Source organism: Accipiter gentilis, chromosome Z (assembly GCF_929443795.1).
Source record: "Accipiter gentilis chromosome Z, bAccGen1.1, whole genome shotgun sequence".
Lineage (NCBI taxonomy): Eukaryota > Metazoa > Chordata > Aves > Accipitriformes > Accipitridae > Astur > Astur gentilis.
Genome location: NC_064919.1, coordinates 35726961 through 35871139, shown reverse-complemented (window position 1 = coordinate 35871139; position 144179 = coordinate 35726961).

Sequence of the window (144179 nt, the reverse complement as noted above, 5' to 3'; positions counted from 1 at the left end):
TGACTGGGCACAGACCTATCATGTGAGTAAAAAGCTATCATCACATGCCATCTGGAAGTCCCTTATCATGTGATGAACAAGCATAAATAGGACAACTGGTCACACAGAGGGATGTACATTGATCATGCCATATGGAAGTGTTTAGTTGACCTTCAGAGTAAGGCAGTAACGAATCCACTAAAACCAGTTCAAATAGAAAGGAAAACACTGATAAGAGAATTTTTATGAAGGAATTCAGCATGAAAAAAAAATCATGGGATTTAATCCAGTGTCCTCTGATCCTCTTCAGCAGTAAAATAATACGAAATTTTTTTTCCATCTTCATCTGAAAATGAATTTATGCACAAGTTTTGGTCTTGTTCAGGTATAGAATCAATTTTGGTTTTAATTATTTTGCATGGACACATACCATGCAATCCTCATGTTCAAGCAGAACTGCCAGTGGACTGCAATAACTGGAGGTTTAGACTCCATATTACTAAGATTATATCAAGAGATGGTTGGGCGTCTGCTGGAATTTTTGTGAGGTTACCAGTTTGCTGACTTGTCTTAAGAGCTGTCAGGTTAAACTGATTAATCACCTCCTTATAGCTGCAAGAAGCATTATAAGCCACTGTTGGGAAAAGAACAGAGCTCATAGGAGAAAAGAATAGCTTTGGAAAACCTAAGAAGTCATTTCAATGGAAAAATTCACAGAACACTTGAAAAATAAATTATATGTTGAATTATATGCTGTATACAATTGCTCTGAAAGCACTTTTTCAACTACATCACTAAGAATGTTTCCTGTTTTCCAGAGCCAAGAGGTGTATTGCTAATGTTTCACTCCAGTTCACCATCACTGGAAGTAGCATATGGAATGGAAATAAAAGCAACGAGGTTACTGTACTTCTGTGCTCTTCCGTTGGCTATTGTGACCATGGGATAGGATTCATCAGGTGTATAATTTATGGCTGAGATGATAGTCTGAGATCTGTCTGCATGATTCTTATTTATTTCCACAAAACAGCTGAAGTTTTAAAGTATTTGTGGCTTAGGAACAAATTGCACTTTTAAAGAGATGCAAGAAATACAGTTCCTGATACTCTAGTTTGATAGACTCAATAGCACAATTCGAAGTTCATTTGTTTGTATTACCAAATCTTCACTGATTCATTGTAAAGTAGGGTTGGTTTCTCTTTGAAAAAGCACAATAAAAGTTTAAGTCATTCACACAAGAAAGAACATTCTGTACTTCTCATCAGATTTGTTTTCTTCTCTACCATTTGTTTTGCAGGGAAAGCCTGAATTCTCTCCATAGGCAACTCCAAATTCAGTGGCTGCAGGGGAAGTCCTGGGCAAAGAGCAGCGGCTGCATGGAGCCCACCTCATGTGCAGAAAAGGCTGCCCTGCATTTGACTGCTAGAACAAAGAACACTTCAAAGCACTGAAAGGTTCGAGCATGCCCTTAGTCAGGTCAGTGAAAACGTTTCCATGGGTCTGAATTGCCAAGGTAAAGCCACAATTCTGAAAACCCCAACTGGCTTGCTGCTCTGCATGTAGGCAGCTCACCAAGGCCTGATGAATAATGAAGTGAAAATCTAACCAGCTAATGATTTCAAGAAAGGAGAAACATTTAAAAAAGGAGAACAGACTCACTTCCTCTTTCCACAGTTTTGCCTTGCCAGCCAAGAGCAAATATTTCTTCTACAACAGTGAAACACTTTCAGAGTGCTCAATTAAAGGCAAGATTATTGGTTCTATATATGTCCATGGAACTGTATCATTTACATCAGTAGGACATGTGGCCCATTACCAGTAAAGTTTCAGGGAATTGGTCCAACTTTTCATCAGCTGTCTGAAGCAGGAAGGATATTGCACCAGAACTCTTTTTTAAGGCCCATTTACACTGTCAAGGCAGAATGACTGAGCCATACTGTATGGCAGAACTAGAGATCGTATGACAAATACCAGACATGTATGACATCTATTACTGGGCCACTATTATCAAAACTCGTTCTCAGGAGCAAGTATGAAAAATACTATAAGGGCAGCTAGGAAAATATCAGGTCAGATAAACGGAGCTATGCCAAAAACAAGTGAACAAATTAAGTTCTTGCAGCAATACTGCAGTATCTGCTGCTCCTTTTCACACTTTCTTAGCACACTTCATATGCCAGGTTAGCAGCTTTGGTGTGCCTTTGATCTCTGTAGCAACAGGAGAATTGCCCGTTAAATTGTCACTTTCTCAAACTCCCTGCCAAAGATGCATCTTCTCTCACATGCAAAATCAGCAGCGCTTAGTCAGATTAAGTGTAGGATTAGTAAAAGGATATGGATGTTTGTATTCATTGATTTTCTTTTTTCTCATTAAAAAAAACCACAACAATTTCTGTAACTGTGGTTATTAGACTTAAGCATGTCTTCATCTCATGAAAGAGAGCAATCTAAATGCTTGAGGAGACCTCACTGTGGGTATCCACATTTTTACGAGTATTTGAGGCCTACTTTTCCTAATGCTACAAACAGACTAATAATTCTAGTGTGTTCTTTAAAATGAGCTGGTGGAGGAAGTGGTGCTCAGTTCCCATTTGACTACCCATAACAACTAATCTTTAAAAGATATAAAGCATGGGTCACATTCTGCTCTCACCCTGTGATGTTGCTTCCACATGATGTCATGGAAAAGGAAGAGTACTGCTACAAAAGTCATATTGGAATTTGACTTGAGAACTGTAAAAGGCTCTATTTTTCTTCTTGGGATTGAACTGTCTGGTCAGAGCTCTATTACAAGTTACTCTCTGCAATCATGAATGCAATGATTTTGTTGAGCAATTTCTTTCCTCATTCCCATGCTGGCAAGGATTGCTACCTCTAAGTGAGAATGGAAGCTTACAGAGCAGAAAAGCAGATACTACCGTGCTGAGCTGTCCCTTACTATGATAGAAACCTCACTGAAATCAAATGGATTATCTTCAGTATAAGCTACAGTTCACCTTTGTATGGCTACCAGGTATCAAGCCTATATTTTGTTTAGATGGTAGCCACAACCAGCAACAACCTGGAAAGCTAGGATTCTCCATGACTACCACACTCCACAGAGCTCTATGCACTGAATGCTCAATAAACATAGAATACCTAAAAAGGAGAGCAAACTAACATTTCTAAAAAGACTCCACATTTTCAAGGAGCTGTACAAGGCAAAAACATTATCTCTAGCAGAAACTATGTTACAGGCTTGCTCTCACTAGCAGTTCCAACGGGAAGCAAAGATGCCATTGAAAGAAACAAATCAGGTCCAGGTGAAACTGAAAAAAAAATGCAGAGTAATGGAGCAATGTATTCCTGAGCTGGCATGTGATGCCTATAGCCAAGAAGAGCCTGTGTAGCACAGTAGACGCCTCCTCTACCACCACCTCCTTCACTGAATTGGGGAATCCTCTTCTCTCATCTCAGTTTATATCCACGCTAAATGTGGCAGAGCTGGGGAATGGTTTTCAATTCCCAATTACAGTAAATCTAGTCCAGCACTGTATTTACAAAGTGGGGAGGGAAAGACTTGGCTAAGGAGCCAACACTGTTCCATATTGAAATGATCTAGCTCTAACTAAAGCAGTCTCAATGACTCACAGAAGAAATTGTCCTGAAATGAGAGTACAATCTTCTAGACCACTTTTGAGAAGAAAAGTACAAAATTTGGATTCTAGTAGGAAGCAAGAACTACTTCCATCTAACTGTCCAACACAGTAAGAATCGAACCAGGTATAATCAATATGATACATGTAGCAAGAAAGATTTTTTAACACATTTCTTTTTGAAATATTCACTTAGGTACAGAAGACAGGTAAACATTAAACTAGCCTCCCTACAACAGCAGCTTGTTACCCCAGACACATCTGTTCAGATACTATATGTTGAAGAAGTGATGGGACACTGATTGTTAACATGGGGCTGGATTATGGCTTTGTTTTAACCAGAAGTTCCAAAGTGCAACCAACACATTTATGTCCAGTTACTGTTACTTTCTCCCTATCATTGTATTTCTAACTCTGGTCTAATATTACTAAGGGTGGAAAAAGACAGTACACTTACTTTAGACTGCTGGAATGCTGCACTTGTTCTTTTCTCACCAAATTGGAGATGAAAGTGTTGCGTATCATGCCTACTTGCAAAGACATACACACACCTGAGGGATCACTCAGTGTAGCACACCTGGAGAATGACAGTTTTGAGTGAAGGTACAATAACAGTGCAAAACCTCAGGAGAGAGAAGGAAATAGCAACATTTTTCATGATGGTCTCCAGAATGCTGGGGAAAAGAGCAGCACTCTGTCTCCCACCCCATTAAAAGCTCACCCACTGGTACTCTTCTTTCTTCCTTGCTTCATGTACCTCTGAAGCAGCTAAAAGCAGATTTAGTAGCACGCTGTCACACTGCTCAGCATTGGCGAGAGCAGACGCACTTCTTTCAGCTTGACAAAGGAGACCCATGAATTCCCTCTAAGAGATTCAAAGACTTTTCCAGGTAGTTACCTGTTCAAAGTCTGTGGGGAGATAGCAGGGGAGGAGCGTTGCCTTCCCCCATTATCTCATCTCAGGCAGTGAACAGTGAAGGCGAAATCTCCCCCCCTAATCCAGCTCTGGGAAGGGAATCCATTGCAAGCTCTCACAACTTTAGAGACCTCCTGATGCCCAGCAGTTACCAGGAGTAAATGAGATATGCCAAAGTTTCTCCTTTTCTGAATATGGAAGACACTGCCTGATGGTAATGCCATGATACATCAACATCTGTAAGTGCTGGCATTTTGAGTGGTGGCTGTTTTCAGTGGCGACACTTTCTCAGTCCCAGCAGGATTTTGCATGTATTTCAAAAGTTCAATGAGTATCTTGTGACATTTTTACTGACTCTAGTGAGTCTAGTAAGTTTTGTTTCCCATACACCACCACCAAGAGAAAACAATTTTACAAGCCCGACAGGATTTTGAAACTCTTTCTAAACTCAGCCATGTGCTAGGTAATTAAAACTAAAGAATGAATACAGGCTTTCCTGTGGGGATGTTGAGCTGGGTGAGCTGGAAGGGCTGCAGTCTCCATAGTGGGCAGCCTGAATGCACTTAGCAGGAGCTTTTCGGGGGGGGGGCAATTATGTCTGTCTGCGAAATTGTCAAGGACAGATTAAAACCCAACCTCCAAATTCTATAACTGCAGTCAAAGAGTAGCCAAAGTTTCAGACTGGAATCTGACTGCCAGGTCTAAGTCCATGCTTACCAAGGCACAGAGATGTTCAGACTCAGCACCTATGCCCAGGCTGTTAATCACAATTGCTGAATGACTTCTGCTCTGGATGCTGACCAAGGGAGTGGATGAAATCGCATCTCAGTGACCAGCCACATGACATCTCACCTGGTCTTCTCCTAGAGATATGTACACAGAGAGAGTGCTCTCCATTCACAGGGAATGGCTGGATCAGCCTGGGACATGACTGTTGAAATTCCTCCATCACACACTCTATATGGACAAATTTCTGATATCCTTGCCCATATCTGTCAGCAACTCATTTCACAGGTTTAGTCCAGACATAAATGGAGTATTCACTGAAGTTAGTCAAGCTGTTGGTGGAATAAAGCTCTGCATATGCATAACACAGACGTGCCTACATCAAAACACTGTTTATCCCTGATGCTAGATTTTTGGGAAAAGTTAGTCAAGAAAAATGAGAAACAATGTACAAATCCTGTAACAACTTATTTGATATCTCTTGATCAATATCTTGTCTTTCACAGAACTCCTAAGTACAATTTTCTGCTTTTAGGCGTATGAGATGCTTGTGACTATGCCCACTCAATCTCAAATGAGTTTTTCAGATGTTGTATACTACTGCTTCATTTTTTTTATGTCATCATCCAAAACCCACAGTCTATGTGAGGTGATACAGGTAAAAAGCAAACACATGCATATAGTTTAAAAGAAGTACATGAGTAATCAGTTACTGTCTTTTTAGTGGCTCTTGAACATTACCTAAAACAATCTGAAGTTTACTTCACTAAGACTGAATAAAACAGTAACTTAGACACAGGCTCTTTAAAAGCATGTATCAAAAATGCTCACTAAAGTGGCTTAAAGAGTCTTTGACTTCGAGTGGGGTATATTTCCCTATTTTCATTCATGCAGAAGGAGGGATTTCTCAGAACATAAAATGGTTTTGGTTCCTAAACCTCCTTGTTTGAGGCATCCATATTTTAAAAATTGGATTTAAAAATGTGTGACATTTTGCTGTAAGATATGTCACTAGAGGGTAAGGAAAATGATAGGCTTATTAGTATCTATTTTGGATTCAGAAAAAAATAATAAATTGTGGACAGATACAAACTATTGGTCTTGTCTTAATTTTCTGTGGTCATCATAAAGACTATAACACATTTAATTAGAATTGCTATTCAGTGGGAAAGACATAGATTTCTCCATTTTTCAGTAAGATGTAGAATGGGATCATCAAATAATGTAATACAGCTGTACTGTGCATATGTTATTAGCAGTTCTTTTTCTGTCTCTGAAGAGTTAAAGAACTTGATTTCTAAATCTGTATTATACTGTGCTATTATTAACTTCAGTACACCTTGTTGTTCAATACAACAATTTTTAGTTTAATACTCAACATTTGTCTAAAACTTCCAGAAAAAAAAGGTGTGTCAAATATCACCATATGTTAAATGTTGACTTTTTTCCTAACAGCAATCATGATGTTACTGATCTGGAGTAATGTTGGTTTGGTCATGATACAGTCTTGTACATTCCAGTGTGTAAATAGGTTCATTTTTGTACCGCAATTGTTTTAATCTGTTGTTACTACTGTAATCCAATATTTCTAGTAAGATTCATCTGTACCTTTCATAAACAGAGCTACAGCAAATTGGACTTCACAAAGAAGAAGATAAGCTTGGTTAAGGGAAAATTCATTTTTCAATAAAATAAGCTTGGACTACCATATTTTGAAAACATATAAGTAAGTATGAATTTGGGATCTTGGATTTAATGATGTTCAATGTTCTGTTCTTAGAGAAGATCACCTTGCTTGGGAACAGTTGTTGGTAGTAAACTACAGCTTACAGTTGTCCAGCTAACAGTCAAGATGTTAGGCAGGGGCGACCTAGTGAAGCCCCTAGCCTGGAATCTGCCTGCTGCCTGATTGCTTCCTGCTCTCCCTTTGACTGCAGAATGACCTGACCATGCTGCCTTCCTAGCTGTGCTAAAAGAATGATTCATGTCAAACACACCATATCTGAATCTTTTTGTACATTCATGCCCACAAAATGCTTCCAACGACTTCATTTGAATGTCAACTCTAACTGAGTAAAAGGCTGTTTGTATAATTAGGGTACTGGACTGGGACTTGGTTCATGTCATGGCTTTTCCAATGGATTGCTGTCTAAGCTGAGATAAGTCACTTTCACCTCCCAGTGACTCAGTTCCTTACCTGTAAATTGCATTTGACGTTATTCTCTTATTATATGACCTGCAACACATTCGAAGCTCAGACAGTTCTATAATAAAAGCAACAGCAATTCCAAGACAGACCCCAAGAACAATGCAAGCAGAATGATCATGTCATACATGCAGGAACTGGCTGATACAAGCTGTAGAAAATCAGCTAAAATCTCTTACACCCTCTGCCCTCCTCCTGTAAGTGTTACAGGCAAATTAAGAGGTTCAGAATTTCAAGAGAACAAGTGAAGAACGCAAAGTACTCAGTGGTGTCAACCAAAAAATTTCAATCTCATAAACTTTAGGACTGCTCTTAACTGGTCTTTCTTTCTGGCTATGTTCTGACTATGGCTTGGTACAGTTTAGCTTTTGAAAAGTTGGTGAGAAATAGATGGGCAAAATAAATTCATTCCAATATATTTCTATTTATATTTCTATTTACATTTATGTACACACATATATATGTGCTTTCCTCTCATGCTGATGAAGTTACATGGGCTGAGGAAATTTTCCAGTCTTCCTTTTTGGCTTAAAAGTTTATAGAAGCTCCACAGAGGAAACACTGAACTGAATTTCTTTGCACATTTCATATGCTGATTTCTGTGAACATTTCAAGAGCGGTGTTAAAAGAAGTGTTTAAGATTGCAAGGTCAAACCCACAAGAGTTAACAGAATCTAAGAACAGCTCTTACAAACAACATCTCAGTGTAGTAGCCATTGAGTACCCATTATGATGCCTACTTTAGCTTAATGATCAAATCTTACTTTCTTCCACATGTCCCATCCTTCTGCCTTTTGACCAGGGAGCCGCCAGCTCTTCTACCTGCAAAACTGGCTCAGTTTCAGAAGCTTATGGTAGTGATTGCCACGAAAGCACAGCAATGCTAGTTGGACCTTGATCACCCTCTCCTTGGCAATGGCTTCCACACACCCTTGTTAATGGCAGCCAACTCTCAGTGCAGCCAAAATCTCCAGAGAAGGTTGTTCATAAGCCAAGAAGTTTCTGCTGAGCACACAGAAACTAAGAAGGACTGCAGCCTGGCCTTTGGAGGAAGTTTTCATACAGGTAGCAACAGGACCCTACTACAGGAAAGCACTCATGGCAAATGAGAAGAACCTCTCCAAAACAAGGATGCACAGGAATACCACAAAAGCATTTGTAAAACGTTTATTATGGATGTATTTCTTCTGCTAACATTCTCAGAAATTCTTGCACCATTAGAAAAAAGTTTAAATGGAAAAAACTTCCTCTGAAACAAAACCAAGAAGGAAATACATGAAACATTGAAAATTTCAAACCAAATAAGTCATGCTTGGCAAGGCTAAAACCAACTGCCAATGGGGTCCTAGGTAAGAATAATGTTAGGCAATCTTAACTAGACATTGCTACCTGAACGACCTCTAATTTAAAGCAAAGTTCTGATAAACAGCTACCATACTGCACAAAAGTGAGTTTTACATGTTTTGAAACAGCGCGAGAAGACTTGCAGAACTCTTTCACGTTGACATTTCATTTTCACTTTGGATAAAAAGATGTCACTTGGTGATGTGACAGCAGTGCCGTGTATTATATCTGTAGCATCACTGGCTTTGTCAAATCAACATGGATAATTCAAGGCTACTGCCTTCCCCTTTTAAAATACTGTTATGCCTAGGTTTAATTTTATTTCTTGCTTACCAAAATAATTCTGTATGGGAAAAGAAATGTTAGAGCCATTGCACATCTCAAATTTCAGGGGAACCTTAGAGGAAATATCCATCCACAAAGCAAGAAAAATGTTTTTAGCTCAGCTTTAATTTCTTGATTGCAAAGGAAATATTGCTGAGACACTGGAAAGATATTTTTTTTTACCATCATTACCATTCTGCATGGACATTAACTATCACAGGTACTGTTACTTCTAACAGGCTTGATTTCTCCACTACATATTCAGATAATCAAGAGTTTTCCCTGCATTTTTATCTAAATACTACTATGGCTTAGTGTAATACTTTGTAACTTCAAACCATAACAAAATATTAATGAATGTTTATCAGTCTGGAGGGGGATGTTGAAAAACAGTGAGATTAAGTGACTCTCTAATGGTCATACAGGAGGACTGTGGCAGCTAAAATTCAGTACAGACCCCTTAAGTTCCTGCTGAAAGTCTGTATGACAGTATTATCTTTTCTAATTGCAAGACCCAAAAGTAACATACGGTTTTCCTCTAAATGCATATTCTTTATTTGTATTCTAGTACAGCTCGCAGGAGTTCCTGTAGTCTAGACTAAGAATTCATTGTGGTAAGTTCTGCCCAAACTCAGCATAAAAATATAGGAAAGCCTTAGAAAGCCAACAGATTAAGACAGTGACAGTGGGGGAGGACAAAGAAAGGATGGAAACATTTGATGTGGGAGGGGAAGGGAAGAGCAGAGCCATATCAGTCAGTGTGAGGGGAAATAATCCCCACACACCAACCATTCAGCCCTCATAGCAAGGACCATAGGTACTCTGATAAAAAAATGGTTTGAGCAAGGATTTGTGGTGGAGATGAAGCAGATGCTAATGTAGACCTCATTTCAAATGTATGCAGCAGCACAGGGAAAGCACAAAGGTTCCCCTTTGGAGATTTAAAACACCAAAGCTAGAAGTTGGTAGATAGGGCTCATCAGAGGTGGGAGATGTTATCTTAATGAAGCTTCTTCCAGTGAATGAGAGGTGATAGGTAGAACAGGTCTGCAGGGTCTTGTAAATGAGTGTAAGTAGGTTACATCCCAAGCGCTAAAGAAGGAAAAATAAGTGGAGAGATACTAACTGAAGGGATGTGCAGTCAAAATTACAGGTTGGAAAGATTTATAAGAGTGAGACAAGGTGGCCTTAGTCTCTGCCAAAGGCCAGAATATTTGTGTTACGGCACAAGGTATGAGGAGCCTGACCAGCCATATATGACATAAGTGGAGAAGACATAGTCAGGTAATATATGATGTGAAAAGAATGATCAAAATGAAATCATAACCTGGGTTTAAGTTTGCAAGGAAAGCTGAAGACACTGCCCAGTGTGACAGCTGACTTTCTGTTGTGATCCAGTAAACAGGTCGTTGCAAAAGCTCAGTGGATGGCACATTTAAGAACTCTGTTTTAGATACATAGACCTTGGTCCAAGGGCTAGATACCCACCATGATATTTCAGAAACAGGTTTAGATTCTAGATCAGAGGGAAGAAGACATGTCTGGGTAGCAATGTTAATCTCTTTGTCATCAGCATAGAGATAGTAAAGAAGTTTCGTCTGCAGAAAAGAGCAAGGCAACAAGGCAAATGAAAGCACCATCTCTTTATTCCATATGTATCTGTGTATATGTGCACATATAAGAACATTAGGTGGCCATATGAGCCAGACCACCAGTATCCTGTTTCTGACAATGGCCAGAGATATATGTAATTGGACATAAATTGGGTTCCCAGTCTAGAGTGAAAAAGAACATTGAATTACAAGTCCAAAAGGGAGACCTTCCAAGGTACTTTCTGTTGATTTAATTCTACACAGTGAATCTTCTGCTGATTTCAGCAAGAACAGGGTTACAGCAGATTCTACATTCTAAGAATCTTACTCAATGTGAAAGAGAATTGTGGGGAGGTAAAATGGTAACAAGATGTCAATGGCTTGTTCTTTTTAGGCGCACTGATGTAAATCAGAAGCATGAACAAGGCCAGCAGAGTTACATAAATGACTAAGAGAAGAACTCTATACAGAAGTAATTAATCCATACCCTGCACTGTGGAACCTGCTTACCTCCCTCTGAAAATTTATGAAGAAATTGTTTTTGTGTCACATTTAAAAACCCTTTTCCCCCATGGATTTCCGTTGCTTCTCTGAGGACTGCAGTATTTTATTAAAGAAAATCAGATCAAAATTAGCATGACCCCTCATCCCCCTCCAGTTATCCTTTATTTCCCTTTCCCACACAACAAAATCTCTGATACTCCATTAAAAGAATACCCAGAAGTTGTTTGGACATTTTGATTTAAAGTACATCAGAGCTCTCTGTATATTACACATACCAGACTTTAGGGGGGGAGCTGCATTAAACAACAAAGGGCTGTGGCTGCCTCCAACAAGAGACTGCTTGTTTCCAGTCTGGTGAGTTGAACACTGAAGGGACAGCTGATGGCCACAGTTGCCAAGGTGCACGGTCCTGTGTCCTCTTAGTTGCTCAAACTGCTATTGATTTCTAGGGCTGGCTATATACTTTTATCATGGGGAACAACTTCATCCCTTAATGCCTGGCTATGCAATAGGAACGTATAAGGAGGAAGGTGCCAGATACATCCAAAATCTGTCCAATACATTTCATCAGTCTTCACTGAGGTTTATACATCCTGCCAGATCTCCCATATGGAATAGCACCTTACTCTGATGGAAATTGCATGGAAACCATGAGAACATGTGAGGAATCAGGTGTTACTCACGAAGACTAAGGGCTTGAGGAGTTGACTCACTGAAAGCAACTTTTACGTTATGCCATCTTACAAGGATGAGGCAGGCCTGTATGGAAGTCAAAAATTTCCACAAGGTATGATGATAGCAGATTGGGGTTGCTAAACAATTGGACTGTGTTAGCTCAGAGTATTCATAAGCTCTCCAATAAATTAAAGACCATGTTATTGGCTGTTTGTTGTAGATAAAACACAAATCTAACATAAGCATCTAGGAGATTCCAGCACTCACTGTAACAACATTAGAAAGAGCATTTATGATTGTTGTCACACAAACACACACACAAAAAGAAAGTAAAAGAAGCAGCTCAGCCTGACTAACATTTAGAGATATAAAGCTTTTATATCCCTTGGTCTTCTTTCCTTTGTGATTTCCACGGGATTTTCATTTCCAGAGATGTTATGCACTTGCTTTCAAAGGAATTCAATATTTTCATTCAGGAAAGTAATTTCACAGCAAAGTAACAGAGAGCAATGTCCTGGGTATTCATTTTCTGAGCCAATCTTTCAAAGTCAGTTTGTGTTGCAAGAAGCAGAGAAGATATGAAGAGGTATAAATCCTATATATTTGGTTTCCACAACCCTCCTCCTCTGCTCTTCTCCAAGCGCAGGCTGCAGTGATGCCTGTGCAGAGAGCACATGAAAAGAAGTACATGGAGTCAGAAGAGGAGAGCTCTGAACTCCTGCATGATGCAGCTGAATGCAACCTACTGACTGAGCCTGAGCCCAGCACCGAGTGATGCCTTCATCTTTCTTGCATTGCAGTGAATGTGATATCACCATACCTATTACAATAATTCAGTCTATTTTCTCCTCACTGTTCTAAGAACTAGAGGAGAAAGCTGGGAGTCTAAGGTGAAAGGAGATGAGGTGACTTACTTTCTTGGATACTTCTGTGCAGATAAAAAGCTAATCCTGGTAAAACCAACTCTGAAATCCTTCCAACCCATGTAAAGTCAAGGTCACACATTATTAGACAAGCAAGGTTACAGACACACAATTTTCTGAACCAGAAAAGATGGCTGGGGGAGGGAAGGGGGAGTATAGGAAGCACGGGAAGCATGTCCCTCCTCTACTCACGGTCTTTGACGTGTTTCAGGAAAAGAAAAAATTAGAAACCTTCCCAGTTTTTGACGAGAGGTCCAGGGTACACTGAGAACAAGGTGGACAAACAAGGCCCTGCCTACCCCTTTGTTTTGCAGAGCAGACATGCTCCACAACCTTGAGGATGACAACGACATTCGTTCCTCACGCAAAGATAAAGCTGGCCAGTGACTGCGCTTCCCCCTCCCCTCGCCCAACCACAAGCAGAACAGGCAGGATGTCGAACAAAGAAACAGCAGAAACAGCAACGAGCATTACGTTCAGATTAGAGGATATTCAGGGTCTGTAAAAGTTCCATTAGAATAAGCACAGACCCACTTTCAATGAGGAAAGGGTCTTTTTCTCTCTCCTCTTTGGTTTATATTGTTAATCTTTCTTCCTGGATGACTCGTCACAAATGCTTTTTGTTTTCTTCTGTGGTTTTACGTGCCAGGACTATAAGGAGGAAGGGACTGAGGCCCTTTCTTGGCAAGCTTTCAAATCACTTCCATAGGAGACATACACCCTGTTGCCATCTCTCTAAGGGTATAAATTAAAGGACTGATGAGCAGTCCAGAGCAATTCAAATGCTGGTAAAGCTCAGGTCCTTCTCCAGTCCCTCATTACAGTGAACACTCTGGCATCTGCTGCACAGGCTCAGCTGGAGGAATAAAGCTACACATGGGAAGATGTGGATGAGCAGAAAGCCTGCACTTACATTGCATCATCCCATGATGAAACAGGAATTGCTAATTATAATACATTTTGTAAGGGGAAAATAATTGCTGACAATTCCCATAGCAACAGGGCTACCTTTGGCATATATATATATGTGCATATGCACACACACATATATATTGGACATACTTTAAGTAAAGCCATCATTTCACAGAGGCAGCTATTTTATGTTGTTTGCAAACCTTTTGCCAGAGTCAACATTACTGTGATGACATTTTTCTTTCAATTTATCTGTCTTTCTCCTTTATACATATTTAGGCAAATAAAAATGATTCTTTACAGACGTAGCCCACATGTCAGCTTCATATTTTCTGCAGGTAACCTATTTTCATTCAGCTTAAAGTGCATCCTATAATTTTTATTCAGGACTCCAGGCACTTATACCAAGCGAAAAAGTTTTCAACATGCCTTACGTATCTGTCTTTCCTTAGGATCCATGTGGAAGGTCCCAAACACTATCTTAGGAAAACACAACCAAGCCACAAAATAGGTGGTAAAAACTAGCTTAATACAGAAAATGCAATTTTAAGTTTTGTATTTATTTCTTGATATTTCTACAGCTCTTTCACCTCCTTTCCTCTCTTTTTCTTCACAGATTATACAACTGGCATATGTCTTGCAACTAGACATCTCCTAATAACATAAAGTTCAGCTTCTCATTCAGTCTTGGATTGAATTTATATAGGATGAGATTTGGATTCACAAATCTAGATGAGAACATCTTTGCTCCAGATGGATGCACAGGAAGTATCTGCCACTTGAGTGTCAGATTGTGTCCAAGCCTGCGCCACTCTGTGGACGGGAATAAAGATGAAGGAAGTTTTTCTTCTCCTCAGAGGTCTAAGCCACCCTAATGGTCAATCTGTTAACTTCCATGAGTTCGTGATGAAGCCCCTCATGGTGATGATACTTTGCACTGCAGCCAATGAGAATGAGGATCTATTGGTAACTGTTCTCATATTTTGCTGTGACTACTCTCTTACCTTTGTATTGAGACCAAGAGCAGTTTCCTACCACACTCACCCTAGACAGAAGACAAATAGGGGCTTTAAGAGTTACCTGAACTGTTTTTACAGTTATCTTGATTAAAGCAAATTAGTTTGCCAGGTTGCCTCCAAATTAATCTCCACCCAGTGTGTCCATCACAGTGAAACCGTAGCCGTGTTGATAACTGGAGAATTACTTTTTCAGTAAAATAAAATAAATCAACCTGGAACAAGGAAACCATTTTATCCAGATGAATGCACAGGTTCCGGATATACTTTTCAATCTTTGTATCAACTGTACCCACACGAAAACCTGTGTGCATTGATGATGAAGCAGAAACTGAAGAAGTCGTAAAGAGCTTCAGAAATCAGTAGTGGTTTGGAGTAACTAAATGAAAACACTGCCAAGTAGCCCTCCTTTTCTGAAAGGCAGTGGAAAAGAGGCCTGAATGCTTTCTGAAAATCTGACTCCTAAAGCACATCTCAAATTGACCACCTAAAAATTGAAGACCCATTAAAGCAAAGGGGCTTTCTTGCTTTTCTTTATTTTTAATCTTAACCACAAGATTTGAGCTGTCATCAGTGTACTCTCAAAACCAGATGTTAGATTCATCTCATCATCATCAAAATCCACTTCCATGTACTTAAATGCTGTACCTATGCTTCCCTGGAAACATTCTTTCTTTGTGTTTCTGAACCATTCTCTTCCCAACATTTTGATTTCTAGGTGGCTGTTGTTGTTTATCAGAGCTTTATGTGTGTTACAAAGCAGAAACAATTACATGAGGGAGGCCAGGAGCATGTTAACTACAAAAAACAGTTGTCATAAACACTCTGCATCTTAATGCACAGCTTCAGTCTTTACGTAAGATTAATTAAAGAGCAGATGTTCTGTCATACTTTGCATTAGGTATGGTTATCTTTGAGATTCTAGCTCTTCCGTTTGCTGTGTTTTAATTTGCATTATTATGCATTTTGAGCCTGAGGCATGAGTAGTCAAGTGGTAAACATTAGATATACAGAACTATATTTCCAAAATGCACCTTCACTATTAGGCTGGCTAATATAATTCTATTCTATTTTAAGCCAGATTCACTCTCCCTCCCTTTTTCATTTCCTTTTGACATGTTACATGGCAAGAAGACAGACCAATGGGAAAAGACAGACAAACAGACATATTCTGTGTGAGTGCATGCATTTGTACACAGAAGCAACAATAACACAAGGGACTTTGTATAAAGCAAGCCACATGTAGAACATTAATTGTACATATCAGCCAGTGCTGCTGAAATTCTTTATCTTACATATGGAAGAAGCTTCAACTGAATTCCCTGCATTTTTCTAGAGGTTTGCATACCAGCTACATGAAGGCACTTCTGCTTTTGTTGTTTTGAATCTGAAGCTCCAAACTGAATTCTCATTTTCTAAATGCAACTGCTGGAAATTGATGTCTGAAAACTTTTCAAGCAGTGATCAAAGTCTGATGTGAATTAATTTGTCATCATAACAGAGCACTGCTTACAAGTCATTTCAGGCTGGATTTCAGCAAAGGCAATAGATATCTAGGTTGACAATTTCATTTAAAAGGATAGAAAGCCTTACACTTTTCTTTCATTGGTATCTTGATTTAATGAACATACAAACACATCATCACCATATGTTCTAAATATCAGCTTCAGTGCTTGTTCTTAAAAAACATCTTGGAAAAATGCCAATGAGAGAAGCTTGGAAGAAGCTTGAAAAGGTTTTGAGACATATTGCTGCAACTTGGGAAAGCAAATCCACTGGTGACTAATTACTCAAGAATTTAATTTGAATAGCAATGTCAATAAATTGCCAATACATACTTAACAGATATATAATGACAGAATTCATACTAAGGATAATAAAGCCGGTTGTGTTAGTGACTGGATTTCCAAATGCTTATGAAACGTTAATCTCTGTAGCAGGTCATAAATATGTGATGAAAATGTCGTACAGTTCCTCATTATGAAACCCTTAGATTAAGGTATTATCACAGACAAGGCTGCAAGCCACAGAGTTGTTGGAGACCTGTTCTTACCTCCGAACAGCATGGTCTGATGAACTACCCCTCTTTCCAACTTCTACCTGTTTTCTGGTCACACAGACAAGTACCTACACACTAGCACACAAGCATATACATGCACACAGCCCTCCCCGTTTTCGCCACCCTTAGCATCCCCATGGCTTTGATTTTGCTTTTTTCCTGCCTGTGAATGCCCCTTATAGTATTTCTCATTGATTAGTGTGGCACTTATTTGTGTGAAATGACTCATCAGCCAAGGCCTCCACTGCTGGCTTTTGCTAACAGAGTGCTTTTAAGCTCTAGCAGTTTTCTTTTTTTAGCCAGTTTTTCTTCCACAGCAGGAAACTGAGTGTGTCTGAAATAAGAAAAGTGCTGACAATGATGTCAGAACTTCAACCAAGGCCCCTAGGACAAGGTAGTCAAATCGTCAAGTGAGATGTGGTTTCATTTCCAAAGTACTGTTCCTATTCTTCAGCTGAGACAATAATTATTGAGCAACCCTTCATGTTCACCCACATTCTGTGCTCTCATGTTTCTTATTTGTTTTTCTCTCAATCTGATGAGAGCCTGACTTTTCAGCTAATGATGTGATGGAGGTGGTGGTAGAGGATTAGCAATGGATTTCAGTGAAGTGCTTTGTTCTGAACACTAAAATATATTTCGGTGTGCTTGGCAGCCCAAAGGATTGACAGCATGATACAAAGCCTTATACCTCTATGTGGTCAATTCACAGCCTTTCCAGGTTAATAACTAATGAAAGTCACAACTCCTGCATTGCTGCGTGTCAGATGATATGAAATGGCTTGGGGTTTTTGCACATTAGCTTCTTGTGGACTGCTTTAGCAAAACAAATCAAGATAGCTGATGTAATCACTGACTGCAGTGCCAGGGCAACCTGGGTCTAAACTGCTGAGGCATCTCCAGTTGTTCTTGCCTATGGATACTGGTTCTCACCACAATTTTATGAAGGTAATTAGAAGCTTTGGGCAAGAAAGCTGAAAGGTCATTCCAGTTTTCAAAGCTAATTCCAACACTGAGCTCCTAGCCTAAGCTCACCAAAAACATGCTTTCTTTTACTTTTCATCTACAAAAGCATCACAGCTTCATTGATACACCTCACAGCATTTAGCAAATGCACAGGGCTCTGCCAGTGACACTTGTGCATAAGAATTGGAGAATAAGATATTTCATTGTTGACCTAAACACAGTGTTCCCCAAAGGAGCTTGTGATGCAGTCTGACATCACAGCCACAGGAGAGCTTGCTCTGCCTCTGGAAAACATTTCAAGGAATTCCTTTTCTTCTCACCTTTCTTAATAAGAAAAACTCACCAAGCTGACCCTTCCTTGCCATCCCCTGGAGGTTAACTCACCTGTCTAAGGAGAGCAAACGAGCATCTCTCTGGAGCCAGAGGAGCCTTTGAGTGTGTCCTAGAGGAGGACAGTCTCTCTGGAGGAGAATAGTCTTTGCTCTTCTAGGTTCCACTTTGAAAAAATAGACCAAAAAGAAGCCAGTGATCAACAGATGTAAAACCAGGCACAGGCATAAAAAGAGCCACCAGCTGCTTCTGGAACAGCTCTGAAAGTGAAACTGGGCAAGGTAGAAAAGAAGGGAAAGAGCATTGATGGATTGATTATTTATATTTACCTTCCAGGGTCACACTTTCAGTTTATCATGATTAGGGTATTTCTTGTGCAAAGCATACCCCAAGCACCCTTTTTTTCTGTTTTAATAAGCACAGCATGTTATTCCCAGAAGGCCAGAGCTCAAGCTCTAGAACTTGAGTTTTAAGCAAGCTCAGCCTTTCAAATGTAAAAGCAAAGAACATTACACTGCTTTTTGCAGTCGAAGTGCGAATTAAACTCTCTGTCTAGACAGCGCATGTACTTTGTTCAGACTTGTGCTGGGATCCTTTAAGATCTCAAAAGCCAGCAAGCCAGATTAGTACTTGCATGGAAGAACTACATGAAAGGCTGAGTAACTCAACTACGAGTACAAACAAATCAGCTGAAAATAAACTTAGTTCAGTCTTCCTTTCCTGGCTTAACAATGTGTTTTGCAGGTTCACTCTCAACACCATTCTTTGGGCTTCTAAGAGAATTAAAAGAGCTATCTTAAAAAAAAAAAAAAAAAAAGAGAGAGAGAGAGAGAGAGAGAGATCATACTGAAATCTAATCCAAAAGCAAAAATCAGCCCTGCACTCAGACAGGTTTATCTCAAGGAACTTTTATAGCATGCCATAATCTCGCTATTATTTAGAGTTTGCAAAGTGACAGTGCAGGCAAGGAATTGACAACTGTTCATCCTTTCTATGGGTATGTTTTATGGGGTAACAATAAGATAGAGAGTGGTTGCATAGGTAAATGACGGCAGTGTTTCCCACTATCTAAGAGTCACAGAAAAGATACTGGAAGAGGAGAACTGCTTATATTCTCTAGAATTCAGTCACAGCAAAGCTGTGTCAATTCAGTGTTGGAGGAAAAACATACCTCCCTGTTACAGATTTGCCAAGGGAAAGGACCATTCTGCCTTCCCTGATCCAGCTGTGGGGGCTGAAATGACTTGTCTGCCACAGTTACACATGGCCGTAGATCTCCTTCTAGCCAGCAGGGGTAAAAAAAAGCCAACTCCCTTTCGAACAGCACACTACTATGGTCTAATTGTACTATGCATGGGGTCCCAGTACACATTAGGCAGAGATGCTGATTGTTTACTAGTTCAAGTGCTCACTCACTATGCAAAGTAGTTAATTTCAAAAGTGGATGTCATCACTTTGGTATCCATTGCCTGTTGACTTTGTATCACAGACAGTTTTTCTCCTCACAATCAGCTTTCAAAGTAATAGCTGCATCAGCTAGCAGATGAATATAGATATGCTTTTTTTTTTTAAGTGACAACCATTCTTTGTTCATCCTCCACCCCCCATGCAACACATTTTCGAAAGATGGACTGAAAAAAGACAGGGTATAAGACAGTCTCTGCAAAAGGGCTTGTAATGAAAATGAGTAAAATAGACAGGGGTTAGGAAAAGAGTCATGCCACCACTATAATATCTGGGTGGGGAGAAGATGCTTTCAGACAGGAAGGGTGTAAGCCCATGGCTGTACATCATGCACAGAGATAGCTTTGAACAAACCATCTCAGAAATCCAGAGAAATGTGGCCATGTTAATTTGTGCTCAGTCAAAGCAAATATGCTAATAGTTCCTCATATTCAGCAGATCAGGCAAGTGGTATCCATCCTAAAATGATTACACTCTTTTGGAAGAAAAGGTAGCGTACCTATCACCACCCACCACTGCCTTTGGCAGGAAGACATAACTGAGTGATAGAGCCAAATATTGGGAATTAAGAACTTTGCAGATCTGAAAATTATGCCAGATCACTCAAGCATCACTGTAACTCTTTCACTACAACATAATTCCTCTTCTCAAATTATTTAAGCAGAGAGAAAACAATAAAATGTGTTCAGAAGTTTCATGTAGGCTCGATGTACAGAAAGGCAGAAGGAAAAGATTGTAAGGACAAACATAACTGTCTTCTTGAAATGTTAGCTGCTTTATTACATTTTCAAGACCTCTTGATTGAAACAGTAACCTATTATTATTCTCTGCAGCCATTAATATAAGCTTGAGCTGACTCATCTCCAATATTTTTCTAGTATCTATTATGTATGTGTAAGAAGCACTTTTAATGTGTAGGTAAAGAAAGGGAAGCTGCATTGTGTTTCTGTTGGGGAGGTTTTATGTTTAGTGATTGCATTAACCTGCAAGAAACACCAGCAAACCCTCTAGCACACTTGTTCCACTCCACAGCTCATCTCTTCAGCTCTCACAGCTTATTGCAGGTCTCCCCCTGGAAGATCAAAGGACTGCTTATAACAGGTACAGCACTCAAGCCATGGGAAAATCTCCAGGATGAGGCTATAGCCTGAGACCCTGGCCTGAGAAAGGTATTGTAGAAATAATTCCTGACTTCAACATCAGGCAGACTGACACTGGAAGGCACTAGCATAGACAGCAGTTCAGTCAGCCCACACTGAAGTTGGCAGGCACTTATTGTTAATGAGGAGTCTCACACAGCAGGTTGGCTTTCAGAAATCCCTAGCATTTTGGAGACACCAGAGAAGCCCGCCTGCCTATAGCGCAGATACCTTGCAAAGATGATTCAGCCTGCCTATACCATGTTCCTGAGATCAATTTCTTCTCCAGGAAGAACTTAGACCAGACACGCTCTTGTATCACTGACATCCATTCCCAAACACTGTTCTGAGAGCAAGCGGGGTCTGGAAAGGGTCTGATTACAAGAAGCTTTAGTGAAGGAGCAAGGTCATAGCTCAGAAGCAGCATGATCAAATGCAGCATGTATGGATTCATGGTGCACCAAAGCTATCATGCACTGAATGTAGCAGGCAGATCAAAATTAGCATGCACATGCAGGAGACCTCAATGCATGGGAAGAGGTGGGTTTGTGGCACACACCAGCTGTAGACACACAGACCAAGCAATGCAGGCTACCTAGCTGGATACACTTAGTGCTGTTGTTACACATCAGGCAAGGCCTAAGAAAAGGAGGGTTTCAAGTCAGTTACAGACAACAGATGTAAATTATACTGAATTATATTGAAGCTCCTTTCTCCTTGGGCCTGACTAAAAGCACCAAGGAGAGAAAGTTGTAGAAAGCATGGAAGAAAAATGAGTGCAAGACCCAAGTGGGAGGAACCTTTGAAGCAATGACATCGTGGAGAAGGTTATGGGTGGATTCAGTAAGGTAGGAGTGCTGACTCAGAGTTAGGCTCTGGGCTTATAAAGGACAGACTCAGAGACAAAAAGGAGAGTGGCGGGAAACAGCAATAACAGGTTTGGTACCCCAACAGAGGGGTAGCAAGGAGGCAGCCATCCAGAATGTTGTGCAAGCCCATTACTATTCATCACTATTCAATGATAGGAATCACAGAAGAGTTTGACCAGGTGCATGTTCTGGAAGGCTTCTCCTAGCCATACACTCAGAAAGATTTTAACCACATTAGTATTGTATTGCTGGCAGGAGACATGTTTTGCCTCAGTGGACTTTCACAGATTCCTAAATACTATGATCAGAAATCTGTAATTCATTGAGTTTTCTCCATTTTCTTCAGAGGCCCAAAGGCAACTGGGAGCATTAATAGAAATGCTCCATTATTGCAGTTTCCACTGGAAGAGGCTGTAACATTTTACTGAAGAAGGTAGCTATTGTTTTGCAAAAGGGAAATCAAGGCAGAAAGAGATGATGTGATATGCCTCAGGTAACAGAGCAGCAAATAGGTAGAGTCAGAAAGAGAATTCAAATCTCCCCATAAATAGCCCCATGTTCTGTCTACTTATTTTTGCACAGTGTTTCTGAGATCAAACACATGAATACAAGAAGAGTGCCTGAGCAATGTTATTTTGTAACCTACATTTAAGTAAGAGTAAGTGACAAATTTTATTAAATTCCAGATGTATTAAAAACACAAGACAGGAGATTTCTCCCAATCTTGCCACTTTCTCTCAGCCCGAAGTGTTTAGAGTAGCCCACACAATGTTCCTCACAATGATGTTCATCACACACGTGACCTCTGGGTAAGCACTGGACCACCCAGACATCACAGCATGGCCACAGCGTTAGCTGAAGCCGGACCTGCAACTTCACCAGGGAGAAGGTCACACTCCTGGCTTAACTGAGGGAACCATCTTGTCTCCCTTGTCAGCATACTGCCACCTGGGGCACTCTTGGGGAAATGTGGAAGTTCAGAGGACTGTTATTCCTTACATCAATTTGATTCTCCCAGTCTTGATGGTACTTTATTTGCTAGCTTTTTTTCTTACCTTGCTAATCACATATTTCCTTGGTCTATGGGCAAAGCAACAGTAGAGTACTCCAGAAGATAACAAAGCTAATCAAATCAACTGTTAGGTGATCCTGAAATAATATCCTTTACCAACAGAAGACAAACAAGTGAATGCACTATAAACATGATGCAATATTTGGGATACAGATTAGGAATTACATGTTTCAATAGAAATGCAAATCTGACTTCCCGAATGTCTTTAAAGATAAATTTTGCTGTATTATTCCATGCAGTGGAAAACCTTAGGAGAACAGCTTGCATTGCAAAGGTTGGTGAGAACTGAGTGAATCTGGAATGTAAGGGAATGTGGGACCTCTGAGACTGACTCTGCACTCGTGTGTCTCCCTTGCAATCACCTGAATGTGAAACATTGCTGCTGATGATTCACCCAGTTACCACCCACCACACAGGCATGTGGAGATAGATACATACTTGCTTTTCCTGCTTCAGTGACTTTGTGCTCAAACCTCAACAGCATTACAAATCCAGATTTGGCCATTAAATAATGAGGGGTATGAACTGATAATGAAATTTTCTAGGCTTATCTAAGTCATGTTGTGGGCACACACACACACACAATTCCTGACATAGCTCAGATGAGTTTAATTTCCCCAGGACATTTCTTTCTATGTAAGAGAGGGAAAAAAACCCCAACAAACCTCACTGCTGGTCACTAGTCAGATGCACCGTACCTAAGTTCATATACAAAGGAGGGTTTACATATTTCATCCCTCTGCAACTGTGACCCTGGATTTGCAAAGTCCATGTATTTAAATCATCATAAAGTCTTTAGATTTATGGAGGTCTTAGAGTGCTTAGCTGTTGACCACCACTAGCTACAAAAACACCTTTTCACTTTTAAGCATAAAGCCTTTCAATTTTACAGATTATTATTTACTGGTTAAGTATCTTGGCTTAGTGAGGGTACTCTTTTGCCACATCTGCTGTGATATAATGGAGAAATATGGATTAGACAAAAAAAGGACCTTTTAAATTTAAAACGTACATCCTGATCTCCATTGATCCTAGCATGCATCTTCATAGCAGATTAACATGTCATTCAACTACTGAACCAAAGAAATAAAGCAAGGTTTCACACACAAAAAATGCCTATGTGATAGGAGGCACCACCAGATTATATACAAGGGAGTTTAAGCAATCAAGAATAAGCAGTGTTTTCTTAACAAGAAAACATGCACCATGCAGTAGAAGCAGGTCCTTCAGCATCTTCATCTAAGCTGTAAAGAAATATTCCCCATAACATCCAGCCATGATGAATGGGAGAGTCAGTCAGTTTTTAACTACTGTAGCAATACTGCAGTTATCTTGATTTACATCAGCTGAGGATCTGAACACAGTGATCTCCAATGATCTGCCAAAAGCTCAAACTTCTTTTGTTCTTCCTTCAAAACATTTTTTTGTGGAAAAGAACAGCAGTTTCCAGGCATTTTGCCATGGTAATGGCAAGAGTCCACCAGGGAAAAATTCAGGATGTTGTCCTAGGAGTACAATCACACTTTTTGCCTTTTTTTTTTTTTCTTTTCATTTCTCCTTTTCTTTTTTTTTTTTTTTTTTTCTTTAACTGTTATTTTTTGCATGCAGGAATGGCCACAGTAAGCCCAGGATCCGTTTTGGGAACGCTCACAATCATGTCAATCTTTGCATATGATTACTCACAGAATAGGAATGTATTATATAACTCCTGTCTTTGTCTGAAATCAATCAGTCCTCTGACTACTTAGTGAAGACTCTCAGATGTCCTTTCTTTTCTCCATTTGCAGTTTTTCTTACCCTTGGACTTCTCTAGTGCAGCTCTTAGCTTTCCAGAGGGAGAGGAATAGACATATAGTCTTTTGGAAGCTGTCAGTGTCTATTCCTGCAAGAGATGGAGAGGCTGCTCTTGAGCAAAGAAAGCCGATAGTCTTTGGTTGCAAGCTTATTACCTTTTCCTGCAGTAATATTCAGCAGGAAACAAATACAGGTAAAATCAGAATACAATCTGCTCCTGAATGAGAGCTCTTATATCAGCATTAATTTGTGAGCTGCAGTGTCCTCAGGAAGACAAATTCTGTCCCCAAAAGACAACTAGCCATGCCACAGCTTTACTCACAAGCATAGGTTTCAATACATACATACAGTCAGAGGCTTGTTCCTTGTACTGTTCTTAATGTTACTGTAAATTAGCATATGATAATGCTATTTCTCTGATTAGACACTTGGTGTGTTTTGCCCTGTAGCTGCGATTAGGGAAAGAAAAGTGGGATAAGCTTAAAACCTGTTTTTTCCCCCAACTAGGTTAACGCAAACACAGCCCAAGTAGTGCTTAAAAACAAGCCATTTCAAAGCAGGCATAATATTCCATGCCTGTTATTAAAATACTCGAGCTCATGCTGAACAGATTAATAGGGCTGAACCGGCAAGAAAGAAATCTCATAATGCACTTCTTTGCAGGGATTCCGCATCCATGTCGCATTCTTCATCAAGGCAGGTATAGAAATTACTTTGCTATAATGCCTTTGTTAAAGCCCAGATCCAGTTCTGAATGGTGTGTGTTTAACACATACTCACTTGTTTCACGCATCCAGACATACATATATGTATAAAAGGAGGACAACTGTTGCAACAATATGTGGTCACTTACCACATCTTTATACGAATATCATCTTCTCTCCAAACTGTCGTCCTATTTGTTACTATAAATGCACTGCAGATTACTGGTGACTGGCAGTTATTATCTTCCTGGGGCTGCTGGGTGGCAAAAGCATCATTTCAGCTGACATGTGACAGAGGAGACTATTTAACCTGCAGAGGCCAGGAACCCAGCATTCCTAAAAGATATCCTATGTACCACATATTACCACCACAACTGGAGCCCATGCTTGCAGCTTTTGCAAGCCATTTCTTTGTTCATTCTGTATCCAGGTCTTGCTACTGCTGTCATGCTAGCAACTTGCATGATCACCCAAGACAGCTCAAATAAATATAACTTAATATCTCCTCAGGAGATTATTACAGAACTATTATGCTTGAAATTAGGCACAATGATACATTTTGCATCAGAAGCACACAATCAGAAACAAAGACTTGTCAGCAAAGCCAATTTCAGATGAAGCATACTCATACTGAGCTGGAAAAGGCCTTCTTATCAGCAATTATTTTGTGTGGGTAGTGAGATATTCCAGCCAGCCAGCCATACATCATGAACATCAATTACTACACATGCACATGCAAACAGATGCACACATGCACACACACAAATACTGAGCTGATTTGCTAACTGTCTGATAAAATCTGGATAGTTCATAACCACGTGATTTTAGTGGCTGCCAAAAAGAAACGTCTTGCCACGATGAGATATTTTAGCAGAAAAAAACAGAACATGAATGTAAAAGACTATTCAGGTCATAAACAAGAAGTTTCAAAAGTCTTTGCTTTGGATGTAATCTGCACAGTCTCCTGAAATTAAATCTACTACCTTAAGACTGCCATTGGAGAAGTTGCACATCAAGCTTGAGTGAAACACAGAACACAGGGAAACAGATCTCTACAGGACTTGCTCTTAATATTCTGAGAACCTTCCCTTCCTGGTACCTTGCAACAAGCATAAAGGTGAGTCTGTCAGGCTCTTGCTATGTAGCCTATATATATCTTGGAGTCCTACCAGATTTCCATGTTGGCTGTAGCCATAGTCTGAAGGTTCATTCAAAGACTGGAGTATATTTTATCGGCAGCTTGGATGGGGGCCTCTCCCCTGACTCCGGGAGACGATGCCTGATTTGGATTTTATCATCATACAAGTCATTTTTACATCAGAGACAACAGCATAGTGGGAGGCATCTTTGTTCAGTTCTGGGGGAAGGCTGGGGGAGGAAGAGGAGTGTACACTGATTAAGCTATGGAACTGTGCATGCTGTGTCAGTGATGATAGCATGTGGAATGGCATATCTGCATGGAGACCTTACAGCCAAGGGGAGATAACCGCTCCAACCCACTGCTGAGAGCATCAGCTCCAATTTGCTAGGTACACCCTTAATTAACACTAGTGTTTCATGCTGTAAATCAAGCATTGCAACATAAAACAGCCAGCACAGATACCTCCAAAACCTATGTGGACTAATTTGTAATCTGCAGAAGAGATTATACTGTGTGGCTGACACAGGTTTTCTTGCTAGCTGTATGCACCTAGATGTGCAGCGTTTCCAGCCCTGTTTGCCTGGCTACATCTGTTTCTATACCCACTGATTCAGACCAAGTATCTCTTGCCTTCTTAATGCAGAACGCTGCACCTTGTTCTCAAGGTCATTTTTCGGCTTGGTTTCCATGCAGACAAACAACTGACTCCATTTTAGTTCTCTCCTTTAATGCTAGGTTGGCCTGACATTTTTGTTTTTCTGAAAAGCAGTTTTTTAAAAAATAAATAAATCAGGTTATAGGAAACAAAGTCTCTTACACTTGTCAGATTGACACATCATGCTCCACATTGTGACATGTCCCACCCAGTTCCATCAGTCCACTTTACATCACCATTGTCATGTAATGGGATGTGACTGATAAGAATAGATAAGAGGTTGGGAAATTTCCAAATTCAAGAGGGTTTTTTTTTTCCCTTGACAAAAACAACAACAGCAAACAACCCCCCCAACCAAAAAAAAAAAAAAAAAAAGATAAAAACTCAGAAAATACTAACTCAATCTATCAATTTACATAAACTTCATTAAAAAAAAAAAAGAGGAAAAGAAAAAGGAAAAAAAGAAGTCTTCATATTTTGGATGGTGATCCAGCTTCTCTTCATCCTTGTGAAAAATTACATAACCCAGTATGAACTCAGCTATGCCTCACACAGCCTCCTTGTCTCACTTGGTACATGTATCAGAAGCAGAGCACTTCGGCATAGCACTAGGTATTCCACAAGCTCATCCCATTTGCTAGTTTAATCCTCATCAATACTACTATCCTCCACGCTCCACCTCATCCTCTGAAAAGAAATGCAAATGGAAGAGATTTATAGCCTGGGATGTTTTCAAGTTTTCAAACAAGGTGGGGCTTCCACTGCCCACCAGCCTCAATGAGGAGTCTTTGGTTGCAAATTCCTTTGACTGAGCAACTGTTTGTGCATGTCAGTAAGACTGCCCAAGAGTGCCAGCATCCTCCACCCCCTTCTTTGCTCGTTTAGAAGCACATTTCAAAGCCTGCTTGGATTGCTTGGCCCCTTGCCGTGCAAACAAGCGATGCAGGACCCATGTGTAATCACAGTGGATTCTTCTGCATATATTAACTTCAGCCTAGACTTAAAAACAGTGGCGATGTCCAAGGCAGCGATCACCTCAAGCTCATTCACTCCTGCCTGGACAGCAGTCCAGCCTCTGCTCAAGTCCAGCCCGTGCTCAAGACCCCTTTCAGGAGGAAGGGAGTCTTCCCTTCCAGCTGGGTTTCTAGGGACCAGCAACACCTGGTCTTGCAGTCAGCAGCTCCCAGCCTGATTGCAAATAAATACCACCATCACCACCCCCACCCCACCCCCCCAGCACGAAGCACCAGGATCATCTTTTAAGGAGTGCTCTCTCATTAACCTAAAAAGAGGTTTTCAGTGGGTTTCCTCCATTCCTGGGTATTTTGGGTCTTACCTTTCTTACTAGAAGAGCCTAGGTACTGGGAAGGGCTGACTGTCACTGACTGTCCAGACTGTAATGACACAGACCCTCAGGCAGAAAGTGGCCAGGGCAAAGCTCAGGCTTGTGGTGGCTGGTTCACTGGCAGTGGGCTACACAGTCTTTTTCTGTGTGAAAACTAGCACAACTGGTGGGGCTGGAATGCCTGAAATGACTTGGTAATGCAACACAAACCCAGCCAAGCTGTTTCAGGGCAGCAATATGAATATGTCCAACATAGCCATCATGATGAACTGTCATTCCACAAAGTAAAATTTATGGTTTCTGTCCTCTTGTAATGGTCAGCTGTCCACATCACAAAAATAACCTGTGCTAATTGGCTCCTACCTCAGCAGAGAGCCCCATAATTAGAAAGACATGGAGAATGAACTCCAAGCTCGAGGTGATACCTCTAGGTCAGAGATGAGCAAAAATTGGCAAGGCAAGAGAAGCAGCCACTTCCTCTACCTGTGTTGTTGATGAATAAAGTACTTTATATTCCAAAACTGTCAATCTGGCTTTTTTTCCCCGCAGCAGCACGAGTTTCCCTAACAAATAGAAATTAAATTTGTTCAAATTTCAACCTGTAGGGAAAGGAGCTTGGCTCTATTTTAATGGCCTCTTTATAAAGGAGCAGGAGGAATAATGGATAGTCTCCGTGTTACTGTGCTAACAAGCTTCCATTGTTGATAATGGACACCCTAATACACTGTGGAGAACAAAGTGCACCAGGTCTGCACACACTGGGCAGGGAGAGGGCTGGCAAACTGAAACCTTCCACTTACTTTGCATCCTCTCCTAACTTTTTCTACCTGTATTTCCAAGAAACTTTTTCAATTGCAGGAGGTGAAAATTACAACTTATGTAGAGAGAGATACGGAGCAGCATCAGACACAAATAAAAGGCATTGTAACGAACAAAAGAGTTGCTGAATTCTTAGAGCAAATACAAGTTTCATGGATCAGGAACAAAAATTAGTCTCTAGGAGTAGGAAGCATCTTAACACCTGCTTGCCTCAAACAAAATTGAAACTTGAAGAGATTATGAAAAGGAAGTTCTTGAGAAATGGTATGCAGAAACTAGAAACGGGAGAGGGAAGATGGCAGCAGACAATAAACAGCAATGCATTTCAGATGCAAGCAGTTATCTTACTGTGCCATTTCCACTGCAAGGTATGCATCCATAACTTTTGACAGAGTGAAATACAGAGCAGCAGTATCACCTCTGAATCCTTTCTTTACTGTCCTCGTTTCAGCTGGGATAGAGTTAACTGTCTTCCTAGGAGCTGGTACAGTGCTATGCTTTGAGTTCAGTATGCGAAGAACATTGATAACACTGATGTTTTCAGTTGTTGCTCAGTAGTGTTTAGACTAAAGTCAAGGATTTTTCAGCTTCTCAAGCCCAGCCAGGACACCTGACCCAAACTGACCAACGGGGTACTCCATACCATGGGACGTCACATCTAGTTTAGGAACGGGGAAGTGGGGGCAGGGAATCGCTTCTCAGGGACTAGCTGGGTGTCAGTCGGCGGGTGGTGAGCAATTGCCCTGCACATCATTTGTACATTCCAATCCTTTTATTACTGCTGTTTTCAGTTTATTAGTGTTATCATTATCATTAATAGTTTCTTCTCTGTTCTATTAAACCGTTCTTATCTCAGCCCAGGAGTTTTACTTCTTTTTTCCCTATTTTATCCCCCATCCCACTGGATGGGGGGGAGTGAGTGAGCGGCTGCGTGGTGCTTAGTTCCTGGCTGGGGTTAAACCACGACATTTACTTTTGCTGCAAAACCCACTGAGCAAGCTGTGACTTTACAGGAGTCATAATCATAACCTAACAGAGGAAGAAAATAGGGAAGTTCTGATCAGTGGAGAAAAAACAAACTACATAGAAAGCTTCAAGAAATGTGCCAGTGCAGAGTATCCTCATTAATGCATCAGATTTAGCATCCAACAAATATGGCCACCATTGGCCAGTAGCAGTGGGCATTCTCAGATCCTCAGTCATCTGAAGCCTCTGACTGGAGGGCTGATGGCCACACTGTTAAGGTTATTTTGGTTACTAAAGATGCAGGTTGGGCTACTACAGATATGTGTTGAGCCCTTGAGTGAAAAGGTTTAGGTATGTAAACTGATTAAGCATTTGTAACTGAAATACAGGAGTGGGACCAAAATGCATCCCAATTCTGGATAAAATAGCAATGCCTTCCAACGCAGACCTAAAGTGTGTATTTATACTGTCCACAAAACAACATCTACTTCAATTTCTCCCCTTTCCCCAGGCTGCCAGGAGCAGTGTTTGTCTTGCAGAGATCTCTTCTGTAGTCATTAGCAGAACCTTGCATCAGAAAACTGATCAGCAATAACACTGTGTCTATACACATATTATCTGAAGTGAATTGACACTGTTAGATTCTTCAACAAATAAAAAAAATCAATATTGAAACAGGCAGTCTAAGTATAACCAGTTTGTATACGAAGAATTTCTATGCTATTTACAGACTGACAAATCAGATCTTAAATTCTCTCTTACAGCTGCAGTGTATTAAAAGCTACTTAAGAAAAGTTTGTTTCCCTAGAAGTAATTAAAAAAGTAAATTTCTTTTCACTCATATCAACATTTCCTTTTAAAGTTTTCTTTCAAAACTCCTTGAAAACTTAAAATTTAACTTTCCAGTGGCTGAAGGAAAAAATCTTTCTCAGCTTCTGAAAAATTAAATAGCAAAATGTTGACATTAAAAAAAAAAAAAAAAATCAGTCTGACTGAAATGACACTCTCTGTCAAAGAAAAAATTTTCAGTGAAAACATTTTGATCAACACTAATTACATTCTGCCTAATCTGTACATGCTTTATTGGGGTGACTCTTGGAGAACTAATTTGGCCAAACAAACAAGAACAACTGCTACTTATTCAGGAAAGAATTAGAATAAGCTTCAGAGAAACACACTTAGCTATCGCCAAACAGCAGAGTAGTGCTTTGAGGTGTGAAATTATGTCCATTGCAGCAGAGTAGGAAGAGTTTTGCCCCTGGGTTGGATGCAAAGGACATGGACCTCAATCCTTTTATCTTTGGAAGAAAAATACTGGTCTGTTTGCAAGCCAGTAAGTGCTATGGCACGAGGGGAGGAGGGGTGGAGAAGAGAAGGAGGAAAGAAAATGCTGAAAAGCTGAACAGGTGAAAATTCACTTTCCTCACCAGCCACCCTCCACAGTCCAAGAAAAAACTAACTGAAATACCATATGCGTACTGTTGTCCCACCCTGCAGAAGAAGTTTTCAGGTCCTCATGTTTTCTCTCTTTCACGTAACTTTGCTGCTGCATCCTTCATTCACCTGCTCCTCTCAGGAAGCTTCACAGGGCAGAGGCAACCTGCTCTAACCAGCTTGGAGACCAAAGGAGCTGCCTTTGATTGATTTAGTATGTTTTCTTCCTAAATTATTATTCTGTTCATCATGCCACAAGGATGCCCCAGTTAGAAGAATGTGCCTGAAAAGATCAATGACCAGCTAGGACATTACAGTTAGTGCTCCACAATACAGCCATTCAAAGCTTCTCAGTGACAGCAGAGAGCAAGCTTGGATTTTCTGATCTAAACCCTCAAACTTTCCTATGCTCAAGTAAAAGGAGAGCCTTCACTGCCTACGAGCTTTGAAAAGACAGGAACACGGGAAGGAACAGAGCTGTCTAAAAATTTCCTCCACTCATAGCTTCAAATGATCTTCTGTGCTGGTGAGGCAGGGGACAGTCCCTGCAGGAGAGAGGAAAGAAGGCCTGCACTGAAGGCAATGATGTGATACCAGAAGAAAACAGCAGAGGATCTGGCCCAGAAATATATTTTAAAACCCTGTTTGTTCATTCTGGGGATAACTCCTGGGCATCACAGCACAGACACAAGTTATTTGAGGTTTTGTTCATCTGCAAAGAAAGGGCAGAATTATTCCTTGCCTCCCCCTGCCTGCCATGTCCATTCAGACTTGATCCAGTGGATTAACATTTTAGACCCACTTACTATGCTAAATTTGACAGAAACCATTTCACTTCCTCCTAAGCATCCCTTCTTTGAGGCATTTTATTGCTAAGAAAGCCAATTACACTATAATTTCTTAATAATCACCACATTTCCACAGGTAACACCAATTCTACTGCATATGTTAGTAGGATGGTATTTTCACTGCACATAACAGTAAACATGGGCAGCAGCTATTTAAGAAGTTAGCTCTTTTGGAGACAATATTAAGAAATCAGACTGGCTCTACCACACAACCAAACATATTTCTCCAAAGCCGCAGAATGATTAGCGATTTTTTACATTAGGAGAGACTGTAAGCTGGAGAATAAAATATTCTTCTATTTACTATGAGATTTTTATTCAAAACAAACAAGCAAGCCATCAAGCTGGCTGAGTTTGTCAAGTTACTGGAGACCAGTTAGCTGAGTGAGAGTCACTGGAAACAGTTTAGTAAATATTTAAGAAGATCAAATGGAGGAACATTTGGTACAGCACAGCTTGCTGAAAGATTGCAAAGATACCAGCATGTTTCAGGAGAGGCAGGTCATGCCTCAGAAAATTGCTGGAATTCTTTGAATGTGCTGTATTGCCACCAGGACAGACAAGGGAAATAGAGTGGACTTCATTTTTCAAAGTATTTGACAAAGTTCCTTGCTTGAGGTTAATGACCTAAGGAGCCAAGGCATGGAACAGAAGAAAAGTTGCTGGAGTGAAAATTGACTTCAGGGCAAAAACCACAAGGAAACTGTAAATATAATTTGTGAGGCGGGAAGAAAGTTGCTAGTGTGTTAGCAGGTGAAAAAATGTAGGGGCCTTGCTGGGTAATTTTTGTAATAAAAGGCTTCAGATTTTTTTATTTTTTTTTTTAATTTCTTCCTTCCCTTAGCCTAAGTGATTATTTAAAAGGGACTGGATTCATAGCCCAAAGTCTGCAGAACTGTTCTTTTAATCTACCAGACAGGTGATACCTACTTAACTGCAAAAAGAGGTTCCTCCCACACTCTGACCTGGAGTGGGTAGAAGGAGGGTTGAGCAGGTTATCTGATTCCCCAAGCCCACTCTGCCCTTGATCTCCCTGCTCTATATGTGGCCTGATGTGCTGGTACCAAATCCTGGTTGAGTGCGCACCCTAGAAGGACCAACACGGCTGCCCTGCTCAGTCATGTCCTCGAAGAAATGGAGGTGATACTCACAGTGCAGTACATGTGATCTAAACTTCAAGATCTTTCACACTGTGTCACAAGATGGAAAAGAAGGCCATTTAGGCAGACTGGCTCCCTGATGATAGGGGTTTTTGCTTAAAATTTTTTAAAAAAAATTTTTTTTTGAAACTTTATGGTTAAAAATAGAGAGTTGTTCCCAAGTGCTTTATTCCTCAAATCAAAAAATAGTAAACAATTATGTTTTCACCACTCTCAGCATAAGCAAACAAGCAGTTCACAGATGTTCTTCTTCAGAAGAAATGTTGAAGATACAAAATCATATGAAGCAAAAGGGAAAAAAAGTTCAGAGAAAAATTTCAGTACGTCCATAGGGGCATGCATTGAATACTAGAGTGCCCATTTCTAAATAGCTTATAAGTGATGAATTAGCCATTTTAATGACTTTAAATAGAAGAAGACTGGAAAGTCAGTTGTCACAGAAAGTTACTGGGCCCAACTGCGTGCTTATAAATGTAATTTCCAACACCCCTTGCTGATAGAATAATGATACCATTTATAATAGCTTGTTATTTGGGTCTGTAACATTATGTATTAATGATTTATTAACCATCTGTAATGATATATAAATGGACCATGAATACAGTGGGTGGTTATTATGCAGTAATTTAATAAAGTTGCATTGCTATACTCGGTTCTCCTTTGTGTCACTTCTCAACATCCTATGCTTTGAGACCTGCATCCTGACTCAGTGGCAAAACCAGGGACATAGAGAATGCAGAATGAGGTCTTTGGTGCAGAAAGACATCTGTTCCTTCTGACTGACCGTGTAGATAATAAACAGAAGGATTTAAAGCACCTGCAGTACATGCGCTGGTAAATTGTAAATGCACCTTAGCCCAGGTACACAGCATATAAACAGAATAATGTCCTGAAGCAAAGAATAAAAAGCATCAATATTTGCTGAAAAGGCAGCGCTATGCTTTATAGTGCGGGAGAGAGATTTGGGAGCACTTGAAGAAAAATCCCTCGAGCCCTCAGCCCTGTATACAGCACTGTATAGCTGCAGTGAACAAAGCAAATGTGATTCTGTGTTATAGTGCAGTAGCACGATATAAATCAAGGAAGGTGGTAGTACTGTAAATGTTATATTTATAATGGAAATGCTGATACAACCCCTAACTTACAGAGGTGCTGGCAGGAGCTGCCATAATATGGCAAGATATCATTTAAGCAGTGTTTGCAGAACTGATCATTGTATCTCAGAAGGAACATCCTGTACTTGCTCTTGAAGATACAAACTGCTGTCTGTGAATCAGCCAGAATGACTGAATACATACTGCACAAGCCTAACCTGAAGAGAAAAAAAAAATCTCTATTCTGATACTGTGTTTGTTCTTTAGATTTCAAAAGCTGGAGGAAGCAATCAAATCCATAGTACATTCTTCTTCTTCAGTAAATTATATTAAAAAACTCAATTGGTTCAGGATTTATTGATCCGAATTGACAGTGAAGTTCACAAATTCATATAAAAGAGCCACCTCATTACAAGCTCATTTAAAGAATCCATGGTTCAGAATTCACAAACAAATGTTTCCATGGAACATAAAAAAAAAAAAAAAAAAAAAAAGAGAGAGAATAACTTTTCAGAATAGACAGTACAAATAATTTTGCTTTGGTATCATGTGTTATTTGTCAGATGCAGCCAGAAATTCTTGTTTTAATTTTTGTAGGAAATGTTGTAAGCTTTGTAGCTTGAAAAAAACAATACGCTTACAGAAACTATTGAGAAGAGATGGATGGTCAGAACAGAGTCTACTGATACTGCTAGAGTTAAGTTGTAAATGAGATATCATAAAATTTGAAAATATTAATAGTGACTAAAAACAAACTTCACAATTAAAAAGCATAACATTTTTGGTTTAAAATTCAGCGTTTTCTGTATCCTTGTGAAAGAGGTAAGGGTTTTCACCTCAAAGCTCTGTGCTAAGTGAGGAAATCAAGTAACTAACATTAAAAATCAGAGCTCTTGAACAGAATGTAGAAGACTAAGAGTAAAAATTCAGCACCCAGACATATTTTCAAGTGCATTAAGGCACCTAATTTTTCAGGATTCAAACAGTTGGAGGGCTTCAAAAATACCCTAAAGTGCCTTCCATCTATAAAAAATAAGTCTAGCCCTAAGATCACATAGCACGTTGAAAGAAGAGCAGGCAATATAGCTCAGCAGCTCTGAGTACCCTCTGCTAATTACAGTGGGACCCTCTTGTCAACAAACAGATAATATGTAGAGAAGATCTGAAAGTTGCTGTGGAGAGAGCCTTGAAACAAAATGGCTTTGTATGTGAGGAACATGTTCTAGGGATTGCGTGTTGCACATGAAACTGACAGGAAGAGAAAAGGACTGCACCAGGCCATGTCAATGGCATGCAGCTTTCTAGGGTCCGTGCTGCTAATTCAACCCAGAGGAGGGTTTAGAGAAACCAATCACCACTTGGATTAGCCACTTAAGCGGCTGCTGGCTTTCTGCAGACCATCATAAAAGTTAGGGTATGAGGGTGCAACAGATGCTCCCACTGCCCCGGGCTTGGTCATGACACTCATGCTTCTTGGCTGTGCATCCCACCAAATGCCCACACAGGAGTATCTCAGGTTCCCAGGCAGCTTCACCTAATGCAGGATAACCAGAGGATTTACAGCAATTAAGGGCAGCAGTCAAGACAGTCTAACCAGCAGTGTGGACAAACACAGCAGAGTAAACAGAAGACCAGGACTTCTCACAAAAACAAGGAGGTTTTGACAAGCTATTCCTATGAAATAATTGAAAAAAAGCAATTGGACAATCAGGTGCAAAAGAGTGTCTGAAAAACTTAGAAGATTGCTCCCATTCCTGTGCTTTTTCCTTTCCCTCTTCACCAAGGTTGGGCATAAAATCCATCTGTGCCTCTTTACCTGAAACTAACTGCCCTACCTGTTTCAAAAGAAGGTGAAGTTTGTGTCCCGCTTCAGCAGGTGAGGTGGCTAGTTTGGGTAGTGAAGGGTTTTTTCAGACCTTCCAAAAAATTGAATTAGCACAACATGGGCTTCAGAAAGCTCTATGCCATGAATATGGTTTGGTGCAGTCTTTTTCTCTTCCCAATGGCCCTTAAATCTTACATGAAATGCATGGACTCTTGAAAGAGAGGATTGAAACCACAGAAATTTCTATTAAGTAAAAAAGAAGGAAATGCAAAGAACACCTTTGCTATAGATGAAATACAAAATAAAGAGACAACCTCCTACCACTGACATTCCTCCCTAGTTTTGCCTTTGATTGGCAACACCTGAGTTTTAGGAACAGACTTCGGAGTTTTTCCACCCACCTTCCCTTTCTTGACAGCCAGATGTGATCAGGTTTCTTCCCAAAAGCTGTGGCAAGCCCAGATCACAGCATGGGAAGAAAAGGCACACACAAGAATTTGTACCAGAAACACTGGGATATCTCCAAGTCAGATGGAAGATTTAACATGTCCTCTAATGAAGTGTTTAAGCCTGCACAGCTTAATAGCCACCAGGCTTACACTCATGCCTTAAGTTATACACCTGCTTGTGCATGTTACCACAGCAAGGCCCGAGGCATTATTGTAAGACAATTCAACATCCTGAAGATATAGAAGAACACAGGTATCACAGCTCATTTTCCATTAAAATTTATTCATGTCTGTTCTTTTGCACTGAGGGCATTTATGACACCAGTGACTCACAAGAAAACAAGGGCTATGGAGGTGATCATGCTCATAAAACAGTAAAATCTCTACTAACAAAAAGGAATGGTGGTAAATATTGTGCATAAGCAGCATCTGAATTATATTGGGGGAATTAAGAAGAAAGAACATCAGAGATACACATCTCGGAGTCACTTGAGCTGTAACACAACCTCACAGTAACTGGAAATGTAGGCTTCCCTCCAGTATTTTCTGAGCTAGTCTTGATCTTCACAAAGAATGCTAGCTGTTGGTACAGTGGATTGCAGCTCAGCTTTTTGCATAAAAATTCATGAGACAGTATCTATTTCAACTGTCTTATACAGCAATAAAGAGGAGGGGAAAAAAAAGTTTAGCCCTACAACTGAGACAGGGTTCATTTTGAGTGATGATTGCAAACCAGCAGTGGAAATTACAGATGCTACTTGGTTCACTATTATTTTGCAGCATCTCTAGTAATCTTCAGTGATCATTTATAACAGCATGTCTGATGACTTTCAAAACATAACTGGAAAAGATACTTCTGTGGAGAGTATGGCTACTCAAAGGAGAAATCAATCTTTGCTGCTCAGGGAGTCAACTTCATACCACTGCCATCAGACAGTCAGAAATTTCGACATGCAGAAATAGGGTTGGGGGTGCTCCAAACCACTTCACCCCATTGTATCCAGTGCAGTGTAGCACATCAAGATGGATCATTCAGCTCCTTTTCTGCTACTGAAAGGTAAATGTAAAAGTGAACCAAGTTTAAAAGCAAACCAAACCAACTGGTTGCTAGTGGGTGAAGCAAACAGGCTGCTGAGCAAAGACGCTCAGCTAGACCTCTACCATGGCCCTCCAACGAAACACAGAAGGTTGTCCTTGCACCTGCACAACACCTTACTGGTTGCCACAGGTGAAGAGGGTCTCTGCACAGAGCCAAACATAGGGTCGGGTCCTGGACCCCAACTAGCTAGAGCAGTAGTATGGACACACTACCTGAGGGATACCAACAGTCTGAGCCCTTCAGGAAAAGGACTGTTTTTCATGTGTTCAGAGCACAGATGCAATAGGTGACAGGGGCTGCCAGGCCGTCATGTAATAACATCAGAATAGTCACATGGGAAAACCTGATATTTGGATACAAACTGTTGGGATGGATTCATTACCCTTCTTTTCTAAAGGCACATAAAAGTAGGGCATCATCCTTGATAGCAAGAAAACAAGAGCAATTGCAGTGAATGTTTCATCACTGACAGGGAATATCCTAATGTATTATGGTGGAAGAACCTGGCAAAACACATTACAGGCAAGTCTAGGTTGTCTAGGGTAATAAGAAGCTGGGGTGACTCAAATAAAACAGAAATAGTGTTAGTACAAAACATAATCAAATAAAATGCCCTGCATTTAGGATATCTTTAAAAAAGATTAATGACTTCATGGTGATAATCACAAAGACAAATATGGAATTTTATTAGAAAGGTTAAGTTCATTCAGAACCTGGCAAATCAGACATGTCAATAAGTAATGGCAACAACGACATTAAATCACTGGCTGCTTTGTGGCCTACACAAATGGATAGGGTGATCTTTCCTCCATTCATATTGGGTATATATCAGTGTCATATGAGCCACCATATCACACATCTGCTGGCTCAGCTGAGAGGCCTCAGACTGAACAGGAATGCAGAACTATCTCCTTACAGTTTAAGGAAAGATTTGAAGTAAATACTCTTCCAAAAAAAGTGAAACAGGCAACGGTAGAGGAAGCAGGAGGGTGTTTTAATAAAATTTATGTGGTTGCTAAGGTAGTTGAGCTTTCATATTAGTTCTGGGATTCTTTAGCTTTCTTTTACTGCATGGAGAATGAAGCCATCTTAACATTCAAATTTACAGTCACACACCACTCGGAAACCCTTACAGCAAAGAGGACAGGGAAGGACTTCCTCTCTCCCTGATCCCACAGCTGTCACAGAGTTTTCTCCTGCTATGACCTACCTTCAGCCTCCACCCCAACTCAGCACCCACATCACACCTTGCTGAGGTTTGCCCATGTGCTCTGCATCACAAGGTTGCTCTAAGTCACAGGCTCTGGCCAGGTCTACGTCTTTTTTTACTGCTTAATGCATCATGCACTATAATGATCCTAACCATTCATGTTCAAGACAAACACATGGTGTGCACACACATACATATCTATTTCAAAGAATGTATTAAGTGCAGGCCCAGCTAAATTGCAAGATGCAATTTAATACCAGCAATTAACTGTGCACATATTTTTGTACCAGTGAACTGCAGCACAAGTGCTAGCAGTTCGATGTCCTTTCATATGGTGGAGTTTAAAAATAACTTTAGGGCACTCTTGTGATGGCAAATGCTTGCACAAGGTATTATTAGAGCAGTTATTCACACAAGCTGCAGAGAAAATCTGCACCACAATAGACAGTAGAGGCATCTGGGAAGTAAAAGGGCAGAAGAAATAGAAAACTTAACCAAGATATATGCAAACATTTGCTTGGATTTAGAAAATTTCTGTAGGCAGAAGAATATTCTGTTTGGTTGTCTGTTTAATTTGTTTAGAAATTAAAAGGCAAAAATGTCATAGGGAAAAACAGACCACGGTGTTAGACCACAGCACAAGATTCATTTGCTCTCTCAATTTCATCCTAGATAAATAACCTTGTACTGGTTAAATGCTTTTCAGTTTCACTGAGTCCTTCCAGGTGTAAAGCATTAAACCACAATTTCTTATCAAGAAAAGCAATGTGGAGGGGAATGCACGGGTGCATATGCAGGAATCCATATTAATTAATCCTAAGTGATATTCTTTGCCATTTTATCTAGGATAAACTAGATGAACTGGACTGCAAATCTGCCATATATTAATGACTAGCATCTGGATGTGAAGTACTTTTCCTTTTATCATGTTGCAACCTCAGCCTGAGGTAGCTGGAGTAGCCCTGGTCCTACAAGACTGAATCCAGGACAAAAAAGGGTATCACCTAAACTGAATTAATGTTTGGAAGCCCTATGCCCAGATCTTTTGAAACTGTTCCTATGGCTCCTCCCAGACAGAGTGCTATGTATTGTGAGCACAAGGATTAGTTGCAGCTGCAAGACATGAGGTTCCGTGGCAGGAAGGCAGTCCTAACCCTGAGGGACCATGCCCGTGTTGAGCAGCGAATACATATCAAAATGCAGGGGCCTGCAGGAAGGGAAAGGCAAAACCATCTCAGTAGAGCCATGTCCACTCATATAGCTTCTCCAAAGTGGTTATTCCACTGACCCCAGCACATCTGCACACCCTGTGGACACATTGCCCAAAAAGCACTGGTGGAGGAGGTAGTGCCTTAACTAACTCCATGAGCATTAAGAGGCTATCAGCACAAGTGACCGCTGCTATCTTATGCTAATCTGATGAAAGAGTGTGTACTGTTTTACACTTGAAACATGTGGAAGCATTTGAACATGTATCTGCATATTCTATACTCGACAGCTGCAGAAAAGGTCAAATAAAAACTATTTATAGTTGCAGGTACTGCGCAGTAACTACTTATGATGAATGATGGTTAAGAATGCAGATGGATAAAGCAACCATCTCCTCGTTTTACATGCTTGTGCTTAGTAAGTTTTACTCATTGATTTCTTCTGTTTCAGAAAATTTTGCTCTAGATGCTGAAACTCATTTTCCCACCAGGGTGCAGAATTTCAAAACTCCCCAGGACCCAAAATGGAGTCCTTACTCTGTGATTAAATCTCTACATCAATGCAAAACTTATGGCACCCAACACTTCCAAAGCAGAGGTGGGCATTTTTTCCTGGGTGTGCTATGATGCCCAAGAGAAGAAATTGTGAGACCAGCCATTTTCAAAATACAGCTGTGCTGCAATAGGCAGTCTGCTTCAACAGAAGGCTCCTGAAAGTAGCACATCCTTTCATTAGGACAGCAGTTCTCATACTAAATAGTTCTCCAAAAACATTTCCATGGAAATTAATAAAACCTGGAAATAAAGCAAACTTATTATATGTTTTGCCAAAGCTGTCTTTTTTATCATGAATCTCACGACACTTGACATTTCCTTGAAGCCCTAGCTCAAGAAGAATTAAAACAGTTTTCATTTTTCATTAAAAAATCTTCCTAGTTTTGTGGTCATGACGAAAGAATAATGAAAATACAAACAGAACGTACTCTTACAGTCTCAAGAAATGAGAAACCAAATAAAAAGAATGCTATTACATTATTTAAAAAAAAAGAAGAAAAAGTAGGTAACTTAATTTTTAAAGTTATGTTGTGATTTTTGAGATCCGATTTATGACTTTGAAGTCCTCTCCTGGCAATGTTCCATTAGTTGTTGGAAGAACAACCATCTAGTCCTAACAACATTTATACCCCAGCTCTTATTCCTTCTCAAATGTTTGGTCACTGCTTTGACTCCACCAAAATGTTATCTGTCGTTGTCTGTCTATCACGTGTTCCCACAAGTAACTTCTTGCACTAGCTCATCTCCATCCTTATGCATTAAAGTTACTCGGCATGGAAGTCCACAAAGCCAATACATCATTCCTTCTCATATGTCTCCTTAAAACTTAGCCAGGAGGGCACAAACAGTGTCCAAGCTGCTGATACTCTGCCAGGTTTCCTTCAGGATACACTGAAACCCTGTATTCTGCTGTCTTCTGGCTCATCCTCTCCTATGTTACACTTGGGGTATGGATAAAAAAGTCACAGTCAAGTTATTACAGCTTAAGTAGTTATCACTTGTTAACTGAGACACCAATGGTGCGCACACTCTTCCCATATGGAAGCTTCAATAAAACATTAGCTTAAGCTGACTTAGCTGACAGTTGAAAATGTACCATGAATTCTTGCAGTTGTCACCCATAACCTTCAGCAGCAAACTTTAGGGCAGTGCTGACCTCTGCATTGCATGTGTAAAACTTGTTTCCACTCCTGACTACTATGTCCTCATGTATCTGTAATACCACAGTAACAACCAGTGTGTGCCCAGATCTCTCTGCACATGAGCACCCTTACTGAAACCTGGAGCACCACTTGCTTGAAGAATATGCAGAAATACTGAAGTATACAAGGCCACGGCCTTAAAACTAATGGGCTTTCTAACAGCGGTAGAACAGAAGTAGAATAAATTCAGAATGTCACAGGCCCTGTTGTGCATTGAAAGTTTCACTCCAGCCCTCTGTGTTTTCCTGATGGGGCTTACTGTTGTTCAGGCTGTAATTATTCACATGGTTTGTAGTATACTGTAGATACTCACTGCACCTTGTGTTAATATATTAGGAAGGAGACACAAAAAAAAAAGCCATCTCAATATTCATAGATGAACGCTGCAAGTGAATTGCTGACAGAATGTTTCCTGGGGTGGAAAAAATGGAGAAGTTTCTGTTTTATGGGTTGCCAGAGGGAATAGTTTCTAACGCACAACTCGTGCATTGAAGGAAAATGAACATAGTCCCAGAAACAACACCCTTAGCTCAAGCTTTTCTGTTACTGAGTTACTGCTTTTGTTTTATATACAATGCAAAAAAATGCTGATTATTATGATTTGGCATTCTCTAAGACAGACAGAAGCAGTAAATAGAGTAAGTAGGGAGACAGAGGAGGGACTTGTCACCACATCTAGAGCACAGCATTTCTGTGGGGTTCAGATAAGGGTAGGAATGATGTTCCTTTACCATGCACAGACAGACATTTCTTGTAACTGATAAGAGGCCCAATATCTGACCTTTCTCTTCTACCCTTTTTGTGGCCTTTCTTAAAATCTGTAGATGGTTTTTATCTTTTTTATAGTGATTTTACAACATCTGGAGACCATTTAAAACACTTAAATGAATATACTCCTGAGCTAAAATGCTCATGAAGAAATGATTAAAACTCTGCAACCATGGTACACACCAGCCTTATCTTGCCAGACATCACCCATTAGGCACACCTTTGGGGCAGGGTCACATCTGAATCAATAGCCCCACCGGATGTTATGGGGTTGCTTGAGGCAAAGTCTTTCAGATAAGGCAGAAAACAAAGGTCCACCGCTAGGTCTTATCATTAACAATCTCACTGAAATTTTCATGGGGTGTACTTGTGTTCGCTGTTGTCCCGATTAGCCCAGCTCCAACTGTGGCAACAATTCCCTGTGCCTGAATTCATTGTTAAGTTCCATTAAACATAACACCTTTCTCATGATAGTAGTCTGCTTGGTGGAAGGGAGGGCACTCCAGCAATTGCCAGGGTAGGCCAGGAGGAATTTTCACTGCACTTTATTGGTAAGCAGAAGTCGTGCTGCTTCCAGCCCCTTAGTACCAGAAGTACTACTTGAACATAAGGTGCTACAACACGCTAGAGAACTTGGCTCGTTAGAGCGATGGGTTGCATAGCCCCAGTCAAACATTTCTCCATCGGCCTGACTTTCTCATGGGGTTTATGGGCAGTGACACGCATGCTGTACCTGCTTTTCTTCCAGTAGCTCCCTGGCACAGGTCCAGTCAAACACAGGCCCCTTTCCTGGAGATGCAGACAGCAGCGGGGGGGGGGGTGGGGGGTGGGGGGGGTGGGTGGTGTCAGGATGAGCACTTTCAGTCTAGCAGGGGGACACCAGCTGAAGGCTGGTGCATGAAAGATGCAAGGACCTGCCGAGAGTCAGTTCCCCCTCCACGTCAACAGCACAAGATCTACGTGAAGCAGCAGGCACAGACCGGCACGATTTCCTGCCCCTGGTGTCCCAATTCCTCGAGGACTTGGGGTCCGAGTCCCACAGGATGGCTATGAGATTTTCCCTGCAACCTGCGGCTCCCCCGGACCGTGCTGCGCACGTACATGCCTGTGTGCCTGCCTGTGGGCTGCAAATTTCCCCTCCCCTCGCCGACTTTTGAACTCTTTTGAACTTGGCCCTTCCCGCAGCCAAGTTCAACCCAGCTCCCGCACCAGCGGAGCATCACCTCCCGCTGCCGCTTCCTCTCCCCCCGCCCCGGTCCCCTGGCTCCCTCTCCCTCCTTCTGTATCTTTCCTCCGAGGCCCCGCTCGGGCTGTAAGCCCTAACACCAACACCTGGTTTCTTTGTTCTGCTGCTGGGAAAATTCCTCCGTTCCTGGCCTCCTGCGGAGCACTTGGAGAAAAGTGGCTTTTCCCTAGGCTTCAGCCACCCCATTGTTCTGCCTGGACCTTGCCTATTCACCGCCTAATAGTCCTTAACGACTGCCTCTTTCAACGGCAGAGCCGAAGGCGCCGCTCCCCTACTTCTTAGCGCAGGAATCATGAGCCGTACGCAGACAGATAGCGATTAGACAGTTCATAAAGCTACAGTGAATTTCATAAGCGGCACGCAGGCGGATTCTCCCCAAGTGTCAGACTGATTATCTTTATTTCAAGCTTTTATTGTTTCATCTCGTTATTCAGTGGAGACTGACGTTTGAGTAACCATGCACAATTGGACATGACCAAATCATATGAATCCTTCTCTACAGTTACACATGATAGCGTGAGAGAGGACAGACTGAATCAGAAAGGGAAACCCTGAGCTGAGGTTCATGAGTTGACCAAGGACGTGGGTTATCTGGCTTCAGGTTCCCAGCTATGTGCGACCTCCGTCATTCGATATCTCCAGGCTTGACCTCACTAGGGAAAGTACCTGGCAAATGAGAAGGAAAATTTAAGAGAAAGGGGGGACCTCAGACCCAGTGGTGAGATAAGGACATAGGCCAACAGAACACTGAAAGGTAGGAATTACAGACTTGAGAAATGATCAAAAAGAAAAGTGCATAGTTTACTTACAATTGTTTTGCCTGACAGTTTGAAATTCATACAGCTGCTGTTTCTCCTTTATGAGGGATAAGATTTACCTGTGGCATCATCTGTGCAGGATTCTACTGGAATTTTCACCCAGCTCATCCAGAAATCACAAGGAATCGCTCTGCCCATTGCTATGACTGAACTGCGGTCTTATTGCCAGCTCAGAGCAGCAAATGTGTTCCCGTGGATTAGACTTCCACAGCAAAAACAACTCTGATGAGAAATTCTGTCATTTCCATGTGCTCAGGGAGACTGGGGACAACTGCAGATGCAGCCCCAGACACGCAGTGGCAGAGGCGATCTCTACTATATCAAATTAGCACAAGGAGCTGCAGCCTCATACCAAACCATGAAAAGATATAGGATACAAGCTGCTGCTTTCCAAGGGATGTACTGATGTGAAGCCTAGGCAAGGATTAGACTACCTGTCAGAGGTTTGGGTAAAGGGATTGATAATATCATTGCAGATTTCCCTATGCAGGGAAGATAGCCAAACATGGGGTCAATCCGCAGCTCTTGACCCCCATTAGCCTGGCAGACAACCTCATGACAGGTCCTCTGCCAAGGCTTTCCCACATGTAAAGGGTGTGCAGAAGTTGGAGCTCCTGAGCAACCTGAATTCCCCGCTTTGGGAGGAAGCAAGCCACTGAGGCTGGTGCTGTAGGCTTGCAGTCAGACCCCACTGCATACCCAGCCCAGACCCACCCTGCAACAGAGCTGCTGCCACCTCTTTGCTGTCACCTACCTGCAGAAGTCCCAGCTCTTGCAGGTGTCCAGTGGCTCCTGGCTGTGAGTCTGTCTGTAGGCCAGATTCTGGCCACTGCTGGAGTGGTCCTAGGCGAGAGAGAGAGAGAGAGAGAGAGAGAGAATCACTTTTCTGGCCCATTTTTTCCTGTGGCTTTGGGCAAACCTTCTGGCATCTCTGTGCCTCTATTCCTCCCTCTGTAAAATGGAGGTAGTATCAGTACTTCCCCATCTGATGGGGAGAAGGGACGTTCAGAAACCTGTGGGGTTCTGTATGATGAAAGCCTGCATCACCATGGCGTGTAAGTACCCAACACAAATACCCTTTTTTACAACAATTTTGTGTCAAGAAGAGTATTCTAGTCCATGAATTTTATGGGGTTGTAGAAATAAAAATGGCATCATTTACTAACTAGAATAGAAAATTTAGCATACATTTCAGATCTTGTACATACAGAGAAATAATTTTCTCTTGGAAAGGTTAATTTCTTTAGCATATCCATGCTAATATGGCATTAGCATTTGTATTAAGGACACCTGAATGCCCCAGCTGAGGCCAGGTCCCTATGGTGCTAGGAGCTGAACACACCCAGGGGTTAGAAATCACATTAGTTCCTTCTTTAGATGTTTTCAAACCAAATAAACAGAAGAAACATATATTCTCATTTTACAGTTGGGCAACTGAGGCACAAAGAAATTAAATAATCACCACTAATATAAGTGCATACCAGTGTTTCTCAGTCCTGTACTTAAATGGTAAGTCTATTCTTTCTCCCACATATTTTCTTTGAAAGGCTTTACATTTTGCTAATTAAATACAAGCAACAATGACTTTAGTCGTGATCAGAAAGAATGCATGTGTTTTCCTTGCAATAAAGGGACTCTCTGTTACTCATCAGCTGTAGGGCCCATCTATGTATTTTTCCCAGGCAATTGTCTTCCCAGCGTGTGGTTTCTCAGTTGTGTTTGTGTCCGTATAACATACATACACTGGCTATGAACTGAAGCCATTGCTCTAGTAATTTGACTGGTCATAATAATATTTTTTTTCTCTCCCCCCCCCCCCCCCCAAAAAAAAAAACCACCTATAATGACCATTTATTTGTAGAACCTGGCAAATTAACTTCTGTTTTAAAAAGGAGTCTACACCACTGAACAGTGAGTTCCCCTCACTAAGCATCTTTGTGTGCTCCTGGGCCAGACCTTGGCAGATGGGAGATACAGAAGTACCTTCTCTGTAAAAATTTTTCAATAAGTGGGAACATGTTGTAGACTGGTCCTAACAGCAGAGTGATTTTCTCGATAACGATATCTAAGTGCATATTTGTGTGGAAACTAGGAACTCTGTCCAAGCCAACAGTGAGGGAAATACAGCTGGATACAGTGCAGAGAGTCTCATTTCTAAGGGTATTCTACAGAGTCCAAGAAAAGCAAAGCAAAAGTAGAAGAAGGTCTTCCCAGTGCCCACCTCAGATCGCTGGGGATGTGAGAGGGTGGCAAAAGCAGAGAAGCTACAGATAGGAACTAAAACTATCCAAAAGAGATCCCCATTAACTTCCATGGTCATTTGATAAGGTCTCCAGGCAGCAGATGATCAGCAAAGATAACATTGTGAAAACGTACAGAATTTCCTTTCTGTGTTACATATTTAGCAATGTACCATAAAGACTGCAGAGGACAGCATTATTTCTTGATTAGACAATATCATGTATCTATTCAAACTTTTCTGTGGATGATAGAAGCATAATACATTATAAATCAATTTATTTTTTCTGCCATTTCCAATATTTTTCTCCAGTCTCTTTCACCTCATTGGTTTCAACATCCATGATACATGAACTTCACTTCAGCTTTCATTCAGAGATATTCACTAGAGCCAAAAAGGAGCAAGAGGAAAAGTTTGTCTAGGGGACCAGAAAAAAAAGTTCAGACCTGCATCTGAAACTTACTTTGCTGTAAAATGAAATCCTTCTGTTTTTTTCAGAGAAGTGTTTCCCTACTCTTCAGCTTGTCAAGAAAATACTTAACATTGGTTTGCTACAGATCAACGTGGGCTTTTGCTAACAGAGGTGTAAGGGTGTGATACATAACCTGCTGCTGTTCAAATTCCAGGACACAGTCCAAAGACACATGTGGAAATTTGTGTCTTTCAGACAAACCTTCCTTCTCCTAAAGCTGCCTTTTCCCCTGGGGGGGTGGGGGGGGGGGGGGGGCGGGGGGGGCAGGGGAACCCTGAGCTGGTGACCAGAAAATGTAGGAAAAAAACCCAAAGCAATTCTTGACTGACCCAGCAGAGGAACAAATCTTCTGGCACTTTTCCAGCAGCCCTGACATTGAGGTTATTACGGAAATCCAATCATATGCTTTACAATTAGAACTTGGGTTATCAAAATTACTGGCTTGTTTTTCACTACGACTGGAGTGAAAGGTGACAAAAAAATGGAGAACTAATAGAGAACCGGTAAGTACAATTGGCAAGCATATGGGGCAAGGCACAACAATTAAGAAATGACCATTGGGATTAGGTTCCTCAGCCCTATATTAGACCTCTGACAATGGAATTGAAGCATGACTGACAGAGGATCATGACTGCACTGTTCAGAGCTTGGATCCTGTAAAGCCCCTTGCCACAGCCCTGACACAGCAGTAATTAAATAAATCAGACAGAAAAATAGCATGTCTTTCACATTTGGGGCCACAGACACCGCTCATCATTCCATGGCACACATGCAATGAAGGGAAAAGATATATTAAGGAAACTCAAATCTAGCCAACATTATAAAGCTCTAATTTTAGTGACAGTTCTTCAGGCAGATACTAGAAAGTGTTAAAACATCCCAGTAATTCCCTAATCTTGTGTGTCTACCTCCTAATTCCATCATCTGCTGCCATCCAGAGAATCTAAGGTTACATGACTTGATCATGTCTTCTCTGTCTATTGCAACTATGGAGCGAACCAGCAAGGTGCTGAGCATTCACGTGGTGTCAGCATGGGGTGGGACCGCCGTGTGCTTTCAGGGGTTGCTCCCTTAGACTGGGCCCTTAGAGGAATTCAAGAGTCCAATGCCAGTGGCATGCAATCACTCCATCAGGCAATATAAAACAATGGGCAAATGAGTGCAAGGCTTGTGAACAATCTGAAGAGGAAAAGGAGGGTGCAGTCTCCCAAGTCTGTATTTAGTTTTGTTTATCTTCAGTGATTAATCCTGCTCTAATTTACACCCCCTTAAGTATATCCAGGTCACAAAGCATTTGTGTGAGGAACAACATAGTATTCAAGATCCAAGTTTGGTTTTCATTCCTTTAAGCAACAGCTGGCATAAACCCTTATTCCAGATTGTCTCCTAACATTCTGTGGAGGGATCATGTATTCTGGGCACCAAACCAGCATCAACACTCCTGGGTGGGGGTGGCTGGTGAGAGGAGAAAGACAAGTGGAGGTATGAATATCTCGCCAAAACAAAACAGCAGAACTTTATGGTTTCTCCCCAGTCTTCTCATTCATTGGTCTTCCACAAGGGTGGAAATTCCACCAAGGTGGATTCTTTGAAATCTCACATTCTTGTAGATCTCTGTCCTGATTTGTTCTGAATGATGCAGAAAAGAATGCTTGCCCTGGTCCTGCAGAAATGAGTATTTATATCACACAGTAGACACATTGAGGGAATATGCCACTTAGGAAGTAAAGAAGTTACTGGCAGCAGTAAGTTGAGCTATTCACACAACCTACTGAGAAGAAATAATACCTTTCTTTGTGCAGAAGTACAAAAAGTATATGGTAACACAGCTGAGACACATTCTTAAGTAAATAGCTATTAAAAATAAAGCTGTTAAAAGAATGCAATGGTTGGGCATTGAGGTTAATGCATTTGCCAGGGTTTCTACAGCAACGCAGTGAATTAACTTTCAATCATGATGAAATAGTCTCCTATTTTAACTATGAAGAATTTAATTTGTATGTCTTCCACTCTCCAGCTTCTCCACTCTCCTTGACTCTTTTCAGGGGAGAAAAAGAGAATGAAGGAGGCACAACCATTCATTCAGCTTGACAATTTAGCTGCTAAAGTGCACATGTACGGACTGACCACTTCACTGCATTTGCAACACAGGTGTTATCTTCTGAAAGTGAATCAGTTGCTGCACAATGAACTTGAGAGATGCTGAGCACTTCAAGAGTCCTGTTGGCTTTAAAGGGAACTCCAGTATGTTCAACACCCTTCCTCCACTCCAGGATCAGGATCTCTAAAGACCAGGTCAAAAAAATACTTAGACATGCACGTCACATTTAAAACTCTGGGCCTTTTTGCACCTTTTTAGGATGTGGGAATTAAAATTATTTCTTGGCTATTCAAGTACCTGTTGCAAATATGCAGACCACATAAACGCATTTCAAATAAAGTGATTACCACATCACATTTCTGAGATCTGCTGCGCTGATACCCCAACTCTAACTGAATAGGCTTTTCTCAGGTCTTTGCAATATTTACCCCAAGTCTGGCACACAGGCTAACAAGAATTATGGGTTTCTCACAAACCAATAAGCATAACGGTACATCTTCTAGAATAGCAGCTTAGTCTGTCTCTCTTCCTTACTGCCACACACTGACACAACCAGTCCCTGACAAACCTGCCTCCTCCCACACACTGTCCCACCAGAATAAGTACAATTTGCTCTACATGCTTTCGACCAGGCAACACAACAGATATCCTCGTCTATTTGCCCTCATGCATTATGTAGAAGAGACATAAATGGTAGTATTAATGCTAGCTCAAAGTCACACCCACATGCACACACACGCTTTCAGATAAATTCCTCTCTCTATTACAATAAATAGCTCATAAAAAATTACATACCCTGAATGGATTCAGCAGCAAAATAGCAGCTGTTGCATAGTTTGAGGGTTTTTTTCTTTTTAAGTTATTAATATGCTGATCAGATTCTTGTAATCAGAAACAAGGGACATTAATCTCATAAAACATGTAAACTGTATTTTATCGGGTGGGGGGGGAGAAAATGTTGGCAAAGCTGTAGCTTCTTTCCTTTTTTTTCTTTATTTCAGGAGGTGAGAGCACATCTGCAGTTGGAGTTGCAAATGACTTCAGGTCATCACCATAGGCCCAGAGCAGTAGAAAGAGATGAAAGAAAGGACAGAGAGCATTTCACCTTTTGGCCCATGGTTTAACTCTTGTCCTGATCTGCAGACTGACAGCAGTTCCTAGTCACAGTTTGTGTGAACGGAGTTGGTGGATGCCTCTATGCCCATCTCAGAAGACTCATGTTTACAAAAGGTATCCCTTGTAAACAGAGACAAACAAGAGGCCCAGGGATTTAGACCAGAACCTGTTAAAGAGAGTGGGACCCTCTTGTGTGTGAGAGTGTGACTACAAATAAGTATTGTATAATACTATTAGACAAGAAGAGGTGATGGCCTTCTCACTTACCTCCATGGACAATTTCTTCAGAAGACGTGTGCAAAAGTTTGGCAAGGAAAGAGACAATAGCAGCAGTCATTAATTGGCATGCAAGAGATTCAGGTTTAAGCACTCATGGTTCAGAGACTGTGATATCAGATCTGAGGTATTTTAAATAGACCTGATGATAGGAAAGAGGTAGTTATTTGGTGCTTTCTGAAAATTGTAACTTCAGTATAACAAACTGAACAAGATAGAAAACTTGAGGTACCTATGTATTTAGTCAATTGCCAATCTAGTAGAAAAGAAAAAACCAAACCAAACCAAAACAAGGGAAAGCTACATTTTTAAATGAAAATCAACAAATGGTTATATTTTATTGAACTAAGGACATTGAGTTCTTTAGATATTTTAACAGTTTAATCAATATTCTTCTCCAGGTTCATTAAAAACAGGAGTGAATGTTTCAAAAATACATGTAGGGAGATAGCAATGCAAAAGATACGTGAGTTTGATCAGTGAGGGTGTTTTCTAGTGGTGAAATACAATTAAAACTAATTGGGTCTTCCTGGGCTTGTCATACATATGTTCTGAGGGAACAGTACTCTGGTCATCTCCATTATAGTCAATCAAGAGATGCATTTACAATGATGATTATATCAGATCTCATTTAGATTGACCCAATAGGATTTGTCATCTAATCTTCCATGAATAGATACAGTCACATGAAGTTAAATCTAGTGAGGCCAATCCAGCTATATGCACGAAAACAAAACAACATTTGCAGAGTCTTGGAGGCAACCAGGTAATTATGACATAACTGGCAAGCACTGAGTTGATGAAGCTAACAGCTAAAACTTTTGCTTTTATTTTTCCAAAATATAGGTTGGTTTTTTAGCTGCAGCTTTTTGTTTCCAGGACTAACCTGACATAAATTACTTGCAAACTATGCATTAGATATCGAATGCATAGCTGATTCTCTAAAGACTGGATATAAATTTTAGCTTTGTAGGAAAATTCTGTTTTAACATCCTTGCATAAGATAAGAACTTTGAGAAAGATGCCCCAGGAGCCATGAATTCTCTTTGAGACAAGGAGACTTTTTTTCTTGCTTTTTTGGTAGAGCATCATAGCACTGGCCTAAGCCCAAACCCAAGCTCAACATCCAAACAAATTTTGGAAGTCCAGGATTTGTCATAAGCCAGATGAACACATGGGGTAAAATAATCATCCTGTACAAACCCTGTGTCCTGCCTCTTTCCCCAGGAATCTGGTAGCTGTCTGAGGCAAGATAAGGGATTATGTTTGCCTTTGGTATGATCTGCCATCCTTATGTTCTGTTCTGTGGATACAAATTGTGACTTGGTACAGCTGAGAGAGGAGCTTAACAGAAAGTAGAACCAGTGTCCTTGAGGACAGTCAAAGATGTAGAGGTAGCCCTGGGCTTACTACAGGCAACAAGACCCAACAGCTTCTGTGGTCAAATAACAGTCCAGGTAACAGACTTAAACCTTCATCTGCTGTAGCAGAAGTGTAGCATTTCACCACTGAGTGCCCTGCACTGCCCTGGTATTTTTCTTTGAATCAGAGCTATAGCCATAGGAAGAGAGTAGCTAAAGCATTAAGCTGAAGTGAAAAATTTGAACTGGAAAGATTTTTTTGTGTGTGTGCATTTTCATAGAAGCTGTTTTACATGTGATAACCTTGCCAGACAGGTCATTCATCCACAGTGGTCACTGAAATGAAAATCAGATGACACCTACCAGTTCTGTTTGCACATTTGCTATTACTGCTTTTATTTACACGATGCTGGTGAATCTTGTAGAATATAATGCCAACATTGACCTTAGAAAGAAAATGTTCTCAGTTCTTGAATCTCTAAACCTTTGGGAAAAACCTGGTAGATCAGCAAATAAAGGCACTCAGAGGACAGTAAGAGTGATTTAGCCTCAAACCTTGGGCTGCCACTTGCTACTCATACTGATGAGCTCCAGAGTTCCTGTATGAGATACAGTAACAGCTAATCATTCCAGTTCAGGTATTTGCAGATATGCAAGATCTAAGACTTCAAGATACACACAGGTGCTGAAGCCTTGCTCAAAAAAGATTGAGAGCAACTTATCAGTTCTTTCTGATAAGGCAGATCTTGTCAGTCCATTGACCCACCAGCCAGTCTGACAGATGTCGCTGATGACCTATGGAAAACAAAGCAGTAGAGCATCATAAGATGACTGCAGGAATGATGATCTCAGGAGCGATCTTTTTTGCACAGCCATTTCATGAATTGATGTCCAAACAGCAACTTTGAAAATGTTTTCAGACAGCTAGAAAAAAAGGGGCTGATGAGGATGTCAGGTCCAAAGGACGTGGGAAGCATCTTGGAAATACATTACTTGTGACCCAGACCAGAGAACTAGATACTAAACTCTATATTCTGGGTGCTAGCAACAATGGAATGATCACCATGAAAAAGAATAAAGGCAACTAGACCTGGAGAAATATCACTGCATGTATACCCTGCTGAAGCCATCTCCAGGCAACTTGTCTGCTTTATTGATGAAACAGGTTTAGTCCACAGCAGGAAAGTTGTTTACAAGGTATTTGTAGACCTTGTGAAATCTGAGGATCATTAGCATGAAATGAAGGTGCAGAAATTCACATAACTGAAGCAGTGTCAGTTTCCTTAAAGTTAAAAGGTGCTCAGATGGGCAACAGAGGAGACACAAGCATTAATTTCCAGGACAGAGCTCCAGGTGACACAGTCCAATAAAAGACAACAATTTCACATAGCCCTAGGAAGAAATCACATTTCTTCTTCCTTGAAGAACAGAACAAATAACGGATTGCAAAGCTAAATTGTATTACGGTGTTCTCTGTACACCATGTGCGAGCTGGTAACCTCCAAGCTCACTGAGGACCTTAAGGAAGAAATCAAACATTTAAAATCATCTCTTCCATTCTGTACTTGAAATAAAGGATACTAATCAGTCATAATCTCTGCTGAACACCCAGCAGGCTTTAGCAAGCCGACATATTGCTGATTGTGTCAGAAAGATGGAACTCTTGAACCAGAGTTATAAGATTCACTGACTTTAATAATATGGCATAGCACACTCCCTTGGGCTTGATGCATGCAGTGTACCAACTAGCCTGCATGTCTTTTTGAAGTAGCACCCTATTAGTACTGTGGCAGGAGAGCAAAGGACTTTAAAATTGCGGAATTATTTTTTTTAATTTGGACAAACACAGAAGCTTTTTCTCAGATCCTTCAGAAGCTGCAGAAGTTAACATGCCATCTGGATGTCCCTGATGTGTAACAACAGATACCAGTGGCTGCTGTTATCAGCCTTCTGCACCAAAAAGGCAAAATCCAGACTCAGAACTCCAAGATTTTTTTTCTTCTGTGTAAAGACATTCCAGTCTTAAGCAAGTGCAGTCACACAGAGGTATTTTGAGATGTAAACCTAACCTGCTGGGTCAGAAGTTGTGAGTGGTCAACCAAGACCAAAGTCAATTTGGAAATTCAGAGGAATGACTATATCAGCAGTGCCCAAAGTTGTCTCCAGGCTTATGAAATGGTGCTATGCCTGTGCCTATCACAGCACTGTGGATTTATGTGTCTGCTACAGATTCACAGTTGCATCAAGCTGTAGCAGCTGTAGATCTATACAATCAGAAATGCTGAGAAAGAGGTGGAGAGGAGCATGAGCCTGTTCCATGAAGATTTTGAGAAGAAGGAAGATTATCTCAGTGTTTTTAAAATAGAGCTAGTGTGGGCATTATCTGATGGACATCACTACCAGAGGCATTAATATGGTCTCCCTTAACAGGCATTTCTAACCCACAGAACATCTCATCCTAAGATAAACATCTCAAGTAGGTCACTGGATTGTGCCCTAGAAAGATTTATTCCTCTCCATTGCCTACAAAAAGCAACTTAGATGATTAGCTGAGATTTAGATATCTAGAATTAAGTGAGCTAAGATGCTTTCATCATAAGAAGATATGGTTATTTGCTTAGTTATTTAAACAAGGAATAAAAATGTTATGCTTGTGCTAAAAGAATCACTTTCTGACTAGTAAACAATTACAGTGTTATAACGCAGAGAGTTTCCTTAGACAGAAGGTTGACATGAAGAACACAGTTCCCTCAACACAGCTTTCATTCATTGAAGGATATGTCTGAATGAAGTCTGCAGGCATAAGTAACTCTAAAAGCATTGTTAGAGCTTACTGCATAAGTCATACCAAAGCTGAAATTTTAGTCTCATTGACTTTGCATGATTAAAGTACCTAGAGTCAGAAAAATTATCCTGTACTGTAACTATTGTAATTTCAGACCTCTGGCTGTTGTAATGTGGTGCATCTCCATTGACTCCAGCATACCTCTGATAAATTACCCCACAATGAATGTGCCAATTTCCAAAAAACTGGGAGAGTCAGTTTATTATCCACCTTGCTTTGCATCAGGAGTGAGTGCAGCTGCAATGATCTAACAGAGTGGTCTTCCATAGAAACTCCTGTGCAGTCCTGACAGCAACAGACACTTTCAGCTGGCCAAATACTCCAGTAGCTCCATTTGCAAATATTCACTCATTTCTGCAATTATTATGTGATTTAAAAAAATCTTTTATTGGAATGGGTATTTTGTTTGCAGTATTGTCTAACGAACAGTAGAGGATGCACAAAGTATACAGGGATTGAAGAGTACAAGGTGTCTTGTATTGTACAGGGCCCAACTTTGTGCAAATCTGGTGTTTCCAACACCTTACACACAGGAAGCACAGAGAAATTATGATTGCTGCTCCAGTTCAGACACCCTCTGGTGGGATGGACAGAAGCCAGACACACAGCAGTCCCCTGCCATGACCATTTGAATACTTCATATCATTTCCTCAGTTTTACTACGCTCCTTACCATCCATACAAATACCTGAACATGGGCAAGTTTTCCTTTAACACAAAAATATATATCTCATGCAAAAATTAACACACCCTGTTGTCTCTTAATTTCTATCAGTATCTGAAGTAGGTACTAAGATGAATCATATTAGTCAGTCATTATTTGTCATCTTCCTGGTTGCTGACTAAAATATTTAAGTCAGGGCTTTGACCAGGAGAAAAAACATAAGTGGCTGAAACCTCGGTATTACTATGTTCAACCTCATGCTATTGAGTTTGCAAAGAATCTGTCCAAAGTGACAATGTAGTGAAGCTGAAAACAAGAGATAGAAAGAATGTCCAGCATTACTAAAAATTATGGGTTAAATAATTAGGCAGGAAAAAAACCCCTTACCTAATAAGAACTATGGCCGCTCCCAGGTAAGCATCTGTTTTAAAGGGCAATTAATTTGTTTCCTTTGTTTGCTAGCAATGAAGAGGCTAGCAAGGGTGTCCAAGAAGAAGGTAGTATCAAGAATTAGCAATGGGAAAGCTGCAGCTTGTTGCTTATTCAAAATTTGATCATGAACAACTTACAACTTGAAGATCAGAAAACAATTTTTTTTTTTACTTCAAATGTTATTTCTACCTTAGCATATGGATGTGAAATCTGGAATTCCATCAGAGGTATAGGCAGATGTCTAAACGCCTTCAAAAGCAAATGACTAAAAAAATACTAGATATTAAACAGAATGAATTTATAGAGAGTGCTGACATCCCTCAGGCAACAAGTCTTTAACTCTAAAATTATCAAATAAGAAAATAGAAATATCTGGAGTATGAGTTAACAATTAAATCAGAGCATCTGCCATTGCAAGTGTGTTATGAAATTCTGTGAAAAAGCATATAGAAAGGGTTTTAACTGGTAAAACTGTCAGAACTTCACAGCACAGAGGCTTTGGAAATTCCATCCCATCACTGAAAACAATGACTGAACGATCTTTATGACACAACTGGTGTTTCTTACGGCACACAAGATTCAGATTCAAATTGTAGAACAAAATAACAGAACCTCCTGAATTAATAGACCAAACATGTAACCACGTACAGCAGATATACTGAGAGAAAATTCTCTTAGAAATTTGTTCTTACAAGCTTGCTGGCAAACTTGAGGGTAAAATATGTTCTCAGAAACATTGATCAGCTCACAAGTCAGTTATGAATAGAAAAGCAGCAAGTCCTTTTTTTGCAATGAATAATTTTTCTATTTCTAATGTAGGTCAATGCCTACTTTTTCACTAACTATACTCTTTGTCTTTTAATTGAATAATGGACATTGGATTTCAATGTCTTTTCTCTTTTCCTTCAAACAAAACAACCAATGAGACCAAAATGGTAATATATAGGAGAGAAAAAAAAAAAAAAGCTTATTGTTCTGATATGGAATGGTAATTAACCTAAAATATAAATTATATTTCTTCTAAATGCATCACAGAAGTTTATATTTTGCTTTTTGAACAGATGCTTCTGCATCATTGGTTGTTCTGAAAAAAGGTAAAATAATCTAACCTTTTCCCTCCCTTCCTAATAAGGAGTGTAAACACTTCTTTTTTTTAATTAAATGTTGAAAATATATGAGATCACTGAGATTTATATAGGCAGATTTGGCAGCCTTTTCTTATTTTCTTGGACTGTGAGGGATATTTTTATGTATGCCTCTGTCAAAATAAGTACGTAAACCATTTTTTATTTTCGTAAGTCTTTTTTATTAGACATGGATCAGACACTGATAATGTCAGTGGACCTATTCTCTGGCCACTCAAAGTTGTGTAAATTAGGAATAGCTTTGCTGAAGTCAGCAGACTCACAGTGATGTAAAAACAGCAAGAGGAGAATAGGGTCCAGGGTGTTTGAAACAACTGAGGCACGTGAGTAAAATCACTCCTGTCAGTCAACAATTGCAGATTGGCCCTGTGAGTTAGGTTGGAATTGCATTTTCCTTCTGCAGCCTTGTATTGGTTTTTCATTGGTAATGAGTTACACCCACTTAATTTGTTCCTTTATAAATGCATTTTGTCACTGCCAGTTGTCAATGGGCCTGCACCACAAAATTCAGATCCAGACCCAAATTCAACTCATGTTCCATTCTGCCCTGAATGAGACTTCTGGCTTGGTCTATTGTATAATTGAGAGTAAACCACAGCATCTGGATTTGGACACAGGTCCAGCCTCAACTCCCCTGGAGTCTGGGATTCTTCTAACCCAGGGTTTTCATTCCAGACTCCTTGTAGTTTGTGCTATTTAATATCTGCTAATCTTTATTTTTTATTTCTTTGTGTCTCATTTCAGACTTCAGAAACATACTTGGAAAAAAAGAAACAGGGGGGAGTCAAACAACTCTTTGCATATTTATTCCAACATCAGCAAACATTTGTAGGAAGATGACAGATAAAAAAAAGTGGGTGGGAAACGGCTGCTGAGTAACATTTAAATACACAGGGCCAAACAGTAAAACTGTTACAAAGAGCAAGTTTCCATCCTTAGGAGGGCAAATTGCATCCTGAAACTATCCAGGACAATGTGGGATGGTGCCAGGGCTGCTTGCAGTCTCTCCGATGTGCCCAAGCACCGGGGAGACGTGGAGACACCAGGCACCTGCAGCAGGGGCTTGGAAGGAGAAGCAGTTCCGCTGCTTGAAGGCTGCAGCCACCGTCACGCCTGCCTGACAAAGACAGGATGGGAGCTGGTCACAAAGGATTTCCCACTGTCTGCCCACAAGCAGGTCTTTGTGCTCTTTGTGAGGTGCACTGCTTTTGGCCTCCCCGTGCCTGTCCTCTCCGCGGATGTCTCCCACTGGAAGCAGCTCTCCTCCAGCAACGCTTGCGCACCCCAGGAAACACAATCCAGGGAGCTGGTGGCAAACTAGAGGTGAATCAGGGGAGAACCGTGAGAACAACGAAAGAATCAGGAAATGCGCCTGATAGCTTAAATAAATCAAGTCTTTCTCTCTGAAAAACACATTAAGGGGATGAATTAATTAGAGATTACAGCCACCTATGAGGAATAAAAATTTTATAATCGAGGCGGTTTTGGTCTGGGGACAAAGACGCATCAAGGTGTTTAACATCTACTGAAGTTGAAAGTAAAACAATTTAGAGTAGAAAAAAGGCAGGACAATTAACTGCTAGACAAACACACCAAATCTGGATTTAAAGATTTGCACTGAATTTTCCCCACAAATATTGGATTTTTTTCCCTAGAAGATAGGCTGCAGCTTAAGCGGGAATTAATTTTAGGAGGTTCAACTGCATGCATTGCAAAAGGAATCAGAATAAAAGATCAAAACAGGCCCTCCTAGCTTTGTAAATAAGTAGTCCAATAATAAGCAGCTAAGTTCACATTCCAGGCTCCTGAGGACACATTGCAGGCAGCAACGTGACATGACTTTCCAAAGGCTGCATGACAAATCTATGCCCAGACCTGAAAAGAGACCCCAGGATGCCCGACAGGAATGCACTTTGTCCCTGCTGTGTTTCCATCCCTCCCTTTTCTTCTTTAATGCTCTCATCCCCTTCCTGTCCTGTTTCTTCATGCTTTCCTCTGTGTTTGCCACGAGGTCCTTTCCCTACCCAGTCTTTTCTCTAGCCCTCCTCCTCTCTCCCTTTTTCTATGGAGCCTCTTGAACACTGCACTGATGTCTTCTGCAGAAGAATTAGGTTGGTGCATGTCCTAGCATGAATACAGTGCTGTTGACCACATTTTCCAGGAAACACCCATGGAAAGGGTCACCTGGAAAGGGTCACCAAAAATCAGATGAAGGAGGCACAAGAAAAAGGAAGCCTACTCCTGGCCTGAAGGTCAGAAACTGGGACCGAATGGCTATGCCAAAGAGGCTGAGGGCTGCAGTCCTTCCCCACCAGCAGCCGTCCCCGAGAGCAACACGCGACAGCAGCAGCACCAGTAACAGCAGCGTAGAGCTGCTGCTCCAGATGAGTGACACGGGGAACTATGCCTGCCATGAAGAAGGATTTAAAACCTTCTTGGCCATCTACCTATCTGCCATGGAGCACTCTGCAGGACCACATGAGAAGTCATCCCACCACTGACACCAACTCAATCATGTTGTTGTAATCCTACAACAGGGAGCTGCTTGTCTGACCATATGGAAATGAGGATGAACTCAGGAGCAGCTTCAGCATTGGCCCTCATCATTTTGCCAGTTTCTTTTTACCATAATATTCTACAGTATGTTTCTAAAATCTCAGCCTTGTCTATTGCTTTAAACCGTCATTTTTCCTCTATTTCCAAACCCTTAGATCAGTTCTGTTCAAAAGAAGAACGTATTAATAACAACCTCTATATTCCCTCTGGGATGGTCTCAAGCCTTACTGTGTTTTTAATCTTTGCAGAGCCCAAAAAACCAACCACATCAGGTGATGTGAATACCAGGTTTTTTTCATTTCTTTATGGACATGACTAGTTAGGAGTTCTGCAAAGATTAAAAACCCTATTCAATAAAACTATAGATTTGAAAAAGGCGCATCGTGATATGATTAACAGGGGATTCAAAAGAGAAGATAAAAAGAATATTCCTGACATCCATAAAGCCATAAAAATCTACAGAATAAGTGGAGCAGCATTGACCTGCTCTCTAACAACAGCGAGAGATAAAACAACCTCATCAAAACTTGGAAGGCATCAGAAACAGAAAGATTAGGCTGAGATTTCTGGATTTCCAGATTGCAAAGAGAAAGAGTCTGTTTAGCTGGTCTGAAACCACAGAACAAGTAAAACTGTTAAAATGGAAACCAGAACAATTTGGTTTGTATATGGGCTGCAAACTAATATTCATGGTCAGGGGGTGGAGAGGAATGAGTTTCTCATGTGGACTGGGGGAGCAAGAAGGACTTGGAGCGTATGACATTCAGAACTGTGGTCTGTAAGCAGAATGCCATGACTGCTGTATCATTTATGATCTCTAACTTCAGTTTTCTCAGTTTGCGTTAAGGATACATTCAAAACTCACTTCTTTGAGCTTTGTTTTCATCTTGCTCTTCAAGTATGTTTTTCCCTTCCAGCACACGGTAATCTTTCTGGTTTGTTATATAACAGAATATCCTACCCTGGGAAAATATTTTTTGTTCTTGTTTGCAACTTTTCACTCTTTTCTGAAAAGTTAACCTCCTTTGGGGGGAAAACCCAGTAAAACAGAAAATGACAGGCAGAAGAGATGCTTATTATTGCAGCTTTTGAGTAAGTGAAAAGACAGTGCCATGGTCTTGGTCTGTCACCCCAGAAAGTATCTCGACCATTTGCTGTGACTTTTTGTAGGCTGACACGTTATGAGGCAATAAAGCTCATCAGTCAGTGATAAGTCTGTTCCATGGCAACTTCCTGTGCTTCAAATTATTCTTCTTCTACACTGGGGCACGAGGAGAATGTTTTCTGAAAGCCTGTAAATGCCTGCTCTCAGGCATTTCTGTTACCTGGTGACTAGAGTCCTCACTCAGGACTTTCGGGTTTTTTTTCCCATTCCAGACTACTCAAAGTGAAGTGTTTGTTTTCCCTTACTACAGTCAAGACATAATCCTTTTCTCCCCATAATTTCACCCCAGTTTTTGACGGGAGTGAAAGCTGTCAATAACAGCTAGGAGTTACTTCCATCAGACTTCAAAACTTCAAAACAGAAAGCAAAAACCCAATACTTGCTTTACTGCAGCTACACAGTTTACCCTCATTGAAACAACAAAAAAAAGAGATTTATACAAGGATAATCCCATCAAGTTTGTCCAAGTAACTGGCAACCTAAAGCTGTGCAAAAGAAGGAAGATTCAGACCCATTGAACTGTCAGTTGTTAAATAAATCCACCATGAGGATAATACAGACTGAGCACCAAGCTGCAGTTCTGAGTCCAGCATGTGTCTTCTAAACCAGACTGGGGTCTTTGAGATACAAGATATTAAATTTGAGGGTTTGGGGTTTTTTTTGCTGATTCTCCAATAGGAGCAAGAGACTGACAGTCTTAGACACCTTGCATGTGCAGCACCTTCTGCACAGCTAGTGTCCCCACACATCCTAAGCATCAGTGTCCTGGTTTCAGCTGGGATAGAGTTAACTGTCTTCCTAGTAGCTGGTACGGTGCTATGTTTTGAGTTCAGTATGAGAAGAATGTTGATGACACTGATGTTTTCAGTTTTTACTAAATAGTGTTTAGTCTAAAGTCAAGGATTTTTCAGCTTCTCATGCCCAGCCAGCAAGAAGGCTGGAGGGGCACAAGAAGTTGGCACAGGACACAGACAGGGCAGCTGACCCATACTGGCCAATGGGGTATTGCATACCATGGGACGTCACGTTTAGTGTATAAAGTGGGGGGAGGGGGAGGGGGTCGCCTCTCGGGGACTAGCTGGGTATCGATCCACAGGTGGTGAGCAATTGCACTGTGCACCATTTGTACATTCCAATTCTTTTATTATTACTATTATCACTTTGTTAGTGTTATCATTATCATTATTACTTTCTTCTTTTCTGTTCTATTAAACTGTTCATATATCAACCCATGAGTTTTACTTCTTTTCCTGAATTTCTCCCCCATCCCACTTGGTTGCAGGGGAATGAGTAAGCGGCTGCATGGTGCTTAGTTGCTGGCTGGGGTTAAACCACGGCAATGACTTACCACCATTGCTTGTTAACATACTCACTTCACGCATTCAGCACCTTTAAGGAGAAAAACGTCGATCACCACTAGCCTCACTGCAGCATGTGACTTCATCACAAACTTTGTGACATATTTAGCAAGGGAATATCACATAAACAGCAGGGTAAATTTGTCTGTAACAGGTGATGAGTGCTTAGTTTTGGATCAGACCTATTTTAATTGAAGGAGGAGACAGTTATCATATTCCTGACATAGTGCTTTTCCCTGTACTGCCATATCCTATTAACAAGACATGAAGACATGAAAGCTTAGAGCTTCCTCTGTGTGGTCACATAGTACCACACTTGATTGTCCTAGCCAGAATTTTGCTTTCCCGACCCTCTTGTTGTTGAATTACACAATGTTTTCTTGAGCAGCATCTGTGCAGCAGAAATTTTCGGCCTCCAGAAAGGCTTGGGAAGACAGACTGTTTCCTTACACGTGGTTGCTTTTGTCAGCACATAAATCAGCCCCTGAGAGGCCTCAGTGAAGCGGTGTTGATCCAGGGGGGAGTGCCTTGGTTGGATAGGAGGGACCAACTGTTCTAAGTCTGGCTGAGAAAAACAGGGAGCTAGGAAAAGCCCAGGAGCCCAGAATTTTATAGTTTTAAAATTTTCAAGGTGCTTTTTGTGATAATGTAACTTCCTCAACAGACAATTCCACAGGAAATTATAGAACATTTTCAGGGTGTATTATCTAACTGCAAAAGATGGGCATCATGCATTGCAGAACATTGCAGACACAGCAGAATAATCCCACAGGAGACTGTACAAGCAAAAAACTTGCAGTATCAGGCAGTTCCTCATAGGCAGAAACTGATCTCATGGGATTTGAAGGGATTTTTGCTGCTACTTCTGTTGCAGCAAAAACATATTTCCCAGTTCTCCAAGGGGTCACAAAATATTTCTAATTCTCTGGAACATCCAAGGGTTCCCTTCCATATCTTAGTCATGGACCAAACCAATGAAAGAATAGCTCTAACAAATGCCCTTGGAAGAAAGATAATTTGTAACAGGAAAGAGATGCCTGGTGAAGCATTGGAGGTCAATCTGCATGCATGACACCCATGTGAAATTGCAGCTATCCCCTTTCTGAAGAATAGTTGCTTCACTAAAAGCTTGTATAGTTTAGCAGGAGTTCCTGCTTTCCACTAAGGTTCATGGACCAAACTCTTGGCATATAGCAGGGAAACTTCCTCTCCCAGATGTAGCAGAAACAGCCTCTAGTCCTCACATCTTTGAACTGTTTAAAGAAGCTTTAAAAAACCTCCTTGACTGCTATTTCTCTACACTAATCAAAGCATCTGAGTGTCTATCAAAGAAGTCAAAGCTGCTTGCAGGGTCTTTGGCACACACAGAACTGATTTCACTATTTTCCTTTTCAGCCTCTAGTTTCTCAGCAACTGCTTTGGCAGTACCTTCAAGTGGATCGGCCTCAACTGTTGTCAGCTTACAACATCCCAGTTTGCATGCCCTACTTAATTGCTTGGAATTCAGAGGTATTGAGCACCTGGGACTCCAGTGGAATTTAATGAGAGCTGTGGCTGCTTCCTCACCTCTGAAAAGTGAGGCCCAGAGGACTTCTTTTGAAGACGTCAATTGCTACCCTCTACCCTGACTTTCCATATTATCTCCAAACAAGCATCTATCACTCTCTATGCTGGTAGGTTTAGCTTTTGAATGTTAAGTGTTCTGGTCGAAGGCATCAATTTTAGTCCAACTTCACATGTTTTAAAAGGGACAGGGATTATATTACTTTGTAATTCCCTCTTAACTTTGTTCTACTCTATATCAAATATGAATTATTGACAAAATCACCCCAATCTGTCATATTTGATGAGACACACATACCATGGGATATATTAAATGGAGAATATAAGCTTAGAAGCATATGCCAGTGAATCTGAAAGACAATTAATTTCAAATTCTGTGCATGAAACAAACAACAATGAAGAACTTTATGAAGCTTTGTGACCTAACAGTAGTACTAAAAATGAAAGGTTTCAGTAAAGTCTAACAGGGTAAACTAGAGTGTCTTGTAAGAAAAAGCTTAAAAACAGACACATGCACAAACACAAACACACAGTTCAACTATCAAATATGATTTAAGGACCAGATTCCAAGGCTTTTAGTCATGTTGAATAGTACCTTCCCATCCATGAATGACTCCATTGAACCAATGGGATCATTTGTGGAACAAGGTACTATTCAGCTCAGGAGTAAATCAAATGGAATAAGAATCCAGCCCAAAGTTAAAAGTAAACAGGAAATTCCAGCAGCATATCTCACAGCAGTCAACATGAAAAAAGAGTCAGCATTCTCCAGTGGTTCACATACTAAGGTACTGCAGCCATCCTCACACACCAGAAAATAACTGCAATATCCCATATGACTGTTAGCAAATCATCTCCACTACATATTTGCATATAGGTGTTGATTAGAAAACTCAACAGAGAACAGGAACTACTGTGCTAGGTATGTAATATTAGACAGTGCCTGCTCCAAGGAGGTTATGATCTGGTAGCATAGCTAGACAAACGTGTACAGAATGAGTGGCTATGTGACATGGTCATATACAGCTTAGTAGTGGAGCTATAAACAAAATCTTCAGAGCTAATACAGTGTCTACCTCTTACCTGTCACCACCACATACCTTATGTGACAGCCACCACTACAGTGCTTCACAGGCACTGTACACATATTGCCAGATGATAAGTGGGGAATCACCTGGCTCATTAGGCATCCCTCAGGCCTTGGCATTGCAAGTTTTTCTTTAAAGAACCTTTACATGTTGAAGTGTCTCACAGTCGTTGCCTGATGGACGAGGAGTGGATTTGACTCTGCTAGGTGGCTGCCTAGCTACTAGGCATTGCAGTGTCAGATATATGTTCAAGGACATATATGTCCTTCACAACACATATGAAATATTGTTATGTCAAACCATACTCAGAAAGAAACCAATGACATAAATTACTGTAAAAGATATAGAGAGGGTTTACAGGGAAGAAAGAGAGAACTCATGAAGGCATAAAAGTGTGAATCAGACTAAAATACAGGGGACTAACCTATAGTGTCAAGTGCCCTTTCCCTCTCCAGTCACTTATTCACTGCAACAATAAAATATTAGCTCAGTAGCTAACCCCTCCCCCCATGTCTTCTTGGAGTAGCTTTGATGGGATAGGAGATCTTCCTGGTAAAATTACAGAAGATTTCAATATTGTGAGAAAAACAGTGGAGAAATGGAAGTTATTCCAAAAAACACTACTTGTATACAAATGCTACTGAAATCCTAGAATGTTTATTAATTATAAATTAGCACGGGCAACTTGGCTTGCACATTTTAAGCAGAGAAAAAGAGAATAATGAAACTGGAAGAGTCTCTCTGAGCTACTGAACTTGCTCCTCTTTGCAGAGTACAGCAAACTGACTGTAATGAACTAAGCAGTAATTAAAAGCTTCAGAAAGAAGGTTGTACTACAGTTGTGGAAAGGAAAAGCTTATCAACAGTTGAAGCACAGTATCTTCACACCCAGGAAAAATCAGTATCAATGAACCAACTGCTGAAAGCAACTACAGGGACCAGCAGAAAATGAAGTAAATAAGCTCAGTGAGACAGCACATCTGAGAGACAAAGAAATGACACTCTTTTGATGGTTAGGAGGAAAGCCAACAATAACGAAGACTAATTTCATAAATAAAAATAATTCTATTCCCATTTTCACTGGCAATTCTTTCCTCAGTATAAGGAAAAAGAAACAGTAAAGCAAACTTCTTCCTTTTGCCAGTAGGCATGGTGAACAGAGCATGAATGCAAGTACAGGTAGACAGGCAGTTTACCTGTTTGACCACAGATGCCAGTAACATTACCTTCCACCAAACTTAAGTCTAAACAGTAACTCACATTACTGATGTAAGAGATGTTTCTGAGGTCCCACTAAGGGGAGTCCCATTGCTGGATTGTTGTTTACCTGATATGCTTTAAAAGCAGTTGAAACATCTTCATGTAAAATAAGGTTTAGACAGTGCCCCACAAGACCTTTCTGAAGAGCTCATGTTGTACCTGAAAAACAAAGATGGTACCTTCCCATGTGCAATGACAGTCAAAGGATGTGCCATGGACTGAGACACGGATGACCACCCTTTCCTGCTCTTTGCAGATTTCTGTTTGTAGGACAGTGACAATACCACATACCATACACAGTGCCAGACTGCAGACCACAGCTGGACGTCCTCTTCCTACCAACACCTCTCAAGTTTTAGATGCTTCCTTCCTAAGGAAGGAAGTGTGCTGTTCCAGATTCTCAAATTTGTTAGACGGCTTGATTTCAGGCACGCCAGGCTTTTCTGTGAAAGTGGTAGACTGGGAATCGTCCTTTTCCTCCTCACCAGAATGGGAACTACAAGATTCAGCTACTGCCACACGGGTTCAGAAGTGCCAGAGCAAACAGACTGTGAACACTCCCCTGTTTGCACAGGGACCACATATAGTGTAGCCTCTCAGAGATGCCCCCTTGCAAGCCTCACAAGGCTGCTTACAGCTATGCCTGGTCCCCCTCTCTATTCTTCAGTTATTTTCACCTCATGTCAAAAAACATTATTCCCTGGCTTCACAAACACAGCCCACTGAAGCTGCTTAATCTAATTCTTCAAGTGTTTTCACTCTCTGCTCTGTGACTACATGTTGGCATTCACCATCACTGACTTCACAACTCAGCCTCTTCCTATACCATGAGCCCTTTCTTAACTACACTTTCAAGAAACTTCTTTTATAGTAAAGCTAAGCTGAACTAATAACCTCCGTGGTAGCTTGATTTACCAAAAGACCAACCAGAAAACAGTTTAATTGACATGCTGCTGAAGACACCCTTGAAGTTTCATCTGAACAGGTTACCAACATCACTGCTGCTTCTTTTTCCTGCTAACAGAGCCATTGAAAATTATTAGAAGTACTGTGTGCTGTTCTCTGCTAGCTTAGTTTCCTCATTTGGAAATTTTATATCTTTTCTGAAGATAGCTTCTGACTCTTTCTCTCCAATTCTGGACAGACTTTATTTGAATGAGAAGGAGAAAAATAATAAAAAAGCAGAGTAACAACGACCCCTCCCCTTTATTCGGATTTCTCAGCTCTCAAAGCTTTGAATACACTTTAGAAAAGGTGGTAACCTTTTAAAATCAGCTTTTCCTTCTCTTCCCATGCAGCAAAAATGACCTAAAGAATCCTTACCTCAGAACTGACTAAATTACACCCATTAATGAGCTCTGTAAGGTACACACATCATAGGCTAGTGACTTTGCCCTGTTTTCTGATCAGGATAATGACTACATCTTCTTTCTATTACTCTTTTCAACACTCTCTAAATGTGTAATACTACAAATAATAGGGACACGAATTTCTGTTACTTAAATGGATAAGAATCACAAGCATGTGAGCTAAATGTTCAGTGGTGATTATATATCCAATAATAAATGAGGTCAAATAACAGAAGAAACTTACTACCAGAAACTTAAAAAATCTTTATAAACATGGGAATTTTGACCATTATTGTGCTCATATATAGTTCACTACAATTTCAGGCATGCATTATGTTGAAACAAAGTATTGATTGCCAGATATCTTCTGGTTGCAATGTTCTTCATTCAAAACTTGTCTTAGACCTATTTACCAAAAAATTTCTCAGAAAACACAAAAGTACTGGCATATTCTTCCTTGTGACACACTGCCAGCAGCTCTGCACAGCAAATCCATGGAAAGACTGACTTATAAGGTGCCTATTCATTTACTCCAGGTCCTCGACATACCTGTAAAATTCCTGGCTGAGATAAGGTTAAGGTTTTAAAATGCTGGATGTTGAATAACTCATGCTGCAAGCTTTCACCTTCTCGGCCACTGTATGATATCCAGCCCAAAATACTGTAGGGAAGGACACTTACCATTAGCACTGCTTGATAACATCCATACAGGATAAAAAGGGTGGAAGGCACACAGCATGGCATATGGCAGCCTTTCAGCAATTAATTTACTTCAGAAAGCAGTGGTCCTGAATCTATAGCAAAGGAAAACAAACAGCAGCAAGGTGGCCTTGAGTTGTTCTTAAGAAGGCAGAAGATCTGCACCGTCTAGAGACCTATTTCAAGGTGAACCTTGGGAATTAGATGAGAAAGGGTGACTTTTTCATAGCTCTTCCCAAAGGGTGCCATAAAAGAGGTCTTTAGAGTCAGCTTCAATCAACTGTGAACAGTGGGTTCCTCTGCAAAAAGCTTGGCTCCCACATTTTCAAACGACATTCTGTAACTTGAACCTATATTTAATTCATTTTTCCCTTCAGACTACAGGGTATTTAGCCATCTGTGACATGGTTATGCCAGCTAGCAGATTCTCTTCACTGCTATGAATGCTGACAATTCAATAAGGTCTAATTGACGACCTTTTTAAAAGGACCCAGATTAAGAATAATTAGCACACAAATGAGTAACGCTCAAGATTCCAGTGATGTAGTGATTTGATCAAATTCAGCATACCTTAGGGGAGATACACTGAGCAGCAGTATAAAGAATGATCATATTTATTGCAAGAAAAACAACAGACATTTTATATTTATATGCTCACATTCCTTATTAATTGAAGATTAGTCTCAGAAAAAAAGGTATTGTGAGGAAACTGAGAAATCCTTTAATTAATCATGGTTGAGAAAGTAAAGAAAACATTCATACGGTTAAGTGTCAAGACAGACAAGAGTGATATATAACTGAGGGAGAGCTAAGTCATGGATAATACTATATGAATGGAGAAACTCTACACTTAGAAAGAGGTACTTACCAAGAGTTCCCCGCATGGGCGTCTGTGTGTCTGTGCACACACTCAGACACACATATGCCGTTAATCAGGTGTTCCCATGGAGGGTTCTGGGTAGTTAGGCAGAAAGGGAGGCTGGCATGGATAGCTGTCTACATTAAGGACCAGAAAGAAAAAAGGTCCACCAGTAAGTCCATGCTGACCTTCCTTCTTAGAGCTGGCAGGCAGAAGTCATAGAGAAGCAAGGGAGAAGGTCTAGCACACCCTTAGTACATGTACTGAGAATATCTAACAAGAAAAGTGGTGAAATCTTTCCATCCTGCTGGAGGTTTGCTTTGACATTGGGTGAGAATTGTGCAGCACAGAGGTGCTATGTGGTCACAGCAAGCTTACCTTCTTGTAGTCCTGTGGCAAGTACCCTGTGCTTTACATTACCAGAAATGGAGCCTTTCCACCATGGAGTTTGGCAACACTGCTGGCATGATGCAAATCTCTGTCTGAATACCTCTCTGGAGCTCTCGGACCCCATGCCCGGCAGCAGAATGAAACCATAGCCTGCCTCTCCCCCTCCACTGCTGCAGGCCAGCAGGAGATGGAGAGAAACATTGCGACTTCCACCACCTCTCCTGTGCACCGCGATGCAACACAAGCAGGATCCAGCACACACCAGAACAGGGAGACAGAGCACAGATGTACCACATAGCAAGGAGCTGTCAGCCTGCTGGCCCAGAAATAGAAGTGCTACCTGAAGTGTTAATACAGACCTCGCTGTCAGATATCTCAGCATTTCTCCTCATGCCAGAGGACTATACCCTTGTGACATCCCAGTAGGGTGTGGAGGAGGGAGGGTTAAACCTCATTTTACAGAAGGAGGGTGATGCACTAGGCAGATTCAGAGACTTGCCTAAGGTGGGTGGGAGTGTCAGCCCACTAAACTGTTGACTCCACGTTATGTTGCAGCTTTACAACTCTTATTATTTGGTCTTATACTGAAAACTGAACCACATTATTAACGTAATTTACTTTGAACAACACCAGTTGGTCATGATGGAGTTCTCATTAAAATATATCACCATGATAGTGTATGTATATATATCATAGGTGGGCTGTACCTCTCAATGAAGTTTGTCTGGTCTTACTGATACAGTCACTTCAGTGGATGTATCTGAGTTAAGCCATACTGGCAAGCAAGCCACAAATTGGGCTGCTGCATGCACACTGATGTTGCCTTTTTTCATGCACAGCCTTGCAACATATTGGTGAATGTGTCCCCTTGTTGTTTGTGTTGCAGTAATTGGAACCATGGTGGAAACCCCAGATACAGCAGATACCATCTATTCCTTCAGGGCTTTGGGAAGAAGATGGGAAAGGCACTGGAAATGGGCAGACCCAGTTGCAGAGTGGCTGTGCTCATCTATGCTCTTCGATGTGCTCCCCTTTGGCATAACACAGAACTCGGCCTGAAGGCTTGGGGTGAGGGGAGATAGATGGGAAACTCAAGTGAAGACTCAGCCTCAGTGAGATCATTTCAGAGTCTTCAGAAATGGACTTAACCTCTTCCGGCCAATGCTGGAGATAAGAAGATATCTTTGATCTTAGCCAACATCACCCCTGCAATTTAAGACGTGCAATACCTATGATGGGGTATATCTGTGCTGGATCTGCTCTGAGGAGCATCAGACCAGATGATTTCCTAGAGGTTACTCCTTTCTACCTAAGTTATTCTGTGAATCCAGCTTTAATTCTATAAAATATAGAAATCTGGTCAGGAATTGAACTACTCTTGGGGACAGTTTGGTTTGGGGTGGGCTTTTTTTCCTTTCTGTCATGACACAACTTCTATGGTTGATATTTTTAGCATGGAACAAGCTGTAGATGTGTTTCAGATAGGGGAAAATGTCTTCCAAGGAGATATCTCTAGTTGGTTGAGATGGAGAGCAAGGACAACTTTGTCTCACAGAGGGGAAAAAATGCATTAATTTTTGGCAGCATTTCAGACAATATTTTTTATTTAGTTAGGTTTTTTCCTCTTCTCTGTAGTTCACTCAGCATTGTCTCCATTACTAAGCAGACTTGCTTACTGAAATCTGCCAATTTAGTCCACCCTATATTTAGATCCAGGAAGTTTTATTTTACTTTATCTTTAATAATACCTTTTGCAAGTGATAAGAAGAACACTCTTGGTTCCGTACTACCACAAATCTTTCATTTGTGGTAGCTAATGAAAGTTTAAAACCTATTAGATTACAGAAAGCAGGGGTAAAAGTGGCTCTAAATATGGTCCTACCTCCTCACTGGCAAGTTAATGACAGTATTACCAGTGACCTCACAAAACCTTCTACCTCAAAATTCCGTCTTAAAAGTTACGTACTGTAGACCTCATTATAAATGTGAGTAGTGGTATATCTTCCTACCAGCCCAAGTATACTACATAGAGGGGTCACTAATTGCAAGTTTATTTTCCTATGTAGCATAAGTAAGGTCTCAAAATAGTCTTTAAGTGAGAATTAACTGGTGCATAAAATCTTGCTGGCACTTTAATAGAGCCTGGGGGGGCTCAGTTTTGACAAACTCTCAATTGCAAAGGGTAACAGGAGACTGTTAAGACACAGGTAAAGTTAAAGTATGTATGCTAAAAACATATGTGAATAAGAACATGGCCACAGCAAAACAGAAAAGGAAGGTCAGTTACACTATTAACCTTGGCGTATAGACATCCATGAAGCACCGCACCACATGAGCGCAGCCTTAGCACCGTGCATGCACCTGGCTCAAGCTAATTTGCCTCTGGATGCACAGGAACAGTTACCACACAACCTAGACTAACCAGTTCCCAAGGAACTGAGAGCTGACCCCATTCACATGCAGTTACCTACCAGGCAGTTTACCTGGGAAATGTTCCTTCTCCATATATACAAATTTCTTTTCTTAGGTCCCCAGATTTTGGAGGAAGTTTAAGTCCCAAAGCTGGAAACAAATACATTCATCCCACCACCAAATATGCGAAATTTAACATCATTGGTACCTGTACCAGACAGGGTTTCATAGAGAAGTAAAAGGAAGAATCCCAGTTTCACAGCAAGACGAGCAACTTTTTATTTGTAAGGGCGGTCTTGTAGCCTTTAAAAAAGGTTTTCGCGAGTTTGTTTTACACAGGTATGATCACAAAGGCAAGCACATCAAGGAGAAGACATTCTGCCCTTTGAGTGTCACTTTGAGGTAGCATCCCTTGCAATGCAGTGTGCAAAACCTGCAGTTAAATCTCAGTTAGATAGTTTAGATCAGTCATTTAAAACAGTGTTTTTTCTTATCACAGTCTTCAAACAAATCAACACTTGATGACTAAGATTTCTGGCCTTACAGCTCTAAAAGAAGCTTCCACTTCTCACTATGTATTCAAGGCTATGTTTTGAGATGCATGTGGCTCACACAGAAAGCATAACAAGAAGATATCAAGAATTTGCTGCATTCTGTCTAGGATGGTGCCATAAATAACACACCAGTTCAAAATCATGCCAATAAAACTTCATGAAAGTACCATCCAGTTTGTCCCATGTTTATCATTAAAAGGAAGCAGACATATTTATAAAGCTTCATTTTCAGACTGTGTAGCTTCATCAAAAATACAAAGAGAAAAAGAACAAAGCACTTCTTACAGCAGCTTACAGCAGCTACATTCAAAAAGGTTTTTTTTATGGCTTAAGGTCTTGCTGTTGCACAGTTGCAGGGCCAGCCCAGAAAAACCAACATGCTGGATTTCATGTTTGTATAGAAGGCAGCTCTATCTAGCTCCATAATCATTCATATAAGTATGGAATAACTAGTGACTCTTCCCCCTCTTTCAAGGCAAAGACAGGTGAAAAGGAGAGTAGAAGATTGTGTGATAAGAGTACATAAATTTTGAAAGGGGTTTTCAGGGGAAGAGTGGGACTTTTGGGGGAAATGTATGTCTGTGTATGTATGCAATTCTTGCTTATCTTGTTTATGTGAGTTTTTCTCTTGACTGAGGTGTATGAATTACTGTAGAAATGTAAAAGTAGAAGTAGTCTCAAGAGGACATCTGTTTCACATCACTGACAGATGTCTGTCTGACCCATTTTCAGGATTTGAAACAAGGATTCCAGAATATCCTTAGAAACCCTGCTTCACTGCTGTACCATCCCCATAGCCAGAGCATCTATCTGAATTCTATCTCTTCTGAGTATCTCTTGCTTCAGCTTGCTCCATCCATTTCTTTTTACGCCATTTTTAGACAGGGAGAGCAAGTAAGTGTCCCTTTCTTTATAACATTTTTAAATAATGTTTTTGTATACTTTATGTGCATTATGCCTTTTTCCTTTCCTAGAAAACTCAGTTAATTCAGATTTTCCTCATAGAAGATGTTTTCTAGGCTTTGTTCTTTCTCCTTTCAAAAGGAGAATGATTTCCAAGTTGCCTATAGTTTAAAATGTGCCATCACTGTTGGACACAGATAAAATATTCCTAGGTCAGGCCCCACTACCCAGGGCAGAACTGAATAGTTACTTCCCAGTTATTCACAATATTACTATTAATTCATACCATCATCAAATTTACTCTTCACACATCTTCACATTTCTGGATTCCATTTTGTTTGTACTCTGTGCTAAGCCTCTTTTCTGAACACTGCTCCCAAACTTGTTGTTTCCCATTTAATATTTGTGAATTTGATTTTTTTTTCTTCCTCAAAAGTGATACTTTGCACTTGTCTTTATTGAATTTCATGCTATTGATTTCAGACCCTTTCTTCAATTTCTTAGTCTCATTTTGTATTCAAATCCTGCTCTCTAAAGTGTTTGCAGCCCCTCTTAGTTCAGTATCATATGCAATTTTAAAAAGTTTTCTACCTATTCCATCATCAAAGCTGAAAATATTGAGTAATACCGGACCTAAGACAGACCACTGTGGTATCTTATTTGATATGTTTTCCCAGTTTGACAACAAACCATTGATAACTGCTTTCCCGATAAGCCCAATTTTTCAAACAGTTTTGCACCCATCACATAATAACTTCATCTAAACCATATTTCTCCTGCTTACTTATGAAAATGTCATGTGGATGTGTGTCAAAAGCCTCGCTAAAGTCAAGATCTATCACATCTGCTGCTTCCCTGTTATCCACTGGGCCAGTTACTCTGTCAAAGAAGGAAATGAGATTGCTTTGATGTGATTTGTTCTTGACAAACCCATGCTGGCTGTTTCTTATCACCTTATTTTCCTCTAGGTGTTTACAAATTGATTGTTCAATAATTTGCTTCTGCATTTTTCTCAGTATCAAAGTCAAGCTGACTGGCCTATAATTCCCTGGGTCTTCCTATTTCCCTTTTTTAAAGATAGGTACTGTGTTTGCCTTTCTCCCATCCTCTGGGACCTCACCCATCCTCCATGAGCTCTCAGAGATAATTGCTAATAGTTCAGAGATCACTTCAGCTGGTTCCTGAAGTACTCCAGGGTGAATTTCATCAGGCCCTGCCTACTTGAATATATCTAACTTATCTGAATATTCTTTAACCTGTGCACATTTTTCCTGTATATTAAACAACTTGCTGCCCAGTGTGTGTTACAGTTTTAATGCTCAGAGGCAATATTTCTAATATTGGAAGTTTTAATTTATTTTGACTAGTAAAGCAGTTACACTTCACTCCACAATGTCAATGGAGTGGCTATATCAACTAAATAGATAGGAAAGACATCCTTAAATCCAGACACAGGATGTTTCAGAAAGTGCATGCTATTCTGCCTCTAGAGACTAAGCACTCTGTGGACAGCATACCACATGAAGCCCAGATAGATTTCAGCAAGCTCTCATACCTTCAAAGCCTGCTTTAGGACAGGTCCAGGGCAGGTCTAGGTGCAGCAGCTCAGAACTCCAGCAGCTGCTTTTTACTTCATCTGAGTGAAATCCAGACATCAGCCATTTCTCCACCTTTTTTTCCCAAACCTGGAAGTGTTTCCACAACCTGTAACCCACTTATACAATCAAGCTTCATACAGAATGTAGCAAGGACATCCATTAGGAGATAAAACAAAAATATATTGATCTAGAATTATACCTACAGGGCTATACTGATTGTCCTCTGCAAATAAAGTTTCTTCAAGCTAGGTATAGCTACAGAATGACCCTTAGCTATTGTACTCTTTCACCAGCTCTGCTCCTGTTTACAAAGCAGCCCTTACCTCTGTCTCTCAAATGCACACTTGACATACTTGCTGTACTTGCAATTAGGGCAGGAGAAGCCCATTGTTCATGTTTTCCCCTCTGTCTTTTCTGCACAAGTATTTCCTGACTGGGGACCTAAAAGACAAAATATTGATTTTTTTTTTTTTTTTTTTTCTAATTGGCTTGTTCTTTTTTATTATGTTATCCTGGTGGTTTTAATTTCTTACCGCCTACTTTGATGTAGCAACCTAAAGACAGCCAAAGATGAAGTTCTAACCCTAAGGCCTTGAAACAAAAGATACAGCATCTTCTCTCTGTCCCTCAGAAACAGAAATAAAATGGCTTAGTTGAAAGGAATTCACAGCAAGAAGGGTGTGAAGAAACCTTTCCATTTCCTTACCTGTCGATTAACACAAAGGATGCACCCTGGACACTGGAATGGCCTTTCTCACAAGCAGGAATCCATCTTTCAAACTGTCCGTGGGCTGCAAAAAAAAATTATCCCAACTCCAATCCCATGGTGAGCTTCATGGCAGTCAGTGCTGTGTGAGCAGGGGGGAGCCTCAGGGAAGCCACGGGGAAGCCACCAGGAAGCCATGTGAGCACAAGATCACCACAGGGCTGGCAGCTGGCAGCAGCAAATGAAGGAACTTTGAGCAACCACATTTCACAAGCATGCAAGCATATCATCCATAACTCAAGTGGGCATTCCTTGAACAATACAATTCTCCCACTGCTTTTATACTCAAGGAAAGCATCACTAAGTTAAAAGCTTCTGAGTGAAAGGTATTACAAGATACTTTATTTCAAGAAACAAATTGGCGGGGGGGGGGGGGGGGGGGGACGGGGGGGAGTCTCTGAGGTCAAAAATTGCAGAAATAACCAGTGGTGCTACCTGTAAGCTCTGTTTGTACTTCAGTCAGTAGTCACAGAGTGGGTTAGACTGGACCTCAGGCACTCTCCAGTCCACCCCACACAAAACAATGGCTAGCAGGAGCAGACTCTAGCCCTGGATGGAGATACCATGGCCTCTCTGGGTAACCTTTTCCTGGGTCAGGCCACCATCCCAGGGACCAAATGTGCCCTCTTTGCCTCAATGCATCATCCCCTTTTGCAAGCTGTGCCCCTGCACTCTGTTAGTGTGCGCCTCAGAAAAGCCCAGCTGCCCATCCTTCCTGCCCACACAGCTTTCTCTACATCCAGCCTGGCCTGGTGCATGGGTCCGTCCCACCAGTGGCACAGGGTTTTGCATTCACCTTTGCTGAACTTTGTGAGGTTCTCGTCAGCCCATTTCTTGGGCTGTCACTTACTACAGGTCAGTTACTACTTCTGTACTGGGATCAGCCAGCAGCGATCCTGCAGAGACACAGAAATACAAGACAAGAGACCTGGGGCCAATATCCCATGAAAAGACAACAAGGCAGAAAATGGGCAGGATAATGGGGTAAATGCCAATGGATGATACAGAGACTCATCAAGAGCTAGGACAGAGTGCAGTGACATAAAAATGCCAGAACTTCAGTCTTGTCGATCCCTGACATGATACCACCAGAGCCATTGACAGTAACAAGAGCTTTTGTGAGGAATCTTGGCAAGGAGAAAACAACCTTAATGGTGTTAAACTCTTCTTTCATTCCCACAATGATCCATCCAGTCTACAACTGACTTTTACAAATATGAAAGCCTGGAGGAGCTCTCTCTAAGATATAATGGTGCTATAGAGAAAGGCCTCATTCCTCTTACCTGTAAGACACTTCTATTCCAGAAAGGAAAAAAAACCCAAAATGTTAATTGCAGCCAAATATCACAGACATAAACCAACAGTAAGCTCCAAAGATGCTTCTTCATGAAGCAAAAGGTGATGGGCAAGAGCAGAGGAGCACATTCATATCCAGACCCATATTTAAGTTTCCTTTCCATTTATGAGGACTGAGGCTTGAAAGCTGAGCTACAGTTCAGGCCAAGAGTAGCTCCAGCAGGACTGAGAATGGGGGAAAATAAAAAAATTATGTTCAACTTCAGCAGAGATTAGTGATAAATATAATGATTCATGCACTCTAGAAGCAGAGAGATCAAGCTTATTGCAACACACAAAAAAGCACAATTTGACAAAAATATGTTCCACCATAAAAACAGACAAGCTGCTTTCTAGCATTAGCTGCAAAAAGAGGCTTCCATTAATGCCTCTGAAATAAAAGCAAGCAATTCACAGCCCTTAAAGTCATTCTATCTGCTTTCTGTGACCAGAGAAGGCTCAATGTTTTCTGAAGCAATGGGCCTGTAGGTCATAACAAGAAAACTCTGGCCTTTATTTACAAGCACCTGCACCTCACCTTCTTCTCTGTAACTCTTAATGCACTCTGTGAAGATAAAGATCACAGAAAACATAAAAATACACACCAGCAACAGATATGCCCTATGCTATTGGCAGACCCAGCTCCACCAATGTCAGTGTGTTGCCAAGTTTTGATTTGGCTCCAGAGGTGAAGTTGTACTCTCCTTGCCTTGATCAAAAACTACCCAAAAAATGGTCATCTTCAGCACATGCTGCTCAACACCTTATTCTTCAGCAATGTAGAATACAGTGGCAGAGAGAAGGAAGTGGCAGTATCATACTTGTTTGCCCTAGGCACACTTTAACACCAAGCTCACCTCTTGTGAGTTAGGCTGGTGTTTCCTGTTATGGTAGTGTTCCCTCCAAAAAGATGCCTCCAAAAGGTGTGTTGAATGTGCATCTCCACACTGGTGAGGTGAAGGGCTCTCTTCACTGGCTGCAGTGACAAACTTCAAATGGGATGTGACACCCAGGGGCTCATTTCTCTGTACGTTGAACCTACTATGTTAACATATGTACCAACACATATTGGTATGTTCCTGCAGTTTCCCTGTCAAGCCAAAAGCCGGAGAGATCTTATGAGATCACATGTCCTTGGTACTCTGTAGGAAGACTCTTTAACCTGGCTTGGGATGAGACCTGGACAGGTCTTCCCCCTGCTTATGCAGAATGTATCTGATCTCCTAATTCACCAGAATTTTGATCAACTTTAATTCAGCTGCTGTGCTGAGACCGCTGAGCTGGCAGATTTTGTTGTTTGCTTAATAACTTCATTTTATTCAGGGAGAACAACCAAAACCTAATGAAATTATTTCTGTGTAGGTAACTTTCTCCAAGATATATTTCAAGGTATATTTTTCAATGTGTTCCTTATTCATTGTCTGGAAACCTGCCCATGAACAGGTAGAGGCAGTATGGACTGAAGTAAAGGTCTTGGTTATTACCCACCTCCGAGAGAAAGGCTATCTCAGTAAGCGAGAACTGAAGATCAGGAACATGCATTTCACACAGAAATATCATATGAGTAATATATAAATTCTGAGTTTATTCCAGACAGTCAAATCATAAAATCTGTCCTGAACAATTTAGTGGCCGGTTGGAGAATCAAACTCACTCCTCCCTCCAGTTCCTCTGATGCTGGCAGGGAGCATGTCTTTCTTTGGTCAGGGGGAATGCAAGCGTGGCAGGCCAGCTGGTGGCATGACTTTTCTCAAAATTAAAATCTAGTAATAATGGCTGCAGCAAAGTTGCTCCTTACCAAGGATGTCAGTCAGATGCTAGGCTTTTCTCCCACTCTTCCTTCATGTTTTTTAGCAGTCTTCAAGCTCATTTCTTTGTTCTTTCAACACAGCAGGTGATCTGTGTTGGGCAGCCAGTAAAATAAATTTATGAACTGTCTGAGAAAGGACACCGGGGCTCTAGCAGACTGTTGTTTGGGTTATTTTTAAGGGTACAGCCATGGTATTGGAGGCAAGTAGTCAGATCCACAGCTGATGTAAACCAGCACTGCTTTACGGGCTTTAACACAATGGGGCTACTTCTGGTCAGTTCTTTGCTGCTGTAACTTGGCTGCTGGAGAAATATCAGCAGAAGATCTGACCTACCTATTACTTTGTGCATGCTAAACAACTACCATTTTTCCCTCCAGTGGAGTCAGGATAGTGCTGCTTTCCTGCGGTGCCATCATACAGAAGATGCTGAGGGGACTTCTAAAAATGCTGTCTGAACCACCATGGGACAGGATTCAAAACAAAGGAGAGCTGAGAGCACTAAACTGTATCTGCAAAATGCAAGCCTGCACTTGCACACTCAGCTGTTCTGAGAACATTCAAAGGGCATGCCGTGTTTGCATATACTTTAAACATACCACTGGCATGTAAACGCTCCTTTTGTGAACTACAGCTAGCAAAGGGAAACACAATTAGAAAACAATTAGACCTATTTTTGATGTCTTTCCCTTCCTCTCAGCTCCCCTTCTGTTTCTCAGCCAGGTACATTGTTCACACTGAGATGGTAAGTGCACACAGAAGCACAGAGAGAGAGAGAGAGAGAGATGCCTTTGGATCCCATTGCATTTTTCACACATGTACCAACAACAATGCCTGTGTCCTGCTCTGACTCCAGCTCAGGTAGTTATATCCTGGCTTGCTAAGAATGCAGGTTCTCTGTTCCTTTGATGCAAAGCTAGTAGCTACAACTCATCATTTGAGCACCACCAACATAAGGTTCAACTTGTATGTCCTCTGCTTTTTAAACACCTCTCAGTGCCATTACACCTTTGAGGGAATTTCTGGGTAAAGTGACTTACTTGTAAAGATAGACTTCCAAATTAACATTAGGTTTAATGTGAATCCTGGGAAGAAAAGAGGGAAGACTTCTTATATGATCATCACATAAGTGTACAACACCTCTTCACCCCAGAACTACACTGTAGAGATGAGATTAGCACCTGAGGATCATCTTCAGACAACATATAAATACAATCTATTTTATCTCAAAGTACTGTTTTCTTTTGAAGGCAGTATCAACTGCTGCTCTCTTCCACTGCCACTGACTCTCTGGCATAAGTCCATTTTAACCAGGTCTGGTATGAGAAAGCCTGTTAAACAGACTTTGCACAACTTGCACTTCAGGGTTGCTACAAGAAGAGGCAAATGTTTGGCTAGTCATAGTAATTTCCATGGCTCTGGGGTTCCCGACATGCTAAGGTCAGTTTATGGCTGATTGATCAGCCACATTCCCTTCTGTGGCTTAAGGCACAGTGTATGTAATGTTCTTTCATACTATGCCTTGGAATGATCTCAAGTTTGAATGATTTCACATGACCTTCAGAAGGTAAACCTCCTTCTATTTATTTAAACGCACGCAGTGTCTGGTAGAAAGCTCTTCTGTGGCAAAGAGAAACATTTCCGGATTCCACCCTGCAGAGCACTGGAAAAAAAGATGATTCTCTTCATGTTTGACTGCTGTCACTAGCTACTGTAATTCACTATCACAGGGTGAAGAAAAATGCAGGCTTGGAGCACAGGTTCCTGGAGGCTACTGTCTTGCTTGTGTCATGCAGGAAGCCAGGCAGCATTGGCCTTGCATTCTGTGATATTACTCCACATTACATTTTAACCCCCATCCTTCTTTGATGACTTATCTTGGAAGAAAATAAAAAAGCAAGTGCTACAAGTGATGAATGACAAATGACAGATGACCCATCCAAGATTTCTTTAAAGATGAATCAGACTAAAAGACGGAAGTAAGCGGGATAATGTTAGGGTCCTCTTTTCTATCCTGTTGTTTGATGTAGGATGGAGACAAATCTTCAAGCCAAGATGCTAAAGAGAAAAAAGAATAATGTTTTTAATGGCAGCCATGGACATGGGTGGAGGCCATGCAAGTGTCATTTGTAGGCTTTGTGCAACAATTATGCCTTGATGGCTATAAACAATGCTCTTGGCTACATTAACAACAAAAAGTAGAGTGAATTTTGTTCAAAACTCCACATTTTAAGGAAATTTTTTTCCAAAACTCTTTTCAAGGATGGGAGAAAGGGAAAAAAAAAATCAGCATTTTTTTTCCTCCTGTTTTTTCAACCAGTTGGCAAAATAGCTTTAGAAAATAGGTAGACAGGCCTCAGTATTTACTGTTTAGGTGGACAGCTCACATGGATAAGGAAGAAAATGTTCTGCCTTGTGTCACAGCTTGATCCAACTGCCTAATTGCATTTTGGAGATTTTGCCCTCCACTTACTCATTTGCAGCTGGATTCCATCAAAATCGGCATGAAAATAACCAGTGGTTTGATCTAGTATGGCTACACTATTCCTGCATGTTTTTGTATGATATTGGGCCTTGCAGGGTACTGGGATTTTAAAACTAACTTCAAGAATCAGTTCCCTTCCTAAGCACCAAGAACCCACCAAATAACAAAGAAATCTTCTTGAAGTAATGACTAGCTTGGTAAGAATCATAATGAATTTGGGCTGAGGAAAGGAAATGCGGACTGTTCCTACACACAGAGACAATTTGACAGATAATTACTCCTGTGAGTCAGTCATGAAGTAGACTTCCTCTGATAAGAACCAAATTGCCATCATCCCTTTTTTTGTTGTTGTTCCTTCCTTAGTCTCACCACAGAGCCTGTTGGGGGAGGAGGCAGGTCTCTATGGTCACCAGCTGTTTAAGCAAAGAGGCAGAGCCTGGCACTTTTAGGTTTACAGGTATTCAAATACCACAGTTAAATGTTTTTAAAATTGAGTTTCTGACCACCCTGAAATTATTGGAACTCCTTCAAAGAGGGCTCACAGGAAATGAGTTTGTCCTCCAACACAGTCGCTTCTGGTTCTGTTTCCACAGGGGCGCAACAAAAGACTTCAGGAGGGGAGGGATTCTGTTTGAGGCACCGATGGCATTTCTCTGCATTTTTGCCATTAATGCTGTCTGATACATTAGTGTCCTTAGAGAGAGAGGTTCAATGCATGAAACCTTAAAAGTGTTGGGATTAATAAGAACACACACAGTCATACTCCATTCTGGATATACCACAAAAAGTTACTGTTCATCTCTGAAACACTGACTTTGTGGTGAACCTGATCAAGCTGACTTTACAGACCATGCAAAGACTCCTACTGGATTCACTGGGTGTTGGATTCAGACCCATGAGACTCACGTGGAAAATTTTAAACAGCATGCAGTAATTGGTCCTTAGATTGCAATGATTTTATAAACCTTCCTGTTATCACAGTCAATACAGTGCTCCAAGCAGGAGAGGCAGGATTGTATCTGACTCAAGGTAAGGAGAAAAATTACAACATCCTTCAGTTCCTGTTTTAACCAAACTCTTTCCAGTTCTCAGTAACTGGTGTCTCAGTAGGAGACAAGCACCCAATCAGTGAGGATGGGCATCATGTTAGGAATGCAAAGCACTTAATAAAAGGAAGACTGGCATCTCTGATGTGCAAAAAGACACTAACATTTTATTACCTGGGAAGACACTCCAGGGAGAAATTCATGCCCACAGAAAATAGTTTCCAAATTAAATACGGTACAATGTAAACATTCAAAACTAGATGCAAAGTGTGTAAAATGGACTTTTCCAAAACAGCATCAAATGGTGAATTTAGCAATAACTTGCAGTGGGGTCTGACTCTTCTTTGCTTGGAGTTTGCTTCGGCTGTTTACACCCAAGAAAAACAAGTCAAAGCTGCCATCAGTTGGAGCAGGTTTGGCTTTTTGTCTGCTTTCCATTGCTGCGAACTAAGGTGCAAGATATTAGCAAATGAGTTGCAGACAAAAGGGAGAAAGTCCACCAGTTCTACACTTTTCACATTGCAGCAAAAGCACGGGGTAATAGGGAAGAACAAAAATGTTTAAAGGTTTGTAATAAACACTGAATAAAAAAATGAAACCTGATGGGACTGTTCAGTACATTTACTCCACATGGTCACTTGAGGCTGATTTGAGCACTGCAGACAGCAAGACATAGCTTTAAAGCAAGGCTACTATCTTGCTAGGTAAGTCCTTCAAATTGCTGCATTGCTCCTCCTGACTCAACAGCAAGAGGCAGAGATTACCATCACAGGAGAGAGGTACACAAATAATCACAGACATTATTCAGAGCATCAGACACTTAGACCTTGAACTGAAAGCCCACTAAACTCACCAGGAACCTTCCCATTGTTTCCAGTGTGCTTTAGATCTGCCACTAAGTCAGTACATTTTAGGGTGGGATTTCCTCTTTCCAGATATGTGTTTAACATATACCTTTTTCATTTCATCACAAGGGAACAGATGAAAAACAGCTTTCAAACAGTTAGGTTGAGGATGGGGGGATAGAATGTGTGTTCTGAAATAATTTAAATACTACCATCCCTCACTTTTATTTATTATAAGAGCACTTCTCCAGACTCTAATACTAACACTTGCAGAATTGAAGTGAGCAGGAAGGAAAGAAGCTCATCCAGCAGTTGTCTGTATAACCTGTCATCGCTGCTGGTGGTCTCTACTAGAAAGCCTCAGTGGAGCCAAACCTCACCCAACAGTCTTTCTGCCTTCTCCTGGCTGGAAAGAAGAGAGATAAATCGCTTCATCTGATCTTCATGGTTAGAAGGATCTGCTTAATATTAGGTTTATGACCTTTGTCCTGAGGGGGAAGAAAGTCAAAGGGACCCTAAACCTCTTGATGAAGAATAGTTTTCTCCTCATTTTATGCAGGTCTGGCCTGCTGGATCCCCCCTCTGCTCCCTCCAGACCCATTCACCCATTATCTTCCTGGCATTCTGCAACAATGCTATGCAAATACAGAGTAGGGATATATTCTTCACCTCCTTGCATGGCCCCACTGGAGTAACCTGGCTTTTCCAGGTGGTGCTATCTGAGTCTATTTCATTGAGTGAGGAACCTCAGCTCAGACACATGACAGAGGCTCTGTCAACAAAATACAGACAGCCACATTCACAAATGCACTCTGATATGTGTGTGTGTATCAGAAAATACCTGCTGTGACTGCATGCTGCTATTTTTTCTACTAACTAGCCCAGAAGAAATGATTATGAGGCAAAAGGAAAAAGAGATTAAAACTTCTCACAAGATTATAACATTTCACTGCTTTAGCAAACACTTTGAAGATGCTTTCCAGTGTTGGTGTTACACATACCCTCCAGCCTGACCTAACCCCCGTCGAAGCCAGCAGAATCCCTTCCATTCATTTCCACAAACACAATTTAGGCCCCATGTGTGTGAGTAACCAACATTATCTCTAATCCCATCACCTGATGAGTTTACGTGCATACTCAAAAGGAAAAGTCAAACAGGTGAAAATAGCAGCAATGTCACATTTTCAATCCAGCTCTAAAAGCAGGAGCCAGTGGGCATGAATTTGCATGGATCAAGTGATATCACTGCTTCTGCACCTGCAGAAATACACGGTGCTGTGTTTCTGAGGCTGCCGGCATGATGCACACTACCACCACCCCTTGTAACTGTCACATGGCGGGATATAGCCAGCATTGCCACTTCCACCAACACCAGTCCCCACAGAGGGTGTTACAGCATGGGCAGCTGAGCCAAGGGTGAATTAAACAGAGGGCCCCATTTGGAGATGTGCAGGGAGGGATGACATCTGTGCTGGTGTGCACATCCAATGCCAGTTGAACCAAAGAGAGGTGTCAGGATGCAAAAAACTCCAAGGAACACTAGAGGGCAAGTAGGGGAGGAGACACAAGGCAATAAAAGGCATTTTCTCAAATGCACAAGCTACTTTATCCCAATGAATAATTTAGCCAGACATCCCACCAGGTCAGTAGTATGGGCTGACACCAACCATTGCATTATGAGAAGAACATGGTAAGTTTAGGACCAGTTAATGCTTTCAACTGCAGTTAAACCAGCTTGTCCAGGAAAAGCCTATCAATTTAATCCTGCCTACAGAGCACCAGGGCTGTCATTTCCCACCTGTGCTACAGAACTACTAGTGTATATTCATGAATAGTGGTCTTATTACTAAGAATACACCTAATGTGTATTTCAGTGTAACAGGAGACAAGTTACAACAGCCCTATTAAAGGAAATCACAGAGATCACAGAATCGACACATTCTGTTTAAAGGCAGCCACACTTCTACTTGATTGCACTACCAGAGGCAAGTTTGTTACGTACCTCATCTTTCATGAACACTCATATTTACTGGTTTAAAACATAAGATAAAAGCCAGCCGTGCTTTGGCAAAGGAGTAGGGGACAATATCAGATGATAAACTAGGCATATTTATAGGTGTAAACAGATCTAGAAAAGGAAGAGTTAGATATAATAAGCACTCAATGATATTGGGCAAGCACCATGAAACTTGAAAGCAAAAAATATCCAACAACTTGTAACATCAGAACTAACAATCACAGGTCTTAGCAGGCAAATGAAATATGAATAACAAATAAGTATTCACAAGAAAGGAACAACCACATTAAATACCTTGATCATTGCTATAGAATGAGTGTTTTACACCAGAACAATACAAAATTGATCTGGTAATTATTCATAAATGCTGATTATTTTCAGAGTAAGTATGGTTTAGCTAGCTTATATCAAGGAAGCCATGCTGCATTTCAGCTAAACTGACAATTTTGGAAAAACAAGGCAAGATATCAGGAAGCATGCAGAGGGAACACTGAATTGTTAGTAGTGAATTAGGGCCACAGGTTTAGGTGATATAATACTTCCAGAATTTAAAAAACAAACAAAAAAAAAAGAAATTGAAAGTCAAAGAAGCATCCTTGGATGTTTCCACATGAAGGCTGTGTCTAGGAGAAATGGCTTATGGACTCAAAAGTGAATTATATAAGGCAGTTATGTGATTTTTGTAAAAAAAATTTAAAAAAAAAAGAAAAAAGAAGAAGACAAAGAGACATAATAAAAAAGGAACACAGACTGGACCATGTTAATGTCAGCAGTAGAGACAGCCTGGGAAAGTACTTTAAGAGATCAAGAGGAAAAATATTCAGAAAAGCATGAGTTGATTAAGAACAGGCAATGTGAATATCTAGAAAAGGAGATCAAGTCTCCCTTGTTGGAATTCACTAGGAATGATGCCTCTCAGGTCCAACAGCATTGCACATTTGGAACAGCAGTAAGGTCTGCTGTCATCTCCACAGAAACTCATACACACCCTGGACCTGTTTATGGCTTTTTGTGTCCTGCACAGAACCTGAGACTTCCCAGGTCCTGCAGGAAGGAAATCACACAGTGAAGAGCTTGATTCTGTGGCTAGAAAATCCCCTCTGAATTAAACCCAGAGAGCAACAGGAATCTGCTTCAGAATGCCTTAATGCTCTTTGATGCACAGCCAAAGATCATTCTCCTCTTCATATTTCCAGCACATTTAGTCCTAGGCTGCTCAGTTCTGCATTTTTCACATAAGCGGCCATTGTCAATGAAGGAAGGGCTGCAACTATTACTGTTCAGACTGGGGTAGCACCACTGCAGAAGCAGCATATTTGGCACATGGGGAAAGAAGGTATATGCTTCATTTGCCTGCCAGTTGACATGCAAGTAGCTGATAGGTGAAAAGTAAGGCCATCTCGTCCTTCTCAGATAAGGGTAAGCCATGAAAATCAATGCAGCTCCATTTATTTCAGTTCTGTCATGCCTAGTTAGGGAGAAAAGACATGGCAAGTGACTGGCACAGGTAGACTGGAATAGTGAACACACATTAGCTAACATCAGTTGGGGATCTTGTTTGGTGATAAGACCAGGATAATGCTACCTGGGTCATTTAAAATCTCACAGCCTTACAAGCTGAGGACACGAGCACCTTCTTCTGCTGAAAGAGCCAGAAGTCAGTGTGATAGCACTGGAGCAGACTCCAATGTCCAAAACCAGAAGCTATTAAGAAAAGTTTGTCATTTTGGTGAACAGGAGACTGGCAAGGAGAAATGTGTCTCTTGCCCAATTATGGGAACAGTGAGAAGGAAAGGTCACCACAGTCTAGATAAGTCCCACTCAGTAAATCTCTTCCTCTTCTCACATGTGGGTTCTAATAGATGTTGTGCAGCAATGGTCACATCAGGACAGAGAAGACAGCACAGGAGGAATGGCATGGCCATAATCAGCCACTCACTCATTAATGAGGAATGCCTCAACGGTGCATGTTAGCAAGGAATCTCCTGCAGCACACTTGTGCCCAGCTGCCTCTGGAGCACAGGCACAGAGAAATCAGACCCACGGGTCTATGCAGACTCTTGCCTTCTCCAGAACTTTTCATTTTAGGGGGAAGTGCACGATTACACCCAGGAACTGCCAACCTTTCCTTTCAAACACCCTGTTACACTCAACAGACACAGCATTGCTGCAGGAATCTTCTTTAAGCCACCCACTACTTTGTAAACCTCTACCCCGTGTTCTTCTTATCTCCCCTTTTCTCAGGCGGTCAGTCCTGACCTTTTCATCACCTGATCCACTGATGGCCTTTCTTATGTTCCTCAAAATGAATGCCTCAAACTCCCAGCAGCTGGAATATGTTTGCATTTGACAGGAACTTTGCAATCCATCCAAGTCAAGGAAGAATGGTGCACACTTCTTGGAGATGAAAAGGATTAGGAAACAGAGGGCCTGATGCTGATGTGACTCAGTGGGCCCCTTGTGTACAGAAGGAGAGGGGGAGGAGAGATGGCGTTCTTATGGAGAACAAGGACAGGTGGGGTCTGTATACCAGTGCTGCTATTTCAGATGCCTGTGGAGAAGAAACAATAAATACTAGATAAGGTGCTTTAAGGGTTAAGAACTTCAAGGGGATAGCCTGCACAGTCTCAAAGAAGAGATAATAAAGAGCCTGTAACACTAGATCCAGCCTCTATGTAAAGATAATCTACTCGATGGGGGCTTAATCCTTGCAAGGGCTCTATAAAGTCTGGGAAAAAAAGGGAGTATAGTGTGAACCCTGAATAGTCTAATTGATCCCAAAAGTAGAGTCCCTTTTTACATGTAAATATCCCGTCTCTCTTCAACCTCTTCATCATTCAGGGTCTAATCAAGGAGTTTCCAAAAAGACATCTGCTGTCAGTAGGAAAAGCCATTCCCTTGTTTAAGGCTCTTCTCTCTCACCCAATGTTTGAAGCTGTGACTCTCCTCATGCCACTTTAGTCTCAAAAGCTCATGCTGCTGACATGGACATCCTCTGGCATAGGTGACTGGGTGTCAGTGCAGACAAAAGGATCTCTGCCCATCACTCCATGGGCCACGGCAAGCACAATGACTAGAGAGGCAAAGCTGAAGAGCAGAGCTCATGGGATTGCTCCAGGAAGTTAGTTACTTTTAAGCACTTTCTTCTTCTGCCTAAAGAGAGAATTCAGTGTGGCAGAAGCTACCTTAAATTAAGATCTCATAAGCTTTCTTTAGCAGCTAGCCATCTTTGTTGCAGGACCAAGAAGAATTACCTGAGATACCAAGCCAACAGGCTTCTCAGGTGCAGGAAAACTGCATAATTCAGTTTACCGTCATCATGGCTTTGATATTTTGGAGAATGCAAGAAGAGGCAAAGGCTCCTGGTGGAGGAGGGCAAAACATTGAGCTCATGAGAACTTCCTCTTGGACAATCCTGATCCAAGAAGTGATGAACCACCAGGCTCACTCTACCTCCAACAGCCAGGCTTATCGCCAGAGAAGCAGCAAGGACACAGCTAATGGTGATAGTGCTGCCTCTCCAGCGTGTCCCACTGCTTAATACATACAGCCAGAGGGGCTGCAGGATGCACAATCACACAGTACCTGGAGCTTTTCTGTTACAGCAGCCTCTTGATATGAAGTGGAGGGACAGAGATGCTGTTCCCTGGCTAACACTAATCCCACAGACACTGGTGGGAATGGGCTAGGGATTCTCTGGTCCCTCCAAGTAAGCTCCCTTTCTGGGAGACTGCTGCCTTGGACTTGCTGATGGCCACAAAGACTTGCTCCTCCTGAGGAAAGAGGAGGTCTGAAGACAGCTTTTTGCCTTCAGGGTGCCAGGAAGGCCAGTTGAAACGGGGTGGGAAGAGAAGGGTTCCTCACCATTCAGGGGGAACCATTTCAGTGGTTTCTTCCTGACTTTTTCTCACTTGTCAGCTGTTTTTTGCTTACTTCTTTATGCTGGAGGAAGAGGTAAGCTTGGGAAAATGAGACTCTCCAGAGACATATCTGGAAGCCAGAGTGAGAGCCAGTCCCCTCCTGTGCTTACTGCTCACCGTCTGCATAGCAGAAGGTAACTAAATCAGCAGAGGTAAAGCTAGCACATTCTGCACACCACAGTATGATCTAATGCCGATTGAAGATCACTGACATTAATTAAACTTTTGTCTTGCTTCTTTCCAACAGCTTAGATGGCAAAGCAAAGGAAAACTGTCTAGAAAGAGATTGACTGGGTAAACTCTGTGGAAACAGAACAGCAAAACAGCAAAACCAGCAGATATGATTGACCAAATGGCCTCTGCTTGTCCTGCAGAGGTCTCACAACATATCCCTGTTACTTGCATTCGAGATATATGCGCTTTTCTTACAAATTGCATTACTATTGTATATTGTCTTGTCTAAAAAATTTCCTTCACTCAGATGAAAACAAAATCAATGCTCTAGCTGTGCTTGGAATGATGTGGCCCCAACACACAAACACACACATCTGTTGTCAGAACTTTTCTGCCTTTCTGTTTCTTGCTTTTAATACAAGTCTGGAATCCACTGAGTGTTCTTCAAGTCTAAGCTCCAAACATTTCAAACAGCACAAAAGGTATGACAAGATGAAAGAAAATGTCCACAAATAGACAGCTAGACAACTAGTTAGCAGCTGTCTGCCTTTCTTCAGGTTTGTGGGTTTTTTTTCCTACAGGGAAAAAAAACCCCACCTTTATTTTTCAATCTTGAAAGAGCTGACTGCAGATTCTTTTGTGCTGGCAAGAATCCAACCCTGTTTAGCACTGGAAGCAGGGGAGGAGGTGAACTCCTTATGATGCCATGTGTAACCCTGAACCTCAGAATGAATTGTCTAACACCATATGTGTACAGTTGCAACTGTTTAAATAGCTTTGCTCATTTTCCATCTTTTGTATTGTACTGATCACAGCTTAATGAGGTTTTGGTGTTCTATCAAGTCAGGGCATTTATATAGAAAAAGGAATCAAAAAGAGCAGGTTTTGATTAAAAATGTGTATGGGCTTTTGGGACCTGGTTTAAATATTTCAGATCTTGAGCAAGCATGGAGCCTGCAGTTGAAGTTATTTATCTTCTCCCCAGACAAATCTGGGTAGGGGGAGGGGTCATAATGCTTAAATCCTTGGTTTTAATTACTACTGTTGTTTGCAAGTATTTTTCTTCTGTCATTTCTGTTCTCCTTTTCTCCCTAAACAGATGATCAGCAGACAACATGGACTCCTGTCTAACTTGCGGATTTAATTTGGAAACCTGAGCATCCAACGCAAATATGAAACACAAGCTGCAGTTGGATTCTCCTCCAAATCTTTACTGCTCGCTCAGAGAATTCACTCACTCCCTTTGTGAGGCTTAGTGTGAGGCTGAAAACTTTCTCTCCTCACCTCCTTCTGGGTCTCTTTGTGTGTACATAAATGAGTGTGAGCATGTGCATGTGTGTACACACTCATGCACAGGAGTCAGCATGCCAGACAGCATTCCACAGCAGATGATAATTCCTCCTTCTTCCCTTTATTTGCACATTTAGCATGAGTTGCATTCCTCCAGTACCTGCTGAAAGTGTGAAGAGATAGTGTCCAACGTTGTCGAGGATGGGTGGAAGGAACCTCCCTTGTCTGGATAGATCATACATTACCAGACACGGCAGATTTTCCATGCCACTGAAATAAACTTGTACAACACTTAACTCTGCAGCTCTTTCCATTTTCAGCTTCCAAACCATTTTGCTTCTTTTTCCTTTCCCACCCATTATCTTCCTTGTGCTTTTAGGTCTCAAGTTCTTCAAGATATTGCCTTTATTACTGTATTTGTACAGCACCTGCTACAATGGCATTAGTAGAATGGGACACTGATCTCAATTAGCATTTAGGCCAGCTTTCATAAAAATAATTAACAGATAAATAGGTCAGGTTAACACCAGATTTGGCTGGCTAACACAGGTGTTCCAGGTTCAGCCTTATCCAAATTGTACTTGGGGCAGCGCTGGCCAGAGAGGCCATATTGGTTTGCATTTCCCTTGGACTGTGGGACATATTCTCCTCAGCATGCACAAACCTGAATCCTAAGCTAGGACTGCAGGCAGCAGTATGCGTTTACACCACACACCTTGCTCCATCCCCCCTGAGCAACGGTTGCCATATCTAACAGTGAGGCTACTTGAAATTTAAACAATAACTTTTCTTGTTTGGCTACAGAGCTCATGTTCAACTATTTTACCTCCCTTCAGCCAAAAAGCTACTGGAATTTTACTCCAGTGGCCCTGTATAAACTTCATCAGTCTTAACAACTAGTGACACCTCTCTCCGGAGAAAGAGTAACCATCAGGTTCAGGTTACGGCTGTTACTCACAAGACTGAACCATGAAGAAAACTCAAAAGAGCAGCTCCTTAAAAGTGGTGAATTCCTGCAGCTAAGTTAAAGGGAACTGTATGGCTATGCCTTGCCACCTCATCCCTTCCTGGAAATACCAAAACCCCATACTTCTTGAATCAGTGAGGATTGTCTAAAGTAGAGAAGGCAGCAAAGCACGCAACTCTTATTAGGCAGGAGTCCCGTTTGTGCCTGTCAAAGTACCTCTGCAAATACCCACCTGCTTGGAGGATTCCTGAGGCTTGTGCTCCCAGTTGAAGCCCTCAGTGGATGTAAACGAGACACACTGATAGAAGCTGAAGGCCCGCTTTTCTGTTGTTTACTGCAGTTCCTGAACTAGGGGTCAAAAAGACAAGGAGGTCATTGTATTTACGAGGGAAGCCATGAGCTTAAGGCAAAGTTTATTATAGAAGTAGGGCTCACAAGCACAAATGGGGCTATAGATGGGATCACCAGCAAAAAAATCTGGCTTAGTCCCTTGCCTTTGCACCAGTGTAAGAGGTATGGCCCGGTGGGACATTACTCCAGCATTTTTCTAGCACTGCTTAAGCATGAGTGATTGAGTCAGCCATGGAGGACTGGGGAATCAGGTCATGAGCTAGCAGAAGGTTAAAAGGACTGTGCAAACAAAAACTCTTTCAGCACAAACAACATTACAATTCAAGGCCAAAAGCTTCCCTCTGTTGTTCTGGAACTAATTTCAAAGACGAATCAGAGGCCTAACATGGAGATGTTACTGTCAGTAACCCCTTCCTGAGAGTGCCTTCTTTAATGGGATGTTTAACAGGATAATACACAAACGAATTCATAAGCCACTGAAGGAAAAGGTCCATTGCTTGCTTTTTCTCAACAAAGAAGGAACAAAGGAAAAGAAGGATGCTGAACAGATACCAAAGGAGAAGAAATGGAACAGATGGACAATAAGCAAAAAAGAAATAAATTATGTGAACACGCACCCAATAAAAAGCACTTTACCCAAAATCAGTGGCTCACCATAAGGAGGGTAAGTATGTGCTGCTAATAGTGGAGACTCTTGGTGTGCAGGAGAGAAGGATTTTGGACCCTAGCACTGTGTGAGCTCAGTGTGCAACTGCAACACTTGGAAAGTCATTCTCTCCACTGCAGTCCAGCCACCCAGCAGCCAAGACTTCAGCAGGGAGGCCTGGGACCATTGTAATTCACTCAGTATAACAAGATCCTCCTCTGCACCATTTTTAAGCCTCCAGAGTAGAGCAAAATCTCAGCAATTTCAGGCCACCAAAACATTTCTTCACAGTAGTCCCTTTTCAATCCTGTCATCATCAGCACATGGTAAACGAGAGATTCAAAATCTCAGGCCTGGATCTATGACAGATGTTTGCTATCTATTTCCTGTGTAGGCACAAAGCTCCCACTGATATCAAGGCATGAGGAGCTCAAATACCTCTGTGGAGCTGAGCCTTGGAGTGCAAGACAAATACGTGGGAAGGAAAAAGGCACAGAGAAAGCTGCTTCGCAGCCTCCAGGCGGCTCTAAATTAGATGAAGGCACTGGTCCAACTCTGAGCCAGCCCTCTGGACGTGTTTCAGCAGCCCACATCTGCACTACGGAACCTCACTGAGGACATCCACAAAGAGCTCCCAAGGAAAGACCCACTGTTCAAGCAAAACACACATTGCCGCAGAGTATTAGGACACAGAGTCTGAAATTTCCCCACATTTTTCCTGCCTGGGCTTTTCATAGAGCCATTACAAAGAGGCCTGCTAGGCTTTGGAGGCTCACTGCTTTATGTAGGCATGGAGGAAGGAGGAAACAGGACACTTCAGGTATTTATTTTAAAAGTCTATCATGCATTTGGATGGCTGCTAGTGCCAAAACTAATCATGCTAGTGGAAGAGGTACGGAAGCAGAACAGGCAAAATACAGAGAGCAAGTAAAAGGGAAGGAGCCTGGAATGACAAGCAGAAAAGGTAGCTCTACAGATCAGAGGGTTTTCAGTGTGTTGCATGTGTTGCAACCTTTTAAACAGCATATTATGGCTCCTGAGACCTTATAACAACATAACATGACTTGAAGATTTAAGACTATGGCATGGCATCTCCAATGTATAACTCTGCTGGAGCTAGATATTGCAGGCTGCTCTCCCAAACTGATAGGAAGAGAATTAAATTCAAAGAGGAAACAAAATACTCATTTTAATCATACATGTACTTGGAGGAGTTTTTCTGTCCCCTTTGTATAGCAATGCAGAGTAACAGGCAATTGCTTTACCCCCAGCTGATAGACTGCCCAGGATCCCAGGATTACAAGCTCCCTATTTTCTCTTACCTCTTTCACAGATGCATCTTTATATACAGTGACAACCGCATCGGTGCCATTACCTTTGGATGGAACAGTCTGCAACGTGAAAGCATGGGTAGCCAAAAGCAACATAATCAGGGGTTATGGGTTTTATTTGTAGAAAAATTATAGAGGTGAACAAGGCTGACTAATGAAAGTGCAGAAGAAACATGTATATGAGGCATTTGCCTCAGGATGAGGAAGCATAGCATTATCTGAATCATACTGCACTCAGAAATCATCCCTCCTTACTATCCGGTGTCCTTCAAGAAATGAATCCCACCCACAAGGCATTTAATGGACTTTTGCAAGGGTCTTCATTAACTGAGGTTTCAAGATATCTAGAATACTTAGTGCAGGCCCAGGTAAGTGAAGGGATTAAATTATACTTTACTTTGCTAAGCTATCTTTTACCCAAGTATGTTCCCAAGTAAACTATTGTTTACTCAAGCCATGTTTTTACCCAGGTATAAATTGCAATGGGTGCAAACTGCAAACTGTACTGCTTTGGGAGGAAGGAAAAAAAAGAGGTAATCATGACAAATTATACTTTTTTCAAGTTATCATCATCTTGCTCTCTCTCTGTCAAATTGTTCCTCAAACACAGCAGTCTGCAAAGCCACCTGATTCCTCTTCTTGTTTTGTTTTTTTATTATTATTATTCCTCCCTTTGTACTATTTATATTTCTTGGATAAAATGTGCACTTTTGCATATCTCAGCCATTTCAAGGGCTGAGATGATGAACTGCACTGTTTAGTCCTTTCCATCACAGTGTCGCTAGTGGTCATGTCCCTGATTATCTTTAAGGACAATGCATTCAATAATCGCTTCAATCCAAATCTGTCTATAATTATGATTGAGGATGATATACTAAGTTATATATGAGAAGGAATGGTTCATTTTTCAAGCCTACATGTTGTTTTCCAAATTCTTTGTAACTGCAACATAACCTTGGTCTGCAACTTCACCAAAGAGTGAATGTGACTTTTCACTAAACTGATTTCAGCTCTCTAAAAGAAAAAAAGGAAGAAAAAAGACAAACTATCCTTACACACTCTAGTTTTATTCCACTTTTACCATTTCAGGGCTGTTGGTTTTCTCCTGAGCTTTAGACAAAACAAATCCAGTTGCCTGTAAAGTTCACTCAGTATGTGGTGTGGACTTGTGGGTGGTGAAAGAAAAAGAGAAATCTGCTCTGAAAAGAAAAGCCCTGCTCTGTAAGCAAATTCTGTGCTCAGGACTCCTTCAGCATTTTAGGAAGGTAGAGCTCTGTTATTGCCTGCTTGGACCTTTAAAATTTCTCTTCTCCTCCTTGCCTCTGCTGGGAGCAATTTCACTGCAATTACTGAAACGAAGCCCCTGAATTCCAGTCTGTAGCTATTCACATGACCCTCAGTGCTTTGGACTTGATTTTTCTCCAGTTTTCTCCACAACAGGAACAGTCGTGAGGAAATTTTCCTCAGTCAGTGGCTTCAGGTTTCTATTAAAAACTTTTGCTACTTGCAACACTTCTCAAAACCTTTAAAAAACAAACCTTGCATTGGAATTATTCAATCAAATGGTATTAAAAGCACAGATTATGCTTTAGAAACCACTTACAAAGAAGGTTTTTACAGATCAGTGAGGACGCTAGTGAGGAGGGGCCCCTGATATGAATGGAAACGTTTGTTTCGATCCTCATTTATCTCAAGGCCCGGGTGCTTTCTGGACAGTGAAACATTCTTCTCCTCCCTGTGCTTGGAAAAGTGAGGATCGAGTTGCGAGAAAGTGCCCTTGAATGCTCAAGTAAGGAATTTGCTAAGTGGCCTGCTCAGCCAACACAGCTCCCATGTTAATGGTGGCTTCTTAATTCCCTCCACCCTTGACAGCAGGTTACCCATCCTTTCTCACCACAAGGCATCAGCTGAGCCCCCCCCCCCCCCCGGTTGTACCCAGGCACAAAATCATGACCACTTCTCAAGTTAAAACATTTGCCATTTATCCACCACCCTGAAATTTTAACCAAGCCTTGATAAGGATGTAAAACATGGTTTCGTAAAGATCCTAGTGTTCTTAATTTTTCCAGGGCTGCTCAGCGATCTCTGTAACTGCGTGTGTGTACGGGACTGCCCCAGCCTGCCTGGATTCCACACACTCATGCAATATAAGAATTAATTAAAGAATAACAAGTCACTATTGTCACTGACACCAGCAATCATGTTGATCTGGAATCGTTCTATATTCAAGGGAAATGTGAGAAAACATTGGAATGTTTTGGTTTTCTTATGAAGAAGCATTATATGGATTAAATCTACTTTTGCCTAAGTAACATATTCAGTGCAAACATGGGGTCTCAGTGGGTCCCTTCTGAAATCAGCAGTGAAGCTTTTTAACAGAAGCAGAAAGTGAGACAGTGGCCTATACAACTATATCAGAAACCAAATTTGCAGCCCTAGTCTCAAACACAAGTTTCATTGATGGCAGTGGAAGTTTGGCCAGAGTAGAGTGCAATGTTTGTCCTGTAACTTGCAGAGCTAACCTCAAGCTTTTCTTCTTCCTGCTACCCAAAGCTTCTTGGAATTAGTCAGGACTGATACCGATGTATGAACATTTTAAAAGGACTGTACATAGCTCCCAGGCTGAAGACTAAACATTGCTGCATAAAACAGAATGTGGCAGTGATTCTATAGGATGAACCTAATCTGATCAGACAGATTACAATACATGGTAAAGGCATGGAGTTGAAAAGAGAAAAGGACTTGCTCTGCAGCATTGCATAATATATTCTGGAGAAACTAGAAAACCTTTCAGAGAAGCTGGGACAGAGGGAAATGAACCATTTGTTCCCATGTGAAATAAACAAAAGAAGGAAATGCTCCAATCTGTCTCCAAACTAGGAAAGGAATGGTGGTGAGACAAGTGACCAGAGACTGAACCAAGCTTTTCACATTGTCCAGGTCCTGACAGTAGCTATGTTTGAAGTGCAAGGAAGATCACTGCACAGGCATATATCATCTCATCCCCTGGTCAGTCCTGGTGAGCCACAGACCTCTGCAAGGGAATGCAGCCTTTTGCAGAGCAGACGTCACTGGATGCCTGCAGTATAACACCAGAAAATAGAGGTGCTCTATTTTTGAGTCCTGGTATACTGCCTGATAACGGAAAAATCAAAGCAAGCCCATATAGCTCCAAATCACCTGCACTGCTCTGTACATGACCAAGAAAAGGTTCTTCGAGACACTTGCAAAGAGTTTCCCAGAGGAAGGTCAGTTTCAGTGAGAAAATCCACACAAAAAAATTCAGGCAGAATGGAAAGACCTGCAGTTCAGAAGAAGGACAGAACTCTGTATGGTGTTGGCTGTGAAATATTCAACGCAGCCAGTCATCTCTTCCATGCTTGTGTTTTTTTGTCACTAAAGCTTCACTTGTTGGATTTTGTTTATAGTTGACAACCAACTCAATCAAGAAAGAGCACATAAAACTTACTCCTGGTACCTGCTTGACAACAGCCTAAGTTCTCCACCACTCTTCTTTTAAGGCTTAAAGTTAGGGACCATTCTGATGTTTTGATTCATGTAAGAAAACTGTTAATTTGAACTTGAGAGCATAAAGTGAAGCCAAGCAACCATCTTGTCCAGATTGTTACCTTTGTAGTGGACCTCTCAAGATTTTGTATTTCCTATTTCAAGACAGACAGAAATGTCAGCACTCCTTCCCCTCCCAAGCAGAACCCAGACCAGGTTCTTGTTTAAGTAATATGACCATGAGTCAGCCTGCAACTGTGATCACACTGCCTTTGTGTGGACACTTTATTAAATACTTAGAAGATAAATTGCCCATTCTTTTAAACAGCCTTAAATTCACAGCCAGTGAATTAATGCAGATGGAAAATGTTCGCAACTGACCCATACATTCTGATTCATATTTCTTCAGTCTACTTCTCAGTGCAGACAAAAAAAAGATGAGCAGCTAAACCACTGAGCATCCCCAAAGGGACAAATCTGGAGCCCTTGTGAGTGACTGCTTGCAATCGCATCCCCTAATACCTCTTGCAAATGGACAAAATTCAATCAGCTTTCCCCTGCACACTTCTGCCTGTTAAGAGGCTGCTCCAGAACTTCCTTCAAGTAGTTAAGGATCTTCACCTAATTTCCAGAAAACCAACCAACCAACCAACCAACCAAACAAAACCTCTACAGAGAGCATGTAACAATTTCTTCATATTGCAGCTCTGTTCTTTACTAAAAATTTTCTCTCCCAGCTCTTCCCACTCACCTTAGTATACTTATAATCCAACAGTCACGTTCCCTCTTATTTATCAGCCTGTTAAGCCAAGCAGATTTACCTTCTTAAGTTTCTGGTCTTAAAACTGCATGTCCAGAGCAGTACACAGGTGTATATAGATGTGGTCTTACCAATACCTCGTTCTGCAACACTAAACTGCAGGACATATATCTTCTCATGAGCCCTAAAGCACACCTGAGGGCTCTCTATAGTCCTTGGTAATGCTGCAGCAGTTTACTGAACTGGGAATTGGACTTTACAAGATCCTGTGCCAAGACAAAGGAAGAAGGTAAACACGTTTCAGTGGCTGGGAAAATCAGACCCCTCTTGACCTTACTTTTTCTGTCTTAGAATAAGGACTGTTCTTCTTGCCTAAATTCCCATAGTTTTCCCTCTTTCATACGGAAATAGTGGAGGTTCAGGCAGTTGAGAGAGGCATTTGGAGAAGGAACAATCAGAAGAGGGTTTCATGTTGCAGCAGCTTCCTGAGTGAGAGAAGACAGGCATGGGAAATAATAACTCTGCTCCAATGTCAGGGCTGAGGAGATTTCTATTTCCAATTTAAATGTAATTTTAAGAGCTCTTTGTAGCAGTGAGGGTTCGCTTCAAAAACCCAGAGGCTTAGTATACAAACTGTGCAGTCCACAGAAAGGTTCCCATCAATTTCGGGATGGTGTGCCTTATGAATGTACACTCTTATGCTGCAATCAGGAATGAGGAAGCACTTTAAAAATGCTGGTGCTCTGCAATATTTATAGGGTCCTTCTTCCTGCATCATTCAGTTCTTACACTTGGCTATTCAGGCAATTCCAAGAACTGCTCATCTGCAGTTTGTGATGCTTGGTTTCCTTCACAGAGAGGAGAAGAGAAACTGGGAGAGAGATCTTAGAAACATGGGAAGCAGGGGAAATCTGTATTGTTGGGGTTTAACAGTCTTAGGCTGATTCACAACAAATAAAGAAACAGTTAATGGCTGAGTACTAAAATAACAGACTACCCACATATGCAACACACTATGACTTGACATACCATAATTCCTGTAGCCCTCAGAAGGTAAATATGTGCTCATCATACTTCCCCGCATAAAGTTTACAAATCGTCACTGTTGTATTTCACAGTGATTAATTAGGTTGAATAATCAGATGGACTAAAAAGGAAAGGTTTTTTATTCTGGAAGGACAACCCATTGGCCAAAAAGAAGGAGAAGATTAAACACTGTGCAGGCTTTTCAACTTTGAATATCAACAAAGTTCTTCTAAATAAATTCAGCAGTAGAAAAGAAAGACAGGCAGTTCTGAGAAAATGCTCACTCAAAAAATTACTTGAAAGGAATCCAGTCTGGAGAGTGGAGAACTCTCCAAACCTAGAGGTGGTAAATTTTGACTCAAGTTGTGTCCTAGTTTTGCCCAAATACAATAGCTTTCACTCAATTTCCATAAAATATCAAGTAGGTGAAACAACATTCACAGCACATGCCTCCAAACTACTTAAAGCACAGCAGGATTTCTGAGCTGTAAATCTAGTAGATATCTACTCTAAAAGTAGATATGGCATTCCTCCACTGTATCAATGCTCTGGGTAGTGCAGGACTGCAACCAGTAAACGTTAAGAAAATATGTACAAATAGGAAATGCCGTATCTGTTTTTACTCTTGGCATTAGAGCTGCAAAATCCAGATATGTGGAAGCAGAGTGTGAGGCTGTGTTTCAGTGTCTTTGCGGCTGTATGAAAACCCTGGTTTTCTCAAAGAGCCACCCAAGGGGATAACTTACTTTTTCTTCAAACATTTTTCTGTGTTTTTATTACTAAAAGGGAAGTGCTGCAGGACTTATTTAGGGAGTGATAGTGGATGACAGATTAAATATGAGCTCACAGTGAGAGACTGTAGCACAAAGAGGCAAATACCATACTGGGATGTGGAGCAGAATTACTTGCAAGACTACAGAGGTAATAATTCCTCTATACGCAACCCTGATGAGGCCCCTCTTGGAAGGCTGTGATCAGTTTTGGGCAACTCAAAATAAAGAGGATGGCAATAAAATAGAGCAAATACAATGAACAGTGATAAAGATATGTGGGTTGGAAGGTATGATGTATGGGTAAAAGGTAAGGGAACCTAACTTACTAAACATAGCTGAAAGATGGAGGAAAGGAAAGGGCGAGGGGAGGAAGGACATGACAATGCCAAAGTATTCCTAGGTGGGTGGGAAACTTGACTGCGTCTGAAGATATATTTCAGAGACAGTGAAGAAAAAATGGCATTTTTCATGGAAAATTTCAAAATAAGTGTTAAGAACTTCTTTGCTCCTCCTCATCTTATAGATGTATTTTGGTTGTGGGAGGGAGGAAAGTAATTCATTGAGGATAAAAAAAAAAGGAACATTTTGGAAAGAAAATCAAATTTCTGTAAAGGAAAAAAAAACCAAACCAGACTACACACACTCCCATGCCCCTTCTCCCCATGCATGTTCTCGCACACATGCACATTTTCTACCCAAGAAAAAACATTAATGGAGCATTACTAGCCAGCTCTAATCAAAGGCTGATGTTCAAACTTCAGTCTGTTCTTAAAATATTAGATATTCCTGTGTAAGTTTTATCACATTCTGGCCCACTGTTCATGTAATCACTCTCCCCTCAGCAGAAAGATGTCCATCATCACAAAAGGGCAGCACCATGCTTGCAAAGGCTTCCTTCTGGATGAATTGGATGATCTCCATCTGGACTGGTGGTCAGAGAAGAGCAGCTGGCATTGCTCCGAAGTAAGAAGAGCTCTTAGATTTCAAACTGCTGAAGCCTAGACTTGCTTGGGTGTCTTTAAGCACTCAGGTAAATATGATTAATAACAAGGTGGCTGAGCCAGGCTGGGGGTGGAGGTAGCAACTGGAGCCAGAGTAGAGGAAGACTGTCAAAGTCAGCACTGTATAGTTCAGACAAAGCTGGGTTGGAGCTGGGGAAGGGGCTGGGGGGGCAATAAAAATACTCTTTTGCATTGTTCATTCCCACTCATAGCTTTGCATTAGCTCAGCTGCACACCTGTAATTAATACATGAAACTGTCTTCTGGAGACAGTATATTTTACGAAGTTGTTTGCATAATCCTTCCACCAGCCCGTCTGTTTCCTGGCAATTTGTGACTTTCCTTCAAATTTCTAATAACTTTCATGGAAAAAAAAAAAGAAGGAAAAAAAGAAGACACTAGAACCAAATGAACTGTTTAACCAATTTCTTTCTTTCTCTCTCCCTCCCTTACTTTTTCCAGGACAACTAACAGAGCTGAAGCCTCTCACTTTAACTCAACAATATCTTTCTTCTTCCAACTATTCTGCTTTTGACTGGCAGCATGTCCTCCTTATAAATCTTCCACAAAAAAATGGTGTTTGCTTTTCAAACCTTCAACTCCAAATACAAGTCAGCCTTTAAATTTATTAAACTGCATTTATTTTCACTGTATATTCTATAAGTTATCCTGGCCATCTTTCCAGTTCTTCTTCACTCTTTTTTGCTCATGAAAGCATATTTTTTGTTGTTGTTAAACAGGTCCTCATCTCTAAAATAAATAGTCTTCTTATTCACTTTCTTCCCTGCTTTCTTGCCTAACACTTACAGTAGAAGTTGGGTTCAAACTATTGGCATTTGGTTTGTTATTTTAAGGTGGGAAAGATGGCAAAAGAGACACTGTAATCTCTTTTAAATTAACTGCTTGGTACTGGTCAAGTCAATAGTATGCATTCACTGTACGGTAAGCTATGATTAACCAGGAGCCTGACATACATGAACTACGCAAGCATTGGGAACCCTGGAGCAAAATCCTACACTGTTACAGCATTCCGAGCCATGTGCCAATATCTCAGCATCAGCTGTCATCCACAATACCAGTGCCCTGACTTTCACAGGGGCTATTCAGCAGTTTAAGAATTGTAGGCACCTTACCACTGCTGAGAGAAATTGAGCAATGGTTTCACAGCAGGATGAGTCCGTGAGTGTTCCTTGTGAAATTACATACTTTTAACCTGAAAAAAATATATAATTTAGAGGTGAATGTGTTTTTCTGCAATAGTTAGTGTTGCTTTTATTTACCCTAAAGGAGTGAAGGTGAAAGAAAATGTTGCCACCCATAAGCATTGTGGAAGGGAACTACAGCAGATTCACTTGCAGGATGGAAGCACTACAGGATACCTGACCTTCCCATAGGGATTCTCACATGTCTTTACAGTGTTGTCTGATGAAAAGGGGAGCTGCCAATGCTGAGTCAAAAACAAACAGCCAAAAGAGAGATTTTGTCTGCATGCATGTTGGATGAGAAACACTGAAAAACTTCCTCTGCACATACACAGAAAATTCACATCAGTGCTCTTTTCAATGTTGAGATGTTCTAGGCCTGTAAAAAGCTGTATCCTAGAAAGATTTGAGTCTCCATCTGGACTTGGAACCCAACAGGCATTTCTTCTACAGTGTGCTCAACCAAAACTTTTTATTCTCACTCAGACACCTATTTCTGATGTGTAGACATCCAACAAATTGCATTTGGTTTGGATCCACACTTGCTTATACTTGCTCCTGAATGAAGCCTTATTTGCATTAAAATTTGATCACTCACCCACTGCAATTCCACAAATGCTGAATTTGGTTAAAAAAGAAAGCTAGAGAAAGGTACAATTCTGATGTGAATTCAGCTGAGAATCTCCACCTCAGCTAATGTTGGATGCAACCCATATCAAAAGCCAGAATAAATAATTTAGATACTGTCAAGCAATGTATGCACTACCTGATCAAGGAGCATTTCCCCTTTTTAACCCCTAATGGTAACCAACTACTTACATTACTAAGAGAGCTTCTTACCTTAGAAAACTTTCGTGTTGATTTACTTTCCACAGAAAAAAAAATTAAACAATTAAACTGCAATACTGTCAACACATCTGAAAATGCAGAAATCAGAACTTTTTTGAAGAGAATAGCTCCCATTCCCCACTAGTGTGGATGCAAATTTTAAACTCCTACACTGAGATTTTACTAAATTTCTCAGTTCGGTTTGCAGATTTAGTTCAGGCACATACCAAACGTGGAGGCTCAGAGCTTGTCATCACATGCTTGCCTGGAAGACCAGCACTGGTGCTGAGCCTGTGTACAGAAGCCTGACATACAGCCAAATACCAACATCCTTTCAGATATTACATACTTCCTTGCTATCTAGAACTATGACTTAGTTGAAAACATCCCAAGTCAGATGTTCTGAGTATCTCATTTATACCTAAAAATACTGTCATGGCTTCTTCCATGAGAGAAAAAAACCCTCTCCAGTAACCACAGTAATCACCTTGAGAGAAACATATGCAGTGGGCACAGAACATTTTGAAGTCACAGGTCCATTAGCATTCAGGTCAGGATCAAGGTTACTAGGCAGCGCTCCAGCCTGGGTAGCACTATGGAGGCTGTGTGCCTTGGGGGATATCTGCATAATGAGGTGCCCTGGCAGTGGAGAGGACGTGCACCTGCTACTTTGGGCCATGTGATGGTCATATGTGGAAGCAGCAGAATCAGAGCTACCTATTTCCCATCCTCCCCTAGAGCTGCAGGCAACACCCAAACCATAGGCAAGGGATGGACAGTCTGCTTCAACCCACATGTGGGCAAGGATAATGGAAGACATCTTTTCTCCCTTCTCCTTAGGTATCCAACTGCAAGGAAATGGTCAGGCACAAGACTGAGCCTGTGGTTTTCAAGACGCATGGGAGCAGGAACTGGCGAGAGATACAAGGGATCCCTAAAAAACTCCACGGGGAACATAACTGTTCCTGTACAGGGATGACAGCTGTCAACTGGGTGAAGCTTGGCATCAGTTCAGATTTCATCTTCAGAAGATCTCGATTGACTGGCTGAGGGGAGCTAAGGTAGAAAAGGAAGTTTCAGCTGTAGCCACAATGAAGCAAAGTAATTTGTTCCAGAAATACCTCCATAAAGACCACCACAACAAATGATGAACCAGGAAAAAAGCACACAGTGTCCTGGAACTATTTATACCCTTTGATACAAAACAAGATCAGGTCAAATCTGCCTACTAACATATCCTGTATTAGCAGCCAGCAAATGGATGTGGATAAGGAACACTCTTCTTTCTCCCCTACCATGTAGCCCCTTGGGTAAGAGACAGAAATTCATGCAGTGAAACAGCAACAAAGTGGGGACTCAGCAAGAGTTACTGGCTGTGCTGTTCAAGCAGCTGTGCTCTGGGGAAGCACGATATTAGTGCTGCTGCTCTTCCCCCTTGAAACCCTGCACTGGCAGGACTGCCCAAAGAGGACACAGCTTTTTCAGACGTCTCAGTTCTCCCTGGTTAAAAGCTGTTCCCTTTTTATGGCTACACGCATCCAAAACTCACTTCTTTCATGTCTACAGTCTAAGAGGAAGTAATTTTGCACATTTTACACAAATACACCATATTCTTTTCTCCTGCTTAAAAGGGCTAGGGGCTATTCACTTCTGCAAAAATTCATTAGTCAATGGACCTATAATCTAGCCTACACTGAATGAAACCAGATCACACCAACTAATTTCCAAGCTAGTAAGATGGAAACTACTTCAGACTCTGAATGACAGCCAAAGCTGCAACTTCTTTTCTGCAAGAGTTTCCAGACATCACTCAGACACCAGACATCAAACTGAACTTGCCACCTTTGTTGAAAAGGGCTTCTTTCTACAAAAGCAGCTAAACAGACCTGTAGATTGAAGAAGGAGACCCCAAATGTAACCCTGCGGAGGAACAATATTACTTGACCATCAGCCCAATCGGGCTTCCCTGAGAAATTATAATGTAAATTTCTTCATCAGTGAGATACCAATTCCTTAATGAGAAAAGGCTCACCACACCTTTTGCTGAAGTCACAAGTCACTGTCATTGACCTCAATGGCAAGAGGAAGATCACAGTAGCCTAAAAAATTACACAACTCAAAATCACCTCCCTCCCCACCTGAAAGGTAGTTTCAGGATCCTAAAAAAACCCCTTTCCTTAGAAACAGGTCATCCCTTACCTACCTAATTTAGAACTTCCTCAATCTTGGAACTTCTTGCAGCACAAGAAATTAGTGGCAAGATGTCAGACTAGATAGACTATCTATCTCTGGCTTAGTGCTAATTGGTTCCCGCATGCTGCTAAACCCTTGGCTGTATCTACATACCCTCTACAGTTAACTTTGTTTAGAATTTTTAGATTTGTCTATCATTTCCAGCTTTGAATAGAGTGTGACGTGGAAAGGTGGAATTGGTGTGTTCACACTGATAATTAATACATATTTATATCTCAGGTGTATGATCATAGGCATATTTTAGCTGTGGACAACATGTCCAAGGTCATTCAGAGACCCTGTGGAAAATCAAGAAAGACAATTCAGGTAATCTGCACTCTAATGCAATGGCCTAAACCGAAGACAATTCATATTCCCTCTATAGATCCTGATAAAACATTGTGTTATTTGTAATGCATATAAGTATTTTATTTGGGGAGGTCTTCATTGCCCATAGTTTTTCTGTACGTTATTATTCAAGCTCCAGGTTGCGTTTATTTATTTATTTATTTATTTATGGGTGCATTAGCACAGTTTTGAAGGAAATATGTAGGTGGAGAACATAATGCTTCCAACTGAACTGCACTAGCAAGCACACACTACAGTAGTTTAGAGATTAAAAATAGGATCATTTGGATGCGTGGATTTGAATGTGATTTATGGATCACTTCCAGAGACATTATTGTTGCTTATCATTCAGATGACTGTGAAAGTGAAGACTATGTGGGAAATCATGCAAGAGATACATTGCCTATAGAATGGGGAAAAACATTAAATCTTAAAGTGGCTGATGCAGCAATTAATATTGCAACCTTCACTGACTTCAATACATGGAAGAAAAGAGTGAGATTGCCTAGATGTCTGCTTCCCATAAATAACTGATCTCAAGACTTAAAGGGAGAGACAGGCTTAAACACACATTACATACTAAAGCCTCTTTTGCATTTGCCTTGGAGGAAATGCTTGGAATAATAGTCACTGGCAAGTCAGGAATTTATATACAGGTATGGTACTCAGCACTCTTGGGCTGCACCAGCTGCACCTACAGGTCTAACAGCGTGCAAAATATCAAGGCAACCACATCTTCAGCAGGGATGGATGGGAGGCGAGGAGATGTGCTGTATGTTGTTCTGCTGCTGTGTGAGTGAAGACACTGGGCGTCTAAAGATCTTGACTAGAGCAGTAATTACAGGGGATCACAACTTTCCACAGCTGAAACTCAGATGCAACTATTTAGACAACTACATGATATTTTTTTAGTGGATTTTTTTCTTTTGTTGTCTCGGTCCAGAGAAGACTATAAGTGCCAAATAGAAGCATTGACACAGCACTCAAATATCTGAGTCTCCTAAGTTTGCTTTAAACAGCAGGCTAACTCCACTTATTTCAGCAAAGCTCATCTTCATTTAAAATGGCATCAGTGAAGCAAGGATCACACTGTTCATGCTTTATGTCCATCACTGTGAGGACAAAAAAACCACCCATATAACTGACCAAGCTGCCTGAAACGAGTCCTTGTTTTTGGCATACCCTTTCTGACAGAAAATAATGAAAGATGCAGTAAAGCACATTTATTCTTCAAAATAGCTGATGTGTGGACACACTCAACTCCATACAGAGACAAGTAAATTTAAATACACATGCAAAGAATTGTCAGAACAAAATCTCAGAGGCATTTGGCCAGCACCTCAGTATCCTTCCCTTCCCTCCATAATGGATGCTGATCTGCTGAGAAAATTATGGCTCCTTAGCCAACAGTCATAGTTACTTTTCTAAGTGTTTGTTGGGTTTTTTTTAACATATGAATTCCTAAGGTTCAAATGAGACTTTTTTTTTTTATTTCACACTTTTGTTAAGTTATTTGTGAGTTGGTTAATAAAAGTGGTTACCAATATTCTTTGATAACTGGAGTAAAAATTTAAACTCTTCAGTGTGCAAAGAAAAATTGTGCATGTTCATCAAGAAATTTTCTTTACATTTTGAGAAATGTCCCAATGACTGCAAAGTTAATAAGTCATGATTGCATTTCCAAAACTGAAAAAGTGAAGACCCCTGAGAGAATGAAAAAGACTTTGCTCAAAAACATCAGCTATAGCTGCCTCAAAACCAGCTGTGAAGGTCAGAAATTATTTATGGTATGCATGTTTGCAAGCTTTTAATTAAAGGGGCTGGAGACCAGTGTGCTAAGAGGGTAATCTAACACTGAAATATAATAATAAGCCTAATTCAGCCTCACTGTAGAATTCCACTGGTGTGACTTATTTGGGAGAATAGAATATGCACAATGGGAGTGCCAAGGTGAACTGTATTATACCCAGAATTATGGTCATATTATCAGTAGTGTGCCTATCAGTACTGGACACAGAAAAATACACATCAGGATATAATATGCCAAATTTTTGTCTAAATACTTTACTCACTGCCAACAGTACAACCCTGATGTGGCCCAAATGTTGTCTTTTGAGCTGCTTCTTCCAGCAAGATCTGGCTCAGCAACACATTAGCAGTGTGGTGAACTTGGTATTTGGTGCATTTGGCAGCTTTGGATAGAAGAGGACATTGCATCTTCCTGAGCTGTGGAGAGAGAAGCTCAGGGTAGCTACCCACTTGCACAGAGAAGGGGAGCAATGCAGTCCCTGCCTTTATTTTTAGCTGTATCATCTGGAGCACACCAGTTCTGCTGGCTGCATTTAAAGAGGCTAATTGCTGGTCCCTGATCATCTGGGTGCATTTTCTTCAGCTCTGATGCCAACCAAAACAAAAAATGTATCCCTCTCAACAGAGTGCCTAAGAGTTTTATTTGAATGAGGGTTGAAAGGCTTGGCCACCGTGTGGCAAAGGGCTGTACATCCAGCACAGAGGACACAAGACCATCAGGTAGACTTTCCCACTATCTAAAAAAAAAAAAAAAGGCAATACAGTACAGAAAGTCCTAGTTAGTTCAATTAATTATCCACTGGCCATTTACTTAAGGGACCTCATTACAAATATATCCTCATCACAATGACAGGAAATCTATCTGAAAAGTCTGCGAAAAGGCTATTAATGAAGAGAGTTTCTAATGCCTATAAGTTGAAATACCTTTTCACTCCTTTCGCCAGTAGTTCCTGTGGGTCATTTCTGGGGTCAGCAGTGGTGTGCAGAGTAAAGACTCTGCCAGTGCTGGAGAAGAAAAAAAAAAAAGAAGAAAAAAAGTACCTCAGTATTGTCAATCTTTTATCCTTGAATGGTACACTAGAGGCTGACATTTAATACCCTAAGGATATAGATGTTTGAAAGCTGGTTATTGTAACAAAGGAAACCATCCAAACTCTGCAAGACCAAATGGATCAGATAAAGCTGACACTGAGATAAATCTGTTTTACATCCATTCTTGCAAAAGTTTTGCTAATCTATGTAGTTATAGCTTTCCTGGAGCAAAAGGAGAGGGAAGAAAAAAAGAACCCTACATTGCAGCAAGTCAACATCTTGCCCCTATTTGTAGTCTCCAAAGTGTAACATGATGGTCAAAGGACATTTTTCTTCTAGATCTTAGGTGAACTCTATTAAATAGAGAAAGATAAAGAAAAAAATCGAGGAAGAACATAGAGAGTGAGAGAGGGCATGAGGACAAACATGCATGCTCTTTCTGGTTGAACTACCATGCTAACATAGATTTTGTTTGTTTGTTTGTTTGTTTAACACACGAATTCAGATCCTTCATAGACATAGACTCATCTTCCAAACAGTCAGAAACTTTAACACCTACTCTTCATTATCCAGTATTTATACCGCCAGATTGGACTTTCATATGGAAGCCTGGAGCAATGCTGGTACAGATGGCAAGATGACTCTCATGAGATTGATGACTCTGAAGAAATATACAGTATTAAGTCAGAAGGTGCAAATGTTAACATTCCAGTGTTGAAGAGAAATATTCCTTGCATACACTTCCCAGGTTTGTTTTCTCATGCATTACAAAGAGAAAGAAAAAGCCCTCAACACACCTCGTAGCTGGCAAACGAATGATAAATTTACTTTAGTTTCTTTTGTATGTCAACTGTTCATGCCTCAGGTACTTAACCTTTACTTTAAAAACATGGTTCAGATCCTAGCCTTGAAGGTGGGTGGGAAGGGGGGGGATGGTATTCCTGTAAATGTTTCATTTAACAAAGGCAGTACTATAAGAAGGTTCAGTGGTGAGACTCTGAATGGTATTTATTGTTTCAGATTTCAGGGCTTCCATACATCTGCTGCCTGTCAAAGGCAGATACCACATTCATAAAACAAGTGCCCTGTCCGAAAAAAAAAAGAGAAAAAAAATTACTCTCTTCTCTGTGGCTCAGCCTCCAGGATTATGTGAGATGGGAAGCTGCAGGAAGTGAAAATTCTAATTTGCTGTAAAGATGATCAACAAGAAAATCTTTTATTATAAGAGTGAAGGGAAACTACTTTCTTTTTCACATTTGGGGGCCCTGATTCAGCAAAGCACTTAAAGTAACTATACTATTCAGAAAAGCTCTTAAACATGTTCTTATGCCTCTCCATATTCGGCAAAGTGCCTAAGAACTTAGCTGAAGTAGAGCCCTAAAGAAGAACCATTTATATTTGCACTAACTCAGCAGCTCATTTTACCAGGCCCATTACATGATTTCTGACTTTATTAGGTCTGGAATGTATATTTCATCCATGGTGAGAAACATGCTCATTCATTTCTTATGATATCATAGTCTTCTCCATGGTAATCTGGTGCTATGTGAGGAAAAACAATAGAAGAGAAAACTTTTCATGCTGAGATGAAGACGGATAAGGAATTATGTTCACCCGGGTGGGAGAATATATAAGAAGAACAAAACCACAGAGCCCCTGATTCTGAGGATCTGATTTATTTAGTATCTGGCATTGGCCATAAAGTGTGGGCAATGAAAAGAGGAGCTGACCTCAATGCCTCCTTAGCAGCAATCAGAAATTCATTTCAGTGTGGGAGCATTTAATTAGCTTCAGTGAGTTTACAAGACCTTTAGTCATTTTAAGATACTCCAGGCAACTACCCTACGCATAAGATTACCCTGAATCTGGAATGCCAGCCACTTAGGAAGAATGTCTGGAGAGTTTTAATTGAAGGGGACTCCTTTGTTTTTATATCCATTTGATGTGCCATTACCGTTTCCTTCACCACAAATTTACACCAAGGGACTCAACTAGTCCAAACAATTGTTTTAATCAGTAAATTACAGAAAACCTTCAAGAAAGTTTAAGGTTGTTCTGTGTCTAGGAAAATTCAAATAGCACCATTAAATTTTTAGAGCTAATCTAATCATTATAGAGTGCAGTCATTACACTGGTGCATTATACACCGCACCACTTCAGGCATCTGGGAAGAGAGTCATCATGTTCCCTATTTTTCCAGAGGACATGAAATACATTTGCTGCATGCATTTATTGCGTGCATACAATAAATATATATGGAGTGGGATTAACTAACAGGAGGCAATTACTAATTTTATTATGGCTTCATGAGGTCTGTATATCAAGCTCCTCTCCCTGGCAAGGATAAGGAATTGCTAAATACAGTTAATTTCTGGGTTGATCTTATTTATATACTGGACACTAATCCCTTTCACATATCTCATGTGCTTCTTTCTTCTCAGAGATACTGTCCCTCAGTGACCTCCTTCTAGCATTTCATTAAATGCCTTCAGCCTCAGTAAATTACAGCACTTTAAAAACATTGAGTTTAGCATATAAAAAGAGTTTCTGTACACTGCCATGGGATAAGGTGCAGCGAAAATCCCATACAAGCTGAACTGTACTTCCTAATCAAATGGGTGTAACAGATGGCTGCTAGAGCAAGCCATCACAATGGAAATATCTGCAGTTCTCATGGTAACGGAATCTGCCAGGTCTGAGGGATTTGCTGTTTTCCAGGACATCTGAGCTGCAATCTCTTTCGAGCTGTCTAGCAGTCTCAGTCTCGCTCTCTCTCACTCTCTCAGCATGATGGAGATAGAGTTGAAAGGTGGAGCCTGATTTTGCATTCCAGCTGTGATTAAAGACATGCACACACAAACGCACAGGCGCGCGAGCACACACACACACACACACACACACAGAATCAATAGGACTGCATATTCATTATGCTATCTAGAACCTTATTAACTACTCAGGCAGAACAGCAAGGAAATTTTAATATGCTTCCTTCTTTAGGGAGGAAAAGAGAGAAGTGTAATGGGGGAGAAGTAGGAGAGAGAAAGATAGAATGTATATGGGGAATTAAGATGCATGAGACGTACCTTTTAATAAAGATAGGGAGCAATGTTAAATCTAGCAGTTGTTTCCATTTCATGGCAGTATGTCAAGATGACTTAACATAGCAGGGTGAAACATCTGGCCTGGAAGAAAAAAAAAAAAAAATCATGATGTCAAATTTCCAAAACATAATATAGAATCTATGGAAGAAGGAGGAGGAGAAGAAAAAATAGAGCAACTATGTACCTTAATACTAAGTGAAAGCATGTGACAGACCTCCTGGTACCATGTAATTAGAAAGGTGATCCTTCTCATAAGGTGTAGGATAGCATAAAGACAACGAACTTTAATTACAAATCTAAAGGACTGGTTTTAAACCCATAGGGCACTCTTAAAAGGTTCTTACATTTCTGCATGCAATTCAGAATCATCAGCAGGAAGAAAATAATCGTTCATGAGACTTTTATTAAAGTCTTTTCCTTCAAATCCCTATCAATTTAAAGAAATAAGAAGAAGCATACTGCCTTCTTTGCTAGACTACCTGCTAGAAAGCACACAGAGGGTTGATTCACAGCTGCCTATTCTCTTGGGTATTTGAGACTGAAGATCAGACAACATGTAAGAATTCAGCCGTGGCTCAAAATGGAAACAAAGAGGACCATTCTTAAGCAATGTGAAATGAAAAACTACAGGCTGTAGACCGTAGCCCTTAGCATGCTGATCCACCACATTGTCCTTGAGGGCACTACGCTTAAATACATATGACAGCCAAAGAGATGGGAAAAATGCTTTCCAGAATAAAATGACTGGATCTCCTTTTTTCATGATGTAGAATAAGACAGGCAATGCAAGCTCCTAAAGTACCCACTCGAGAACTGGATATTGTAAGATGGTATTGTCTACCTACCATGCAGCACTGAAGAACATTTTATGTGACCTTTTCTGAAGCCTGAACTGCTTTTACCACAACTCTATTCCACTGTAGTAATAATTTCTGGATGAGAAATTTAATTCTTAAGCTGGGTTGGTTAGTTTCAAAAGAGCTCACTTATAACAGTACTGTATTACACCTTCAGGGACTTCCAAACATGTTAACTAGTTAGAAATAATTCCTGTTGCCAAGCAAAGAAGTCTGCAACAACAACAGCATAATAGTGGTAATTGTTTGCATTTATATTGAGCCTTCAGCACCAAAAAACTCAACAATATGAGGGATATAGTCAGTCACCTCTGCTCACAGTAAGCTATGACTTGATTCATAAGCAGCTCGTCAAAGTTCAATAGGGCTTCTCATGTTGCAAGGTGCAGGGCTACTTAGCATGAGTTAGAAGTGCTCAAATCCATGTCTACTTTCTGCCACCCTTGTGCAAAGTAAATAGCACACTTACTCCTTCACCTAACTATGAGAGGCAGCTACCCCTGGAGTGAACTTGAACTGATTTTCAAAAGAATGTCACATTCAACTGAATCAGTAGAAGATTTCAGATCCTTTCTTAAAATACAGCAGTCATTCACAACAGGAAAAATGGTGCACAGTTTTACCTCTTAACAGAGGAAAAGCAGTTCTGGGTGGGAGTGAGGGGAATAATAGAAGAACATGAAGAGGTAGTTCTGTTCATCATCCCATTATCTGGGGCACTACATGTCTGTATTTCCCCATAAAGTCAACTGAGATTGTCAATGCCATGGGCACACATACCATTTTTTTATGCAGCACTCAGCACTATGTAGACAAGAATTCTGTAAATACAGACTCCAACACGGTTGGTCAAAAATTATTGTTTACTCAACTTGGAATATATCCAGGGTTAACACTGTGATTCTTGTAGCAATCATGCCAGCCTCAGCAATGACACAAGAAGTCAAGAACCTCTTTTACACATTCTTACTTGATAAAGCAACCTTTCAGGTAACTGACTGTTCAACATTGCATTGCACTGCTAATATTTATTAAGAGATCAGAGTGCCCCTTGCTGAACAGCTTATTGAAAGGTTTGACTGAGACTAGATCCATGTGAAAGATGAAACAACTGCTGTGCAGTGTGATCAGTGACACTCCAAGCCATGGAGCTTCACACATTGAATTTACCCATGGGGTCTATTAGCTGTTCCTCAAACAGTTAGTGTTAGCACACACAGAACACAAGTCTATCTTCAAAGAGGTCTCTTTTCTAGACACCATTCTCTCCTATTCAGAACCAGCGTGTTGATAAGTCACCTTTTGCCCCTGTCTGCCAACGTCTCCTGCCCAGTGTTCCCAGATGGTGCACTTATTTGTGTCCCCTAGCAGGCATCCCATGCCCAGTCACCCTGCTTTGCAGTCCAAGTCCCTAAGTGCTGTTACTCTCCCAGACCCCCAGATCTACTAATTTCTGCTGTGCTTCTCACATATGACATTCCTTGGAGGTGAGGACAGCAAAAAAACATCCTTGACTGTCTAAAAGGCTTTCATTTCTCCAGTCAGAGCTCAAGCATCTGACCTTCAACATTAGCAAGTTTTCCCAGAGTCCCCACACATCTGGTAGGCCTTAACAGGTTCTTCTGCATCCAGTCTTAATCATGACTTCCTAAAACATTGCCCAGTTTGAGCCCTGACACACCTTTTCGGTTGGGCCAATTCCATTATGTATTTCTGATGCAGAAGACCTAGCGAGTCCAGCTGACCTCATGGTTTCCAGTAAATCTTAAGCAGTCCTCAGCCAGACTCTGTGGTGGTCCTTGTTCATCCCCAAGGTAGATCAGAGGATTGTCTTTCAATTTTAGGGTGTGTTTATGATGGTACATCTTAACAGCTGAAGCTCTGAGAAGTCCTGCATTAGGTACACAGTTTCTTTCAGTCCAAGATTGCTCTTGGTCTCCAGCTAACTCCAGCCCAGACAGAAAAATCATCAGAACTTAAAATTAGTGGGATGGTGCAAGCTGGTGTCATAAAACTCTGAAATAGACCCTCTTGCTATTTCAGTTCTAATTGTGCTCTTTGCTGCCTGGTTAGCAGGCACTTTTCAATCAATTGCTGCATTTGTGCTGACAACACTGGATTGCAAGAGTTGCTTTTGTCATTTCTGTGACCTCCATCTCCCATTCTTCTTGCTTTCTGGACAGGAGCTAAGGGACCTTATTTCTAACACTCACAGCTATGAAGCAGGGAAGGAATCTTCCTATACCCAACAGCCTCGGATTCCCAGCTGCTACAAAGAGCATACTACTAACCTGCCACTGCACATGAGTTGAGGGTCTGACCCATAATATTTACATGCCAATGGATTCCCAGGATTTGGCATTTTAATGATAACAAAAAATACCTAAAAGTCCCCTTTCACCCAAAGTTGGTCCTTCCTGGCAATTTCCCACAGAGACCCCAGACCCCAAATTCCTCAGCCCAGTAAGCTTTCCCCATCCCCTGCAGGGACTTAACACACTTCACATACCACAGTGAACCTGCTCCAGTCAATCAACTCCTGCAGCTCCCTGCAAGCTTCCAACACCTGCTAACAAGAGGGGACAACAGAAGAGCCCTGCTCCACCCCTTCACACATAGTAGTGCCTTATTCTTAAAAAATACAGCTCAGACCATGATGCTCCATTACAGGATGCTCCTATAAATACACTGCAATTTCAGAGGGAGGAAGCAAGCATGCTCTAGTAAATATTTTAGCAATGAAGTGGCATGGGGTTCTTAATGCTTGTCATTTTTCAATATAAGAAGTGATCCATCAGAAGGTGCTTTATACTCAAGGGAGTGAACGTGCATTCTAACAATAACAGGACAGCCAGCGGCCAACAACTTATCAGTATTAGCTTTCCTTGAAAACATGTTTGGTTCTTCCTCCACTCTACCACCTAATGTTCAGGAAGCACTTGATTTAATAAGAAGGTTCATAATGTCAAGTTACAGGCACCATGAGAGGGAAGCCTAGTAAAGTATAATTGGCAAATCAACAAATTATAAAAAAAAAATATCTTGGCTATCTCCAAAACAATTTTTTTCTTTTTTTTAAGAGCTTTTCTCTGTGTGTTAAGCTCTGTGGTGGTGGAGGAGTGCTTGGGAAGATTGGGGAGGGGAAAAGCAGCAGAGAATGGTGGTCTGGAAACCAGTGTGCAAGCAAGGAGTCAAGGGATGCAAGCCCTAGAGATGGCTCTGCTGCCACTAACCTAGTTGTTTTGGGGGGATAATAGTGATTGCTGACCGCAAAAATGCTGTCAAGACTAACTAGGACTGCCTAAAACAGGGACAAAGAGCAGGATCGTATTTTACAGCATGCCTGAAGCCCAGACAGAAGAGCTCCATGGCAACATGCAGGGATCTGTTATTCTTCCATTTGTTCTCAAGTGCAGCTCCTGGCATTGATGTGATCTCTACACCATGAGGCAGGAAGGATCTTTGCTCCTCTTTCTCTGCAAGCTGCCAAGTTGCAGCCTTTTCTTCAGCCTTATCTGTCCTCATGGGTGGGGCTGAAAGGGTTACACAGCTTTGCAAAACTGTTCTGGGATGCCTTGTGAGGTAATGGGTACTCCAGAGGATGGTTTCTACAGGACTTTAAAAACTTTCTTTTCTGTGGAAAGTGATGAACAGCCCGAGTCCTTCGATGTGCGAAGACTTGCCCAGAAGTTTGACTTTATGCATGTGATGATTTCTAGAAATCAGACATTTCACAGGCATGTGCGCATGTGCACATGCGCACACAGACACACACAAAAGAAAGAGAAGAAGAAAAAGGAAAAGAAAAAGAAAAAGGAAAAGGAAAAGAAAACGGAAAAGAAAAAGAAAAAAAGAAAAGGAAAAAATCTTGGTCCCACTCCACACAACTTCTTTTGCACCAGTTTGAAAACTGTTTGTAATGAACGGAACAAAGTTCATACCATATTTCCTTTAGATAATGGAAGACAAGAACAAGAATCAGGACTGTGGCAAGTGCAATATTTCCTTCTTTCTCTCACATACTCAGCAGACTTTGTAATCAAGCTTCCTCAGTTGAAGACACCCTTCCTGCAAGTATGGAAATGGGCAGTGTCTGTTTCTCGGATTTGTGAAATGTCATCTTATCGAAACTGTTATAAAAGAGACAGGACAGACTGTCACCTGACTGTAGAACGGACGATGTGTTCTGTTGCTTTCCTGCAGAGGTGACCTTGGACCTCTCTTTCACTTCCAAAGCTTTATCTGTCTTGATCATTTAGATGCTAAGTTCATAGGAGGAACAGAGAAGAATTTTTTACTGTATGTAAAGCATACAGCACAGTGACTCTATCTCAGGTGAGGTAATGTGTCTGTACAAATACTTTCTTTTTTTTACATGAAGCTTAAAACATCTGCAAAGACATCAAAAGAAGAATGATCATGCTGCATAGTAACACGATGCAGCTGACAACTAGCTGATCTAAGATTACTTGAAGTTCTCTTGCAAGCTGTTCCTCCCATCGCTCATCCATAATGTCATTTGGTCAAATTCTAAACAAATGTGGCACAATGCAAAACAAACAGCTGTGGTTCAAAGGAAGCATGCAAGGCACAGGGCCTCGAAGCAGTGCCCAGAGGATAAGCAGAAAAGGGCCACTTCTAGCAGGAAGTGTGAAGAACTCACACGATTACAAGAACTGCACTTTTGCCTTTCAAATCTAAGGAACAATAAAAAGCAAGAGAGCACACCAAAAGACATATCCTTTTTTCTTTTTTTTTTTTTCTTTGCATATCCTTTGTAATAAATAAACCTTCCTATTTCAATATCTGGCAAGGTGACAGAGTCGAAAAAGGAGCAGGAGAGATAATTGATATGTACAGGAGAAGAAAGTGCAGTTAAAACCAGGCAAAGACTACTCCATAAATAAGAGGTTCATACTGAGAAAGATTATTACCCAGACCTCTAGGCTGACACCTGAAATCAAATCACCCTTAATGGATAATGTGAACATTATTAGGGGGGAAAAAAAAGCCATTGCAGATCTTAGGCTCTGGATTATGGAAGAAACAAGATTTGCTTCTGACCTCACTTTTTGTCAGTTTAAAACAATAAAGAGATCATGGTTTACTCTTGGTAAGCTTAACTTGACATAGCAGCAAATTTTTTTCCATGTACTTAAGTGTTCCTCTGCTCTTAACTGGAAGAGGATGCTGGATTGTTTAGAAACAAGCTTCCTCCAGGTCTTGGTCCTGTTGTGCCTAGCTATTTTCCAGAGGTCTCATATACATTCACCCTACACAGAAACAACAAAAGGAAAACATTCTTCACCTGAACAAGAGGCTCTGAAGGAACAAAACTGTCTGAAATAAAAGCTGAGAATCCAAGCTTCAGAACAGTTTGCACTTCTGGTCCAATTCATCAGGCATGCGTAAGCATTTACATTTCCCATCTGAATAACAGTCCACATTGTTGTAGCTCACAGGAGGGTTTTTGGCTTCTGTCAGTCTAAACAGAATGATTCGAAACTGAATCATTTCCTGCAATTTAATTTCATAGCTGAATGCAAACTATAGCAAGATAAGGTCACAAATACATTGAACTACCTCCAGAAAGCCATCTAACCCTCTGGGCTGCTTCAGGTGGAACCTCTAACTGACTACAGTAGGTTTTGTTATTACTATGGCATGGAAATCTTCCTGCAAGAGATGGTCAATGACCAGTAGCAGCTGAGACAGTGCAGTAATCACATGGCAACTGGGTTTTCCACCTATTGCCAGAGAAGAAAGGGATGCTTCCCAAGCTCTATCTATCTCAGCTCTTTTTAACTGAAGATCAATATCGCAGAGACAGAGGGAGAGAGACAAACAACCAGTGAATGGAAAAGCAACTGCAGCCTGCCACATTCGCAGCAAAGGGAGATAAAAGCTTGCCGCAATCTGAAATCTAATATGCCAAGTCACCTGGAATGAGTGTCTCCTGAAAAGGGCAAGCCTGCTCAACATCCTCAGCCCACCCCCCTTCCAGAACTGAAGCACCAGTATCTGGAAAGCTTTAGCCTTATTAGACTCATTAAAAGCTAACTGGCATTTACAGCTCACGTCAAGATGAGGTGTCAGCAGCAGCGAGAACCCTGTAAAATATGCGTATAACCAATGTGCTACAGAACAGTCTTCATCCTCCAGAAGACATACACTGTCTTTTTAGGAGTAGATAAGGGATGTGTTGCCCTACCCATTACATGAGCCAAAAAGCAGTTTTGGGGTGCTGAAGAGTCTTCTGAAAAAGCAACCACTCAAAGCACCTCAGCAGTAGTAAGCTCTGTAAGAAGGCTGAAGTTTCAGTCCAATGTAATGTGCCTTTAAAAAGTACCATGTCTACACTACTGTATTGCTTACTTTCTGAAGCTAAGCCAGAGGGATGTACATAGTAAGATCTTTGTCTCATTTCAGGGAGGATACAGGATAAAGATTCTGTGCCAGTAATCTTCCCTGGATTAATGGTTTCTCTTTTATCTGCTGTATTTCTGCTCAGATGTCTTTGCTCTGAATGAGTCAGTGGAATGCAAATGATGGGTACAGTCAGTCTGAAAATATTTAAATCTAGCTTTGCACTGCACTGCAGGTTTGTGGAAAAAAATACACATATATAAATATACATGCTGAAGAAAGGGCAGATGAAAATTACAGATATATCAATAATGCAAAAAACCCCATGGTGGGTCAAATTGACAAGAAATTCATTTTTATGTCTCTTCTTTTCTTTTCTTTCTTTTTTTTTTCTTTTATTTTTTTCCAGAAAGATCAGCATTTAGATGCTTGCTATGAATGGGTGAGGAAAATCTGCAACACTCCTTTTCTAAGCCTCAGACAGTAGACAAAAATGCATCTGTGGGAATAGGAACCTGATTTTATTTAGGCTGCTAAATGCCCAATCTTCATTATCCCAACAAGTGTCTTCCTAAAGATAGCACTCTTAATCCTGACAAAGGAGAAGTCAGACAGTCTAGGCATGATTTCTTTGGATTTTTCTCCTTTTCCTTTTTCTATCATATATTTCAATTTTTTTCGTTCTGTTGATATGGTTGCTCTCCTTTTGTTCTTAGGGCACAGGGTTTCCTCTAACAACTGGTTGCACTCAGCAAGCAACCAGGTGAGGGGAGATTTAGAACTGCAGCTCTGAGAAGCCAGGAGAGAACCCATGGGTCTTTTTCTTATGGGCTTCAGCAGGAACCATCCTCAAATGGTGGCTGCCAACAGAGCTTTTACAGACTATACGTACATGAACGACAGCACAGAGGATCTCCAAAAGCTTTTGTGTCCTGCAGTGGGATGGTGGAAGGAGAAATGGGAAGGGAATGAGCAATTGGTCAAGTTTGGGAATGACCAGATAATTTCCTAGGCTTTTGTAATTTCTGTGGGAGTTGGCCTTCATACACTATGCTCATTCAGTAAGGGACCTGTCCTGGAGTAAGCAGCAGCTTTCTGATTAAGGATGCTATAAAGAGTAAACTCTACAGGAAGAAATAAAACACCAACATTAACCTAGTAACTACTACTCTACTTAACAATAAATCAAACAGCATCATAAATTGTGCAATCAAGATAATTTGCAACAGAGTATTAAGCCCTCTAGCCCACCATAAAAACAAGTCTACCTTGGAAAGAGCTGCTCATAAATCCAGCTGGAACAAAACAAACAAACAAACAAAACAAAGACTCATATCATCACCCAATCCATGTGGGACTTGTGAATCAGGTAGCAGGAGGACTCTGCCTTTACAAAAAAGAAGATATTTTTATTTTGATGGCTTTGCAATTAATCTTTTCTTCTAATTTTTCCATAAAATTTTTTTTTTTTTTTTTACATTTTATTTGTATTTATATTAAGCATTGAATTTTTAAATCTCATTTTTTAAAATCTCTTATTTTACCATGGGCTTGGCTTTCAAGATAGAAAATTAACCTAGCTTTCCATTAGTTTTCATTGAAAGAATAGAGAATTTCCTGAAGAATGGATACTTCCCACATCAGCAATTTTCAAAACACATTTTTCAAAATGGTAATCTATTGACAAAAATTAACTTTTCAGAGGAAATATCCATCAGTTCCATAAAATAGGCCATTTTATAGTTTCTGTTTTCTTTAAGTGTTGCACAAAAATAGTTCTCCTAACCCAGGAAGAGAAGATACTTTGAGTGGTGGGCAGTCTGTTTTCAGGTTGGTTGTGAGTCTGTTGGTGTATCAAACACAATGAGCACTGCACCGCCACAGGACCAGCAGCTGGGTGTTAGGAGCTGCTCCGTCATTGTGCAATTTCTACATGATCACTCAACAGACTCTTCCAAAGAAATGTGAAGCTACACTCAGCTCTGTTATGTTGTGATTGATGTTTACCTAGTGATGCCCAGAACTTCTTGCAGCTCTACGTGAATGATTGATGACTAAGGTACTTCTAGCAATTTCTAAAACTTCCACAAGTATTCACGTGAACCTCAGGACCAGGATGGCTTAGGCAAACAGACAATAAGAGATCAAAATCTACCTTTGCTAGGTAAGCCTGCCTTGCAGTGGAACAACATAGCTGCTCTACAGAGGAATTAATGAAAGGAAGGAATCTCTTTAGCCATTTTTACACTAAGGACAAGTTAACAATGACCTTCTTCCACAGGCTAGCAGGGTCATTCTGCATGGCTGATGCCATCAGCTTTGCTAGGAAAGATGCTCATAAGCAGGGGGCTCAAGATCTAACTGTAATTATGTACTGAATCAAACTGATAAGCTGGTCCCAGCTACCACGAAACATCTGAATGACTTTGCCAGTGATCCTCGCAATTTCACTAGTCTCACATTGGTGACATCAGTTTCAGCTGGGCAAGGCTCTGCTACATGAACAGGGAGCTCACAGTCTAGTCTCAGATTTATACTTCAGATGGATTTTGTCTGCCTTTTATGGTTTCCTGAAAACCACTGACAAGGCAAGATTCACTTCAGCTTACAAGACTCCTGATACCCATGAGCATCTGCTTCATTTATAGGTAAGAAAACGAGATGGCTTTTGGTTAACTTGCAACCAAATTCCTGTGTCAGACTGCTGTTTCACCACACTGGTGGCCAGATTTCCACTGTCAGCAACTGAATATGATCTCCGTCTTGCAATTTATTTAATATTTACAGGGTTACAGAAATGCATAGTAGAAATGCAATGATTATTCTTATCTCTTTGGAAAGACTGCATGCAATTTCCCTGCCTGAGATCATCTTCTCTGGGGACCTATTTAAAATAAAACCAATGCGTTCTGAAAACGTGTCTTCAGCATGAGATCTGAGTATTTTCTGTCTTGGCCATAATAAAATGCAAGAAATTGAAGCAAAGTGTATTCCTAAAACTATATAATTCTCCTGCATACTTCTCTCTCTTTCCTACACAAATACAAACCCTGGAAGATGACAGATTTCAAACTCGTTATGTGACATGAAACGATATTTAGAACCACAGTACATAACACAGCTACTCTACAAATGTGTCCAAACAAACATAAAATTAACCTTTCATGGCTAAGAGAGCACATTTTTTAGCCCAGTCTTTAACTTAATCATTTCTTTACAGGAGAAAACAGCCTATATGCTATTAAACAGTTCCTAGAGTCCTAGGTCAAACAAAGTGAGAAATGAATAGGTCCATTCATGCTTCAGACAGGATAATTCTGGTAAAGCTGGTGCTGACAGTGTTAAAGAGCAGTGATGGAGGAGTCTGGCCTTGTTGTCATTCTAATTGTGACCATGAGTGACAAAAAATGTGTTCCCTTTGCCAGCAGACTAATCTTTCAGATTTGTAAAATCTAAACTGTGGTCATGTTACTTGAAATTCAAGGGAGAGAAAATTCATGCACTTAGGTGCATGCTTTGTTTGAGCCTACAGTAGCTCTGGCACAACAAAACGTAGGGAAGGATGAGTAATTTTAGGGTGCTAAAATGAGAAGGGTGGTTCCAGAGTGTGAAACCAACCTGTGGTCTAACCCACTCACCAGCTGTGCCACCAAACTCCTCTGTGACCCTGGCACAATCCCCTGATCTCTAAATAATGTGGGTCATTGCCTGCATTAGGGAGCACAGTCTTCGCCTGTGCGAGTGGGTTCGGTTTGGAACTGGTCATTTGGTGCATGCCCATATTCCCCTTGTTCCATGAAGGGAAACTCTGGAGCCAGGAGGATTCTCCAGGTAACACTGCAGGACAAATAATTCAAACCAAAAGGCTAAAACAGCTATCATAAAGAATCAGGAAAACTGTCATAGAGTAAACCCCATTCCCTGTTACAGCAATATGACTCTCCCTCATCCCTCACTTCAAATCATGCTAAGTATCAAAGAAGCATTTTTCTCACCCAAACAGAATACCATTTTCCTTAGAAAGGAACTAAATCCAATGAATTAAACATTATCTTTCACAACAACAAAGGGAAATTAGTATCCCCTCTTACTTTCTTCTTCAGCAGGGCAAGGTAGGGACTTCACCCCAGACAGACAATTGAAATAGCTCCCATAGGTATTTCCTACACCACTCCTTCAGAGGGACCGTATTAAAAATAAACTAATGCTGTAGGCAGCTTCGGAAAATGACTTCAATGGTATTTATTGCTTTGATAGGGTCAGTGCACAGTATGCGCATGTTGCCTTTTAAACATATGTTTCAGGCAAAGAATCAAAGCTAATTTCAGTGTGTGAAAAGCAAGCAGATTTCATTACTGATTGTGACTTTAACTTCAAAATGATAAGGATGCTGGATGTAGGTTCTCAAAACTGAATGTCCAAATGGGAATTTATGATGTAGAACTTCAGCTTTATCATCCATGGGCTTCAATACAGAAAGAAGAAAGAAATTCTCTGCTAGCAGGAATCTCACAGTTAACCCATGAGCCAGCTGCCTATTTCTCCCCTCTCCTCTAATTCTCCCTGCAGCTATTTCCTCTCCGTAACATGTTAAAGCAAGAATGGCCATTGGCACTAGCCATTTTTGGCATCCAAGTAGTGGATATGAAAGAGATCTGAAATTTTTTTCCATCACCACAATGCAGCAGCACTTCAAATCTTTGCAGAAATGTCAGCAGACTTCATAGCAAACTCAATACAATCTGAGTCGCAAAGTGTCATAAAAGGCCTGCTATTAAGTCTGGTTTTGGGTTTTTTTTAATGAGGATTCCTCTCTTATTATTACATCAGATCTAGTTCCCAACTTCAGGCAGCCACCTGTAATAACTTTTCCTACATGGTATACAGACGGAAGTGGACCTGTAAAATTATTAAAAGGCTGCAGGCATAAGCAGCAACAAGTAAGTGATGCAGGGCCTTAGCCAATGTTTTGCACAAAATCAGGTCCAGGATAGATTATCACTAGTGGTAAAAGCCAGAAGGCGTAAACCTAGTAGCCTAAAGATAGATATCTAACTCAGGTTTATATACCTAAAGTAACCATACTTTCCACAAGATAGTTTCAGTACACATTTAACTTTGAAAGCCAGCGTAGCTCATTCAGTACTGAAGAAAAAGCACTTAGATATCTGCAAAGAGTGCTTAAATGTGTATGTTAACATGTTTAAAATGCATATAGACATGCAATTAGTAAGTATATATACATACGCATATGGGTATAAATGCTTATGTACACTGCTGAATCAAGACTCAGAAAAGCCTAAATTGCACAGTGGGTAAGCACCCACATCTTCACTTTTCATCAATGAAAAGTGCAAGGTTTTTAAAATAATCAAGCCTTTTTTTTTTTTTTTTTTCAGTGCTCCTGACTACAGATACAGATGTGCCTTGACTATTTTCTTAGGCTTTGTCCAGGTCTGTTTAAGAGCACCTCACTCCCCTAGGTTCAAATGACACCTTTGAAACAACTGAAGCAGTAAATCACACCTCTTTATTATCATCTCAACAAGAATGATAACAACCTCCTCTGCTTGGTGAAATACCCATGGGAATTTCATCCGATTACATGAGGATAAGGTATCTTTCACGACTGTCTACCATTTCCGCTGTATATTTGGTAGTCAGTCACAAAGGACACAATCCACTGAAGGAAAATATGTAGACAAGGGGTTAGCCATTTCAAGACTAGAGAAAGGGAGGTAGAAATTGAAGGAAGAAAGGGAAGGATGACAGTGCAATTGCTCAGCTTAGTAGCACAGCTGCTTAAACAACTGAATAGCAATCAATGGGTTAGTATTCAATCCAAGTTTAGATCACACTGAAATCTATTAGAATACTGCATATAATGAATGACTCTTACTTATTTGGTATTCTATCTTGGAATTAATCAGCTCAGTTGTTATGCAGAAAAAAAAAATATTTTAAAAAAATCGGTTGGGTAGACAGGCCCAAAAACAAAAAAAACAATCACCTTGATTTCCCTGGTGGTTAACAGCCTGACGGTACTCAACAACACATGCTGAAGTTGAATACTGTGAGAAACAATGCAAGTTAGAGGTTTATTGGCTGTTGGGGCAACAGCCTGGTTTGTGTGTATGTGCAGCTTGCCCCATCCCCTCCCTTTCAGGCTCTCAAGCAGTACTCATAGGTTTGTACCATCTGCTGGAGCACAATTCAGAGGTAGCTTTAAAATGATGATAGCTCTGAGAAATGATAATCACTGGGTCATAGAAAGCTGTACTGCAGCATATAAATAAGATAACTGAAAGTGCTGAGCAGGGCATGTTTGCATTATGAAATGTATTTTCCTTTTTCCTGTACAAAACCCATCTTGAAAGCGTGGGGAATGCAGCAGGGTTGAAAACCAGAAGGAAAGCAACACTGCCCCAGAAGCTGCACAAAGGAGGAGGGGGATGGAAGAATGGTAAGCTGTAGTATTATTGACTGAGGAATGATAAAAGAGGAAGGAATTCAACAGTTACATCTATTTCACTTGGTGCAATGGAATGAGATCAAAGGCTTACTTTCACATTAGCCCAGAATAATGCATACTCTATAAATGATGCAAAGCTAGGCCACATTCCCAAGATGTGACAATGCCTCAAGATGCCCCTCTGCTAAGTTCGGGTCAAGGCAACAGGCTCTGGCATATGAAGTTATTTTTAAAAGCACACAAACATAGCTAAACCATTGGGCACAGAGAGCAACAACATTCAGGACAGGCACGATGTTCTCGACTGGCTTCTACATTTCCATAGATGGCATTGCAAATTTAGGTAATTTTCATTCACTTGCAGGTCTTTTTTCCCAATTGCTGCTGATCTTTCAAAGGACCCAAACTGTCCACTCAAGCACAAAGAGAAGCTCAGACTGAGAAACTGGAGGGTTTTTTATTTGTAAAACAAGTATCAGAGAGGAAAGCATCAGAAGGTAGTCAACTCAAATTCCAGAGATGTGGCTCAGTCCCACCATTGCACTGGCAACCTCTGTGACTTTGATCAGCTCATCTGGGACAGTCCCTTTAATGACTGCAGAACAAGAACAATGTCAAACAGCTCTTGAAACCCCAGGTTTAATTTTTTGTGAGATACATTTCTCAAAGCCACCTAAAGATTCAGATCATGCTGTTTGTTCCTTGGTTCCTGGGGGATCCAGGTATTGTGGATACCTTAAACAAAACACTATCACAGCACATTCATATCTAAATTCCTTTAAGAAATCTTAAAGTCCAGGATACTGTTTTCCATTAGTTAAATGGAGATGAATAATTATTTTCCCTCACCTTTCACGGTTTGGTTAGTGCAGGGATGCGTTGCCATACCAACAGCAATCCAGTCTGGCGGTAGGACAGGGCTGGAAGTGGGGAGGTGCAGACATCCCAGGCCAAGAAAAAAAATCCTCCTCTCTGTCCCTCCCTCCCTGCCTCCCTCCCTCTCCCTGGAAGAGAAGCAGTTTCTCTTTGTGAGAAAGCACAAAGGGGAAGAAAGAAAAGGAATTGTCCATCAAGCTCAGCAGAGCCTCGGGGGCTTTCAGCAAGAGGATGCCACAGCCTATGAGGAGAGAAAGGTGCACCGAAGGCTGATTGTAAAAGGACAGTTCAACCCCAGCTACACTGAACTGCCTCCAGCAGTCCCCAGCCTGTGAGGAACATGTGGCACCGAAAGGCTCACTGACTTCTTCCCGTGCTTTGCTTTCCACAGGCAGGCACAGCTTCCCACTAACGGGGAGAGCGAAGCCCCCCGCTCTTCACAGGGTGCCATTTGCTCAGTGCCGCTGCCCCAGCTGTGCTGCCAGCAGCCAGACCCTCATCAGGAGCACGCAGCAGGCACCGCTGATCTGGTGGGTCTTCTGGGCCCTTCCCTACTTGCCAAAAACATCAGTCAATCCAAAAATGTTACTTTGGGGAAGATGTAACAGATACGTTCATTCCCTGCCAGAGAATGTAAATCCTCCAGATCCGAACAGGGGCTCTAGCCAGTAGTGGAGAGAAACAAACCACTTCTCAGTGCCAAACCTGCGTCCCATCCCAGACACCCTTCTCGAGACACCTGAACCAAAAAGGGACTGGCAATAAGCTGCTGTGAACAGTGAACAAGCTGCTCATGAGAGGAGGCTGGAAAGAACATGAGAGCACCGCAGAAATGACTCAACTAAGGGCAGACGCAATAAAGCTGTGTTTATATTTATGTATCTCTCTGTGTGTATACAATAACTAATGGTGTAGAAGAAATAAAATAGGATCTTCCAGTCACCTTTTCTCACAGTATAAGAGGAGAATGAGTGTAAACTGAAATAGAGCAATTCAAAACCACTACAAAGCTATCACACAACGTAGCCATAAGGAACTCCAGACCATACAATCCCACAGAGACTACATGTTCTACCCCACTCAAAACCAGAATCAGAGCTCCTTGAATATCTAGAGGTACAATTATCTCTTAAAAGTAAACAGTCTCCAGGGAAGTGCAAAAACCCTTGGAGTGCAGGAGGATAGGAGAACATCCATTCATCAGAGAGAATGACAAATCATCTGTGAAATGAGGAATCTTCAAGTAAATGCTGGGGCATCTACACCAAGAGGTGTTGACGTGCGTTTACTATAAGAAAGGTGAGGTCTTTATGGGATTGAGCCTCTATTGGCCTTTGGAGACATTGGTGCCAAACTAAGGTAGCACGGAACAGAAAAGTGAGAAGAAAGAAAGGAAATGGGTGATATTAGGGCTACTGCTGCAGTTTAGGGCCCTCCCCTACCCAGGACAGCCTCTTCAGTGATTTTTCACTGATAAGTGAAACCATAAACCACTGCTCCACAGGGGAGAGTGCAGCCAGGTCTGCAGGAGGCTGGTGAACACACTCCCTCAGAAACTGCCCCTCACCCCTGAAGCAGCATGGGGAAGAGAGCCACCCCCAAGAGACAGCCAAGCACCTGCTTGGGCTGGGTAGCACCACTGCTGTGCTACAGGACAATGGCACTTCTACAGTAAGGCAGTCAGGTCCCCTGCGCTGTAAGAGGATTGCCACAAGCACCCAACATGCAGTTGCAGACAGAGCACTCCAAGCTGACCCCAGCTGCATAAGCCAGGAAGAAGGACTTCTTCCTACTTACAGAAGCCATTGCTGAAATGTCCCCCTCCGGCTCACTGAAGTCAAGCCTAAAAGCCATGCTTTGGCTGTGACAGACCATTCTTTCTTGTGGGCAGCACGACCCACGCACAAAAATGATGTCCTCTCTAGGCTGACAGTCCCAGTCTGTGCTCAGACTGCACTCTGGCTCTTTCGCCTTGTGGGACCTATCCATCCCCACCAGCTCTTTGGGTGGGACAGTTCATCAGGCACTTCCTCCTCCACCAACCCATGCCCCCACAGCAAGTGCCACCTTCACCCTGCACCTCCTCCCCAGCCCTCTCTCCTCACATGCTGGGCTGCCCCTGCATCTGCTTTTACAGCCTCAGATCTTCCCCCTATCTTGTCCAGTCCCAGCTTTCACTGCAGTTGGGTATTTTCCTTTTTGTACTTTGTGACCAGACCCATAATTCAATACAAAGAGGATCTCCTGGTCATGTCACTACAGTTGACACAGCTCTCCACCCTCAGCTCGCTGGTCTTTCTAGCTCCCTGTGACCTACAGTGTCTGTCTTTCACTCACCTGACAGTCTTTCTTCCATTTTCTCTGGTTCTTGATCTACAAGACCAAGCTGGCATATTTCTTCATCTTCCCTCCCTTTGGCCCCACTCCCTTTGGTGCCCTGATCTTTAGACTACAATGATGACAAGGAGTGAAAGAGATTGACACAGCTAATGCAGTGAGGGTTAGGTGTACAGAGAAATAAAGTTATATGCCTAAGCACATTTTTGGACTGGACATCTACTAATGCTTGCTCTTTATGACCTGAAGACTCTATCCTACCCTACTCACACCCCCATCAAAGCTTCCTGGTTGAGTAAACATCCACTTGGGAACCTCAAGGGCTCTGATATGAAGAACAGGTTTAGCAACTCTTGTGAGATATTTTATTGGAATAGTTGTACCACTTTTAGAAACTAACCTTGCTAAGAACCGTGAAGTTTGGGTGTCTGTGAACATATCCACTGACTTCCAAAAATTTGTCATGAATGGGGAAAAAAACTGGATTTTTTTAACTATGCTGCTGGCCAGGGAGATTGTAGGGATGAACTAGATGAGCAGATGTAGACCAGGCACAGACTCCTGCTGTGCTTGGTGGAGCTATGTTTAAGTGAAATCCCTTCACCAGAAATAATGAAATGGACATCTATGACAGCATCTGGAAGCTATTCCTGGATATACTTCAACAAGAGCAAATGTATCAAGGGTGGACGAGTTGTATTACGGGAAGAGGCAGCCGCAGAGAGGTGGGAGAGCATGGAGGCCTCAATTAGGGGGAAAGGAATATGAGAAGGAAGAAAGAAGAGCAGCAGCCAGCCCCACAGACAAAATGGGGAAGCACTGCTGCAGGTCACAGTTTGTAATCATACCAGCCTGCTAGATTTTATTTCTGTGCAGGAATTACACTTGGAGCACAGCTGCTACTCTCTGGACTTAGAAAATTGAATTGTTAAGTTAAAATGAGGGGGAGTAAAATATCGTTATAATGAATGAAAATAAAATGTTCTTGATCAAGCACCATTATCGAGAGAGATGGATGGTTAAACAACATCCCTAGCTACATCAGGACAACTTCCCCCTCCAATTTTTCTACCCCTTTACCATTGTGGGTTTAGGAAATAATAGTTATAAAGTTTGTCTCAGAGTGATATTAACTGCTGTTTTTTATTGATGCAAAAAATATAATAGATTAATACTTTGTCACTGTATTTTATTTAGTTACAGGTTTAAATATCAATAAAAGCTTTAAGGATGTACACCAGGTAATTACTTCCTTGGAAAGTCGATTAGACTTCCTATGCTTTTATGCCACAGAACAAACACCAAAAGAAAGGTTGTAGACCCGAACAGTTTCTGACGTAAAAGCTCATTTTTCCTCCACCTTTTAAAAGTAAAAAATGTCCTCAGGGAGTGAATAAATAGCAATCATGCTGCCAAAGCCAAAGGAGAGCTCCTCAGTGAAGATGAGAATCGGTTCCTTAGCATTCTCAACTCCTCACTGTCTCACAGGCATGCCAGAGGCACACAACACAGGAAAAGGCCACACACCTATTTGCAGTAATTTCAACACAACTCCAGGTCCCATCCTCACCTCTCCAAACATCCTGGAAATACTCTTTCTGCATAATGCTGGGTGGTCTGGTGACCTTTACAACATACCAGCTAGCTTTGGGCTTACATTTACAGCCTCACCATTATCACTGGAGAGTGTTTTCATGTTTTACAGCATAAAGCACCAAACTGCAGCCTTCTTGCTCCACATACAGGCTTAATGGGTTCAGCAGGACATAACCCAGGTTGCCTGATACTGCTTTCTGCACAACCATGTTAGCCTCTTCTTGAAAGACATACTCCTGAATTTGATTCTCACATGCTGCACCTCCTCCAAAGGCACTCACATTGCTTCTGCACAGCCCCAAAGAGAGGGGTCTGAATACAACATAAAATTCTTGATGATGTGTAAAGCAGTTCTTCTCACTTTGTATTTTATCCCTTGAAGTGACACATCCCAACGCTCAGCCTGCCTCTTCCACCAGACATGGTGATGACTTGGAAGGCATCCTTGGCTGTTGTCTTTCTAGAGCTCTGGCAAACCTGTTCCACTCCATACAGAATGCTCTTTTTATTGATCACAGCTTTTATTGATTTATATTTGTCTGCATTACCTGCCTGGGTTATTTGCTGGCCCACTGACAGAGAGGGTCAAATTCATGCTAGGTTCTCTTTATAATGCTGCTACAAAAAATTACTAGCATCAGTGGAAGCAGTTCTTTCTTTTTACTGGTCTTAATTAAATTGGTTAGGATCACATCTCAAGCTGAAGGTGTGGCTGGAGAGGCACACAGCACAGCAGTGTTTGAATCAAAAATGCTTTGGCTGCGCTCACCCAAAGCCAAACCCTTGTTTGATGGGAAGCCATAGCAGGAAGCCTCCTCTGATGTTCCCACATGGAGACAAAGGGGTTTTAGCTCCTGAAGAGGAAAGAAATCCAGCTTGCAAATCTAACCAACATGTTCTTAGCTACCATTTTACAGTCATACCTGCAAAAGCTAAGGATTTTAATTCCTTTGAGATGAGAGCTGATAGTACCATCTCTTCACACAGATAGCTCAAGTAGAGACGCTCCCTGGGAAACCTGGTGCCTCCTTACCACACAGAGTCTCTGCAGGGTGAAGAGAAATTTTGGCAAAGGGCTACTCCAAGTAGGAGGAACTCAGCTTGCACAAAATCCTCGTGTTGGGTACCAGCCCAGCAGGATCCTACAGCACAAAGGCTTGAAACACCCTGCATGAGGAACAGTGCTCTCGCAGTTCCTCCAGCAGCCCTTGCACAGGCAGCAGTACCTTGGCTGCTTCTTTGTATCACCAGCCTCAGGTTAGGTGACTGATTCTGACCCACCCCTTCCTCTTCTTCAGATATGCCCCATATTTGGTGAACAGCAGGTGAGTCTTGCTTCTGCTTTATGCAGGCCAGATTTAGAGTTAAATCCTCCAAGTGTCTTTCTTGTGCAGAGCAACCCTCCTTTTTTGCAGCATTTCTGCATGTAGCAGGCTGGCACTACAATTCCCATTACGCACTACACTTTGGAGACCCCTCACAGTAGACTTCTTGCATTTAGAAGAATTACAGCATCTGAAACTTCTACACCCTATCCCACCAAGACGTCTCAAAGTACTTCAGAGAAGCATTAGAACTAAGTTCACCCATCCAACAGAGTTAATAATTAACTGGTATCAGGTAAAATCCAGCAAAAATACACATAAATATAGAACTATAGATAAATTGATATGTATTTATAAATACATATAATACTTCATACATATATATAGACTTTAGGCTGACATGGCTGGACAACAAAAGGCTCTCAAAAGCAAAGAGGCTGTTTGCTTTTGCAGGGTGAAGTGTGCCCTGATTAAATGTATGAGCACTCACCATTTTTACAACATAAGATTCTTATGAATGCTCTCCTTCTGTGAAGCACTGACTTCTGGGATGTCATCTAAGGTCCACATCACCAGTGGAAAGATTACTACTGACATCAGCAGGATCTGAAACCAGCCTAAGCCTCTCTTTTAAAACCTGTTTTTGGAAACCAGCTCATGCACCTGAGCCAAGTTTGGCTGCTTTGTTTCTGTTTTTAAATAACAGGCATCTTAGACTCCTAGATGGATATCTGGGAACTTGTTTTAGACTGGTCTTATTTCAGAAGTCCTGAGCACTTTCAGGGCTAGGGAGCAGTTGGGAGCAATTCAGTCAGCACCTGCTCTTGAAAACCGCGGTCTAAGACTTGACTGGTTCTGCATGTGCCTGGGCCAAGGTCACACAACGTGCATGGCCAACCCCTAGGATGCTGCTAGGCGCAGTTGCAGTGTAGTGGCTGTTGTCTGTCAGAAAGTACTTCGTAGAGCAGCATTGCTCTCACAGTGACAAAGAGGGGCAATTCAATTTTCACTTGCCCCACTTCCACACAACAGAAATCCAGTCTGTTCAAGTGTACCATTCTTGATTTTGTATTACTATAGCTAATAGGAGAATCAGGACAAAAAGCCAGGCAGGATTTTGGCCTCAGCAAATAAAAGGTGAGTGTCCTAGGAATATGGGCACGTTTACAGTTCCTTGCTGATAATCACAGTGATGTATTTGTATCACTTTCACAGATATCCATCCTCACTCCTCAGACTGGTTCTAGCTGATCCATATAATGTATGCAGAAGGCTTGGTTCTCACCAAATAGAAATAGAAAGGAAGATTTGCTGTGAGAAAAATCTATTTTTTTCTGTGAATATTAATAATTTCAGCTTTGATAGTGAAGTGATACAAGTGAAAAAGCCAAGAATTGCTCCAGGGCTCCACACAGATGAGTATTGTAGCAAAGGCATTTGCTGGAGATAACACGGCTTAAGCTCAGAATCATTACACAGTACACAGTTAACTCCAATCAACCTGCTTGCTCCCCAAGATTTAAACAGAATTAATGTGACATCCCAGCTGAAGTTGGAACTCAGCAACTCAGAAAATAAAAGTGACAAATTAAAGCAAGTTCCATATGTGTTTTAATTTTAAATGGCAAAAAGAAAACCATTATGCCAGATGATAGGAGAGCAATATGGTCCCAATACACTGTTCATCTCCTTAACAGCTTTAAATAATGTTTGGTATGTTTTGCAGTAAGAAAAGTATGGGGATTGCTCTAAAAATTTCCATGGGTAAGATAAAGGTCATCACCTTTTAGCCTGGAAAATCAGAATAGATTTTGGACCAACTAATATGTGTCACCTGAATATGCTGGTCATTTGGTCATCTTTATCAATTTCCATAACATGACAAAAATCTTCACATTTCAAACTGAATAAAAAATCTTTAGTTAAAGAACAAATAAATGAATGCCTTTCTTTTCTTTGGGAAATGTATAGCCACTGTTCCAGGGGGAAACTCATGTTACTCCACCAAAAGTTTTCTTCCAATCTTATTAATGCCATAATATTTTAAGGGTCCATGAAGGTCACATTTCTTAAAGACAGATCTGGCAAAAGAATAGTTTGCAGGCTAAGTAGACAAAGGAAATACAATCGTCTCCTTTTGAACAGATAGGCACAGGCACATAGAGGCTGTAAGTGAGACACTCAAGGGCATCCAGAACACCAGTGTCAGAGCTGGAACTGACTGCATGTGTCAGTCTTCTTCAACTGTCTTCATTGCACACTTAGCTTTCAGGTGGGTAGATGACCACTGCTTTAACAGGGAAAGATGAAAGGTCACAGAAGTGCCAACAACAGAAGGTGCATTAACCATCGGTGTGTACATACTGCACATTGTGTGAGAAAGTACTAATGGATAATTGTGATGGATGGTCAAAATGTGCACTAACAACTGATTATTTCACCTAGCTGGAAGGACTGGCTGCTAATGGAATAAAAGCAATACTGCAAGTTATGTTAAACAAATAGTGAAATTAGAAAAAAAAAAGCACCTCTGTTATGATTGATGCTAAACATCCTTCCACTGTAAAAACCAGCCCTAAGTAGCATTAAAAAGGTTTTTTATTAAAACCAATTGTGCCTATTTTCTCCTACCCTTCCTTCTTCCCTACCATCATCAGTCTCACAGGTCATTCTCTCCTTCTCCTTTTACCTCACCACATTGCCTTCTCCTGCTAGTTTACAGTAACAGAAGCAGCAGCAGGGTTTTCCTATTCATCAGTGAAGACATCTGAGCTGTGCACCTCTGGGAGCTGATGCATATTTACAGTATCATCAGGAAAGCCCAGTCATCATGTTGGTTTGGACAGTTTGTGCTCTGACAGCCCAAAAATAACCAAACAGCACTGCTCAAAGCTTCAAAACACAAGAACCTTCCAAGTTTTACCTAATCTGTAATTTCTAGGGAGGTTTTTAAAAAGGGGAGAGGAAATAATCCTAAAAAATGAAATATACTTTAGAAAATTCTAATTATCAGAATCTGTGCATTACAAGGAATAAATGCTAACAAAATGTAAAATATAGCACGAAGAAGTATCACACAATGAGACTGATGATAAGAAGAATCACAAAAAGAGAGAGAGTATCTTCTCACACATATATGAAACCATTCACTTTGAAAAAAATTACAGCCTACAGGTAAAACTCCACTAGCTTGTGCTAGTATAAAATTAATTTTGACCTAGTTTTTTTATTTTGCATTGTAATACGTAATATGAAATTAAAAAGTCAAAACATAAAATTTTTATCCTGCCTCTTGAAGCACCGATACATTTCATTCTGACAACATGAGGACATTTTGATACTTGTCAGAAGTTTTTGATTTGTTCTTCTTCCGCCATCTCAAAATGAAACTGGATGAACATACCAATACTTCAAGACAGATGAAAAATGTAATGATGTTACGATAAGTTCTCCAAAAGTGATACAGCACAGGCAGCCGATGAAGGCAGTATGTAACATCAGAAACAGGAACATAGCCAGGATAACAAGTCTGGCTTTCTAAGCTCTGCTATGGATCACTTTAACAAATGGACCTTATTAGATACATCACACTGACTACGTTTATATGTACTGCATGGAATCAGTCGTTTTTATATGAATAATCAAACAAGGTTACAGGTAAAGAAGATTGTGCCCCAGTTAAACCTTGAAGTCTTCTTGGGACGGAAGAGCCCCAAAGCACTACCCAGAGCTATAATGAAATTAGAGCAGCACCACAGTAATGAAACTCCATACTTGACATGTGTATGCAACCAAGAGATGCCACCCCTAAGCTGCATCTCCCATAATGAAGGACCAGGTTAAATTACATAGGTAGCTTAGTCTAAGGAATAACATCTGATACACTGAAGACTGAATAGGAGAATGGATGAGGAAAGTATATCAAGTGATAAGAATAGCATAAAAAAGAGCAGAAAGAGAAATGACATTGAGAAAAACTATAGTCCCACTAATAAATGGCAGTTGGGGTACAGGGTTAATCTTATGGTTTCCTTGTTTCACAAGTGACAGTTGTTCTCTATGATTTTGGTACAGTAGCTTTCTTTGATAAATCCAAAGGGATTTTTTTTTTTAATAATATGGAAAAAAGAATACATTCCATGGGCAAAAAAGGGTATTAATAAGAATATTTGTACATAAAAATTCCACAGGATGATAGGAACTTGGTACCCAGAACTTTAGGATCCAGTGCTTCACTTGGTAACATTAAAAATACAAAACACAGAATATATACAGCACAACTGAACATACTGCTGGCCTGGTCCACATTCCCATTACATCAGCTCTCCTCAGTTTCAACTGCATGTTCATTTCACCCTCAAGCAGGCCAACAGTTCCTCTTAGGCAGACTTTCTTTTGAGAGACAACTCATTTTACCTCTCAAATTGCTTCCATTCCTGGTAAGCCTTCCCTGCTCCGCATTGAAATTCCTTTGCATCCCCGACAGTGACTCCTAAAGTAGAGATGACAGGCAATCCTTCCCGCCAAGGGTTGAAATTCACGGCATCCCAGGTTTCCAGCCAGACTTCTTCCTTCTCTGCTCCACTCTCTGCATCTGAGTTACACAGTGAGACCCATCTCTGGGCTTTGGCACACGGAGAAGCATGATTTTCACCTCCAGCAATTAATGTTTAATGAAAAAACAGTAGCCACAACAACTCTGCACCAAGATTTGAGACCATCTGTTACTGTCTTGTTAGTGTACGCTTTCTAGAGTGACCAATCTACTTCATACCAACAGTTTGGTATGCATCTGTTACAGAAATATTTTACTGCACAGTCTCTGGATGGATTTCTGATGTGGGGAAAAGATGCAAAGAAAGCCAAAATAAACACTGGCTTGATTATTTTAAGATGTATCTCTTGCTCAAGTACACATAAATAAATCTCACCCAAGACACAAGAAGGTGGAGTTACACTGGGGAATGCCTTTGGCTTGTCTTGGGAAAGCTGCTAAGAATAATTAGAATGTTTCAATATAACTGTTTTTTAATGATCCATGCATGCACCCCACCCTTCACTTTCCCTAAGATGGTGTCAAGCTACTCCATGCAGACCAGCAGCAGGGAAAGGAGGGATTTGTTGACAATACATTTGAAAAAAAGGCACCGGCACTGTTGTGTGTCAATACTCATCCGAATGTGCCCATTTGATATTTTACTGACAGAACTGAAAATATGTTTGAATTTCAAACTTGTTGAGATGGCTAGGATGCAGGGATTATTTTCCCCTGAGGGCAGATAAACAAGACAGATGGGCTAAACTCCGAATCGCCTAATGATCAAAATGCAAGGTAAGCTGTCATAGAGAAGGCTCTTCTCATCCTTGCTGACAGCATGAATTCTGCTGAATTATTTCTAGTCTTTCTGATTAATGGGCCTAGTGACTAATTAGTTCATGAATCTTGCTCATAAACGGCACTTTGATAGCTGCCTAATGTTCACTTTGAAAGACCTCACTGATGTCAGCTGGAGATGTGCTCTCCAACAAAACCTGTCCCTGGACAATCCCACAGCTGGCAGTGGGTCCACAGATGCAGCCTGGCCCTTAGGGCAGAGTTGCAGCCCCGGCTGGAACCTCAGATCCACACTGCCCCACGGGGCACCCAGACTTTCTCCCCAGGCTGAGAACAGTCGTGTCACCAGCCTTGTGTCACTCCCATGACTGCAGTGTGAAGCAAACATATTTCTGTATGGCAGAACACTTTCCTCAACTGGAAAATCAGTTGAGATGGTAATATCCTCTCTTTGTGAGGGGTGAGATCAGTGCATGCTGGAAGAGACGTAATGTGCTCCTAGCACTGTGGTGGGCTAGGGGCACCCCTGAGCCATAGGCTGCTGCTCTGGGTGGTATTGCTGCTTCTGGAGGGAATTAGACCAAGCAGTCGTCACCAACCAAGAGGGCAGGCAGAACCACCAGGATGACCTATAACAGCACCACACTGCTCTCTGACAAGACAAAAGCACACATGTCAGACCCAGACAAGTGTCTGCTTGTCAAAGTGCCCAAAACGTATTTGGTTGCACTGGAAGTAAGCTGGGTTCTTTGACAAAGGAGAACTATTTCATTTCTCCATCCCATTACTCCCAGTTTCTGCTCTCTTCCTTGCCTGGAAGAGCTAGAACCAGTTTACTCTGTTGTCACAACACAAAAAAAAATGTCTTACGCATGTTTTTAGATCCCACTGTTCTCTACAAATGCTCCCAGCTATGGAATGTCAGGGACAGGGTCTGTACCTATGGCAAAGGACACATAGCCTTTGGCTTTATAGTTCTTCTGAGACCCCAGTAGCTTGTTGGCATTTCATCTTAACCCATCACAACATTTGGGGATTTTATTTGCTGGGGAAGGGTTCAGTTTCAAGACGTACCAATGCACTGCGACGCTAAGAAACACTTGCTCTACTACAGATAGGGAAATTATCTTGTTTGAATTGTTTGGCCTGATGAACAAGAAGAGAAAATGTAAATTACCTTAGCCGCTTTCTGAGTTCTTACTCCATTCAAAGAGCACTGGCAGCATTTGCTCAGTGTCCCCCAGTACACCCATTTTGAATTGTGGCTCAGTTTGTGCACAGGTAAGAAGCATTCAGGATGTCCCCTGTTGTACCAGGGCCCACACGCCCAGAAGAACTTCTCCACCCTAAGTAAACTGTGTGTATTACTCAGGGAGAGTGTCAAGAGTGATGCTGCAGACTCATCTCCAGCACCATCACTTTGACATCCAAGATGTATTTCTGCACAGGTGTATTTCCTCGCAGCATTTAATTCTGAAAACATGTCCCTGGATGCCATACGCCCTGGAGTCACACATAGGCAGAACAGAGGGAAGGCAGCTTACAAATTCTGTGCAGTTAATGGTCTTTCTCTGATTAACACCGCTTATGTTGAAATGGGTTACACAAAGCAGAAGGGCCAAGCTTTCTGCATTTTCTCAACTCTGCCGTCCAAGATCCACATACTTAATCCACCTGTAACTGAGGCCCAGCACTGATCTCCCATATTTAAAGAGGTGTAAAACACCATTCTGTTTTATCCTTAAGTCACAGACTTCCCTTCCAACTTGTCTCTCCCTCAGTTAATGTAAGAGCAGACCAAAATCTGGGAGCAGTTTGCATCCCATGGTCCTCTACCTCTATGTGAGGACCCATCTGCTGAGGACCACTGCAATGGCAGCTCCTGCCAAGAAAGACAGATGCACATAATGAGGGTGCAGGCTGTCCTGATCCTTCACTTAGTATGGTATCTGCAAGTCCCCTAAGCTACTGGAAAACTTTTCTTTACCACCTTACCACAAGCTGACTATTATCTATGCCAAGATTTGAATCTCTGATCTCAGTGGTGCTTTCAGAAGGGCGAGCACAAAAAATTGTCCAGTGGGCAAACACTTTGCTCCCTCTCCCTCTTCTGCTCACATGACAAAAACACAGGCCTAGCCTTGGCCACAACAACTACCACTCAGTACACGGCTGGCAAAATCTAGTCCCTAGAACAACCTGTATGACTGATCCTCCATTTTCTTCACCTGTGGAAAGAAAAAACTGTGCATGAACATTCAGTACAGAATGGCCTAGAGCTCAAAAGTCAGCTCGGAAAAAAAGAAAAGAAAAGGAAACAATATCAGCTGTGCAGCCTCCGCTCAGCAGATGTTGCTTTTGCTGTTTTTTATCCTGTGGTGGCCCAGTGCAACTGGGTAGTGGTGTCAGGCCTTGACATCAAATTTCTTGCAAGTTAACTTCATCCTTGTAGTCTCCAAGTCCTCCTGGCTCCTACCTGTGGCACACAAAGACTGCGGAGAGGAACCATTCTGACAGTCTGGGGAGAGACCATCCACTCCAAGTAAATAATGAGATATGTCCAGCTGATATAAGAAAAGGGTAGCCTTTGCAAAAAAGACTGGAGTCCTTCTAGTAGTTAGCTGACAACACGTCTGCACTTACAAAAATGTCAAACTAAGACTCAAACCAAAGGTGCTTTCCAGTATTCAGATCTCAGTAGATAACTCTGCAAGCGTGCTGAAGAGGAGTTTTGGTGTAAGAAACTCTTCTTCAGCTCAGCAAATTAGAGACTGGTAGAGATATGCATTATTCAGCTCAGTTCTATTCTGATGACTTGTTCAGAGCTCAGCAGCTGTATTGCAAAAGGTAAACAGGTTTCTACCCATAATCTTGTTGTCTCTGAGCAGCAATCCATCTGTCTCTCATTTATAGTATCACCTAGTGGTGTGTCTTCTTACCCAGGTGACACTCTCTTCAGATACTATTTTAATACCATTGAAGACAGACGAAACCCCAGATTTGCCTAAGCAAATTTAAAAGAGCTATTTAAAGATAAAGATGCAGCAAAGCTGAAGCTAATAAAGTAAAGATTTCTCAGGAGGATTCCTAAACGGAAAAATTACTGAGAAAGAAAATAATTCACCAGAAAGCTCTACCAAATAAAATGAATTATAGCAGCTTCTAGTTAGGACACTATAGTAAGGGATAGATGCATATAGAGATATCTTGGTATTGTAAACTTCATTCCTAAGAGTCTTCAGTCTACTCTGAAAGATTTCAGTTTGACTCTAGTCTTTGGTAAAAATATCTAATGCTCATTTTAGAAACTTCTCAGGGTCAACTCTTGCTGTTTTTCAGCACAGAGAGGACAGAAAAGTCCATACCTCATGAGATAAAGGTCCTGGGAAACAGTTAATAGGGCAGTGGCTGGAAACTCAACAGCCCAGTGCCATGATTGGGGAACCTATGTACCATGGATCAGTTTTGCATACTGCAAACTGTGTTATGAAAATGGAGGTTATTTGCCCACTCTTTAAACAGGTAATTACCTGTGCCATTCAGACAGAGTCCCTTGCACAAAGAAATGGCTATTGTTGAGATGAACCAGTTTTTCAAGTATAACAAACAGATCTGTTCCTGAGGGTATATGGATTGTCTTGTTAACTAACCAAGAGTCCCCTTGACAAAGAGGACCTACAGCTATAAAAGCATGCTGGTTCTCACTGGCCATTTTTGATTAAAAGTGAAAAGGCAGAAGCAAAAACTGACTTCAGGAATATAAGGACACTCCAGACTCTGGAGAAGCAGGCATGTGGAAGGATATTGAGGAAGAGGAAAGATACTGAACTGATTAAAAAGGTCTGATCAAAGCCCAAGGAACACTCAAGAGCAATGCCAAAAGTGAAGCAAGGTTAAGCATATGCAGATGTTTCACTGTTCAGCCTCAATCTGTACATGACCTCTTGGTCTATCTGACACAGAGAGTAAGTGTGTCTAAAAGGCTTTGGGATGCCTACTTGTTACAAGCCTGAAAAGGTAAACAGTAAATCAAAACCGCATGCAAAGGCAGAGAAATGGGAGAGAACATGCTTAAGTGGTGTGGGTGCCTCCAAATGCCAGCCCTGGTCCAAAGGCAGCTGCGGGTCCTGACCCTGTATTTGAGCAAGGAGGTGATTGATCACCTGTATGAAGAAAGTAGAAGGAAAAAGATAGAGTCTACAACCTCGTGAAAGTGGAGAAAACTTCACAAAACAGTGCCCTAAGTTGGTTACATCAAAAGACAGCACAGTCATTTTTGCAGCTAGCAGCTGTAGGAGGGCTCCAGGAGGGCCATCAGGCTGAGACACAGCAGCCTGGTATGAGTGGGACACCCTATCCTCAGCAACTGGCTGAGGATACTAGCAGGTATCCTCAGGTACTAGCAACCCAGCACACCCAGCACAAAATATCCTCAGGAGGATGTGCGCAGCGTGTAGCACAGCCATGCTCTTCTGCCATGTAGTCTCCCACAAACACAGCATGTCTATGCTCCCCTATTTTCACCACTTCTCACAGAGCAAAGACTATAAGTAGAGTCCAGAGGCTGCATCCTTGGTCTCCAGAGCCCCAGATACCTAGTAGATTGCCTGGTGCTCCAAAATTTCCTGTCTCAGGTGAGTCATCCATACATCCAGGGACATTCCCTGCCTCTAAGGCAGAACCACCTGCAGATCAAATGAGTAGACAGGCAAAACCCCTGCCTCAGCCTCCCTGTGCCAAGAACCCTTCCCTGACCTTGCCACTGCTGGCACACACAAACAGTGCAAGGATCAATATGGAAGTGTGTTTAAAACCCTAGACCAAGAAGCTTGTGAATTTTTGTCTTTGAAAGGAAAGATAGATAACTGAACACAGTAAGTACTAATCACATAACTTAATGTACTTCTGGAAGATAGCAGAGTGGTAAAGGGCAGCACGAAGAAAAACAGAGTAAAGCAAACCTCTCTGGTGCTTCTTCATCCTGTCCTTCATCTGTTTTGTGTCTGGCAAATGCAAGCTCTTAGGTATGGAGGATGTCTAATAGTCTCCATCTGTACAGCACCTTGCACAATAGAGTGAAATTTTAATCAGAGCCTCTAGGCATTCAAGCAAGACAAGCAGTTCATACCAAGTGATAAATACATGAAATACCAATTATTATTATTTCCACAGAAATCTCATGGGTGGAGGTGGGGATACTTTGAAAGGACCATATGCATTTAGTTCTTGATGTTAATAACTCATCTACTGCAAACTTTCTTTATTTTAAAAATAATACAGTGAATTGGAAAAACCAGGTAGATGGGTCATGTTATGGTGCATATCTTATGAGATAACACACTAACAGAAAACAGCCAAGACATTGAAAAATACTACATCAACTTGTGTCAAACTTAAACCATCACAAAATCACTCAATTTTCAGAAGATGGGTACTCATCGTTCTACCAAAAAGTAGGTCCCTTCAAAAGACTTTGAGTATTTTTAGATGAAGATACCCTCACATCAGTAGTCTCTTCTGAAAGTATTTTAGACCTCTCATTTTTAGTTCTGCTAGTGCACCAGCAGTAAGGAGAAGACCTGAAGCACGATTGTATTAATACACAACCTCAGGATTATTTTCACTTGTAGACAACTATTTTTTGAAAGCTTCATGCAACAGTCAGGACAGATCATTATTTGTAAGCATGTATCTGCAGTTTGTTCTAAGTACACACCAAGGACAGACAGCTTTTAATATTTACCAGCCAAAGAATTGTCTTGCCATCAAAAGTTGCAGAAACCTCCAGAAGGTGTAGCTGAGGATGCAGCCTCTGATGAAATATGGCGCCCCACATTGGGTGCCAAAATGTTATCTTTTGGGCAAAAGTAGGAGAGTAGAATTGGTGCACTGTAGAAATGTTTCATGGAAGAAGTAGACCATAATCTCCCAAAGAGAGACTCTACCACTTGGAGTCAATAAGGGAAGGTCTTTACAAAAGCTACACTCTCTATCAGCCATTTCTGAATCAAATCTGAGTTTGACATCATGGGACAATACTGCCTGACCAGTCCTATGAAGGAGTGAGAACTAAATAACTCTATAGCATTCAAGAGACTGTAAGAGTGAGAATTAACAAGTTTTGCTAGACTTCAGGAATATGAGGACTAGGGGAAAAAAATTGCAACAAAATTCTTTCTTCAAACTGTCTTAATCCAAAATACATTTGCGTTCTATGAAGGCTTCACAAGACACTAATGCAGCTATATGTAGCAAGAGAAGCCACTGTCTTGGATATCAAGGTCTACCCATCCAAAAGGAAAGAAAAAAAAACATGCCAAGTTTGTTTTGAAAAGACACAAGCAACCAGAGTCTAAAACTCTGGCAGTTAGACATGAGACAGGAAAACCTCTACACCTTAAATATTGGTGCCAGCCCAGACCAAAGCACAGCTGGTGAAATAACTGTACCATTTATTGACTGTTTGGTAAACCAGGTTGGAGGCCTCCATCTCATTCTTTTTGTTTTACCCTGTCAGGAGGTCCCCATCCTGGAGAGGATGTTCAAACCTTGGTGGTGTCAGCGCCTGGACCCTGCTGAACAAACTGCCAGGAAGTTTCCTAAGAGGGTGAGGGGAAGGCAGTGGCAGCATCCCTGCCTGAACCATGCCTTCAACAAACGAGCAGACAGCTTAGGTCTCTAGAACTGCCCAGCTAACACCTCTCATCAAGAGAAAACATTGAGGATTTTTTTTTTTTCCAGCTTAGAAAGAATTATGGTTCCAAATTGCTATGATAAAAACCTCAGTGTCATTTAATGTAGTTAGAAGCAGGCTTGTACAATTCAGCTGTGATCATATCCTCTTCCAGGTGCCTATTAGAGAAAAAAAAATACAGAGGAGATTGCCGTACCCACAGAAAGATGGAGAGAAAATAAAAAAATCATGTATGTGTATGTGTATAAAATACAGGACACATCACTTATATATAAATATTATTTACATATCTATGAGCTACTAAGCATCAATGTTTAAAAAAAAATG